Source organism: Pinus tabuliformis, chromosome 2_1 (genome assembly GCF_031772625.1).
Source record: "Pinus tabuliformis cultivar Carrire ecotype Pingquan chromosome 2_1, CPIR1, whole genome shotgun sequence".
NCBI classification, from domain to species: Eukaryota; Viridiplantae; Streptophyta; class Pinopsida; order Pinales; family Pinaceae; genus Pinus; species Pinus tabuliformis.
Genome location: NC_142299.1, coordinates 364,962,183 through 365,106,361, shown reverse-complemented (window position 1 = coordinate 365,106,361; position 144,179 = coordinate 364,962,183). Strand labels below are relative to the sequence as shown.

Below are 144,179 nucleotides of genomic sequence, written 5' to 3'. Positions count from 1 at the left end.
CCAAAATTGCGCAATGTCTTCACCCAGTGCTCATACCCTCAGCTTGTCACACTGACCTTAGGAATTGTGCAGTTTGTCCCCTCAGTGCAGCCTACACTATGCACTGCGCATTCTCAAGGTTCAAGGCTCCTCTTTGCTGCTTGAACTACACAATTGGACAGTCATTGAGCCCTTTTTCCAGCCTTCCATCTAGTGTTGTCTCAGTCAATGGATCATCGTGTTCAATCTTAGACTAGGGGGTTTTCAGACTGATGTTGTCTTGTCATGAATGAATTGCAGAAACAAGTACCTTATTATGCCATGGAGAGATGATGAAGAAGGAGATGAAGGAGTGAAACATGTTTAAAGACTATCTTGTAGCAAAGTACGCAAGTTGATCAATCAAGATCAGTTTGCAATCACCATTCAAGATTCAAGATCATTGAAGATCCCTTATTACCAAGCCATGCAGAGGTGAAAATAAGAATACCTACAACACACAGTGGCGATAATGGCTTGACATTGCCACATCATCAAACAAGTTTATGTCAGCAGTGTCATGTCATGAGTTGTCACATGCCACACCATTGTGGTTAATGATGTAAATTATGTTTCGAAAATGTATTGTAAAGTGGAAGTCCAAAGGACATGTATGGAATATGAAGATTCATGTAAAGTTGAAAATTCATAAGAAGTCAAATAGTCAAGAGGGTAGATGAAGAGTCATAAGGAATTTTTAGCATCACCTCCTCTTTGTTATATATACACCCTCATTGTAAGAGCAAAGGACTTTTCACCTTGGCTCCTCCCGCAAGGCATTAGAGAGATAAGTTAGTTCTTTTGAGGAGCAAGGAGTGGCTCCAACACTCCACTATTGGAGCTAGTGGTGTTCATTGTATACATGTGTCTTGGAAATTTTACTTAATACAAGAAGCCCTATGGGCCAACACGTTCTTCATGCATGGATTATGGATATTTGTAAGACTATTATGTGAATGTTTGTAATTCATGTTTGCTTTCATTTATGCTAAAGTAGTTGAACTATTTCAGTTATTTTGGTACTTATCATATTGAGAATGTGTTGTAATTTCTATTAGCGTTGTCGCATCCTCATGGACTGTTCCGCTGGATATTAGATGGATCCTCCTCATTACATTGGTTGCATCAACCGTCGCATCTTTGTGGACTATTCCACTTGATGTTGTATGGATCCTTCTCGTTTATGTGTGTCTCTACTAGGGTGGTACTACTGCCTCTCTCTTAGAGGCTCACTTTTCTTCCCTCCGCAATGAAAGAGCTTTGACACACATACAATCAAATACTCTCCAGGCACACCCCCCTTGTTTTCAAAGGCACATTTGCATTCCTCTCTCTTGTTAACAGTTAGAGCCAAGGCATATCTTTAAGATAACCGACAACCAATCCATATTCTGGATGGGGCTCCTATCCCAAACAGTGTGAATTATAATTGGGACCACATATCAGAGAGACCCCTTGAATGTCGACGATTCTAGCACTGTCAACATTTCTGGCGCTAGAAGGAGGGCCACCAGATTTTTATGGCTGATAACCCCACCAACCCGTATCTTACTTCCTCTGGTCAATGCAGTAACATTCCCAGCAACCACCCTGAGCACATTCCTGAAGTTGGTAAGTCTTCTCATCTTGGAACTACGCAACCTTATGAAGACTCTTACGATTAGATCCGAGGCATCTATACCATCACCTGAAAGTCTGCGAGAGCTATTGGATTGATACCTAGAGTAGAAACCCTTACACATTTTTCGAAGAAGAACCAAACCATGCCCACTGGGATAGTGGTTTCAACAGTTGAGGAATTGGTTCTTGCCACCCTTGAAGAGTTAGCAGATTCTGAAGAAAACGCAGAGAAAACATAACAACCTCCAACCTTCAACGGTGGTGACAATGATAACATAGTGCTCTCAAACGATACTTTCCACGAGTTGGGCAGAGAAGAAGAAGAAGAAGAAGACCAATTAGTTTCTGAAGAAACTGGGAAAGACAACAATGAAGACATGGCATAACAAGATCTGGACTATGCACCATTCTGGTCCCTTGAACATAGCATGCTAAACATATTGTTTTTACTTGCATGAAGAATGTTCATAAAGGGGGACATTTATAATTTGAATCATTTTTCATGTAACCATCACAAGTTTTGGAAATTGAAGATAAGCTTGTCAAAGCTGTGATATGTTAGGAAAACTCATTGAGATATTCTAAACATTGAAGAAGTCTTGGGGCCTCAAAATGGATCCGGAAGTTTAGGACACGAAAAACTATTAAAAATAATAAATTGTGCTACAATTAAGGAAACTGAAAAACTGAAAGAAACAATGGTGGTGATCCAAGAGGAATTGGCGGGTGGCCACCAATATCCACGTGTATCATCTATACAGATTGCTCTCAAACTTACTACCTGCTATATGGTTGATGCTATTGCAATTGCTTGTCGATGTCTCTAAGACTACATTGCAAGCCTGTCCATGAAGAGTAATATTGATCAAGGCCTTTTTTTTCATAGTATTCTGATATATATGATGATAATAATCATTCTGTAATTTGAATGGTTGAATGACTCGTATATCATTGAATAACATTAAATTGAGAACCTGTTCTTCAACCTTTCAAGGTAACGTCGTGATGTTGCTTTAGTAGAAGTAAAGAGTGTAAACCTCCATTGTTGCGGTAGCGCAGAAGTGAACGAGTCGTGACATCGATAATGAAAGAGAACTGCAACTCTTGATGTCGCTATAGCGCATGTTTCTTTTGGGAATGAATTTCTATGTTGTCGTGAGCGTTGAAAAGTCAGCATCCAGTTGGAAGTATTCATCCTCAGAATAAGTATTTGGGTTTGCAGTCGCTGTGGAGCGTAAGTATTGTTAAATATCGAGCCTTTATAAAGTGTTTTATTAAAAAGAAAAAGGAGTTATTAAAGTTTTGTTCATTCAAAACTGTAAAGGGTGTTGAAAAGGCCAAAGACCATTACATGGGAATGTTTTGAAAAATAAATTTATTCGAATATTTTTTTTAAAGGCAGGCTTGTTGCATGAAGATTTGAGAAGTACGTTTGAGGTTATTAAATGTGTTTTAAAAAGGTTTTTTTGTTACAAAGGTTTTAAAAGGTGAAAAACGATTTTATTTATTTGAAGGGAGTTTCGGGTTTTGTAAAAATTTGTTTCTCTGCAAATATTTTGGTGTATTGTTAAGCATAACAGATGTTTTTTGAGTGGCTATCGGATCGATTGCGATCAGCTTTGAGCGCTGCTCCACGCCCCAGCTCGGCCCCTATTCGGCCTTTCCAGATCCCTGCGCAGACTGCGTGTGAGCCCGATCAGTTGCGGATCTGCCCAAGCGAGGCCCCTCTGGCCATGGGGGATTGACTTGTCCAAGAGCACCTGTCAAGCCAGATCTAGCGTCCATGGAGGTGCTGGGCACCCCCCAGGCCCCTCCTTCTCCTCCTGCGTCGACGATCTCCTCAGCCGAGGCGTTCAGCTGGCTTCTGGATGGGCTACCCAAGAAGAAAAATGTAGAAGCGGCGAAATTCGTCAAGAAACTCGATGATATCCCTGAGATCTCACTTCCTCCGGAAACCCCGATACAGGTTGCTTTGTCCTTGTCCGAGCGAGCTCTCATAGGCCAGTTCACTGGTCTATGGCCATCCCCCAAAACCACAGAGAGTTGGGTCAAAAGAAACTGGTCGCCGCTGATCAAAGAAAGTGTGACCTCATACTTTCTGGGGCGAGGATTCTTCCTCTTTGAATTCACCTCCAAAGACGACAAAGATCTGATTTTCCGAAATGGTCCTTACTTTATGGGCCCCCAGGGTCTGTATCTGAACAAATGGACTCCTGACTTCGATCCAGCAGTAGACGTACCCAAAGCTGTCCCGGTATGGGTTAGGCTTCCTAACCTCCCAGTTCATTGCTGGAACTAGGATTCTTTGATGCACATCGGAAATGCCCTGGGGAAATTCATAGACCGAGCGAACAGCAAGGATCAATATGACTGTGCAAGGATCTGCGTTGAGGTGGATCTGGAGGAGGGGCTCCCAGAGGCCATCAAAATCAAAGTAGGAAGTTGGACGCATGTGCAGAAGCTAGACTATGAACAGTTGCCCTTCAAATGCCGGAAATGCTAGGTTTATGGGCACTTCGCCAGAAACTGCCCAACGGTCAACGAAGCAGCTCAAGGGAAGGAGGCCGGCTGGAACCAAGTTAAACGAACCAAAATGTCTTCCAAGATCCAGAAGCCGGGAGGAACTAGCGGCAAAGGCCCTCAGCAGGATCCAGTCCAGCAGACCCAGCCCAAGCTCACCCCAAAGAACAGGTTTGATCCTCTTAGCTCCCAACCAGAGGACTCCCACGAAGTGGTAGCTCAAAAGCCAGTGTCCCCAGACAAAGGTTCCCAACCCCCCAACTTTAAAGACACGGGAGCTACAGAAAGCTCAAAAGGAACCCCCGATGTAGTCGAGGAGGAGGATCAAGAATCAGAAGATTCGGAGGAGGAAGGAGAAATAGGAGAATCCCAATCCTCTGTAAGGAGATCTACAAGAGGGCGCAAAACGGATCGGGAGAAAAGAGAGCACGAAACGTACAAAGATAAACTACAGGGCAGTCAACCAACTTTGGAGAAGCTGTTAGCAAAAAAGCCGAAGATGGTAAGAAATCAGCATCAAGGCTCCAAGGGAGCCCAGCCGAGCAAAGGTAAATAATGAAGATAATCTCCTGGAACTGTAGGGGTATGGGCAACAAAATCAAAGAAGAGGCTATATGAAATCTAATAAGAATAGAGGCCCCTGATATACTCCTTCTCCAGGAGACTAAGATGGAGGAGTCAGATTTTCTTCAGGTAAGCAAAAAACTTTGGAAAAAGAGTAATGCAACAGCTGTCTCAGCCCGAGGAGCCTCTGGAGGGTTGGGTACTCTTTGGAATGAAAGCAGGTTTTCGCTGGTGTCAGAGGCATCAAATATCCACTGGGCGATGTTAAAGATGCAACATCTAATTACAAAAGAAATCTTTTGTCTTTTCAACGTTTATGTACCGGTCAATGCTGGAGAAAAAAAGATCTGTTGGGACTCCTTAAGGCAGCAAGCAGATCTGGGCAATCTGGAAAATGTCATCATAGCAGGTGACCTGAACATCACGCTGCACTCTTCTGAAAAGCGAGGAGGCTGCATTGTGCGAGACCCGGCAAGGGAATGGGTAGAGGATCTCCTCCAAGACTGGGATCTGCTAGATATCAAGCCTGTCTCAGGTAAGTTTACTTGGTCCAATAAAAGAATAGGTCCTGGCCATATTGCAGCAAGGCTGGATAGATTCTTTGTGCATAGCTCCTTTCTTTTGCTTGGTCTAGACGCTAGCATGCACATTCTTCCCTGTAGCACCTCTGACCATAAGCCAATCAAGCTAATCCTTCGAGCTCACACCGACCTTGGCCCCATTCCCTTCAAGTTTAGTCCTTTGTGGATCAAGGAACCCAGCTTCTTGCAGATTGTCAAAGAAAGCTGGTCCCAACCAGTCAGCGGATCTCCATTTTATATTTGGGAAGAAAAACTCAGGAGATTGAAAGCAGTCCTAAAGTGTTGGGCCAAATCTCTTGCCAATCCAGCAGCTGAAAGGAAAAATATCCAAAGTCAGCTTGACGCCCATCAACTGATCACGGAAGAGGCATATATGTCTAGAGAAATCTTAGACAAAGAGGTTCATCTCCAATAGCAATACCATAAAACATGCATGGCCGAAGAGGAAACATGGAGGATCAAATCGTGATGTCTTTGGCTAAAGGCAGGGGACAGAAATACCTGTTTTTTTTACAAACAAGCTGAAGCCATGAAAGGTTTCAATTCCATAACTGAAATTAAAGAAGCCGCTATCATACACAAAGACTTTGCAAGTATTAAACATGCAGCCCATCAACATTTCAAATGCCTGTATAGTGAAGAGACAAACACACACCAGAATTTTTGTTTGCTGGACGGGGTTCCCACTTCAATATCTGCCGAGATGAATCATCATCTAGAAAACAAAGTCACAATGGAAGAAGTCAAAAGTGCCCTCTATACTATGGACCCAGATAAATCCCCAGGCCCTGATGGTTTTTCTGCCTCTTTTCTCCAATCCTGTTGGCACATAGTGGGGAAAGATTTATATAAAATGGTTCAAAAATCGCAGGCTTGCCATAAATTAGGAGGAAGTACTAACTCCTCTTTCCTTGCTCTCATTCCCAAGGAAAAGGGAGCCAACTCCTTCAATAGGTTTCGCCCCATATCCCTGTGTAACATTGGCTACAAGCTGATCACAAAAATTATTGCTAACAGGTTGAAGCATATTCTTCCTAAAATCATTCCAGAGAACCAAGGAGGCTTCATCCATGGAAGGCATTTGGTGGACAACTTCATACTAGTCCAAGAGGCAATTCTGTCAAGTCAGCAGCGCAAAGAACAAGGTATGGCTATCAAACTGGATCTAGCAAATGCCTTTGACCGAGTTAATCATAGCTTTCTTTTGAATGTTTTGAAAAAATTTGGTTTTGGGGTGAGATTTATCAATTGGATCCGGGCTTGTATCTCGGAACCATGGATCGCTCCTTTAGTCAACGGTAGATCTGCAGGTTTCTTTAAAGCTACAAGAGGACTAAGACAAGGTTGTCCCATGTCTCCTCTGCTGTTTGTTATTCAAGCTTCAGTTCTCAGTTTCCACCTAAACAAAAAAATGCAAGAGCAGGAGATCTCAGGGATATCCATAGCGAGGGGGGTCCAAAACATAAACCACGCCCTATTTGCAGATGATACTCTGCTTCTTGGGGCAGCTTCGATCCATTCAGCCAGAAGATTTAAAGAGACGCTTGATGAGTATTGTATGGAGTCTGGAAGCAGCCTCAACAAGGGTAAGTGTCATACTTACTGCTGGAACACTCCGCCCTCTCTGCTCAATATCATCACCAGATGCCTAGGATTTACAACCTCCTCAGAATGGACATCGTTCAAGTATCTGGGTCTACCTATTTTCCTCAAGCGCGCCTACAGCAGGGATTGGTTTCCACAGGTAGAAAAATTTAAAAGCAAACTCCAGGCATGGGGAATTAATTGGCTAAATATGGCAGGCAAAACAGTTCTCATTAAAGCCGTCCTTAGCAGCCTCCCGTTATACCAGTTCTCAGTGCTTCTAGCGCCCATTGGTATACTCCAGAAAATGGAGCAATATATCAGAAATTTCTTTTGGAAAGGGGGTAAACACAATGAGAGAAGATTCCCGCTGGTTAAATGGGAGACTGTCCTCAAACCTAAGATGGAGGGTGGGCTCAATTTTAAGAAGCTCCCTCTGCAGAACATAGCAATGGGAGCCAAGCTCCTCTGGAGATTAATTGCGCCTAAACCAAGCTGGGCACAGACAACACTCTGGAGAAAATACTTCAAAGGCACGAGGTTGAGATGTTTAGATGGACCTTCGCCTCAAGGAGCCACGCCTTTCGTCAGCCTCTGCTCCAAAGTTGCCCCGTTGATTCAATCCAAAGCCTACTGGATTCCCGAAAATGGGAAAAAAATAAGCATATGGAATGATCGTATCATGGATCGTGAGCCCATAGGAGACTGCCCAAAGGTGAAAGCGTTGAAAGAATGGTTGACGGCAATTGGAAAAATCAAACTGTGGGACATATCCTCATGGAATGGAACGCAATGGGCGGGCTGGAGTCTGCCGGATCTGCCTTCAGACCTCCACCAAGAGTCCATCCACCTCCGCGAACTTCTGAATGGGATAGCACCCACGCACATCAGCAGGAAAGATAGGCGAGGCTGGGGCGATCAGTCGGCCGGCTATTCTGTTGCCCAGGGATATGCACACCTTGCTGCAATCCCAAACGTGCCTCCGGACCCGGCCCCGTGGAAGGTTGTCTGGGGTATCTCTTCGTTGCCAAAAATTGATATTTTTTGTTGGCTTCTATGCCACAGAAAATTTTTAACTGAGGACAAACTCCAGAGGCGTGGCTTCTACAGTCCATCTAGGTGCTCCTTGTGCAAAGAATCTGAGGAATGTGCCACGCATCTGGTCCTCAATTGCAAGTTCTCCATACAGGTCTGGAGAGAACTGATGGACTATTGGAACCCCAGATTCGAGCTCCCTGCCTCCATAATAGATCTGTTCGCCACTTGGAAAATCTGCTATCCCGGACCCTCTCCTAAAAATAAAGTGATCAAAGCGGCCTGGGCATCACTGCTTAAAATTTGCTACTGGCAACTATGGCTAGAGCGCAACAGCAGAATCTTCAGAAGCATTCAGCATAATGCCAAGACGGTGGTGGCCAAGGTAAAGATTCAATTAAAAGAATGTTTGGGAGAACAAAAAGACGACTCAAACCTCAGCCAGCTAGACAGAGATTGGGGGACCTCCTTGAACCTGCAATTCCACCAAAATATCAGAAGCATGGCTCCTCCTGAGGAATGGCAAATAAGGGGAAAAAATAGCGAGGAATTTCAAAACTGGATCCTCAAGCAAAAGGTGCACTCCCTCTTCTTCGACGGGGCAGCAAAAGGTAATCCGGGCAACGCTGGAGCAGGAGGAGTTATTAAAAACATTGATGGTACATCGATCCTCCAGTTTGCCTGGGGTCTAGGAATCAATTCCAACATCCAAGCTGAGGCATATACCCTCTACCAAGGACTCAAGCTGCTCTTGAAGCTGGAAATCAAGGAGGCTAATATTTTTGGGGATTCCGAAGTGATCATAAAACTCATGGTGACTAATTCTACACCAAGGGATTTAAGACTAGCAAGGCTGATCCAAAGAATCAGAAGCATGGCGAAGCTGTTCCAAAATCTGAAATACTTTCACGTGCTGAGAGACAATAACAAAGAGGCAGATCTTGAAGCCAATAAAGCTGCACATCTATCGGCCGGGGCAATGAAAAGAGACGGGGAAGAAACATGGGTCCCAATTCCTTAAATCATTTCAGCAGATATGTTTTTTTGTTTAATTCTAAAGCTGTTTGTTTGTATATTTAAACTTGGGCAAATTGCAGAAATAAGCTCAATTGCTGATCCCAAAAGGAGCTGGAAGTGGAAAGCAAACCTCATAGTATCTCAGAAGGACGAATCCAATTGGATCGTGCCCACTCCTATTGTAATCAGAAGATTGGTATTCAGACCGACCCATTAATACAATCCATAACCGTTCTTGTAAAAAAAAAAAACAGATGTTTTTTGAGTGAAGCGAAGATTGTACTTTACGAGGGCGTATATATATATATATATATATATATATATATATGTTTGATATGGAAGATAGCCTCATACAATCATGAAAGAAACCATAAGTCAGAAAAAAGACAATAGTCATGTGTCGCAAAATGCGATTGAAGCAGATTAAGAAAAGGAATCACAACGAAGAGGCAAAGATTGTTGTCATGTTTAGAGAGGTTTAGGCTGGAGCCGAGGAACTTAGAAGTCTAGCAGAAGACGGAGGAGAGATCGAGGGTGATTGGTGTAGCTTTGATCTGCTACCACCACCTATGTTTATTGGTAAATATTTTGAATTTTGGGTTATAAAAATACTAACTTTTCTTCGAGCTAAAGAGTTAATTGAGTACCAGTCTAATAACCCATATGATGAAGTATGTGATGCTTTAGCATTGAATTTTATAAAACAGAGTTTGGGTCAGAATTTTTTGTGTAAGGTAGCAAAAACTACAACTTCCAAGGAAGCAAGGTCCTCAAAACATAATTTCACGTAAGGTATGTATATCTATATATACACGAATTATTAATTAATATGTATCATGGAGCAATGGCAGAGATTTGGATCTCTAGTTCTACCTCTAAATCTGTGAAAGCAAACAAATAAAACAATGATACCTATCTTTTCCTTTAGAAACATTGCTCGATAACAACACAATATGATAGAGATATGTTTTTGGGATTTTTTTTCATGTTTAGGCGGAATTACAAATATTCCATTGGTGTAAAACTCTGTTTTGGTTTTTTTTTTTTGAACCTACTACCTGCTTGGTTTGTCGTATATTAATTTATTTACATTTTATTTATACATTTATTTGCATTTTTATTTATATTGAATGTGAATGAGATATGTGTATTACTTATATGTCATGTTTTTATAATGATTTAGACATTTGTATATGTGGAATATTCATTTGATTTGTATATTGTATGTTAAGTGTATTTGTTATTTTTATTTAAAATTGAAATATTGATGTTTTTTTGTATAGAGCTAACATTTTATTCAACACTTTATAATGTAAAATGGTGCAAGGAAAAAAAATGAAACGTATAAGGATATTTTTAAAATGTAGAATGATATTAATAAAGGTTAGTTTAGGTTTATGTATGTGTTTTTCCTTTTGTTAATTTCCTTTTTTTATATTTTTAATAATATTATATATAATATAGATATCTTGATTTCTTTATATGTATTTTTAAATAATTATAAAAAAAAATATAATCTTTGAAAATAAAGTTTTTTCCAAAATATTTTTTTATATAATATTTATTTCTTTTAATGTATCTTATAGCTAATCTTACTTTAGATTTGAAGCTATAACATTAGGAGCAATTGCTAATCTTAATTTAGATATGAAGCTATAACATTTTATGAAACATTAAATCTCTAAACATTACCAAGATTCAAGATTATTTCACACTTTGCTTTAAAATGATTTCTGTCACTTAAAAGTTTAAAATGATTTTGGTCACTTAAAAGTTTTGTGATCCGAACTTCTTGAACATGTGTGGAAAACCGCGTCGCCTAATGTTTGGTTAGGTTCAAAAAAACACCTGTAAATGCAGCTAAATATTTAAATAACATTACCATGCAAATTGTTTAGAGGTATCCCAAACAAATAAGTTCCATCCTCGCGAAATGTCACAGCGCCTGTGCCAACATTTTCAAACAATTCTCAATGGGTGGTCGCAAACAGTTTCTAACTTCACTGTCGTAACTTATTCCACTCACGGGAAATGACCTTTTAACGGTGCTCAACTCATTTCCTAAATCCAGGCGATTCGCTCCAAGGACAAATAGGGACAACTACCTCCAAGGATACACAAATAGGGACGACTGCGATGCAAACCAAATCAACATAAACACACGTTGACATCATAATTTGTTTCAAATCCAACAACAGACGTTGTAGCAAAGCAGAGGAATGCATATGCATAAATTTTGCCGCAATTACAATTAAGAGTGTGCCACGATAGATGACGACAGTTAAGAAGAATATGGGAATTTGAATGGTGCAAATTTATTTTCATCTCCAGGATGCTGTGAGCTAAGTTATAACATTTTTATGCAATTTTAGGGTTTGAAGCAAACAAGGGTTTTTTAGTTATATGTTTGATTTTTGTGGTGTAAAATTATCCTTGGAGCGTGTTGTACCTTAAGAAACCAATTTCCTGGCTGTAGGGAAATTGTGCTTAAGACATTAATAATTATTGTTTGTTGTCACGTATTTGTAACTTAGATATATGTTGTGTTCTTGAATGAAGGACCTAGAAAACTTGGTCTTTAACCCTTAATACATGTATGACAAGAACATCTCAAAATGCTGTTTGTTGCTAGATATAAATGATGAATGAAGAAAGCTTGAAGGAGAAGTTAAAGATAATATGTTGCTTAACACAGAACCTACTATCCGTCACTTAGAAGAATTATGAAAATGAGAATTGAATCATAGACAATATGCTGCTTAACATAGAAACTACTATTTGCGACCCTTGGAGAAGTTAAAGATAATATGTTGCCTTACACAGAAACTATTATCTATAACTTATAAAGGAAGGTGAAAACTTCAAGTATAGGAGCACTCTTTTAAGGAATTTTAACTTTATCTACATAAGCAAATAAAGACCAACAACTTCATTACTATACTTGAAAGAAGAAAACACAAGATGACACATGACAAGGAAGGTTACAAAATTATACCCAACAATTCATGGAAACTTCTGATTCTTTCATTAATCAACAGTTATATCAAGAATACAGTGGCCTAATCTCCGGGTTCTCCAAAATTCGAACCCATTCTTTGTAAATTTTCATCTTTTTATACATTATGGAACAGTTGTTGATTTCTGAAACTGCCCAAATTATTTAACTGCTTCTCTAACTATATGAAGTAAAAACTATTACAGAATTTTACAGAGGGTAAAAGACACCTCCAAGAACATCAAATAACCAGAAATAACTGAACTAGAAGATGAGGATAACTGTTGGCTTACTCTGTTAATCGGTCGCTGAGTTCTTCTATATATGCTTAAATAATGATTAATCCACTTTTACCATAATGAACTATGTTTGACTTGTGTAAACCTGGGATTACACATGTATCGGGCACATTTCAATTGGCCAAAACACCAAGAAACTCGACCAATTGTCTTTTATTTGAATTTGGCTTTAACCTTGATTTTTCCTTTATACAACGAAATTAACGCCAACCTTTGGTTTACCGCAGAACTAAAAAAGAATTAAATCTGTTTCATAATTCCATCGGGTCCACCTGCTCAATGCTCCATTGACTTTCTATCGCAAATCGCAATTAGCGCTTTCAAATGGTGTATCAACCCAAACCTTAACAATCGACGACATGATGGATGCACCAAAGTATTAAACATAATGTATATACCATATCGGGTCCGACCATCGCATATCGCAATCGGCGGAACCCATATACATGTAGCCCAGTCTTTCTTTTCTATCGGGACTTTATAACCCCTCTTCATTAATCATTTGATTATATATATATATATATATATATCCAAGCCCCATAATCTTATTACTTTGGACTTAACTCATATAAACCTCCTATTGGCGCTTATTTCTATTATAACCCTTTATAATAGAAATACATATAAAAATGAGTAACCATACCTTTTTCCGCCTTTTCCAAAGCCTTTGCATAGTTTTCAAGATACGCCTTTATCGCAATCGCAATATCGCTCCTCCGCGGTCACACTCCACATGCCTCTATTGCATCCGATAAGCGATAACACAATATCGGATTTCAAATAACATTAACTGCGCCCATATAACCCTATCGGGTCCGTCCCATCGCTCTGTGGACCCGCCGGGACTTTTAAACACAATGTATATATGTTTCAGGTCCGGCCCACAATCGTAAATCGCAATCGGCGGAACCAATGTACATAAAATTTGCGATAAGTAGACCCGTCGGAACTATTAAACATAATGTATATCTGTTTCGGGTCTGCCCATCGCAAATCACAATAGATGGAGGTAGCACTTCATATATAACCACTTCCGCTGTGATTTGCGATTGCGATTTAATCGCATCGCTGAACTATGGCCGACTTTTTAATACTTGTTTTATTTTTATGTCAATGTGCAATTATTGCATCGCTCCTTTATTTCAATATGCAATTATTGCATCGCCCCTTTTGTGCCTTAGTTATTTTCAAGATATATTCAAGTGTTTCTTTCCCAGGGCCGATTCTTTAACGATCCACTTTTAGTGATTCGCAATATGTATTACCACAAACAAAATACTTCCTTACTTTTAGACTTTGCGGAGGGGTGAAGAATATAAAGGAGTTTTATTGAGTTTGAACTCCCTATAGTGATATAACTGATAAATAAACTTCAAACACAATATAAGCTACAACATCTGGCTCCAACTAGGGATAGTGCTTTTGCCCCAGAAGCACTAAGAACCGCATATCAGTGCCTTATCCATTGGGCATGGAGTCATATATTGCTTCACCAAACTTAACTATATGAAAATTTTGTACAGTGAACCCACGCTGATATCTGCAGTAATAGGATGCTTATGCTTTGATAGCAAAATATTGAGAATCGTAGATTAGTAGCCTTAGTTGTGCATCGAGTCCAAAACTGTGAAAACCCTAAAATTCGACAACTGGAACCTGACAATCTTGAAGTATGACACCTCTGCAAACCAGTTTCCAACTGGTAAAGTCACCCTTATTCATCAACTAGTGATTAAACTGAAGAACTGCAACTAGAAACCAAATTCTCAACACCTGAGCTTATTTATGTATAAGTTCCTACATATGTACATGATTGATCTCCATCAAGTGAAGTCAATCTTCCAATGGTACCATGTTAGCATTTGGGTGCTTGATCTAGAACCATTCTGCCAGTGAATCTTGAAAATGCAATTCATCTTGAACAAAAAACAAATTATGCATAAAAGCAGCTCACAACAAAAATTAGGAGTATATCCACAAAATGATATGCGTAGACTGCTAACAAATTCTTCCATGTAATCTACCATAGGATCTTCAAAAGTATAATAAAAATATGTTCTTGATCAGCTCCAAAAAATAAATTCTCTATGTATGAAGGTTCATGCTCGATTAAACCTTCTGTGGGGATAATATATTCAACAGAACAATCAGCAACATCTTTAAGAAAATGATCTATGTCACTTTCATGTCTCCACTTTTCATCTCTAAGCTTTGATTGAAAATAATTTGTAATTCTAACTTCAGGAAGAAAAAGAAATTTTTTCACATCACTATATGACATATGATCAACTTCAAATAGATTGTTTACCTCTGATTCATGAGCATCATTTTGTTCTTCAATGCAATAATATACAATCTCTTTATCAGCTTTCTTTTTACATGAGATAGCCTCCTTTGCTATGATAGATGGCTCAATATATTACTGTACAACATATCCCACTTGTTGATTTCTCCCTGTATGTTCAACACCTAACTGATGAACTTGTAGAGCTTCGTCCTGTTCGCCATTTAAACCATTTTCATTATAGATAGGAGGATCATTAAATTTAACAAAATAGGAACTCTGGGGATTTATTTGCAACTTAATTATTTCTTCTTGTTCTCGACTACTGAGCAGAAACTCTTGATGCATGTTTGAATTTTCCTCCATTTGAGTACTCTCTTGATTTCCTTTATTCACTTGTTTTGCAGGCTGAGATTCTTGTGGAGTCGCCTTTAGTGAGGAAGTTGAAACTTGCTGCTCACTTTTATTTTCTTGACTTCTTGATCTTTTCCTCAATCTCAAGTCATATTTCTTATGTAGTTCAATCTACATAAAATCAGAGAATTGCTCCCAATATTCATCAATTTCATTTTCATCATGAATGGCATCTGTTTCATCATATTCATACTCTTCTCCTTCGATACCAAGTTCATCTCCATCTACGGCATATAACGTAGGTCTCTGAGAATTCTTTTTTTCTAACTCTAACTTATTCAACCTATCTGAAAAAAGTTTTAATTATATTACACATATCCTCCAATGTTTGACTTTGAGAGGATTCCATCTTTGCCTTTCCCTTGTCTTGGATAGGCTGTGTCTTTGGTGCTTTTCCTGCAGCCACCAGATTTGCTTCTATCTCTAATGCATCTGTTTGGATCTGATTAATCTGGCTATAACCTCTCTGAATTCTTGATATAATATCAACAAAATCATTAGTTTCACCAACAAGATTATCTTGAGCCTTTAAAGTTTCTTTAGCATCATAATATTCACAACAACCTTCAAAAAGAAACTTGTGAGGATAACAAGTTCTACAATAAGAATTGAATACTGAATGGAAATATTTCAAAGATGAAATGATTGAACGAGGCAGAGACCTAAACAAAACCCTAGCTTCTAGGTCCAAAGAAAACAAAAACAACCTCATCTTCACATCTTCATGAACGATGCCCTACTACTCCATGCATTCATGAAACTCTTGGAGGTGTTGAGCTGGATCTTCGTATTCCTTTCTACTGAATTTTGGAAGATACTCATTCCGACATAAAATGCAGGCATATCATGAGGATAGCCAGTGATCCCAGTAAAATCAAATGGATCAAATTTATGGACTAAGAATGCAGGGAGAGCCATTAAAACCTAGAAAATAAAACTTCAAAGTGCAGTGGAGTCGCCAATCAATGTTGTAAGTGAAAATCACAGGTGTGAATGTACAACCAACTGCTAAAACTTGTCATTCTCAAGAATCAGCTTCAAACTTAATAAACCTAAGGAAAAGTGCTCTTATTCAATTGCTTTTATTCAAAACAGCCAAACATTCCCTCCTCACTGAACAACCAGAGGAAAATATTGAAAACCTGGGGAAAAATGTTCTTGTCTTCTCTCCCCGGCAACGACACCAATTAATGTTGTACCTTAAGAAACCAATTTCCTGCTTGTAGGGAAATTGTGCTTAAGGCATTAATAATTATTGTTTGTTGTCACTTATTTGTCACTTAGATATATGTTGTGTTCTTGAATGAAGGACCTGGAAAACTTGGTCTTTAACCCTTAATACATGTATGACAAGAACATCTCAGAATGCCATTTGTTGCTAGATATAAATGAGTAATGAAGAAATCTTGAAGGAGAAGTTAAAGACAATATGTTGCTTAACACAAAACCTACTATCTGTCACTTAGAAGAATTATGAAAATAAGAATTGAATCATAGACAATACGCTGCTTAACACAGAAACTACTATTTGCGACCCTTGGAGAAGTTAAAGATAGTATGCTGCCTTACACAGAAACTATTATCTATAACTTAGAAAGGAAGGTGAAAACTTCAAGTATAGGAGAGCTCTTTTAAGGAATTTTAACTTTATCTACATAAGCAAATAAAGATCAACAACTTCATTACTATACTTGAAAGAAGAAAACACAAGATGACACATGACAAGGAAGGTTACAAAATTATACCCAACAATTCATGGAAACTTCTGATTCTTTCATTAATCAACAGTTATATCAGGAATACAATGGCCTAGTCTCCTAGTTCTCCAAAATTTGAACCCCTTCTTTGTAAATTTTCATCTTTTTATACATTGTGGAACAGTTGTTGATTTCTGAAACTGCCCAAATTATTTAACTGCTTCTCTAACTATATGAAGTAAAAACTGTTACAGAATTTTACAGAGGACAAAAGACACCTCCAAGAACATCAAATAACCAGAAATAACTGAACTAGAAGATGAGGATAACTACTAGCTTACTCTGTTAATTGGCCGCTGAGTTCTTCTGTATATGCTTAAATAATGATTAATCCACTTTTACCATAATGAACTGTGTTTGAATTGTGTAAACCTAGGATTACACATGTATTGGGCGCATTTCAATTGCCCAAAACACCAAGAAACTCGACCAATTGCCTTTTCTTTGATTTGGCTTTAACCCTGATTTTTCCTTTATACAACAAAATTAACGCAAACCTTTGGTTTACTGTGGAACTAAAAAAGAATCAAATCTGTTTCATAATTCCATTAGGTCCACCTGCTCAATGCTCCATTGACTTCCTATCGCAAATCGCAATCGGCGCTTTCAAATGGTGTATCAACCCAAACCTTAACAATCGACGACATGACAGACGTGCCGGAGTATTAAACATAATGTATATACCATATCGAGTCCGACCATCGCATATCACAATCGGCGGAACCCATATACATGTAGCCCAGTCTTTCTTTTCTATCGGGACTTTATAACCCCTCTTCATTAATCCTTCGATTAATGTTTATTAACCCTTTGATTATGCTTTATGCCGCATATATATATCCAAGCCCCATAATCTTATTACTTTGGACTTAACTCATATAAACCAGTAACCATACCTTTTTCTGCCCTTTTCCAAAGCCTTTGCACAGATTTCAAGATAAGCCTTTATCGCAATCGCGATATCGCTCCTCCGCGGTTACACTCCACATGCCTTTATCGCAATTGCGATATCGCTCCTCCGCGGTTACACTCCACATGCCTTTATCGCATCCGATAAGCGATAACGCAATATCAGATTTCAAATAACATTAACTGCACCCATATAACCCTATCAGGTCCGTCCCATCGCTCTGCGGACCCGCCGGGACTTTTAAACACAATGTATATATGTTTCGGGTTCGGCCCGCAATCGCAAATCGCAATTGGCGGAACCAATGTACATAAACTCTGCGATAAGCGGACCTGCTGGGACTATTAAACATAATGTATATCTATTTCAGGTCCGCCCATCGCAAATCGCAATCGGCGGAGGTAGCACTTCATATATAACTACTTCCGCTGTGATTTGCGATTGCGATTTAATCGCATCGCTGAACTATGGCTGACTTTTTAATACTTTTTTTCTTTTTATTTCAATGTGCAATTATTGCATCGCCCCTTTTGTGCCTTAGTTATTTTCAAGATATATTCAAGTGTTTCTTTCCCGGGGCTGAGTCTTTAACGATCCACTTTTAGTGATTCGCAATATGTATTACCACAAACAAAATACTTCCTTACTTTTAGACTTTGCGGGGGGGGTGGGGTGTAGAATATAAAGGAGTTGTACTGAGTTTGAACTCCCTATAGTGATATAACTGATAAATAAACTTCAAACACAATATAAGCTACAATAGAGCAAAAAAGAAAAAAAAAAAGAAAAAAGGGTAATCTGTATGCAAAAACGCTGAAGGTTACAGATGTGGATAGGGCGATATTATCACTTAAAACCCAACATAGAAAGCTTGCACAGTACCAACAACAGGTAAATTCAGGTGAAATGCATACATACGGTGAATGGGTTAGGTTTTAAATTTTGTGAAATGGGTTAGGGCATGATTTAAATTTTTATGATACCTAATATGTAACACAAGGTTGAAGTGTTGATCTTTTGCCAATGCCAATGTTGTCATATTCATTCTTCTTTCTTTCATAAACACTTTGCACAAATGATATTGTTCATGGTGCTTTGAGAGAAGCGAGGTGCATTTTATAGCTATGCCTCAATATGATTGAAATGTAACATCTATGCTTACAAATCAAAATACAAAAAATAAATCCATAATCTAAAAGAAAAATGTTACAAATATAAAAAAGAACTCCACAATCTTAAAAAAAAAAAATCAGGAAAAGAATACGAAAGAAAAATTTAGAAAAAGAATACGAAGCTTTTACGCATAGAGAGATTTTCATCTCAGAACTCCACAATCTTAACAATAAAATTCAAGAAAAGAATACAAAAGAAAAATTTAGGAAAATAATACGAAGCTTTTATGCATAGAGAGATTTGCATCTCAAATTCTTTTTATCCACTTCGGTATTTAACAGATCCAATGTTAATATGAATAAGGTATTAGATTTGCTATTGGAATCATCATCACTGGACTTGATCGTGTTTTCAAGACTTTCGTCACAGTCTTTGGAATGATCTATTTTATTCCAAAGCTTCTTCAATTTTTTTTTTCCAGCATCATCCATATTTACTTTCAGATTGTCATTCTTGTCTTTTCACTTACATTTTCTTATCTCTTCACACATTCCAATTATATCTAAAAGGACATGTGCCCCAACAAAGGCAGCCCAGCCATAAGACACAACTGACAAACAAAGTGGGAGGAGCTAGCTCACTAGGATTTGAATCTTGGTCATCTTCATAGTAATTTCTCTAAGTTGCTGCTAGACCTCATATCGAGACACACAACACACACATAGATATGTATGTATGAGGTCTTGGCTTCGGAGATGTAAAGGGAGAGAAAAGGTTTTTACATGTAAGCACTTCCGATAAAGATAAACTATGCTACGTTGTTCTCATGGTGGTTTCAGATCTTCTTCTTGTTTCGCAGGGGAGGCTTTTCCCAGATTTGTAACACTTGGTGCCTAAGGTAGTGCCACAACACTGATGTGTTTTGCATGTGTGGCTCCTAATCTGGATCAGTTATTCCCCTTTAGAAAAAAATGGTCCTCATTGTTCTGTAATACTGTAAGAACGAACTGGATGTGTGCCAAGCTCTCGAACAATAAAGAATACAAAGCCTGTAGAGGCTGCAATAAAGATCAAATATGTGCCATACAAGCCTGTAAATTGATGTCAAAACCTGTGAAAGTCTTAATAAAACAAAAGCCAATTTTTTTTATGTGAAAGTATAGAAGATCCACGAAATTCTGATATGTTAATATGAACAATTTGAAAACAATTTTCTTTTTATATAATCATTGAATTTCTCTACTAGAAACAATGGAATATGAACAAAAATATAAGCACAATTCACACAATAGAACAACGCCAATTTTCTAGGGAACCCAATTGGGAAAACCCTCGCTTACTTCAAAATTTTATTGAAGAAGAATAAGCTACAGTTCTCTTACAAGCAGCATGTCTCAATAAAAAAATACAATATTATGTCTGCCTTAATCTAGGCTTGAACACCTGCTGGAATGTTGATCTGCGTCTCGAAACTGTGCAAACCCGAGCTCCTAAATCTATGCGCATTCCTTATGAAACACGCCCCTATTTCCTAGTGCATTCTCAACTCCTAAAAAATGGGAATTTTTCCTATTTTTCGACGCACTTCTCAAGGTTTCCTTCCTTCTCCATCTCACACAAGAGGAAACTTCTTGGCTTGTTCTCCCAAAAGCTCCACGAAAGCTCACAAACTTGTGCTGAAGAAAATTATTATACAAGTTGTGCCTTCGATCTCCTGATAAGTACTTCAAATAGGCGATTGTTAGTGAATTCTATATTTGGGAAGTTGAACTGGTGCTTTTCTAGTTAACAACAGTTAACACAACTTGTTAACTAGTTCCTCCCAAAATTTAGGAGGCTAAATCCACTTGTTCTTCAGTAACTCACAGTAGAGGACAAATAACTCGGTCCTCCACAAACTCACACTTGTTAAACTACTTCTAGGACTCGTCCGCATCACTGGAACTTGTACATGACTAAGAAGATCATCTTCAGGACAAGATGATGAATTAGATCTAGGCAATGAAATAAATAGATGAAGGGAGCAACTAACTAGCCGTTAGAAAATAACAGCTAGTTTGACTATGAAACTGAAATAAATAATTAAGCTTAACCAAGAATTAAAAAGAATTTTAATTAATAATATATATATATATATATATATATTTTCTAAAAATCTCAATTTGAATATATATATGTTCTTTGAATGAATTCGTTCTTCAAACACCCGAAGATAAGAAAATTGCTAAGCAAAAGAGATGGTCTTTTCTGAATAAATATTTGAACAAATCTTCTGAAGAAAAATTATATGATGAAAAGGTTTTAGTCCAGGAATTTGATCCACAGCCAAATTGGACATTGCCAGAGATAGGGGTAGATAAGTTATATAAGATTCCTGCTTTTCAGTTCAGAGCAACTCAGTTATTCCGCTTTACTTCTGTAAACATTCCGATTTCTACTGATCAGAAAGTCTACCAGATCCCTTTAATCAAAAGGGAAGATATTGAATGGGGTTTAGAACATGGGTTCAAATATATTCATATAGGCATGATTCAGTTCGGGATTAATCCACTTGTCAGACCTGGATTAAATACTTCTTGCCTAACTTGTGTTCTGGATACTAGACTGAATGAGTTTAATGATGCATTGTTGGGAGGTTTTCAGAGTCCTCTTAATAATGGTCCCGTCTGGTCTTCTGTAATTCCCAGATACCAAGTTTCTTTGAGTGACCCATATATAAATGAATTTTTGAATGCCTATATTCAGTTCAATGGTTTCAATGTCGCCCCACAAACTTTGATCGCTCAGCTTCATTCTTCTATTTGTCTTCGATTTGTTTCAAGCACAATGCCTCCACTCAATCCGAAATTGTGTTCTAGAGCTTTGAAAGAAGGAGTAATAGTTGGTCCTGGTAATACTGCCCCCTTGCAGATAGGATTTTCAGAATGCACTCTGCCTGATGAATGGAATAGTACTTACATTCCATTATCCCAAAGATATCCTCAACTGCAAACGTCAAAAGAACCTAGACAATTGTCTATTGTCAAACATTCTGATGGATCTTCTGGTCTCAAATTCACAAGCCCTCGTCTTGTCAGATCCATGACTATCTTGGATAGGTCTCCATTTCTAGGAAGTCAGGATAGTACAAAAGCAGTAATACATCCACCAGTTATGCGTACTCCTGCTCCTTTATCAGTTCCAGTACCACCCATATATTCTGCTCCCAAAAGGAATCAAAAGAAACCTCTGACTCACAAATCTGATGATTGCCAATTCTGTGTATCTGGTCCATCTTCCAGTTTCCAACTCGAAGATCAGAAGCTTGAACCCGTATTACCTGATATAAAAAGCTTTAGTCTTCCTAGAGCTCAACAGGATCCAATTGCAAAGATTAATGAAAGATATCTGGAGCCTACAAACTCTAGAAAAACTTTCAAGAATGGTACTCTGAAGTCAGACTTTCAATGGTTACAGATGAAAAATATGTCAGATACAGATCAGACAGAAATAGAGAAAATGCATAATTATACAAACTACCAGATTGTTTGTATGCTGCAGAATATAGATGATATAGCCAAAGATGTGCTAGAGATTAAGGAACATATAAAGAAAATGCACAATGGTTATAAAGAATGTTTGGAAATGCAAAATGAGCACATACAGAGATTGAATGATGTCAATTCCAACATGGGGATAATCTCTAAGTCTCTCGAACATTTAAGGAATGCATTACCACAGCCTACTTCTCCACCTCATTATAGAGAAGTAGATCTTTTAAGTTCAAAATTGAAGTTTTCTTCCAGATCAGATGAATCAGCAGAAGGTCTTAGGAGTATTTTGTTTAAAGGCATAGACAATGTAAATATTGCTAAGATAGAAAAGGTTCAACAAGGAATAATGTTAGCCAGGGAAAAAACAAATTTGATGAGAGCTAGGCTAACCACTTTTCCTACTGTTGAAAGCTTAAGGTTACCAAAGGGTTATGTCAGTCTTCGAACCCTTGTAGAAAATGGCCAACCATCTACTCCACAAATCTTGGCCATGTCTGGTGTTACCTCCCCTACTCCAGGAGACACTAGTTCTAAAAGAGATAGAGGAGACACATTTTCATTTTCACATAAAGGAAAGAAAGGCGACACTGACACTTTTGCACATGAAGCCTCCGCCGATAGTCCGTTTTCCCGATACAGAGATAATCTGGAAAGTACCACTGCCAAATTTGAAAATCCCTCAGCTAAAGGATTTGGTAATACACTCTTGGTAAATATTGATTGCATGGGAAGTGAAGAAGTAATAACAGTCCTGCATAATGTTCATGCTTGGGCACTCCAACGCAAAGCTGAAACTAAAGTCTCATGGTCTGATATAGTCACACAAATCGTTTGGTCTTTTACTGGCATTTTAAAACAATGGTGGGATAAGTTGTCTGAAGAAGAGATGACCAATATCATTGAACATCCAACAGATCCCCTGAAAGCTATTTTCGATGCCTTAAAACATGAATTTGTGGGGGTAGTACCAGAAGATTCAGTACATCATGGTCAACTCTTTTTGTCTCAAAGATTGTGTAACATAGATTATTTGCATGATTATTATTGTGTTATGCAAAAACTTCTTTATCAAGCAGCAGATCCTCACAATGTTGCTTATTTGAGATATTATATAGCTTCAATGCCAGGAAAAATTCCAGATTTGATTAACCAGTATATTGAGACCAACAAGATAAAAATTGAGAATTCTTCATTTGCTGCAATACACCAAATGATAGTTTCTATTCTGCAAAAAGAATGTGCATCAGAAAAAGCTAAAAAGAATTTTAAAAAGCAGATGCATTTCAGTACGAAGCTATGTAATAATTTTGCAGAAACTTATGATTTTGGATGTAGTAGCAAATCTAGAAAGAAAGTATCAAAAGTTTCATGTTCCTGCAAAACAGACAAGTACATTCCTAAGAAAAAATATTATCCTTCTAAGTTTTCCAAAAAGAAGAGGACAATATTCAGGAAAAGAGCAAAGCCTTCTAAAAGGGTAACCTGTTTTATATGTGGGAAAGAAGGCCATTATGCAAATACATGCAAAGAGAAAAAGAACAAGAAACAGTTGAAGATTATGGATGTTTTCACTACAGTCCATAATCCAGAAAATTGGGATCTCATATCCCACTCAGATGGTGAATATTTTGAAATTTCTAGTGATTCTTCTATTTCAGATATTGATGATTTACCTAATATCAACAAAATAAGGTTGGAATCTGATTCCTCTGACTCTGATGAAACTTTTATTGCTGACATTAAAACAGATAATTTGCAGAATCAGATTGATGAGATTAACACACAGCTAGCCCAGCTTGCACCATCCCAGTTAACGGCCAGAAGAAGATTGAAAGAAAAGCTGGAAAGCTTAGAAAAACAATTGCCTTCCAAAAGGATCATTGATGATGAGAATTTCGTGGCAAGAGAGTTTGATTCAATGTTCAAACCATTGTACCTTACAGAAGCTTCTCAAGATACAGGTATGGATGAAATCAATACTCTCAAGAGAAAAATTAGCAGTTTGGAATCATCTATCAAATCAACAAGATCAGAAATGTTGCAATTATCAGCTAAACTTCAAAATCTTATTTCTGAATATGATGATACTAATTCCAAATTGGCGAGAATTCTAATGAAGGATATTCCAGAAGAAATGCCCATGAAATCTAAGGAAGTAGATTTGGTAAACATCATGGGAATAGGAGATAAAGTGGTAATTCCTTTGAAGATAAAATTGCCAAACATAAAGGAATATACTTTAGATGCGCAAATCGATTCTGGAGCTATGTGTAGTTGCTGCAAGTTTGGTGCAATTCCTTCTTATTATTGGCAGCCTACTAAACTGTCCTTCAGAGCTGTAAATAAAGAATTAATGGAGATTAACTATATATCTCCTGATTTTCCAGTCTATTTGAATCATGTACAGACTTATGTTACATTGTACAGTTTTGATACAGGCTCAGATGTCTTGTTAGGACAAGATTTTTTGAAAAGATTCCTCCCAGTCACCTTTGGCAAAGACACCGTCACATTTACTACTAATGAAGGGCCTGTTATGATTCCTGCAAAGAATGAGTACCAGCTTAAAGTCAAGCCCAGTGAAGAAGATAATTTGCAGGACACTATGCATAATCTTACAAAAATTCAAAAAATTGTCAAGCATGCAGAAATACATGGACAAAAGGCATTGCAAGCGATCTCAGATAAGCTACACCAGGATTGCACAGCAAGCAGGCCAGACGCTTTCTGGACCAGAGAGAAATATTTTGTAGCATTACCTTATAAAGAAGGGTATGTTCCTAAAGCACAGAAAGCAAGTGCTAACCATATGTCGCCTACTGAACAAGCCTTGTGCAAACAAGAAATTCAACAACTGCTTGAACAACATTTGATTGAGCCTTGCAAAAGCCCATGGGCATGTCCAGCTTTCTACGTCAACAAACATAGTGAGCAAAAACGTGGCAAGAAGAGGTTGGTAATTAATTACAAAATATTAAATGAGGCCCTCATGCCTATCAGGTATCCTCTTCCCAATAAAGAATTGTTGCTTGCTAAAATAGCCAATGCCAATGTTTTCAGCAAATTTGATCTTAAAAGTGGGTTTTGAGATGTTTAGAATATATATATATATATATATATATATATTCAAATTGAGATTTTTAGAATTCTAATTCTCTTTTCATATAATTTTATAATATAATTGTTAGAATATTAATTATTACCAATATTGGTAAATTAAATTTTATTTGAAAAATAACAATTAAAATAATAATAATAATAATAATAAAAATAAATTTGAAAAAATATATTATTATAGAGATACTATTAATAAGAATCAGTATTCTAATAAATAATTAAAAACAGAGTTGTTATATATATATATATATATATATAAAATAAAATAATAAATAAATAAATATATTTATAATTAATAAAATAATAAATAAATAAACATATACATATATATAATAAGGAAATAATATGAAGATAAACATGAAAACACGAAAAAACTCTAGGAAGAAAGGGGCAGGGATCCAACACCTATCGATACTCCAGCCATCGTCTCTGTTCAGATTAATGGGCATTTTTTCAATTTCTAAGGCCTCTCTAAATTTACGATGATGGAAGTGGTCAATCCTAGCGATGACCCTAGCCTCTTCTATGCAAATGTGATGATTGGTTTTTTTTGCATGTTCTGCCAAAGTGGAGGAGCAAGACCTGTCATGCTTGATATTTGCAGCATACTCAAAAATCCTTTGATTTATTGATCGACCCGTCTCACCAATATACGGAGTCCCACAAGAACACGAAATAATATAAATGGCCTTCCCATCCTTGGGGTTAATAGGGTCCTTGACCGAACGAAGAGAACTTCGAATAGTGCGAAGGGGTCTAAAAGAAAAAGGAATATTATGCTTTTTCAGGATCCTAGCGATTTTATCCGTGGCCCCCTGAATAAAAGGAAGATGAACTCCGGAAGATCGATCCTTGGGATTGATCCTATTCTTAGGACCTCCTTCCGCAATAAGGAAAGCTCTAAGACCCTGGGACTTACTATAATCATTCTTGCTAAAGACCTTAAAGAGGTGGGTCTTTTCATATTCAATGTGATTTTCATTAGAAACTCTCAGTGCCCGAGTGGCTAAGGTGTTGAGAACACCTAGTTTTTGAGCAGGGAAATGATGGGAATTAGTATGAAGATATTGCTTTGTGTGAGTTTTCTTCTGAAAAACTTGATGAGAGAAAGAACCGTCATCCTTTTTTGAAATGAGAACGTTAAGGAAAGGCAGGCTGCCATCAACCTCAACTTCCATGGTGAACTTTATGGAAATCGATTGATTATTAAGATGATGGTAAAACAACTCCAACTTATCTTTGCCATGAGACTAGACGACACAAGTGTCATCCATAAACCTTTTCCACAGCTTAGGTTGGAAAAGAGCAGATGACAAGGCTTTGGATTCAAAGAACTCCATAAAGAGATTGACAACCACGGGGGAAAGGGAAGAACCCATGGCAATACCACAGGTTTGTTCATAAAATTCACCCTCAAAACTAAAGAAAGTAGAGGTGAGACAAATTTTAACTAAAAAAGCAGTATCAAGATCCGTAATACAATTAATAACATCAACGACCTCATTAATCGGGATATTCGTGAATAACGAGACCACATTGAAACTAACCAGCATATCATTTGGATCAATTCTAATACCCTTTAACTCATTAACAAAGGAGGACGAATCTTTTTTTTTTTTATACAAAGTTCGGGTGCTATATATTAATCTGAAAAAAGGAGAAGGCGGTTCGCCATACATATAGTGCTTCCTGAGCATGCTGGATCCAAGGAATTACAAAAAGTTTCTCTTCCTTGATCCTTTTCCTAGTATTCCTGCCTCTGAGGCTTCTTAAACTACTGTAAATCCGGACAAACTGCAGACACCAAAATTTACAACTACATAACATAATTAATCTATCTCTATATGACTGATCTTCCTAGCAGTGGACGCTTCTGGGTTAGGATCAGGCTCATTCTGTTTGGCGCTCGAAGAGGAAGGAGCATCTTTGAACTTCTTGTCCATCATGGACTTGAGGAATATAATCGATTCTTCAGCATGGCTACATCTATTGGCCAGGCTGTTAAACTGTTCATATAAGGAGCTGACTCTGTGAAGGAAGAGATTTATCTCAGCCCGATATTTCTCATTAAGAATTCGGTATTGGTCTTCCAGTCTTGTCTCCAGACTGCGCACTTGATCCTCCAGAGCCCTCTGTTGAGCTCGCAGTTCCTCAAATTCAGCCTGTAGATCTCTACAGTGAAAACAGTCTTCTGGACGCTCCATTGACGCCGAATGGGTCTTGCCTTTTCTGTTCACTACTTTACCACAGGAGCTCAAGTCTCTTTGCTTGTTGTAAGCAACTTCCACAGCGCGCGCAGGGCTGCTGTGTGTTTGTTGATTCCCACGGACTGCCTGAGGAGAGGCGGAAGCAGTTTTGCTCTTCTGCTCGCGGGCACAGGCTTTCTCAGTGTGATGGAGAGGCATGTAGCCCGATCTATAAATAGAAGCTAACCACAGGTTAGAGGAGCGGGAAGGAGCCCTACATCTCCCGATGCTCCAGCTCATGGTCAAAAAATTATCATGAATTGCACAAGTGGTCTGTCGACGAGGACGATTTTCACCTGCGATTCGCTTGATTCCCATACTCTGAGTAGATCTCCCAATCTTGTTTCTGATCAAAATCTTTCCTACCATACCTGTTCTGCCAACTGAATTGATTGTTTGTCTGCTGTCATAGATTCTGTTATCCACGGTACATTTGCTGTTGACTAGATGAGGAATATTCATGGTAACGGTTGTAGGGAGGAATTATCGTTACAACACATAATACCTTTGGGGCGTTCACAAGCTCTGTTGGCGCACTTGTCAGCCTCTTTATTCAATCCACGGAGGATATGATAATAGATGACTTCTTCCAATGAAAGGAGGACGAATCTTTAACAAAGGATTAAGTCCGACCAATAAGAGGCTTGATTCTATTAACAAGATGTTTAGCGAGGAGATAAGCCGACCCTCCTATAATGTTGAATATGAGGCGAAGAGGGGCCCCCTTCCTTATAGATCTTCGAAAGACCATAAATCCTAGGAGTGAGAGGGTTGCTCTCAAGAAGCTTCTTAATGAGGGAGCTAACATATTTATTATATCAATATAAATCTGTACAAACGAAATTATTAAAAAAATATTTCCAGAGAACCTGACAAAAATATTCATATAAAAATTATTTAAAAAACAACCCACTGAAGTTAACCCGCTTATAACATTCACAAAATGCACCAATAACATTACATTAAATTATCTTACAGACCATGACGCTGTCTAATTAATTCTTTTTTCCTTAATAATGAAAAGACAGGACATCATTCACATCCTCGTCATAGGATGAGGTCGAGCTGGAGCAACGAAGGCTCAACGGACCGGAATTTGAAGAAACACTCGCATTAAGAATCTAGCAAGAGGGAATGCCATCAGAGATGGAGCCGCGATGAATAAACCGCTTAGAGAACAGCGACAAAGCCCCGCATGAAGGACCTCCAGAGGAATCAACATTCAAACAGCTAGAAACATCGATCGCTTGGGTTGACATGTTCAAATCTGAAGGAAGAGAAGAGCCGATAACCCAAGAACGAAGAGCGGATATCCAATGATACACAAACAGGGACGACTGCGATGCAAACCAAATCAGCATAAACAGACGTTGACATCATAATTCATTTCAAATCCAACAACAGACGGTGTAGCAAAGCAGAGGAATGCATATGCATAAATTTTGCCGCAGTTACAATTAAGAGTGTGACACGATAGATGACGACAGTGAAGAAGAATATGGGGATTTGAATGGTGCAATTTTATTTTCATCTCCAGGGTGCTGTGAGCTGAGATTTAACTTTTTTATGCAATTTCAGGGTTTGAAGCAGACAAGGGTTTTTTAATTATATGTTTGATTTTTGTGGTGGAAAACGGTCCTTGGAGGGGTAATCTGTTTGCAAAAAAGCCGAAGGTCACAGATGTGGACAGGGCGATATTATCACTGAAAACCCAGCGGAGAAAGCTTGCACAGTACCAACAGCAGGTTGTTGATGTAATTTTTATTTTCAGAAATATATATGTCTTTTTCTCTCTACAATTTTATTATTGTAATTGTCAGTAGTGGGTTTCTCTTGTGTTTTAGAATTCATTTTTCTCAGCCTTGTTTCCTATTCTATTAAAAAAATTAAGGTGAAATGCATACATACGGTGAATTGGTTAGGTTTTGAATTTTGTGAAATGGGTTAGGGCATGATTTAAATTTTTATGATACGTAATATATTACACAAGGCTGAAGTGTTGATCTTTTGCCAATGCCAACGTTGTCAAATTCATTCTTCTTTCTTTCATAAACACTTTGCACAACTGATATTGTTTATGATTGCTCTGAGAGAAGCGAGGTGCATTTTACAGCCCTTTATGCGGGAGATGTGCAAGGTCTATGTGTGCATCAATATGATTGAGATGTAACATCTTTACCTAGAAATCAAATACAAAAATAAATCCATAATCTAAAAGAAAAATGTTACGAATATAAAAAGGAACTCCACAATTTTAAAAAAAATTCGGGAAACGAATACGATTTTTTTTTCAGAAAAAGAATACGAAGCTTTTATGCATAGAGAGATTTACATCTCAGAACTCCACAATCTTAACAATAAAATACAAGAAAAGAATACAAAAGAAAAATTCAGGAAAAGAATACGAAGCTTTTATGCATAGAGAGATTTCCATCTCAACTTCCCTTTACCCGCTTTGGTATTTAACAGATCCAATGTTAATATGAATAAGGTATTAGATTTGCTATTGGAATCATCATCACTGGACTTGATCATGTTTTCAGGCCTTTCGTCACAGTCTTGGAATGCTCTATATTATTCCAAAGTTTCCTCAATTTTTGTTTCCAGCATCATCCATAGTTACTTTCAGATTGGCATTCTTGTCTTTTCACTTACATTTTCTTATCTCTTCACACATTCCAGCTATATCTAAGAGGACATGTGCCCCAACTAAGGCAGCCCAGCCACAAGACACAACTGACAGACAGAATGGGAGGAGCTAGCTCACTAGGATTTGAACCTTGGTCATCTTCATAGTAGTTTCTCTAAGTTGCTGCTAGACCTCGTCTCGGGACACACAACACACACATAGATCTGTATGTATGTATGAATGAGGTCCTGGCTTCGGAGATGTAAAGGGAGGGAAAAGGTTTTTACACGTAAGCACTTCCCGTAAAGATAAACTATGCTACGTTGTTCTCATGGTGGTTTCAGATCTTCTTCTTGTTTCGCAGGGGAGGCTTTTCCGAGATCTGCAACACTTGGTGCCTAAGGCAACGCCGCAACACTGATGTGTTTTGCATGCGTGGCTCCTAATCTGGATCAGTTATTCCCCTTTAGAAAACAATGGTTCTCATTGTTCTTTAACACTGTAAGAACGAACTGGATGTGTGCCAAGCTCTCGGACAATAAAGAATACAAAGCCTGTAGCGGCTGCAATAAAGATCAAAGATGTGCTATACAAGCCTGTAAATTGATGTCAAAACCTGTGAAAGTCTTAATAAAACAGAAGCCAATTTTTTTATGTGGAAGTGTAGAAAATCCACGAAATTCTGATCTGTTAATATGAACAATCTGAAAACAATTTTCTTTTCATATAATCACAGAATTTCTCTACTAGAAGCAGTGGAATAGGAACAAAAATATAAGCACAATTCACACAATAGAACAGCAACAATTTTCTAGGGAACCCAACTGGGAAAACCCTCGCTTGCTTCAGAATTTTATTGAAGAAGAATAAGCTACAGATCTCTTACAACCAGCTTGTCTCAATCAGAAAATACAATATTCTGTCTGCCTTAAACTAGGCTTGAAACACCTGCTAGAATGCTGATCTTCTTCTTGAAACTGTGCAAACCCGAGCTCCTAAATCTATGCGCATTCCTTAGGAAATAGGCCCCTATTTCCTAGTGCATTCCCAGCTCCTAAATAATAGGAATTTTTCTTATTGTTCAGCGCACTTCTCAAGGCTGCCTTCCTTCTCCAACTCGCACAAGAGAAAACTTCTTGGCTTGTTCTCCCACAAGCTCTCCACCCAAGCTCACAAACTTGTGCTCAAGAAAATTATGATACAAGTTGTGCCTTCGATCTCCTTTTAAGTACTTCGAATAGGCTATTGTTAGTGAATTCTATATTTGGGAAGTCGAACTGGTGCTTTTATAGTTAACAACAGTTAACACAACTTGTTAACTAGTTCCTCCCAAAATTTAGGAAGCTAACTCCACTTGTTTTTCAGTTCCCAGACTAACTCACACTAGAGGACAGATAATTCGGTCCTCCACAAACTCGCACTAGTCAAACTGCTTCTTGGACTTTTCCACATCACTGGAACTCATACATGACTAAGAAGATCACAAAATCAATTCCTTGAATTAAGGCACATTCCTTCACTACTTTTCAACAAGAAGCTGGTCGAGACTGTAGCAAAAATTTAAAACCTTGTGGGATGTTGAACCCATGGCATCCCAGGTTATGGCTATAAATATTTATCTCCATTCAAGCTGCTGTTGGGACAAGAGATAATTTCCATAGAATGAAGAGCTGGGCTGTAGTTTGCTGGACGATGGGAAGAGAGGGTGTGCTGGATACCCTATTGATTTCTTCTCTTAAGATGCAAATCCTGTATGCCAAAAGTGAAGGCTGACAAAATGGAAAAACTTCTATTCTCAAAGATGCTGCTATTCCATATGGATTTAGAGATAGTGTGTATGCTTGTATGCTCTTCGTTCAAGTTTAAAGTTGATTTAAACTGCCTTAAATGATGTCTGAAAAGACAAAACTTTTGAGAGATGATTTAGTGCTCAAGGACTCCTCAGACCACGTTGAATAAACAGAATAGCAAGGAAATATACTGTACAGCTCTTGAAGGAGGATGATTGGAGTTACACCATATAAGACTGGTCCCTTGAACATGGCATGCTAAACATATTGTTTGTACTTGCATGAAGAATGCTGATAAAGGGCCACATTTATAATTTGAATCAGTTTTCATGTAACCATCACAAGTTCTGGAAATTGAATAAGCTTGTCAAAGCTGTGATATGTTAGGAAAGCTCATAGAGATATTCTAAACATTGAAGAAGTTTCGATGACCATTGGTCTTCCCAAACATATGAATATCAATTATATTTATAAGCAAGTTGTTCCCTAATGAACCACGATTTTGTATTGCTATATGCAGGGTTTCTGCCAATATATGCCTTAAAGAAAAAATGGAACGCAAAGTTTATTGCCACTAATCAAGAACACCAGAGCTCAGTGCTGCTTGTGAAATTGTGGTTTTTTGCTATTCACAAGTGTAAAGGAAGAAGTGGATTGGTAAAGAAGGCATTAAAATTGGAGCTCAATCACCCCTTAGATCATGTTTAGAAACTTCAAGAGTTTGAAAGAGTGAGTGAATTGCCACAAGATTTGCTTGTTTGCAAAATTGTTGAGAATTTCCAACCCCTACAACTTGTAATGAATGTACTTGCAACAAATCAAAGTTGACTCCATCTTGTTTTGCCAAATGTCACTGATGATCAAGACCCGCCAATTTGGAATGGAAGAAGCAATGCTTTGGGTCAATGAGATACTAGAAAAATTGAAATCTTCAGAACATATAGGCCCTATAATGGAATTGGGACTTTGTTTTATCTTTATGGGGTTATATATCCACAAGCAACTAATTGATTTATCCACAAGCAACTAATTGATTTGAGAGTGTGTCCTTGGTCAAACTCAAATTCTTGTCTCTATTTTGAGGTCTTTCGTCCCTGTTAGTGGCGTGCTTCTCCTAGCATGTAGCTAAGCTATGATTTCTCTTGTCACAACTTGAGAAGGATGCAAATCCCAACATCGGTGGATTGTATAAGCCCTTCTTCCACAAAAGCTGCAAATGAAGTTAGACCTGGAAAGTTGTTTGCAGACCTGTTTACATGACTACCTTTATGCTTGTTTGAAACCTTTGTTGAGCTTGAAATGGCTTTCCTGGTGGTTATAACTTATACTTTTGATTCCCATGTGCTGATAGATTGGTTTCCCAATGGAGCTGGTTTAGATTCCTCTTCAGCTGGTTCCCTGCTACGTCTGCCTTCTTTGTGAACTAATTGGTATAGTGGTGGTTGTTTGGACTCCTCTTTCCTTGTGGGTTATCTTGCTACCTAGGAGAAATCTCCAAGCTTTATGGTTGCGCAGTATAACAGATACCTGCATGCTTAGGTATTGCTTGAATTTTATTGGGGCTATGTTACTGGAATTGTCTGAGAAAGGTGCTGCTCCCACTTCTGGAATATACCGAAATCACTTGACGGTTTTAGAATAACTGTTTTTTTATGTTTTTCATTTCCTAACTGTTTGTGTTTAAAGGGAACGGTTTGGTGTGTGATGGATCTGTTTCCAGGCATTGGAAACAGAGCCTTTGTTAAGAAAATGCCAATAAAAATAAAGAAAACCAAAGCCAAATGGGAATATGAAGTGCAGATGACAGGGAAGTGGAAGTGAACCTAAACCCTAGAAAACCAAAACCAAAACCAACCTCCACATCATCATCTCCCACTTTCAGTTTCAAACTATGAGAGGTTGAGACTTCATTGAACTGATAGTGACAGGAATTTGGAGAGGATTAGCACAGTTTGAGCAATTGCATGGTCACAATGTAATAGCAGGCATTTTGAGAGAAAATTTCGATTCAACGCTCCTTTAGTGAGTTTGAAGTGTAACATTATGAGAGATCTATGAAACCGGATTCATCCTCCCCCCATGTCCCAAATCCCATGAATCAGACACGATTCTCTAGGACACGTGTCCGATTCTTGTGTCCAATGTGTCCTGGAGCGTGTCCACCGTGTCCTAGAGTACACCCATCTATCATTGTTGAAGATTGCAATTACATGGTTTGTCTCTTCATTCATCATGTTGAAGAGGTTAAGGGTGGTCAAGAGTCAAGACCGCTCTTAGGGCCATGGTTATTTCATACTTTTGGTCTTTTTGGAGAAAGGCAGATCAAGCAGCCTCAAAAAGAGTGAATGACACATTGTTAGATGATGCTTGGTGGGAGAGGGTAGATCTCACTATTAAGATCATGGACCCTATCATTATTTTGCTACGATTCGCAAATACAGACCAACCTATCCTAGGAGATTTTTATGAGGGATGGGATTCCATGATTGAGTCTGTGAGGACCATTATTTTACAGAGTGAGTGCCCCAAGTATGAGACATCATCAGAGGCCTTCTTCACCACCATACAGGATATTCTTGTCAGCAGATGGGACAAGAATTGCACACCTTTGCATTGTTTGGCTCACTCATTGAACCCAAAATACTACAACCATGAGTGGCTAAATGGTGGACCTTCCCGTAGATTCCCTCCTCACATGGATGGTGAAATTTCACAGGGGAGGAAGGATGCATTGAAACAGATTTTTAGGATAGAGCATCCCTTGATGAGGTGGAGGATGCCTTTGCAGAGTTTTCCACTGGCACTGGGCGATTTGCAGGCTATGATGTGATTAGAGACAGGGGGGCTAAGAAGCCCTATTCTTGGTGGGCAACTCATGGGGCAACAAGCCCTCCTCTACAATAGTTAGCCATGAGGCTCCTCTCTCAGGTGACTTCGTCCTTTTGTTGTGAGAGGAATTAGAGCACATATTGGAATTCTCATTTTGATGACTTAATGAGAAAACTATAGTTTCTTGTCTTTCTACAATTGGATCTTTGATGAACTTGTCACAATTGTATTTGTATGCATAATGTTACTTTGTAAAACTTACAAACTTTAAATTTACAATGTAGAATCTAGATCTATGTCTGAATTTGTTTCATGAGTGAGAATTTGTGTAAGAAATATCTATCTAGTGTATATATATATATATAGATATATATTTTAAAATAATATATAACGTGTCCTGTTACGGGGGGTCAACATGCTCATGTTGGACACTCGAATTTTCGTATCCTGCGTGTCTCGTGTCCCCATGTCAGGTGACTTAGGTAGAAATGTTCCTTTGAATTTCTTTTAACAATTTAATACTGTTAAACACACACACGCAAATAATGGACAACAGATTAGATAAGCGTGAGATGCTTTTATTCACAAAGATTTACATACTTATACATTGCCTTGTGACCCTTGGTCTTCATATACCAAGTGGTCTCTTGGACTCTGGTGACTGTTCGCATTCCACACCAACCCTTAGCAGATTAATCAGAAGGGGTATATACGTGTCCAAGAAGAGAGCTATAATACAAAAATACAATAATGCATGACAACAATAGGCTGAATGATCTCTTTGAAATGAAGATATAAGGTGGGAAAACTCGAGGTCTCAACCAATGGTGGTTTAAGGATGACCACCAATACTGGAACGCTTAGTGCAGTTCGTGGAACTCTTCCAAATTTGGCAAGAAGCTGAAGTCTTCTGTTAGAGGAAGTGCTCCCAATTATTTGTGAGAGGGAGACTTTTGGGTCTTAACCTAGAACTCTTTGTGTGATTCCCAGAACTCTTCCAAATCTGGCAAGAAGTTGAAGTCTTCTGCTAGATGAAGTGCTCCTTAATGCTTTGAAGAGGGAGACCTTCAACCTGAAAAAAGGGAGTTCTTCAACCTGCGAAAGAAAGGGAGAACCTCAACCTGAAAAGGGAGGTCTCAACTTGCGGTTGTTTAAGGAAGGCCACCAACCATAGGCATGCTCATGGAACTTTGAATTTATTATTTGAGTATGGCTGTTTTTGGCTGTGGCTTAGGCTCGCTTGATTTATCGTTGAAACTTGTAGATGAACATCAATTCCACCCTTGTCAGTTGCAAGGTGAGAAGATGGAGAAAACTCAATTGCAAGGCTTTTTAATACGCTAGAAGAAATTATGACGTATAACCGAAATATCTTCTTGGTTGTTGAAGCCCATTGCCAAGAAGTGATCCATCCAAGGTGAATCTTTGTTCTTGTAGGAGGTTGGTTTCTGAAGCATTTGTTTGAAGAACGAGTGTGTTGACCACAATGCTTCATGGGTTAAGATCAAAACACTTATCTTTCTCATGGCCCACTCGATTACAATGTTGGCATTTAACGATCTGCGACGATTGTGGATGAGGAGCAGGTGAAAAAGAGTTGTCTTGAAGAAACCCAACACTCTGAAATTGAATGGGGTTGGAATATTCTGGAGTATGAAAGGACACCTCCTTGTCATATCCAAGACCTGTTTTGTTCTTGTTGTTGATAATCTCTTCCCAAGGTTTGATGATGGCCTTGGGAAGTGTAGGGTGAATTTCTACTTTTGCATGCAAATCTGTGCTTGCACTGGTCTCAGTGATCTGGTCAATTTCTCGCTACTGATTAGAGTCAACCTTGGACTCAAAAATTGGATTGTTCTGAACAAAAACAAGTTCAGAATGTTGTCTTTTCTGTAACTCATCTTGTTGTAGCTATGATTCAAGTTGCAAAATATAATCTTCTCTTGTGCATTTTGCAAACATATTTGAATATCAGAGAGAGTGCCCTTGCTAATTTTTATTGTATCATCCATTGTAGAGAGTATCAAAGTGTTAAGTAACTCTAATACTTTCAACTTTGGCCATTTTCTCTAGTTCAAGTAAATGAAGGGTTAATGCAGAAGCAAAGATAACGAAATGCCTTTTCACAATATTAGGGTAATAAAAGCATATGCAACTACAAGTGGAGGAAAAGCAAGGTGAACACAACCCTTGGAAATTTTGTTCGAAGTTCGTATGCTTAAATCTATAGTTGAATTTGATCAAGTAGTAGCAACAATGTGTGGGATGACTGCCTCTCAAACCAGGATTGAAGTATCTGGTTCCTCTTGTTTATTAGCAAATGGAACAGTGTATTAACAACTTCCTTGAACTCTGTTTTTCGTCTCACATCGCATATAATGCAGATGCATGTAACCAAACAACGTTCAATACACAATGAACTATATACGAGCTCTCTTACTGTTTTATCACATTCCAAACTTCAATGGGAAGGTGAAAAACTCAGATGCTCCACGACACACAAAAGAGAACCAATGCCAATGCATATGGAGAGCATGAACAACATATAATTCAAGGTTCAACGCATATCACTTACATTATATACCAACGTTCAATTTGATTGACCATTCCAAACTTTTATATTCCTTTGACCAATGTACATAACCATATGACTCATGCATACAATACAATGCAGAGGGATCGACCTTCAATGCACTTCAAACACAAATTACTTGCAAGAATTAGAGGTGTTACGCATAGAGATGAACTGACCAACTTATACCACGATGATGCCAACCATACATAGCTACACCATAGGCTGCTACACTAGCTCGTTGCTTTAATCAACACAGAGAAGGGAGTTCAAACATACAAACCAATGTATACACCAAAAGCATGTCCTTCAACTCACCATTTCGACCGCTCCATCAAAGTCCATGCACCATTCACACGCTCCATACATTGGATTGCCAGCATTCAATATCGTTCCTCAGTGCTTGGAAGAATTGTTGTTATCAGTTACCTGCATTCTCTGGTCGTTTTCCAAGTTTTAAAGCAGCTGCAAGTGTTGCACTTGATGATATGCCTACAAGCAACCCTTCCTCTCTAGTGATCTTTCTAGAAGATGAATCTAGGTGAATTACCTTGTATCTTGTGGCATCTTGTAGGGCTCTCTAAAGCTTCAACGCAAATGACTTTAATGGATGGCAGCATGCTAGTTTACACAAATAGTTCTAGCATAGGCTTAGGCACAAACATACAATTCCGACACTCCCCAATCAATTACACAAGTAAAACAGTAACACAAGTATTAGGGGTCTAATCTTTGGAAAATCCCCAACCTTAGTCTGCAGACAGTCGTTTGAATTCTTCTGGTGTCATAGCCATGATCATTCTATGATAATGTTGCCGGAAATCTTAGCAGCACAAGCCTACAACGAACTTGGTTGCTTAGAGCCAAGGTAACTGATACTATGAGCAGAAAGGAGACTGGGCGTTACAACTCGTGCACATAAAAGAATTTAGAGCTCTCAACAAGTCGCAGTGACATTATGTTAGAGTTGACAGGCGAGCTTGAAAAAGTTTGTAAATTTACCAAACTCCTGCACTACATTTTGGGAAAAAAGAACAACTTCAATGCTCCCCTTGTTCAACCTTCGCTAAGTCGTGGCCTCATAGCCACAAAATGTTATGTTTGTCAAAATTATCTCTGTGAGGAGTTACAAAAAATAGTGTTTTGCCGTCTTAGAGAAATGGCAACAGAATGCTAGGCTTGAGCAGCGGAGTTCTGAGACATAGGAGAACTGAGCAGGTGGTATAGGCGTTACAGTAGCCTGCATCCAAGCTTAGCTATCACAAGCTGTTGGAATTTTCAAGTTTGACCCATTAGAAATTCTTCTTGTACTATCTGATTTATTTCTTCCTACTTGTTCAATTACTTAACAAGTTATTTACCATGTAAACACTGAAAATAAATACAAGTACAATATCAACACATACAGATCGTCAACTGAAAGTAAACAAGCACACAAGTGACACTGTTGTTTTTGGACTAATGTCCTTGGAAAAACCCAATGCGGGAAAACTGGTGCAGCTATTCAAAGGGTTTTATTATTATGCAATTTCAGAATACAACCTGGGTGCGAGAAATGGCTCACCTCACAGAGAATGCCCTTGGCAGCAGTACCTCTCAGTCGGAGACAGATATTCCGACTAAATCACCGGATGAACGATCCCACAGCAACAATGCAGCTTCTGCTGCTCTGCGTCACTCTGATAGGGACTACGTCACCCTATCTGGCTCTCCGGCTCCCAGTCTGTCCCAAGAATTCCTCCAGCGCTTCCTCTAGGCCCTGCATCAGCCTTTCTGGCCTCTGCGTCAGCTTTTGGAGCCTTTGTGTCAGCCCCTAGACCCTCTGCGTCAGCGTTTGGAGCCTCTGTGTCAGCCCCTAGACCCTCTGTGTCAGCCCCTAGACCCTTTGCATCAGCTTCTGGAGCCTCTGTGTCAGCCCCTAGACCCTCTGCGTCTCACGCGCTGGCCTTTCTGGCTCTGCATAGCTCCTGGCTGCCTCTGCGTGGCCTCTAGATGGCTATGCGTCAACCTCTTCCGGCTTTGCGCTGATCTTCCTGGTACTAACTCTGCCTCTCTACTATGTATTCACTGCCCCTTAGTTGCAACTCAGATCACTCACTCGATTTCCTTAGCAAACCCTGCCCAGAAAATCGAATTCTTGATCAACTTGGTGTATTCTCCAACTGACCCTCAAGCCCCCTCTTATACTTTTCTTGTTGGTCCATCAATGATCGAGATTAAATCTCTAATCAACGGCTAAGATTAGATTTGGCTTGATCCATGACTTTTGGACCCTTTTAACATAGTTTTATATTAATAACCTTTAATATTTTATTTTTCCAAAGTTTAGACTTAGGAATTCCATTAAAAATATTAATTATTTTAATCTCTCTCAAATTGGGTAGAATCTACCCAAACCATTTCTGGGTCTTGGAGATCTCATGTGCTTTAGCCTCTCCACCAATTTTCATGGCTTGAGCACATCTGATGCTACCCCAAAACAACACTCCCTCTTAGCGAGGACTGTGCTCTAGTGATACTCCACATTGAGCATCACCTTGATTATCCAGCATCGGTCCCTGTACTGACGCTAGGCCTTCCCGCCCAACATCCTTTGCACTGCTGCATCTTGTATTGCTGCCCATGGCCCTGCCACTACCACTGCTGCATTCGTATGGCAGCTCCCTTTGCATTCGTGCTGCTACTGGTCCATATATTCAGCATTGCAGCTGCACTGCATCCCCTTCTCCTCATGCTGCATCGTGCTGCACATAGCACTGCTACTGCTAACTGCTGCACTGCAACCCAGTTACTGAGAAGGAAGTAACTGATCCACCCAACTCTGACATCCTTGCCAGGCTAGAGACTCTCCTGATGCTGAAGCTCCCTTTGCTGCTAACAAGTGCTTCCTCTACTGACCTCTGTGCTACTGCAACAACTCCATTCGTCTCGCACTGTTGCACACCTCTTCGTGCCATCCTGCATTGGTGCAATACTCTTGTGCTTCTCGCACTGTTGCATCTTGCTAGCCTCTGTGCTATCTCAGGACTTCTGCATTGTAGCACTCTCTGCTGCTCCCTCTACATTTGTCTCTATTGACATCTGCCAATCCTGCTACTCCTCCTCGGGGCTCCCGTAGCAAGGTATAATGCAAGAGGTTGGGTACCTCAAGGATCCTGCCCCTCATCCGCTGTAGTTAGTCTGACTACAACTTGATGTCACCCCACTTCCTCTCAAGTGGCGCATGAGCACTCATGGAACAGTCGTCATCCTCCTTGACTTCTTTCTCTGCCTTTGCTGGCGCTGCCTTGGTCTTAAAAGCCTCACCCTTGCTCTTCTTTTTAGGACACTGGTTCGCAAAATGACCCAGTTCCCCACAATGGAAGCACTTGACCTTGGAGAGGTCCTTCTTCCGCTTCTCTTGCTTTCTCGCAGATGTTAGAGCCACATCCTCTTCTTCCTTCTTCTTGATCTTGATCCCTTTTAACACTACTCCTTGCCTTGGACAGTCGTTAGATTTCTTCTTGATGAAGAGTCGCCATAGTCTAAGACATCCCTCGAGTTGTTTGTTACAAACCTTGTAGAACATTAATTCTCGATGGACTTCCTTTTCAACCGAAAGTCTATCCTTTACTCCATCCACTATTAGGCTCATAGCCAATATTTCGGTTTCTTTGAACTTTGTTTTCTCTGCTTCATCTGTAGGCTTCTTGTCTTTTCCTAGAACTAGATCCAAAACTTTGTTCTTTTGAGGATGAGATCTATTCTCTTTTTCCAGGGTCTGTAGTTGGAGGCTCCTTCTAATTTGTTGACATAGTTGCTGTAGATAGTAGGCTTATCTCCTTATACGATTCCTTTTAATAACCTTAATTTAATCTCCTTTTCTCACTTTAATCTCCTTTTCTCCAATAGATCTTCAGGTTGCATTTTTCTTCCTTCTTCACCTTAGCTCTAATACCATGTTGGAAAATCGGAAAGGTCTCTAATATTTTCTCTTGTTGATAATTACTTGTGATTTCCTTAAATTATTATTATCTTTCTTATGTTCTTCTTTTTTAATCTTAGTTCATTAAGCAATTATCAAAACCAAAACACGAAGATCAAGGACACCAGATGTAGGCGCACAATCAGGGAAAAACCCCTATATAGGGGAAAACTTAGTCAATAACTCTTCCTTCAGTAATTCAAATTAGATAGACCAAGACCCTAGACAAATAGACCTTTCTACTCCACCAAGTCAGCCCTTAAACTGTTCTTACAACCTTCAAAGATCAACTACAACGATACTGCAACAACCCTGCTTCAATACTGCATCAAGGACAGATTTTCGACCCTACTACATCAAAATTTTGGCCCAGCTTCAAGACTGCAATATCAGCCCTCCAAGAGCTATAGTTCCTTCGCATGTGTGAGACAAGAGAGGGAGAATTTCGACTTAGCAAAATAATGACCTCCTTCTCCTTTGCTAGCCCTTTCCTTCTTCCTTCTTGAATTTCACACTTTTACTGCTTCTAGCTACTGCAATTCGAACTTGTGTGAGTTCTCCCCCAAATGAGTTGAGTTGCTGCTTATATATAGTCCTTGACTCCTTCTAGGTGATCGAATTCTTCCCTTGAGGCCGACTTGTCCTTCCTTGAGGCCAACTTGGTGGGGGAGGCCTAATTGACCTATTTTACCTTAAAATAATTTTCTTTCTTGACAGATAATTCCCAAGAAGGTTTCTTTACATTATGACATGAACAATGACACTTGACATAAACCCTAGAAGCCTTCAATGGAGGCTTTGACCTAAAAATAATTGACCCAAGCATGAAACCCATGCTTTAATAAGTCAATTTATTTAATAATTTTCTTCTTCTTCTGTTTTTTGGTAAATATATTCAAATACAGTTATGATGACCGACACTAGTTACATTCTTCAACAACTTCTGTACACCCTGTCCCTCAATTATCTGGTCTATGAAAGTTTTGTTGTGCTGGTATAAATCAATCATTTTGGAAGACTGTGTCTGGTATCCAGTCCATGATCTCTGCATCAATGTCATCAGATGAGGTATTTCCTTGCTTCTCTTTGAGTAATTTCTCAACTCATTCTATCTCTTCCTCGATTGCAGTTGGGAACTCTCTGTTGTACCTCGCAACTGCTTCCCTAGCCTTTGATTACTGCTCTAGTTTGCTTGTTGGGAGAGCTTCCTCTGCTGGGGCTTTTGTGTGGCCATGGTCTGTCTCTTCTGACTGCACTGGCTTTTGTGTTGCCAGCTTCATTTTTGTTTGCTGCCCATTCATATGTGCTGACCCGCTGTATCCCTTCACAAGACCACCAGCTGAGAACTAGGGGATTGCTTAGAGGCCAAGCAGGATGGCTTCTGGCCGTTGGCCAAGCGGGAGTGAGCTGGACTAGAGTAGGAGACCTAATGATGAGCTCTACCTTGAAACAGTAAGTTTTAACTGATTAAGCTAGCTGACTGGGATATATATATGTGTGTGAGAGAGAGAGAGAGAGTTTTAATTGATTAAGCTAGCCCACCACTGGAATAGGGAGTCAAGTAGCAGTAAGAAGTACACTGAGGATACATTTGTCATTTTTAAATTCCATAATCCTCATGATACTACTTACTGGTATTTGACTCCCTAATTGTGGCCTTTTCTGCTTTTAGTGCTGTGTTGTGATTGTATCCACTTATGGAGGACCTGGGATCAAGATTTGATTGGGATACATTTCCATTTGGAAGCACCGGAGGATCTGCTTGAGATCTGGTTTTGGCTTGCCAGAAATGTCAAGCTGGTGGATCCTTCAAAAGAAAAACAGTTTTGTTAAAAACACATTGAAAAACATAAAATACAGAGTCAAAAAGGCATTGTGTCTCTAAAACCCTAACTCTTCCCTATAAAATAGTAATGTTCCACTGAGTTTCGGGGATGGGGGAGCGCGGGGGTTAGGAGATGCACATGGGGGATGTGTGTGAGCACCCCCAAATTTTGGGGAAATTCACGGGGGGATGTCAGGCCCCCATCTCTAAAATTATAAAAATAGAAATAAAAATGATAAAATCCAACAACAGTTCATCTCATGCAAATTCATCATTATGCAGTCGAATGGAAACAATGTAATCTTGCCAATTCTAAAATCCTGACAACTGTTAAGTCTACTGAATTCTGAATGGGAAATGAAATTCTATTTTCTTCATATGAAGTCTGATTAGTTTGGAACCACGCAAACAAGCTGAAACAATTAATGGTAATGTTAAAAGTTTAAGTAAAATGATAGGAAAGTAAGATAAAGAAAGATAAAGGAGAATGCCAACTTGTTAGAAAAGGTAAGATAAATAAAGATCAAGGAGAATGTCAATTTTTTTAATTAATTACCAGGGTCAAACTTCTTAAAGCTCTATCTCCTATTTTTGTTGTGTTAAAGGGTCGTTGGACCTAAAATCCTAGGGCATTTTGGGGTTATGCATTTTCCCAAGTTTCTCCAAAAGGGGGATGTGGAGGACACCCACAGGTTTTCGAACTGGTGACCATTACACAAGTAGTGCCTTAGCAGTGCACCGATTCACTGACTGTCCTACACCCCAATGGGAAATAAAGTCTGTTTGACTTGGACTGCTAGGTTTGGTTATAGCTTTGATGAATTATCACTGTGATGGCCTCATTCTACTAGCTAATGATTGATCTTGTCTCATTCCTTGACCTACGATAGTCTCCTTGTTGGACAGTGGAAGCCATGACTTGCTTGGTTGGCAGCTTGCTCATTGTTTGATACTCTAGAATCTGGTCTGCTACCTATTCTTCTTGCATCAGAATTATAGATATTGAACCAAAAGGAAAAGCATAACCTTTTCCAGGCTAACCAATGAGAGATGAAAGCTTATTATAATCAAAGCTAAGTCTATTTTATTTTTATTTATTCTGTAATTGTAAACTGGTTGAATATTGACAACATTCATGTCTTAATGCACCAAACAGATCCAACATAATTGTGTTAGGTTAAAATTTGTTGACATATGAACTTGTTTTAGAAATAATCACCATACACAGCAATGTAGGTACTAAGTACAGATTGTTCTACCTATGGTGTGATTGCCTCTCATTGATTATTTCCTGTCTGTTTTTTCTTGCCTTACTGTGCTGTACATACCTACTTCCTATTTTTTTTGCTTGTATCAGTCACATACTTGAAATTTATGGAAAAATAAGAAATGTGGAGAAACTTTGGGATTTGCCTCAATTTAAATCTGCAACTTTTGGACCTTTGTTCATAACATATTGGCATCTGCTTCTCTCTAAGTTCTATAAGAATGTTTGGTTCAGACTTATGAAAGTGTAAGCTGCAGAATTAAAGAGGGATCATGGTTGTAATTTATCTTCTGGCTTGAAATGTTTTCAGCTTGAGAAAGTAATTGAAACTGAAATGCAAGTTGCTCGAGATTTGCTTCGAGAGAAAAAGAAAGAGAGGGCATTGCTTGCGTTGAAGAAGAAAAAGATGCAGGAAGAGCTCGTAAAGCAAGTTGATGCATGGCTTATTAATGTTGAGCAACAGGTTTGCATATGCAGATAAACTTATCAGGGTGAAATTTGCTATTAGGTGTTTGCACCGTTGAACTACTTGGTAGATTACTTACCCAATTAGTTGCTTTATATCGGAATGTAGAAAATCCATTTAGTGGAACATAGAAATATGTATGCTGTCTTATGAATTTCGTCTTGCTTGGAAGAAGCAGTTGTTCCTTCCAAGCATTGAACTACTTTATGGTGGTCATCTGCATGCTTGTTCAAGAAAGGAACACTACTTTTCTTGCCTTCCTGCTATATGAAAAGTGAAGGACTGCATGCACTGAGTTGAAATATTGTGTTTTATAAATCTAGTTGAAAAGCTAAACACCTCTGTTCAATATGAACATGGTTGCAGCTGGCAGACATAGAAATAACAAGCAAGCAAAAGGCTGTCTTTGAGAGTTTAAAGACAGGAAACAATGCTATTAAGGCTCTCCAAAGTGAGATCAACTTGGATGATGTTCAAAAACTTATGGATGATACAGCTGAGGCCAAAGTATACCAAGATGTGAGTCTTTCTTTTCTCTTTCTCTGTACAAGTTGTGTATCCAGCCCACAGTCTTTTTCATTACCTTTTGTGCTTGATTTTAAGATGCCGTTGAAGTCTTACATTCTTGTATTTGTAAATTTGCTAGAGCAATGCATGTTGCTTTTATGGTCATTTATTTTGAACAGCAACAGAAATGAAATCCTATGGATTTACAGAGATAATAACATTATCTTTATCTTATCTCACCATAGCCTTAGCCATAATCGTTGGGAAAATGGAGCTGCTCCGTTCAAGGACTTTGGTTTGGTTTCTATTTCTTCACTGAATTCAGATACTCTATTCTGCTTTCTGTGCTTACCTGATTCTGTTGGATTACCAAATCTGAATGCCATAGCACAAACTAGAATAAAACCTACCATAGTGGCAATTCCTGGGCTGCTCAATCAACATTTGCAAAATTAGATCACCTAACTGTAACATGAGAAACTGCAAAGATTTCACTATATTCTTACTATAGTTGAGGTTGTTTGGGAGCTGAAGTTTGTAGTATATAGGCTGCATGCTGCTCAGGGTTGGGGAGGCTGGTGCTTTCACTTATTTGCTTCATTGTGTCTTTTCTGTCTTCATCTTGTTTGGTGTCCCTGTTTCACTGATGACTCACTATTACTGTGGACCGGAGTACTCGTTGGTGCATTGGAGCGGACACCTAGGATCTTGTTGAAGTCTTCTTCTTTGACGATAGCCTTCTGCCCTGCTTCGAGGCTCAAGAGATGGGAATCAGCTTCCCTACCCTGTGTCTATAGTCTCTCAAGTTCCTTGGTGAGTTCATTGAATCTAATGGTCAGAGAAAATCCTTTTGCAAAGTCTGCCTCCTGTACTTTCCCAAGGTTGGTGTTGGAATCCTGAAGCTGTTGTATTCCAAGGGGGGGTTTCTTACTGAGGTCCTAAGGGTCAGCTGGCAGTGAAGGTCAATGGCCTTTACCCCCATCAAATTGGTCAAAGCATGGGCTTTTGAAGTGCTGTACAGTGGATTGGATGTTGGAGTCTGAGAAGAGAAGAAGGAAACCAATGCAGGAAAATAAAATGCCAAGGAGCATCGGGGTAGGGTGGGCCTTATTCTGAAGGAGTAGAGTATTTCAAAAATATGCAGAGCAGGGTTAAATGAATGATGGTGATGGAAGGTGAGATATTCATATTGCCTGAAATAACTTTGACTCTTATTTTTTGAGATTGATGCCTCTGTTGGCAGGGGCATCGATTACAGAATCAAATGGAAGGTTCCTGTAATCAAATGCACACTACCAACACACCAAATATCAATAATTACAAAGAAATAGAGAAATGTTAACCATAATGAAAACAAAGGGTTGGAGGCATCTGCACAACCAGGGATGGATTTCACCCACCAATCCTAAAATATGGAGGGAACATCTCCATGAAATTGTACTCAAAAGAGAGTAATATGCTTTGATTGATAGTAAAATCTTGTTGATTCTCATTGACTCTGGTGTGTTTTTAAAAAAATTGTAACTGGGGAAATTGTATTATAATAAAATATGTAGGTAAGCTAACAACATTGTTACATATTTGATATGTCCAAAATCTCAAACATAGATCACAGTATACTGCATGCCTTATACAAAATTTGCATGTCTCTTGGAATTTTTTTCTATTATTTCCTACTACTATAGTTTCTATACAACTCCTAAATTGCTTATAACAGTAAAAGGACATTTACTTGTGAAATTCACAGTGAGGAACAACCGTGTCCAAACCATTGCTTATAGGAACTGAGCCTTGCTGTCCCATCTCCTGTATCTTCTTCTCTGAGACCCCCATGAACAAAACTGATTGACATTCTTTGATTTGATATGCCAGACTGAGCTCCCTTGGATTTATAACCTATTGCTCAAGATGTTTCATTTTGCTTCTAGAGTGGTTATCTGCTACTTTTGCTGTATGGAAGTTCTCATTATTGAACCAATTTGAAGAACCATTTGATGCTTATTGTCGTGAACCTTAGCTGTGAGCAAAAACAGGAAGTTTTATTGCACTGAATCTGGTCCTCATGGGTTTGAATCACCCTTCACAGCTCTTGAAGATCCCTAAGATCCCTGAAATCAAATTCCTGTCTACAAGATCACGTACACAATCCCCTGACTTGAGCTCTGCAACTTCTAATTCTTCTGTTCTTCAGAAAACCAGACCACTCCCAAACTCTGCTTGCATTGCCAAAAGAAACAAGACCTGGCAGACAATACCCAAACGTGCCAAAGAGAGAAATCCCAACTAACAGCACCAGGCAATGTGACTACTTGTCCACCTTGCAACTTACACAAGATATCTAACAGAAGGTGTGAATTATACAAGTTCAAAATATAGAAAGAACAAACCCCTCTCAAGAGATTTCAACTTGCAGTAAAGGCATGAACAAGTTGACTCCAGTTTCACCAGAGCAGTAAACTTCAGAAACAAACTGGGGAAGGCTAAAGATAAGGGAACATAGAGATAGAAACCTTTCAAATGCAATCCCCAAAGGATCACCAGTGTTTAACTTCTAATTACAGATCTGGTTTATTATTCCAGCAAATTTATAACCCAGAAATTTAAATCTTCACTTACCAATTAAAAACACACTGGAATTTTAATTCAGAAATTTGCAGCAGAAGCAAACACTGGAAATAATTCTCACACAGAAATTAACCCTTCAACTGAACTTCATTTTTATTACTCAGAACAGTGAGGGCTCCCTAATTGCAAAAATGACCCTACTGAAAAGTACAAGTTACAGCAATTACAGAGATTTTCTGGGCACTTGTACCAGTTGTACAAGCCTCCAAATCTCCTCTCGAACATCACAGAGAACTGCTGTTTCCTTCAGCTTGCAACCTGCCCTCAATCTTGTGGCTGATCTGGACTCCTGCGCACCTGGGCACTTGTACCAGCTGCACAAACCCTCCCCATGTGGGACTTGTGAGATCTCTAGCTGAATACAGGCTCACACATTTGGCTGCTTCTTGCTGATATGCTAAATTTGTTGTACGATCCTGCTGGGAATGATCTCTTGTTGCTGAAATTTCTCTTGATATCTTCCTCCCTTGGCCTTGACCTCTAGATGAAAATCCTTCACCTTTTGATAAGGTCTCTTGCTTGAGAAAATGCTCTTCTCAACTCTGTGTCTTCTTCTCTCCTTAGGCTGTCTTTTATATTTCTTCATTGAGATGAAGCCCTAACCCTAATCTTCAATGTCATTCATGGTTGCAATTAGATCTCTCCTCACTTGAGATTAAATCTAAGTCACTAACCTATTTAAATTACATTTCTTTATATTTTTTTAGCTCAATAGCCAACATTAATTAATTAACATAATTAATGTGCTTTTCCTAAGTTAGGAAAATCATAAAACAAATTATTCAATAAATTAATCAAGTTTCTTAAGTGAGACTTTGGATGACTCCTACATGCTTGATAGCTAGTCTATGTAGAACCACTCTTCGTTGCTTAACTTCAACACTCAAACCCACAAGATGCAACAGATCCAAAGTAGTAACAGAACCACTTAACAGACCATGAACAAAATACTGGAGCTAGAAGTTAATCTTTTCAAAGTGCCATCCTCGCCTAAATTCCAATATCCCACCTTGGAAGTGGAATTCTCCGTTAATTTATTGAGCCTGCCTTGAAGGAGAGGCTTGATTGTGTGGGGAGTTTAAAGGATCGTCCTCTTTAAATCAAGTTTGATTGGATATGACCATGCTATATACGAGAGCCCTTCCTTCCCATTAAAAATGATAACCCTTTTTTAAATCCTTGAAGCTTTATTTGCTTGAAGGTTCACCTCCTTGTTGCTCTCCCTTAGGACTGGGTAAAATGAAAGCACCTTGAATTTTCCTGCTTATTTGTTTATTCAATCAAGGATAGATGAGAAGTAGTAGTTAGATGGGAGGGTCTTTGATATAGATGCCAGGTAGCCTAATTATTATACTTGAGTCTCTTGTCACCTTCAAAGATCTAATCCATCGTTCAACTGCAATACAGAAACCTTGAAACAATGCACAGGGTTCTGCGTGGTCATTTGAAGAGATCAAAATCCCCATTTGTTTACTTCTATTTTTCCTCTAGAATCAAGCGTGATCTGCCTGTAGTTGCCGCCTCTTCATTGACTCTAGTGTTTTAGCTTTGTGAAGATATTTGGAGAAGTTGTTGCAAATGATATCCACCAATTTGAAGATGGTGCCATGTTTTATAATCTCGTGTGATATATACCCTGTGAAAATTTTTGAACCTAACACATTAGAAACCCCTACTGCAATATCTGGTTTATTATCTCCTACTTGTTCTTTACATTAACAAGTTATTTAATAATATAAACATCGAAATAAACACAATTGCAGCCTTCACAAATGTACAAATCAACAACTGAAATAAACTGAGACAACACAAGGGACACCGTTATTTTGGAAAATCGTCCCCGGAAAAACCCAATGCGGGAAAACTGGTGCAATAGATATGAGGGTTTTATTATTATGTAGATTTCTGAATACAACTAGGGTGGCAGAAATGTTTTACCCTTCATAGATTATTCTCGATAGTAGTACCTTTCTCCAGAGACAGATATTCCGGCTAATCAACAACCGGATGATTGGCCCCACAATAACTTCGACTGTTCCTCAGCTGGACAACGAAAGATGCTCCAAGCTATCTTCTGGAACTGCCTCACCCTCCTATGGCTCTGCGTCAGCTGATTAGCTCCCAGTCTGCCCCACATAATCACCTCAGAGTAGCCTCTTCAGCCCAACATCAACCCTGCCTGCGTCAGCTTTACGGCCTTCTACGCCTCTACGCTGGCTTCCTTAGCCTCTGCGTCAGTCCTCCTTGGCTTTGCGCTGACTCTCCGACACTTTCATTGCCTCTCTGCGATGTATTCTTGGCCTCCTACCGAACTGCCCCTCGTTGCAACAGATCACCTGCTCAATTTCTTCAACAAACCTCGCCCTAGAAATTCGAACTGATTGATCAACTTGGTGTGTCTCCAACTAACCTTCAAGCCTCCTCTTATACTTTTCTTGTTGACAATTCAACGGCTAAGATTAGATCTCGCTTGATCTTCATTATTTAGAATTTTCTCACCCATATTATATTAATACACATTAATATTTTAATTTTCCTAAGTTTAGACTTAGCAACCCCATTAAAAATAATTGTTTTTTAATATCTCTTCATTTGGGTGGAATTTTCCCAAATGATTTTTGGGTCTTGGAGATCTCATGTGCCTTAGCTGCTCCACCAATTTTCATGGCTAGAGCACACCCGATGCTACCAAAAATCAACATACCCAACTTAGCCAAAGGTGTTGTGTGTTTTGGTTGTCAATACAATCTACTCATCATGAAGATCATATCTTTCACATCTTCTCCCAGAGGCTTGGTTGGGTAAATTCTTATGCTAATTCTTTTGAAAGATTAGAAGTTCACCATTTGCTCACTTGCCCATGAAGTGTTTTGTCACTTGTGGGTTATGAACTAATCCACGTAGGCATGTAAAATTTGAATGTGAGGGCTTAGAAATTTATAAAATATGTGAAGGTTTGTCAAGTCCAATAAACCAATTGCTTCTCCTCTTTTGCAGTCTATTATTTTTTAAAGATCATATCTTTCACATCTTCTCCCAAAGGTTTGGTTAGGTAAATTCTTGTGCTAATTCTTTTGAAAGATTAGAAGTTCACCATTTTCTCTCTGGCCGATGCAGGGTTTTCTGGGTTATGAACTAATCCACGTAGGCATATAAAATTTGAATGTGAGGAGTTAGAATTTATAAAATATGTGAAGGTTTGTCAAGTCCAATAAACTAATTGCTTCTCCTCTTTTGCACTTATTTTTTTTAAAGATCAGGGTCAAAATATTAATGGTCCTTTTTGGCAGTTGATACTAGTGCAAATCCTTGAGAATCTCAATTAAAGAAGTTAGCTCTGATACCATGTGAAATTTTCAATCATTAGGTGACTAATGTTGTTATGATTTCAATCAAACAAATATATTGCTGAAATAAAATTTTAGACCATAGCATCAATCACACAATAGTGAGAAACTGAATAGTAGAAGCATAAAAATTAATTGTACACATACATAGGTAATTACTCCTTACAAATCAGCTTTTCATTCCTTCAAAACACTTACAAAGAAACCTCCGCAAGCTGCCCAAAAAATAGCACTACATGAATACTGAAATTACCCTTAACTTGAACTTCTACAGGTTCTATAGGTTGCTTGAGAGGTACACATGTTGATAAAAATCAGTAACAACGGTTCTCTGTTGTACAAACTGCACGATGATAGTATGACCTTGCAGTACAGATTCCATATGACTGAGGATCTGTATGGTACTGTTATTACAACTGTATGGACTTTTGTATGGCTGTTTGAGATTGTTTCGTACCACTGTATGGAATTGTGTGCTACTCGGAAATGCCTCTTTCCTAGCTGCCTGCACACAGTCTCTCTTTTTCACTCAAGCTACTCAATTGCTCGCGTGTGAGATGAATGGCTCTACCTTGTTCTGTTTTTTCTACTTTTATATTTTTAAGATTACTCTTAGCCTAAGTCATGCATGAGATACACTTTTAACCGCTAAATGTAAAATTTTCACTTTTTTATTGAAGTGATTACAAAATAGAATTACTTTTACTTTCTGGAAATGGTTTTTCAAAAATATCTCAAACTACCTGCATGTTAATGCTGAACTTGTGTGGAAGTCGTGTTTCAGCTATAATTTTCAACATGCTAAGGCTATAGAGTTGAGGCACAAGGTGATTCATGCACAGTATGCCTAAGCAAAACGAGTTTTTGTAGTATAATGGATTAGTGAGCAGCATGAAAAGGGAAAGATGAAGTAAAACCCCAAGACCAAGTGTCTAATCACACCGGGGGCAAATGGAGTCAAGGGAGCATAGACCAAAGAGGGCAAGTGCATAATAATGCAAGGCAATATGGGCTGCTATGCATGCCAAAAATCAGCCTTAGCTTGCTGATTTATATTGCAGAAAAGTATTTTGGAGAACTAGTTGTGCGATTCAAAACATTGGAGTGAGGTGATGTGATAACATGCTAACACCAATTTGGTTTATTAGGTATGAGCTAGATACAACAACATAATGATAAGAGGGATTAAATTCTCACATTTACATTATCCAAATAATTCATGGTTCATTACAAGGCCTCGACATCAAGAATATAGAGGTTTCCTACAATAGAAATCAACATATGGAGTTAAAGTGCATAATGAGAGCCTCACATAAAAGATGCTATACCTCCAATTTTCCATTCAATGTCCAAGCATGTCATGGATAAATGAAGTAAGGGGAGAGCTTCTCATTAGACAAAGTTTGAACCACCTTTACAATGGAGAGAGAGTTCCTCTTTATGGAGTGAGCCTCTTTTCTCATACAGTAAAATATTATCAAACTTAAACTCCATGATACATCAAACAATAGTAAAATATTGTAGTAGTTAGATTTCTCTTCAATGCATGATTTACAAAATCAAAGCATGTGGACTCTAGCCTCTTCAAGATAACTCACCCTTATCCAAAAATAGTAGTGAAAAAACTAGATGATGCTCATGAGGGAGGCATACCACCAAAAATGCATATCAAACCATGCCAAGTGTCCACATGGAATGTGCCCTTCAAGATTGCATGCTTGCAAGATATAATAAAATAATTTTCCATGTAGGAGCACGTGTTCGAATCTCTACCTAGGTGAGGTCAGTGATTGTGCCCTCCAAGATGCATGAGACAAATAAACATATAATAATCCTTCTAGGAGAATTCTTTGTAACAACATTCTCCAAAATAGCAAGAAGAAACTTCCAAACGTGCGGCCTCCAAGAAAAATATCCAAAAATAGAAAGCAGACCAAGCAAGAGCATGCAAAAGCCTTGCACAACCCTCCAAGTGTGCTACATGCCTCTTAATAGATGTCCTTCATAACCACCTCAAATAAAATAATATATGTTCCAAGTAAAGGAGTTGAGGGCACTCTCCAAGAAGGTCAAAGTGTTGAAGAATCTAGGGCATGTAGGTTATAGTGAGATTCTTTTGACGATGATAAAAATTGGTGAAGTACTTTTACTTTTCTTGTTAGTACAATCTTCTCTTATTATTATTAGTATGTGTTTTCTTACTTCATCAAACAATTACCAAAATAAAAGGAAACAAGAACACAAGATGTTGGTTCTTAGCCAAGCCAAAACCTCTCTCTCCTAGAGAGGAAAACCCTTTTACAAATTTTTCTTATTGAAGCTCCATTGACAAATGCCAAACCCTAGACCCTTGACCAGTAGATCCTCCGCACAAGACACAATCTCTTCCTTCTGTCCTTCAATCAATTCCTTCTTTTGCTTTGCACCTTGATCTCTTCATTCGCACTTCTTTTGGCAACTGATGGCTCATCGTCTGACAATTGCAGAAACCCTAGGTCTCCTTAGAGACCTCTTCTTGGTGTCTTCCTTTCCTTCTCTACTTCGCTTGGCAATCTTCCCTTTCCTTGATACTTAGGTTGGAGAGTGAGACCTTCCTCGAGAGATACTTTCGAGTTGAGAGGTTGATCCTCTTACCCTACTTCAGGTCCGATTTCTTCTCGCACATGTTGCTAATTATGGCACAAGGTTCCCTTCTAGCTTGCTCCCTTCCTACGCTTGAGGTGGGACCCACTTCGCTTGATATGGAGATCTATTTGAGACCTCTTTTTGGCCCAATCGAAACTTCTTGGAGGGCTGCAATTTCTGACTTGTTGCAGCAACAAAATGTCCTTCTTTTCCTTCGCACGTGTGATAGAGAGGAGCCCTAAAATAGTTCTAAACTTCGGATTTCTTTCTTCTCTTCTTTGCTGCCCTAGAAGCACCTTCCTTGCTCTTTTTCGTATCTTTTTCTTGCCTCTTTTCTTCATTGATTTCAAAGATCACTTGATAGTCTAACTGTGAGGTCGAATGGCCCTATATATAGGAGTCTGTCCCTCCTTTTGGGCCGATTTGAGCTAGTGAGGCCGACTTGACTTTAAGTGCACCAAAAATCATTCTTTTAGCCGACTTGAAGAGGAGACTTGTCTTTGTTTTTGGAGGATCACTTTTGACACATATCTTTGACATAATTACATAGGTTACATAGTGTAACATGTTGTCAAGGGGTCTTCAATAATGACATTGACTCTTTGACTTTTCTAGAAGCACTCAAACATGTGTTTGACCTATTAAATGGGCAAGAAACCCATTCTTGATAATTACAAAAATAATAATTCTTTTTTTTTTACAAGTACAAAGATCAAAATTACATTTATGAAGACCAAACCTAGTTACACTTTCTTCAACACTCCCTCTTAACTAGGGAGGTATTCATAAATCATTACAAGGTGTTTGGCCATTTTCAATTTGAAGAATTCACATAAGAAAAATCAGATTCGCAATCCATCTGTTATAGCATCATAGTAACCAACATTGTTTCCATAGTAAGGCCTTGAATGACAACTCTATCTCTCATTAGATCAGAGCACAATGTTGGCGAGACCAATGATTATATACACCTTCATCATTGTCTCTCAAGGTACATACCCACCCGAGTGTTCATTGAGTATGACCTTCTAGGACTATTCTTAGCTTGGGTTCCCAACCCTCAAAGAATATCAATCCTCTTGCCTACTCTTATCTTGGATGCCCTACACATCCTTGAAGAGCATTGGATGCCAGATGATTACCCAATCCTCCATTCTTTCTTCCCAAGTGAAGATAAGAATGTTGTGTCTATTTCTCCCTCTCAACTAGGGAGGATATTCCCATTCCTGCAAAGGAATGTTCCCAAGCTTCCTCTGACCAGGAACTTGCCCAAGCTCCCTCTTAATTAGGGACTCGTCAGAGCTCCCTCTCAACTAGAGACTCTTCTTTCCATTGGCAACTTCTTCTTTGTGGGTCCTTCAACTGCTTAATCACTTTCTTTCCTAGATGTCATGAAATTTAGTTGAGCTTCTTCTTTGTAGGGCATCAATCATCAATGACTTTCCTTCTTAGTTCGTCATGTCATTCCTTTCTTTATGGAAAGTGGCCTTCGTGATACATGTCTGGAACCTCTGTCATATGGCTACTTCTTCCTCATCATGTTTCTTTCAGGAATTTCGATCCACCACATGAATGCTAGTTGTATTTCCACTTACAACCCTTGTTGATCTGGATTGGATTATTATATTTTTGTCATCCATATTGATGCATTTGGAGTGGAAAAAATGGAGAAATCAGCTCACAGGACCGTTTCTACCAACAGGACCCAGTTCGGCGAAACAGGGTCTAAAACCTTTCGGGGGCGTTTTGAGGCATCAAATGACGTTTTTTGGGGGTAAAACTTTTCATGCTATTCTACACACAGAGAGCTTTCCAATGGTGCAAGAATCGCGTCAATCGGAGTCCGCATGCAAAATTTATGCCACTCAGAAGTTGACCTTCCTGTTTTCACACCTATAGTTTTGGGAGGATGCCACGTCAACCCCCATTATTCATGGAAAAGGAGCTAGCCATGTGTTTGTGATATAAAAGTCTCTAGAAGAGTATTTTGTAACTCTAGTTAAGAGTTGATGTAGTCAAAATTAACCCCTAGTAGGTTATCGGGGTGTGTTATAACGAGGCCTCTAGGGGGAAGAGGCATGACATTATTTCAAGAGCATTTCGTTCCATAGTTGAGCAAAGATAACAAGGAGAGATAAGAAGTAGAGGCCACAGAGGGGATCTGTGCACTGTAGCAACCCACGAGCCACAGGCATTACTTCTTTGTATTTGTAGCCATATTTCCAGATAGGGAAAGAGAGCGAAGTGTAGAATCTTAGATTTTAAATATAATATTACCAGATCTGTTGTGATGAGATGTCCAGTGGAGTATCCACAATAGTTTACGGATCAATTGTTCCAGTAGCCCTGCATGAACCTATCCAGATATTATTCAAGAAATCAAAGCATAACATTAAATCAAATAGTACCTTATCATTAGCATCATGACATCTCTTTGGCTTGAATCATTAGCATCTTGCATTTTCATATCTCCAAGGCCTTTCTAGGTGTCAAGGGTCCTTTGATCTTTTTCTTCCCTGGTCAGAACTTTAGTGCCTTCTTTCAGGAGATGTCTCAACAAATCTGTTGGTTGTTGAGTCCTAGTGCCCATGGTGTCCTTTTATCCCTGATCTCTTTTCTCATATGCTTCTTTATAGGTTTCTTAGTCAACCACCTCATACTCTATATGAGGTCATTTCTTATGTTGACTTTTATCAGTGTTTGGACCATGCCTTCGTGCATATCTTCAATGAAAGAGATCTTCCTTATTCTTGACCATGCTACTAGAGCAATTCCCCATGCTCATTGATACAAATGATGACATGACTACAACTGAAAACATAGATGCATACATACCACATCTTAGTTCTTTTCCTTGATCATCCCAACTTCCTTTGACAACTTCCTAGATTGAGATTACCTCAATCTCCTTTGCTTTGTTGTATCTTTCTTGCCTATGTATCATCCTTTCTTGAATCCCCATAGGTGGAATTCCCATCAAGACATCTACCTTTTCTGAAGATCATGAACCTTCTATTGAAGATTTCATCGGAGGATCCTTGTAGTCCTCATCTTGCAAATGTTCCTTCCTGTTGATGATAGTGGCCTTCTAAGATGATTCTGCTTGTTCGTGATCATTCCTTTATGCATTGATGAGCTCATTCAATGGCTACATCCTTCCTATATGAATATCTTTATTTGAGCTATCTCTACATAATGCTCCTATATTCCTGAAGATGGCATTCATAAGGTCATGCATTCTGTCCTTCTGCTACATGTTCCTATGATACCCAAAACTTTAAAGAAGACTTATGTAAAGAAGTTGATCTCAATCATAGTAGAGATCCGGAGGTTCCTCCTTTTGCTTCTTATCTTCTTCTTTCACTTCTTGGGTAATGTGGGCTACTTCTCGTTTTCTCTTATTGTTGTCCTTCTTGAACTTAGGACAATCCCTTTATAGTGTCCATATTCTTTGTAGCCAAAGCATTGGACTTTGGACATACCTCTTTTACCCTTTCTCTGTGGACCAAACTTGCCAAATTTCCCTTTTCTCTTGGCCATAGCAGCAAATGCGTGCTCCTTTGATCCCACATCATCCTTGGCTTTGAGTCTAGTCTCTTCAATTTTTCATAGAGACCAAAGTTCATTCAGCGGGGTAGCTTCCTTCTTGGCATATATACTTGATGTGAAGTTGCCCCATTCCTCAGGTAATGCATTGAGTACTACAGTTGTCATCTCTCTGTTTGACAAAACTTCTCCCAGTTCTTGCAACTGGTCTCTCATCTCAGAACCCTTCATGAAGTAGTGAGCTATTCCTTCTTCCGTGGAGACCTTGATTTTATATAGTTCATTACGCAACGATATCACTTCTCCAGCTGTACTAACTGAGAATAACAACACCAACTTATCATAGATTTATTTAGATTTTTCAAGTTTGGAAACATAAGGAATGAGAGGGTCCTTGATGGATTCTATCAGAATCCTTTGAGCCCTTGTTTCATCCTTATTATACTTTGCTAGGGCTTGAGTTTGTTCCTTAGCAGGAACAACGACACTCCCTTTGATGTAGTCCAGAAGTTCATTTTCTTTGAGAAGTAGATCAGTCCTCTTTTTCCATGCAAGGAAATTAGTGGCCCCAACCAATTTGTTGCTTTCCTTGCAAAAAGACATTTTGATATTTTCAGAAGAGGACATAAAAATACATACTTGAGAGTGTTAGTGATGAGATCTTACTGCTTCCTTGATGAATGAAGTCTCATCTTCTTGGTTCTTGGTGTTCTTCAAGATGTTTCCTTCAAGGTGCCTTGTGAGAGATTTGCTTGTTGATGAAAACTCTTCAATGTGTAGATCTGGAGATCTTCAATGATTGGTTTGGATTTGAGTTCCTTCCTTTGAAGATGATGAGTTTTTGATGTAAACCCTTCTTCTTGTAGAACCCTTTAGATGAAAGGCTTTTCTTCTTTCTTTGTTCCTAGGCTGGTAGTTCTTCTTGATGGATCTAGGAGAGAAGATAGTAATTCTTCTTGTCTTTGATGGATATGGAACTCGTGCTTGTAGATCTGATGCTTCAACCTTTGTGTGCCCTTGCTTCTTTATCGTAATGCTTTCAATCTTCTATGTGCTCTTGAGATGCCCTTCCTTGATGTGTGTCACCTTAGCTCCGATACCATGTTGAAGAATCTAGAGCATCTAGGTTATAGTGAGATTCTTTTGACGATGATAACAATTTGTGAAGTAATTTTACCTATGTTACCGAATCCGCCAGGCCAAAGGGCTAGATCTACGAATCCCTGGATTGAAGACGGATTTGGATTCGGATCCGAGGAGATCCGCCTCCAACATCGGTCGACGGGTTAAGTTGTTAGACGTCAGCGCAAACATTAGAACGGAAAAATTTGTGGACGAGTTAACAAATAACCCGATAATATGTGTTAATAAATGGATTATTCTACTGGCATCAGCGAAACTGGATAATTCAATGTCAACTAAAATGAAAAAAAATCAGAAGAGGGAATAATAAAACACTATCGGGTTAAGAAATGGATCATGGTGAAGAAATGAATTATTAACGGGTGTCCATGAAACTAGAAAATTGAGCATCAACAAGAATGAAAAGAATCAAAGGTGTGAATAATAAACTAGTTTGCTGCTAGTTACTTCTTCCTTATCATAAGCTTTACTGCATATATGGTAAGCCACCAAACATTTATTTAGATATTTTAATTAAATTTCAAATTTTTTTTGAAGCGTAAAAAAGTAAGTTTTATAAATTAAGTTTCATAACCATTTAATATATATATGATAACTATGAATTAAAGTTTAAATATTTATAAATGATGCATTAATTTTAATATTATTGAATTAATATATATATATATTTTTAAAATATTATAGAAAAGTTACATATTTCAAATTTAAATATATTTATATTTATATTAATTATATTTATAAATGATACATTAATTTTGATATTATTCATGTAATAATTATTTTGATAAGTACTAAAAATTATATATTGAAAAAATAATGTTTATCATTTTTATTTTTTATATAAATTTAAATTTAATAATTACAAAATATTTTATATTTGTTTATACTTGCCATTTCCTTGTCTTATCCGGATCCTGGCTTTTCAAAAAGTTGGCGTATCCAAATCCGGATCTGGATCTGTATCCATATCCGGATGCGAATCATGGTAACTTAGACTTTTACTTTTATTGTTAGTGCAATCTTCTCTTGTTATTATTAGTATGTGTTTTCTTACTTCATAAAACAATTACCAAAACAAAAGGAAACAAGAACACAAGATGTTGGGTCTCAGCCAGGGAAAAACCTCTCTCTCCTAGAGAGGAAAACTCTTCTGCAAATTTCTCTTATTGAAGCTTCAATTGACAAATGCCAAACCCTAGACCCTTGACCAGTAGATCCTCCAAGCACAAGACACAGTCTCTCTTCCTTTTGTCCTTCAATCAATGCCTTCTTCTACTTTGCACCTTGATCTCTTCCTTCGCACTTCTTCTGGCAACTGAGGGCTCTTTTTCCGGCAACTACAGAAACCCTAGGTCTCCTTAGAGACCTCTTCTTTGGAGTCTTCCTTTCCTTCTCTACTTCACTTGGCAATCTTCCCTTTCCTTGATACTTAGGCTAGAGAATGAGACCTTCCTTGAGAGATACTTCCGAGTTGAGAGGCTGATCCTCTTACCCTACTTTAGGTCTGATTTCTTCTCGCATGTGTGGCTGATTATGGCACAAGATTTCCCTTCTAGCTTGCTCCCTTCCTTCGCTTGAGGTGGGACCCACTTTGCTTGATATGGAGACCTATTTGAGACCTCTTTTTGGCCCAATCAAAACTTCTTGGAGGGCTGCAATTTCTGACTTGTTGCAGCAACAGAATGTCCTCCTTTTCCTTTGCACGTGTGACAGAGAAGAGCCCTAAAACAGTCCCAAAACTTCGGATTTATTTCTTCTCTTCTTCGCTGCCCTAGAAGCACCTTTCTTGCTCTTTTTCGCACCTCTTTCTTACCTCTTTTCTTCGTTGATTTCAGAGATCACTCGATACTCTAATTGTGAGGTTGAATGGCCCTTTATATAGAAGTCTATCCCTCCTTTTGGGCCGACTTGACTTTAAGTGCACCAAAATTCATACTTTGAGCCGACTTGAAGAGTAGACTTGTCTTCGCTTTGGAGGATCACTTTTGACACATATCTCTGAAGACCCAATTGTCCTCCAAATTCGACATGAAAGATCTTGGTGCTGCAAACTATATTTTAAGTTCAAAGATCAAAATTACATTTACGAAGACTGAACCTAGTCACACTTTCTTCGACAAAAAGGATGGCAAATGTAGCTGAAATGCCCATGCAATAAAGATGAGAGAGCACTTAGGAAAGGTGCACCCTAAAAATATGTCATGTAACTAGCTCAAAACCCTACAAATAATATAATATTCTTCATTGAAGTGCATCCTAGGAGAATTTCCCAAGAGTGGTTAGGTCTTATTAGTAATTTAGTAAAATATTTCTCCATATGTAATGTCATAAATATGTCCAACCAACCAAAGAGAATGTGCCCTAGACAAGTGTGCTAGCTTCTCCAAGAAACAAATAATGTAATGCATGCGTTGAAAATTGTTCCCATAAAGCTGGTGCACTCCACAAGAAAGCCTCAACCAACTCCAAGTAGCGAATGTGAAAGGAAAGCCGTGGGATGCACAAGCTATTAACCTTTCTCTAGATAGACAAATTTCAACCTTAATCTAGATAAATTGGATTAATTTAACTAATCAACCTCAACATGTGTGCACAAAGGTTAAGTCTAAAATAAAACCATAACCCCCTCAAAATAATCACCAACTAATTAAATCACAATGAATATGTGTGCCACTGCCAATGAGGGGTAGACTCAAAGTGTTTTCCCATGTAAATAAAATATGTTCACTCTAGAAAAATTGCACCATGATAGCAAGAAGAAAAGTCAAAGGTTAATTGCACTATCACCAAGGGATTATTGCATCAAATAATATGTAGTACCCCCCCTCTAACTCAAACCTAGGAAATAACACATTAATCAGGGTATTAACATCATCAAACACATTCCCTCTAGGTGATGTCAAGTAAATATTATAGTTAGATCACCTAGGGGAATCCTGCAAAGGCAACATGAATCATTCCACCATAACAATATTATAAGTGAAAAGGACATAACAAAGTGCCAACCCATCAATCATCATGTGTGTCCTCCATCATACATCCAACACATGAGGACCATGTAGAATACTCATCCTAGTGACACCAACATCATGCATCAACACACTAGTCACCAGGAAACATCAACAAAATCATGAAACACCTATCTCCTACCACCATCAATCTAACCCCTTGTGGGGCTAGAACCATCATCCATATCTAAGTTTAGCATATGTACCATACCCTATGGAGATGCTTGCTCCACAACCATCAAATACGCAACCAAAAGGTAATCAACAAGCCAAGCACATGTGAGAAGACCACCAAATCATCAAGCACCATCATCCAACCAAGGAGAAGTGAGACCTCCACAACCAAAGACCTCCATCAAATGATTTGATGCCATGAAGAGAAGGGGCTTCATGAAAATGTATCCTCCTAAGTCGATGCAATGCTCCAAAAATACCAACAAATCTTCATCAATGTGATGAAAATCACAATGTGGAACCTTATAGAATATGAGGTGTAACAGCTCCAATATTACATTAACTAAACTTGATTAGCCAAACAAATTTAAAACCATCAACAAATTTTCTCCTTGGGAAGTACATCCCTGAGAAATCTCTAGGCAATTCCCCTCATTCAAAGGATGGTACTCATTATAAAGTGGGCGACATAGACTTTTGTATGCTGACTAAATAGGGATAGTGAATGAGCTCCATGTAACAAATTTTGGGACATTGTGGTTTTCTTGAGAAATGCAATTCTTTCCATTCTCTAGCCTGTAAGCTAGAATGGGAGGTTTGCTAGTGTCGCACCAATATTTGCAAACAACTTGTTCACATGTACATGCTCTATACCCCTTTGGAATTGAACTTGTGATCTTTGTTATTGATTGGTCTTGCACTAGAGCTCCAAAGTCAGACTCTGTGCAAGCCCAAGGGTAACTTAAGAGGGGCTTGTCACCATCACCTGAACTAGGGCTCTTTTCACTTAGGATTGGTTCTCTAGGCTTGTGAGAGAGAAATAACCACAAAGATCAGTGTGTGGGCTTTGCACCCAAGTTCGGGGTTTTGGATCCAAAGTGAGTGGGCTTAGAACCCATGGAAGAGCATTTTATATTCTAATTTAATGTAAAGGTTGTGTTGGAGGATTCTTTAAGGATAGAAGAGCTTCCATAAGGACGTAAGGACAAGTATAAATAAAGTAGCCAATGGAGAGGGTTGTGACAAGGAGCATGAAGGAGTATTCTTCTTCTGTGAGAGGCTAGAAGTGACCTAGCCGCAGGCAACAAAAGGAGCCACAGGAGGTTGGAAGTTATGGTTGAGCATAAGGTCTGTTTGAAGTTTTCCTGGTGTGAAGGAAGGGCTGGACAAAGGGCGTAGTTAAGGAAGGGATGGTTGAGCCCTACTTCTGTTGCAACAGAGGAGAGGAACAAGCCGAGGTTTGTGTTAGGGCTTGTATCCCTACTTGCAGCCAAGAAGGGTGACATGGTTAGGCCATTTGCAGGTTGGTCAAGGTAGCCCGCAACAAAATATACGTAGACGACAGGCCTATTGTGGTTGGTAGAGGGCTGCTACAATGAGGAAAACAATGTTGGCTGCAGGATAGGATATGAGGGTCGAGGGTCTAGGAACAGGGTTGTAGGGCTAACTGAAGGTTGGAACAACAAATTGAAGGGTAAAGGAGCAGTTCGAGGGCTAGTAAAATAGGTCGTAGGTCTAAGGGAGCAGGCCAAGGCTATAGGAAGGAGTGGTAAAGGGATGACAGAGGATTGATAGTGCTATTGCAAGAGGACCGAAGGCTAAACTAGCAGGCTAAGATATGTAGATTGCTCTTAGGATGGTTTAAGGTGGGCTAGTAATGCCCTAGTTGTTACATTTATGTAATTTAGAGTGTCGTAAGTGTTGTTTGGGCATGTAAGGCTTAGAGGACAAAGCCTCAACCCTAGATGTTTGGTCAAAAGGAATTGACTTTATATTTGGCATTGTACTGGAATATAAAGGGCCATTACCCCTGGTATGGGAGGCTTGTGAGTTTTCTTATTAATGGAATTGTAAGAAACAAGTTTTGGGCATAAATACCATGTACCATACATTGATCTGATTACTGGTATAATTTCCACTATGCAAAAGTTTGAAGTTAGGCATTTTCAGTGTGTTTATGTTTTCTATATAAGAGCATGGACCAGATCTGGGGTGCGTGGATTTCTAACCATGTCCCTTGTTGATTTCTGGTAACATCGGATGTGCTCTAAGTCTCAAATTTTGCAGGGAGGCTTGGGCACATGTATTCCAAAGAACCCAAAAAGCATTTTGGGAAATTCCACCTAGAGATAGTTTTATTAAGATAATTAATTATTTTTTAATGTGTCCCTAAGTCTAAACTTAGGAAATTAAAATAATTAATGGGTATTATTCTAACTGTGGGTGTAACTTCTAGAAGAAGACGAGGATCAAGCAAAAATGATCTTAGCCATTGATTAGCTTCTAATCTGGGTCGTTGAATGTCAATGAGAAGATTATTTGAGGAGGCTTAAGGGTCATTTGGAAAACATAGAGGGGAGATTAGAAGTTCGATTTTCTGAAGAAGAGCAGCTGTCGGAGAGATTTTCGATAGTGATCTTTTGCAGTGAGGGGCAGGGATAGTATCCGAAGGGAAATGTTTCTCGGTCGGAGAATACTCAGCAGAGAAGGCAGAAGGAGATCCAACAGTGCCAGCGCAGAGCCGGAGGGGCTGATGCAGAGCCACGTAGAGGCAGCACAAAAGCCAAGAGGAAGTTTGCAAATTTGCTGAAGGAATCGATTATAGAAGCGAGGAGTTGGGGTGTGAGACCAGGAGGCAGAAATCGAAGTTCCTAGGCAGCAAATCAATCAGTTGGAGGAGTGACGCTGTCCCCAGAGGGTTTGATGCTGGGCTGATGCAGAGACTGCGCAAAGGCATCTAGGGGCAGTTGTATTTAGAAATTACTACTGCATAATAATAAAATCCTCAGAGTTGCTGCACAGTTTTCCCACATTGAGTTTTTCCAGGGACATTTGTCCAAAAACAATTGTCACTTGTGTTGTATCTTTTTTCCTGTTTAGTTTCTTGTTTCGACATATTATGTTAAATAGTGAATGCTACAGTTGTATTTACTTCGATATTTACCTTCGAACACAGTAAATAACTTGTATGGAGTAAAAAGTAGAAGTAACATTAGTTTGCTGCAGTAAGGATTCCAGGTTTAGAAATTTTTACATGGTATCAGAGGACTGCAGGTGAAACAAGAAGAGCAGTGCCAGAGAACCCAATGCTGAGCAAAGAAGGAGGTCAAATAGTTGCAGGAGGTAGTAGTTCGAATCCCCAGAGGGATTGTGCTGTCCAGGCTAGCAAGGCTGAATTTTTGAGGAAAGTCTCTTTCTGAGTGAGTTGACAAAGAGGAAAGACTTCCAGAGCGAAACCTTGCCAAGCCAAAGGGAGAAACGTAGAACCCCTCAGTGCGAGGAAAGAGATGGTGGGACACAGTTTTCAGCAGGCATATTGCTGGGCTGAAAGACATTAGAAAAGAGAGGAGAAGCACAATGAGGGAATTTTCCCCATTAGACTTCCCGCCAAGAAGTCTGTTTTCTTATTGCCGGAGCAACAACAATAAGAGACAAAGAGGAGCAGTTCGACATTTTCGTAGCAGAGATGACCGCCAGTGGGTTGAGAGATCAGGATTGGTTGGATGGGGCATCCAACTATGTGATCTGGAAGGCAAGGATGTCGTGCCTTCTAGATGAGCATTTTCTCAAGGCCTATGTCGACAACATGGTGGCTGAGCCCGCATGTCCAGATCTGCTGAAGAAGTATAAGGGAGAAATGGTGAAGGCCAAGAGGATGATCCTTGATTAAGTAAAGGATCACGTGGTATGTCAAATCACTAGTAGAGGGACTGCTAAAGAGATGTGGGATGCCTTGGAAACACAATATCAAGGATATTTCGAGCAGTAGAAGATGTAGTTAGAGAAGAAATTGAGATCTGCACAGGTGCAGTAGGGGGTGCGCATTGATCCATTCCTCACGAAGCTTCAGGAGACCCAGGACGAGTTGCCTCTGTGGGGTCTACACCTCGAGGTTTCGAGATGGTGAGACTGGCCCTAAATTCAGTCTCAGAAGAGTGGAAAGTCTTTGTCCAAAGCATCCTAGGCAGGGTAGCTTTGCCAAACTAGGATAGTATGTGGGCAACTCTCAAGCAGGAAGAGGCAAGGAGAGATCTAGTCAAGTGTAAGCTTGACTAAAGCAACAACAACGGGTCAAAGCCCAAGGAGGAGGAAGAGAATGTATCCCTTGCATCTAAGGGGCAGCAAGAGCAGCGGAGGCAGAAGAAGGACGTTTCGAAGATCAAATGCTTCAGGTGTGGTGAAATGGGTCACTACACAACACAATGTCCTCTCAGGAAGAAGGATAAAGATGAGAAGCACAATCCGAAGGCTGCACCCACGAAGATCGAGGAGGAGTTTTCCATGACAACTGAGATATCTCCAGGAGGGAGGTGGGCTGATTTAGAGCTGTAGTTCGAAAGAGCTACAGATGGGCAGGATCCTTGAGGAGCCCACCTCTCGGATCAATTCCTTGATACGGGAGCCCAAATCAGAAATAGCAAGATGGACCAGTGTTAGTTGGTGCAGAGGGGTGTTGGAGCGACAAATGCAATAGGCTAGAACGCCAAGTCTGAGCAGCATAGTGCAGAGTTGCAATAGTGCAGGGAGGCACAGTGCAGTAGCAGCAACAATGCAATGGCTTCAGAGGGATAGCGTGGGACTAGCAGTAGTTAAATCTTCAACATCGAGATGCATCTATGCTGAACACCTGACCAGATTTTGGGATGTTTTTCAGTTGCAATGCAGATGAGTGTTAGTAGTGGTAGTGCTAGCAACAACATAGATGCAACACTTGAGAGGGGGCTATAGTACAGATGTAGTGTTGACATTGGCAGTGTCAGTTGCTAAACAATTGCAATAGTAGCACAATAGTTGGTGGATAGCATGTCAGACATCAGCAGTGCAGAGGACGATGTTATGAAGTCAGGGTGATGCTTTAGTGGGAGACAATGCTAGAGAACATTCCTTGCTAAGAGGGAGTGTTGATTTCTGGTAGCATTGGTTGTGCTCTAAGTCTCAAATTTTGCTGGGAGGCTTGGGCACATGTATTCCAAAGAACCCAAAAAGCGTTTTGGAAAATTCCACCCAAAGACAGTTTTATTAAAATAATTAATTATTTTTTAATAGGTCCCCAAGTCTAAACTTAGGAAATTAAAATAATTAATGGGTATTAATCTAACTGCTGGTGTAACTTCTAGAAGAAGACGAGGATCATGCATAAATGATCTTAGCCATTGATTAGCTTCCAATTTGGGCCGTTGAATGTCAACGAGAAGATTATTTGCTTGAGGGTCATTTGGAAAACACACAGAGGGGAGATCAAAAGTTCGATTTTCTGAAGCAAAGCAACTACCGAAGAGATTTTCGATAGTGATCTTTTGTAGTGATGGGCATGGATAGTATCTGAAGGGAAATCTTTCCCAGTCAGAGAATACTCAGCAAAGAAGGTAGAGGGATATCCAGCAGTGGTAGCGCAGAGCCAGAGGGGCTGATGCAGAGCCACGCAGAGGCAGTGCAGAAGCTGAGAGGAAGTTCAAAAATTTGCTGAAGGAATCGATTGCAAAAGCGAGGAGCCGGGGTGTGAGACCGAGAGGCAGAAATCGAAATTCCTGGGCAACAAATCGATCAGCTGGAGGAGTGACGTTGTCCCCAGAGGGTTTGATGTTGGGCTGACGCAGAGGCAAGCAGGGGCTGGATTAGCCAGGATTTCCAGTGATAGTGTGAGGTAATCTCACAAATCTCTCTGTCAGTGATATTCTTTGTAACTAGATTGTCAGGAAGGCATCTAGAAGTTGTATTCAGAAATTACTACTGCATAATAATAAAACCCTCAGAGCTGCTGCACCGATTTTCCCGCATTGGGTTTTTCCGGGGACATTTGTCCAAAAAAACTGTCACTTGTGTTGTATATTCCTGTTTAGTTTCTTCTTTAGGCATACTATGTTAAATAATGAATGCTGCAATTGTAATTACTTCTATATTGACCATAGAACACAGTAAATAACTTGTGTGGATTAACAAGTAGGAGAAGTAACATCAATTTGTTGTAGTAGGGATTCCAGGTTTAGTCATTTTCACATCCCTAACATAAGATTACTAAGACTCGAGGTAATGTGAAGGGTTGTCTTAGTAAACATATTTTTGGATGTTTGAATTTATTTTAGCTGGTGATTGATGGGGAAAGGCTAGTTCCAACTTCCAAGTACCCAAGCAGGCATATGGTGTCATAGGGCTCTAAGAGGTCTGGAGAAGATGAATATATGGGAGCAAATCTATTGCCCTAGCATGCAAATTTTAACGTATGAATGCTAAATTACATGGTTGAAAAATAATAGATTGTAGGCGCTAACAAGGTGCTCCACTAATGCACATGCATACAACAAGGTGTGATTTTATTATAAGCTGAAGTACATCATGCAATCCTTGCATGAAGTGACATTACATCTATGTTTCCAATATAAAGAGAGAAACAACAGACATAAAACATATAGAATCTTGTTACATATCCTTCCTCAACAACGGCCTGTGATCCAGATTTAAACAGGAATGCAACAAATTACAAAGATAACCATAAACACAGAGATGCAGCGGAAATAATACTTCATTTCATTAATCTAAAACACTGAAATATGCTTACAAACAGAATTGGAAATAAACTAGCTAAGGCGATGGTAGCTTATCTCTGAGAAGAGATGTGGCGGCTACATGTCTCTGAACTGTGTTACAATGAGGCTCGAAAGCATTTTATTGTTGAGAAACAATGGAAAACCCTTAACATCCCAAAACCTAACCCTAGAAGATGAAACACCAAACTATGGGCCCCGTTTGGGTAAATTGGTACATCAACTTCCCGGGGTCGTAACTTTGGCATACGATCTCCGTTTGACACACATAGTATCTCGTTAGAAAGATCTATCCGAGAACTACAACTTTGGGAAGAACACCATCGGTCCATAGACCTATGTTGCTCCCATTTTTCCCAAAAAACGTCGTTTAGGGCCTCAAAATAGCTCCGGAAGTTCAGGACCCCAAAAATTGCTAAAAATAGTACACTGGGCTACAATTAAGGAAACTGAAAAGCTGAAAGAAACAATGGTGGGGGTCCAAGTGGATTTGGCAGGTGACCACCAATATCCACCTGGATCATTCTCCGCCCCTTAGGAAGCAATGGTCCGCATTGCGTTGAGTTCCTCCATGAGATGAGGAAACTTCTGTTGAACTTGGTCCCTGGTGAGCCACTTGCCTTGGTGAAGGAGTTGGCCTGCTTTGAAAACTCGATACAATTGGATATTCGCTGGCGGGTGTGCTTGATCTGTGTGTCCATGATTCGATCAACTGTAGCTTGTTCCATGCAATTTGGATTTAACTTTGTGGGTGTGAGCTGTTCTGCAATGTTGGATGTGTCTAGTAATGGTGGAAAGTATGGCCGAAGGCGGTCCACATTGAACACTGGGTGCAGGCCAAGGAATGGGGGAATGCTAAGCTCAAATGCATTGTCTCCCATAGCCTTGGTAATGGTGTAAGGACCATATCGGAGTGGTCTGAGTTTCCGATAGGCTTCGGTAAGGCGTTCCTTTTGCAAATGCAACCAGACTTTGTCGCCCACCTGAAACTTGTGTGGCACCCGATGTTGATCATGTCGCTGCTTGTACTTGGCATTTGATTTCTTCAGAATGTCATGGACCTGTTGGCGAATATGTTGGATGTGCTCAATGAAGCTGTTTGCCTTATCTGTTTCGGACTGGACATGAGCCGAATCTGTGTGAGTAGCTGCAAATGGCATGGCCACATCAATGGGACATAGTGGCTGGAATCCCAAGCCCACCTGAAAAGGGCTGTGGCCAGTTGAGCTGTGGAGAGCCCGGTTGTAGCTGTGTTGAACATAGGGGAGGCTCTCATCCCATGTGCGTGGATGCTTTGAGTTGTACATGCGCAGAATGTGTATGATCATCCTGTTGACAACCTCTGTCTGGCCATCAGTTTGAGGATGGAAGGCTGTGGACTTAGTGATTTTGGTGTCGAGCATTGACCAGAGACTGGACCAAAATGTACTGAGGAACCTGCTGTCCTGATCTGAGATGATAGACTGTGGGATCCCAAAGTGTATCCACACTCGTTCAAAGAAGAGTTTAGCAGTGGCTTCTGTTGTGATATTCTTCTTGCAGGTAGCCATAATGGCCATCTTCGAGAACTTGTCGACGACCACAAAAACATTGTCGTTTCCATGCTTAGAGGAAGGAAGGCCTCACATGTAATCCATGGAGATGGATTCCCAAGGTCGATTAGGGATAGGCAGAGGGGTATAGAGGCCTTGCTTCTTGATGGTCGGTTTGGCAATGGCGCAAGCAGTGCATGATCTGATGTACTTCCCGACATCCTGTGGAAGATTCGGCCAATATAAATACTTTTGTAGTACTGCCACCATTTTCTCGACCCTGAAATGTCCAGGAGCCCGGCTGTGGTGTGCTTCCCAAATCATCTTGGCATGCTTGCTTGAAGGAACACAAAGGTGACCCAGGTGGCATAACAGCGCATTCTGGAGGTGAAAATCTGGAACATGCTAACCCTCCAAGAGTGTCTGGTATGTGTGGCAGAATTTTGGGTCGCTTTTATAGAGAAGTGGCCAATCAGAAGTCTCGTGCCCACAAGAGTTGAGCACAGTGGTTAATGCCATGATTGGTGGTCGACTGAGGCAATCTGCAACATTATTGGTGCTACCCTTCTTATACTTGATATTCAAAAGGAACTGTTGCAGGTATGTGGACCACTTCTGATGGTGATCATTCTGCAATTTCCCTTGGGTCTGTATGAACTGCAAAGGTCAGTGATCTGTGTGGATGACTATTTCCTCTCCCAAAATGTAATGCTTCCATTGTCGGCAGGCCTGCACAATGGAATACATCTCTTTGTCATAAGTGGGATACTTTCGGACTGTGTCTGAAAGTGTCTCATTGTGATATGCCACTCGATGTCCGTGTTGAGTGAGGACTGCCCCAAAAGCATAGTTAGAGGCATCTGTCCCGACCTCAAATGGTTGTTGCAAGTCTGGTAATGCGAGCACTGGTGCCGTGCAGAGGCGATCTTTCAACTCTGTGAATGCCTTCTGTTGAGATTCAGACCAAAAGAATTTCGCTTTCTCTCCTCCCTTGGTGACTTGACTCAAGGGCCAAGTGATATGAGAAAATCCCAACACAAACCTGCGGTAGAAGTTGGCAAGACCTAGAAAGCTGCGGAGCTCTGTCAGAGTGGTTGGAGATGGCCAATCTCAAATGACTTGGATCTTGGATGGATCCACATGTACCCCCTGTTCATCAATAATGTATCCTAGATACTGAACCTGGGTCATGCCAAAAGTGCATTTCTCCAAATTGGCACATAACTTGTGTTGCCACAGTGTTTGGAGAACCTGTCGGATGTGGTGGAGGTGCTCTTCCAACTCTGGCTGAAGATCAGGATGTCATCCAAGTATACCACTACAAATGAGTTGGTGAATGGCCGCAAGATGTCATCCATTAGCCTCATGAAGGTTGCAGGAGCATTCATCAATCCGAAAGGCATAACCCACCATTCGAAAAGGCCCTCCTTGGCTTTGAAGACAGTCTTCCATACATCGGAGGGTTCGATTGGTACTTGGTGGTATCTTGACTTTAAATCGATCTTGCTGAAATATTTTGCCCTCTTCAGTTGGTCCAAGAGGTCATCAATCCGTGGGATCGGGTACCTATTACGGACAGTGATCTTGTTTAGCGCCCGATAGTCAATACAGAGTCTCCAAGTCCCATCCTTCTTTTGTACCAACACGATCGGGCTCCCACAAGGCGTTGAACTTGGACGGATGTGACCTTTCTGTAGCAGCTCCTGAATCTGTCTCTTGATTTCATCATTCTCTATAACAGAGCGCTGATAGATTGGTCCATTGGGCAGTGACGCACCTGGGGTCAGATCGATGGAGTGCTTGACCTGACAGTGTAGAGGAACCCTTGCGGTGGTGGTGAAGATATCCTTGTACTCCTCCACGACCTTGTCCATCTGTAGTTGTCGTGCGGAGGGGCCTTTTCTGGAGGTCGTGGCCACCATCTTCTTCTTTTCTTGAGGGCGTATCATCATGAAAACAAATTTCCCGGTTTTGGAAATGATCTTACTGCATTGTTTTGCAGTAATCAAATAGATGGCGGTAGGTGGTGCTACCTCCGGTATCCTGTACAACTTATTTCCCAAAGTAACAATAACAACACGGGGCCTTGATTCATACACAGCATGTCGTTTCCACAAGTAAGGTTGTCCTAATAATACATCACAAACTTCAAGGGGAGCAATGTCACACAATACCTCATCCGTGAAGGGCTTGATGTTGTATGGAAGGCGACACTGCTGGCTCACGTGAAGATCTCGTTCTTGGTGAAGCCACCCGATGGTGTACGATTGTGGATGTGATGTGGTTGGTAAGCCCAACCACTTCACGACCTCTGCCAAAATGAGGTTCTTTTGGCTCCCACTGTCGACAATGAACTGTAGCAGGGAGCCCTTTACCCACATCTAGGAGTGGAAGAGACGCTCCTCCTCCTCTGGATCTTCGTGTTCCTCCTTCTAGATCTTCGTGGTGGCAACGGTGGTGTTGGGCTCCGCATCGATAATCTGCTTCCCTTTGTCATTCCCCTTGTCGGGTTCTAACTCAGAGTCGGAACATGCATCTGATTCTGAAACCTTTAGCTCAGCCACCAGTGACTGTTTGGCCCGACACTCACTTGTGTTGTGAGTGGAGCTCTTATGGAACTCACACCACTTTCTTGTGTCCTTTTTCGGCTTCATAGCGTTGTTCTTTGCTTGTAGCTTTGGCGGGTTGTCTTGGGCCGCCCCGCCTTGGTTTTGCCCTTTGTTCTGCAGTTTGGGGGCACCTTTGCCTTGCTTCAGATTCACAAATCCAAAGTCTCGCTTCTTTTGTTTAAACTTTTGCTCGACCTTGACGACATATCGGTATGCTGTGCTGAGCGAGGGGATGTTCAGGAATTCTATTTCTTCTTGGATGTACTTGTGTAGGCAGCCACAATATTTGAGTATCAAATGCTGCTTCGAATCTTTGATACCCAACTTTGTGCGAAGGGTATGGAAAATATTGGTAAACTCCGGCACGTCTTGGTCCCTTCCCTGTCGCAGCGTGGTACACTTTATGTATTGATCCTCATAGCTTTCGACAAGGTAGTACTGCCCCTTGATGGCATCTCGGAATGAATCCCAAGTGGGTGCGGCTGAAAACAGTGAGCTTGTACTTTCATCCTTTTGTTCGCAGTAGGTTTCCCACCAGTGCTTGACGTGGGGGGTTGCTTTGAGAAGAGCGAAAATAATCTTTTATCGATTGGAAAAATCATGAACAGAAAAATAACCCTCCAGCAGATTTAACCATTTATCGACGGCCTCTGCATTTATTTGACCCTCGAATATGGGGTTTTCAAAATTAACTTGTACCTTAAACGGTGTGGCATTTCTAGAGTAGCTGTTGGAAGTTGATGCGTTGCCCTTGGGTAGCCGCTGAAGGATCTGGGAAAAGTTGTCCATCATCGCGTTCCTTTGTCGCTTGAGGGCTTCTTCGAGCAAGATTTTGATAGGATCTCCTGCCTCCTCGTCTTTCTTTTCATCTGCCATGGGAGGTCGTCGGGATTTGCGAGGCTGGTCCTATAAAGGTTCGACCAGTTCAAGCCCTAACTCCTTATATCTTGACCTCGTTGGGGACATGCAAAGAAAAACAGAGAAAAACAGACCACTCTGATACCACTAATTTGGATTTAAACATGAACGCAACAAATTACAGAGATAACCATAAACACAGAGATGCAGCGGAAATAATACTTCATTTCATTAATGTAAAATACTAAAATATGCTTACAAACAGAATTGGAAATAAACCAGCTAGGGCGATGGTAGCTTATCTCTGAGAAGAGATGTGGCGGCTACATGCCTCTGAATTGTGTTACAATGAGGCTTGAAGGCCTATTTATTGTTGAGAAACAATGGAAAACCTTTAACATCCCAAAATCTAACCCTAGAAGATGAAACGCCAAACTGTGGATCTCGTTTGGGTAAATTGGTACATCAACTTCCTGGGGTCGTAACTTTGGCATACGATCTCCGTTTGATGTGCACAGTATCTCGTTAGAAAGATCTATCCGAGAACTACAACTTTGGGAAGAGCAACATTGGTCCATGGACGCATGTTTCTCCCAGTTTTCCCAAAAAACGTCGTTTAGATCTTCAAAACAGCTTCGGAAGTTCAGGGCCCGAAAAACTGCTAAAAATAGTAAATTGGGCTACAATTAAGGAAACTGAAAAGTTGAAAGAAACAATGGTGGGGGTCCAAGTGGATTTGGCAGGTGGCCACCAATATCCACCTGAATCAGCCTGCCCCATAGATTGTTATTTGCAGCAGATTCAATAGATTAATCCAACATATACAAATTAGAGATAAAAAACTATGGATAGCCACACACCGATAGAAATCTGCTTGATTCACACTAGCTTCAAAAATAACTTCAACATAAGCCAAGCCATGGGGAGTATAATGTCTCTTGAAGCCATCCACCACCAATACGAGAGGAAGGGCTCATCTTATTTAGAGTTAGAGCACAAACCACCCTCATAAAATAATAATAAACATTAGTTAGATCCTAGATAGGAATAAACAAGAAGTTCCATTGGTTGTAGAAAAGTCAAAGCCCTAGAGAGACAAAATAACCAAATAAAATGGATACAATTGTGGGGATGTCACTTGTCCTCAACTTCAAGCAACATGCTTATGCAAGCCCTTGTAAGGTGCCACTTGTCCTCTTCTCCTTTGTAACTATAGATATTTTTATGGCTAACTTTTAACAACTCCTTCCAATAAAATATTACATGCTAACTCAAAATAAGGGGTGTGCTCTCCATGAAGGTACTTCAACCTTATTGTAAAATATCACCTAGAAGATGTGCACCCTTGGAATGAGTGTGGTGGTTGTTTTGGACCACGTTGGGATGACTGTAAGGAGTGTTTTGGACCACATTGACCAAGAAAAGAAATATAAAATACTATGAGAAAGTGAACCTTGAGATTCTGAGAAGTGTGCCAATAGTCATTGCGTCTCATTGATATAGGGTCAAGCAAACAATAAAATAAACTCAAAATGAAGTGCCCTTGAGAAGTGTGCAAAAGGTAGTTGTTGCATTGGCAATAAATGTGCCAAAATCCAACAAAGAGTGGAGTGCTCCCCTAAATGAGTGGTCAACAATATTGACAAACCAATCCACATGCTAAAAATAGCCCCAATAGCTAGGTTATGCTCTGAACCAAGGGTTTAATCCACCTAGGGATGCCAAGAACATGTCCATAATAGAAGTGGTTAGCGTGCACTACCGAAGAAGACTACCAAAGAAGACGACCAACTTGTCCGTCAAGAAAGTCCATAGAAATATATGCAAAGTCTATATCATTTTCAGGGGCACACGATATAAATGAAACAACTTCAAAGAATGTGCCAAAGCATATAGCCTTGTGTAAGGACCAACAAACTCCTCAAACCATGAATTTATTAAAAAATGCTCCAAGATGCCAACTAAGGGAGTGCACCATCAAGATAAGTGGTTGAACATCAATGTGTACCAATCACATGCTAAAAGTAGGCAAGGTAGGTTGAGCGCTCTCTTTGTTAACAAAATTCCCCCATATATATGCCTCCTAGTAAGATGTGCTTGAAGGTGGTACCTTCTCCAATAACCCAAAGCCACATGCTATAGCTCAAAACCATATGATAGTACAATTGAATCCACTCTAAAACCATGAGGAGAAGGATGAGGCAACCTAGTAGAATGTGAAAACCATCATAACTACTCCAATCAAGTCAATAAACCATACACCCTTGGAAGATGTACATGAAAGTGGTTATAGCGTCAATAATAATGCCAAGGTGCCAACCAGGGGAGTGCTCCCTTAGATCAAGGGGTCAACTCTCTAGGAGTACAACCATGCCTTAATTAGACCAAACAATTAGGGTTCTCCTTCCAAGAAGCCAACAAACTCTCCGAAGATGGAAAATATGGACAAGAGTACATTGAATAAATAGTGAGTAACCTCAATGCGTGTCAACCAATGACCTATATATGAGCATGAAATCTCCTCAAAGCATATGCAATCTTGTGAAACCACCCATCAAATCAAGGGCAAAAGAACAAGTGTGTATGAGGCTTAGGGTTTCTTCATAAGCATGCCTCCCATCATGATGGATAGAGAGCAATCTCATAATTTAGAGTCAACTCTCTCAAAGTCACTTCCATGCGATGGATATCCCATCTACTTAGGTGATTTTCAATCTAATAGAAATGTGTGAACAATATAGCCATGTTGAAGCTAATACGCCAAAAAATATGTTTGCAAGGGGAGCACTTTATCAAACTAACCATGTAACATCATACAAAAGCCATCAATGAAAAATAAATATATCATCTAGTGCTATGAACATAATAATACTAAAAATATAATAAATAATAATAATATAATTAAATTTAATGAAAGGTCAAAGGGCACATTAGCCCTTCACCTCGTAACTTGTCAACGCTTATAAGTAGATCGTCATAAGGCTCATTGTATGAACATCATTTGGATATGTTAGTCAATCATTTATCTTTTGTGTATTTGTAGAAATTTTCTTACAATTTCAATCATAAATGTTTGTAACATTGGCATCAGAGCAAGTCAACCCTAATTTCCATTTTACTAGAGTTTGCTACTGATCGGATGGAAGTTGTAGATTCTTCAAGCTACCATTGATTGTATGCTCACCAATTAATTTGTACAACCACAGTTGCTAGTTACTTCAAGCTGTTGAAAGTTCTTTTGCTGCCCATACACTTAGTCGTTGTACATGTCGTACACCTTGTCAGTAAGAAAAAAGCTATATTTATATTAATCAGATGTATCATGTACATCATAGCAACATTCATTTACTCGTATCATTATAAAAACCAAAAAATCCAGGTTGCGTGATCAGCCAACCCCTATAAAGTGACCTTATACAGAGATGTACATACAGTGAGTGTATATCCAAATATGCTCTGCATATGGAATATAGCAGATATATGAGAGAATAATAAAACAGTTAATTCCATCAAAATAGCTTTGTGATGAAACCATATCAACCCATATTCATAGTGAATCATATAAAGAACCATATCGCCCTCTGATTCCATTTTTTACCTGTTACATACAAAAAAGGAAAATCGTTTATACAAAAAAGGATCATAGACTATATGCAAATACTATCCTGGAAACGTGAACTCCACGACGCCCATAATATTGCCCTCCATAAATATATCCATCTGCACTTCTCCCACTTTTCCTTGTAGTCCTTTCTTTGAGAGCTCATCCGCAAGCTGGTTATGCTCTCTGCCGATGTGGTTGATTGGAGGCCTCCTGAGCTGAAACCAAAGACTTTCAATTCTCCTTAACCAACCAAGAAGAGCTGATTGTTTGATCTGTGCCTTGCCATTTACATGATCCATGATAATCTTTGAATCCCCATATATATGGATGTCCGGGATATTGAGAAAACTTGTGAGCCATAAGATGCCCCATAGAGCCATTGCCTCAGCCTTGTTATTCGATCCCATACCAGCATTCCAGTGGGCTCTGTATTGCAATTCATTTGACATTGCTATCCAGAATCCACAATGGCAGACATTATTTTTTGCCGCATCGTCGAAAAAAGCAATCCCATAGAGCCATTGCCTCAACCTTGTTATTTGATCCCATTCCAGCATTCCAGTGGGCTCTGTATTGCAATTCATTTGACATCGCTATCTAGAATCCACAACCGCAGACATTATTTTGTGCCGCACTGTTGAAAAAAGCAATCGGGAACACCATGTGAGGGCAGTGGCTCCTTTGTTGATTTTTTTTGGGAACATTCTCGTGTACAAGAAATAGTGAGTATAATGATATGATCTTTTCATATACCAGTCCGAATTCCTCGGCCGAGTTCTCAAATATGTGTTTATTCCTCCATTTCCATATAGTCTAAAAGAAAAGGGGCAAAATTATCCTCCAAGCATGCTTTTGTTTACTCCACCATCCCATACACTCTGCAATGTCAAGAAAATGATTATAAGGAAAATCGTAATGCATTGCTAATTTTTCCGATACCTGGATCACATGATGACACTTGAGGAACAAATGATCATTGTTTTCCCCCTCCTGTTTGCAAATCACACATATGCTTGGCCTGTGCCATTGTCGCTTTTGCAAGTTCTCCCATGTGAGGTTTTTGTTGTGGTATACTAACCATGAGAACAAAATGATTTTGTTAGGAATGTGAGTTTTCCAGAAAGAATATAATATCGGATCCTCCATACACCTGCTACCTCTACTACACAGAGTAATATATATGTTAGCCACCATAATATTTCCAGTCTTCATTCTTCCCGACCACACCAGTCTATCACATTGTTCCTCCCGGCATATACCTAGTGCTTTTAAGTCGGTGCTAATTTGCATCCATTCCAAAGCCAGATTTCCGACCATCCCCAGTTCTTGTGGTGTTTTCCATATGGGGGATCTTTCCCGACATGAATTAATAAGTTGGTTCTAGAAATATATGCCTTTTCCATATAAAAAAGAAAGTAAGAATTCAGATATACAGCAACCCCTGCCTGCACCTAGAATTTGATCCACCCTAATGATGATAGAGTGACTAGAACCCATATTCCACACCAGGTGTTGAATAAAATATTTTGCAACCTTTTGCAAACTGCGCCATATGGCCGATCCACATGAAATACCAATACTGTGCTTGCGGAACCAATATAGAAAATCCTGGTCTTTCATATATTTTTGTCTGATCACCTTGCTCCATATGCCGCACCCAAAGATAGCTTGCCATAAGGATTTCCTCAGCAGCAAAACTCCAAATGTTTTAAGGTCCATAATATCACAACCCCCCATTCTTTTTGAGTAAGCAATATGAGACAATTTGATTAGGTGGAATTTATTTTGTCCATTGCATCCAACCCAAATAAAATTAGCAATAATACGATTAATGCTATTAATGATTGCCATAGGAATGTGAAATAAGTGTGCCAAATATACCCCTAGTTGGGTAAGAACAACCTGCGTGAGGATCACGCGTCCACCCAGATACAAGTAGCGGAATTCCCATCTAGAAACTCGTTTGAAAAACCGGTCAACCAACCATTGCCAATCAGTGTTTCTATAGCAATTTGGTTTTATGTGATAACCAAGATACTGCATACCATTTTGCATCGATTCCGCCTCAATACCAAGCAGATTTTTAATATAGTCAATGACTTACATATCTCCCTAATCGTGATATACTATAGATTTGTGAAAATTCATATTCAAGCCAGTTGCTAGAGCAAATTTTTTAAATATATGGAAAAGATTCAGCCATGAGAGACGATTTAGCATACCCATGATGAGCACATCATCAACAAAAAAACCATGTGAAATTTTGATATTGTTCCCCATTACCAGTGCAAGAAATTGATCATGTTCTATTGCTTTTTTGAATCGCAAATTCAAGACGTCGATAGCCAGGATGAACAGGAGAGGAGAGAGTGAGCAACCTTGTCTCAGTCCCTGTCCAACCTTGAAAAAGCGAGTAGGGTATCCATTGATAATCATTGCATAATTTATATTTAATACACAGGCCATGACCCAATTCACGCATCTGGGTTGCAACCCAATTTTGTGCAGGACCAGTCGAAGATAGCCCCAATCTAAACAGTCATACGCCTTCTGAAGATCCACCTTCATAATGGCAACATTTATGTGCTTTGTATGTATCGAATGCATACATTCTTGAGCAATGGCAATGACATCATGAATTTTGCCGATCCTGTAAAAAACCATATTGCTCAGGTGATATAAATTTAGACAGTATGTTCTGCATCTGACTGGCTATGGCTTTGGAAATGATCTTATAAATAAGATTACATAGTGAAATGGGCTTGTAGTCATTGAAAGACGTAGATGGGCACCGCTTAGGGATGAGAGCTATATATGTAGAATTTATGTGCGGATGGATTTTCCCCGTGATCCTTGACTCCTCCACCATATTCAGAAGGTCACTTTTAAATATATCAAAAAAGTGAGTAAAAAATTCAGCTGACCACCCATCTGGGCTCAGGCTTTTATCCCTCTTGAATGCTTTTAACATCTCCAGTAGCTCCTCTTCCGTGGCTTCCTTGTAAAGGTTTTCATTATCATCGGTGTCAAACATAGTAGGATACAATTATACAACCCATAAAATAGCTCCCGTGTCAACCTTCGCCTTTCGTTCATATGCATTTTGGAAGCGTGCTACAACGACCCTACTTATCTCCTCTTGTGGCTGAAAGCATGTACCATCGACATCATATATTTCCCAAATGGAATTAATATTGCGCCTATGATTTGCATAGCGATGGAAGAACTTCGTGTTTTTGTCTCCTTCTTTTATCCATATTGCCCTGCTCTTCAGGCGCCATGTGGATTCATTTGCTGTTAAAATTCCCTTCTTCTTGTGCTCTAACTCATGTATACAGGTCTTGATATCATCAGGAAGAACATGAGAAATCATCCAGGGCAGTAACGAGTCCAGTTCTTGTTGAATATCCCTCAGATCCTTTTGCTGTTCCCTAGCCTTATTTTTTTTCCATGCTTTAACTTCCCTTCGAAGGATGCCCAACTTTTCCAGAATATGTTCCATGGGGGAAGCCCACATTATATGAGCCCGAGTCCATATCTTATGAACAAAAGCATTAAAATCCTGGTCTTCTAGGTCGAAAAGTCTGACCGGGACAGATAGATCCAGGTAAGTCTGATTTCTCAGAGGAAAAAGGGATGACGGGATGCTGACGGGAGAGGTGCCATATCTCAAGGATCCATGAACCGAAACGCAGAGGATGGAACCATGATGTGTATCTGAATATTTTCGTGGAACTTTTCCCTGATAAAATACAACACCTTGATGTGGCTTCTTCAGCGCCCCCATACAATTCCAACCATTGGATCTACCACCCATGCGCCGTGGACAATTTGCCAAGATGTGCCCAGTGTGATGGCAAAGGGAACAACGAAATGGAACCCCCCAATAATCCAACCTTTGTCTTAGATTAGTCTCCCTTAGTGGAGCGCTATATGATCCGGAAAGCCGCCTCTATATTCTTTCTCAATAAGAATCCATGCAACTCGTTTATCAGGGGCCCCGAGGCACCGAGGATCCACATACACAAATTTCCCAATAGCGTTGCCAATATCCTCCAAAGCCTGCTTCATCCATAGCTCGATGGGCAGACCGGGCAACTTCACCCAAATTAACTTATTCTATGGGGTGTTGTTAAGGGAATTGAAGCCAATAAACCAAGAGTGGAGTTCCAGAAAACTGCGTCCATCAATCCACAGGATAGCTTTAATCTTCTGTAGGTCTTCTTGGCTAAGGAAGTGGAAGCTATACCAGCCCCGAAGCAACCTCACAATCATTGGCATGTAACCCAGGATAGACTTCCACTTCTGTTCTACCCATATTCTCATGTTTGAATCACACCTTTCTGAGAAATGCCAACGACCAACAAGGGCGCGTTTTTGCAGACTGGTAATTTGGTCATTTAACTTCACAATGTCAAAAACCAGGGCGGGTGGCGGGGACGTTGTTCTAATAGATCGAATGCGATGCCTAGATCACCGTTCATTCCTTGCATGCGTGCAACCCTGCGAATCTAGGGACGCATGGTCACCATCTGGCACAGATACATCCCCTAGAATATTGTGCCAGTGATCTAGTGATTGAGTGCCACATCGATGCTCGCCCCCATAAACATTTTGCTTGTGTGACTCAGCCTCCATGGTGGCCGTAATGAAGGCCTCCTGGGCCGATGTGTCCGATTTCTATGACATCCATACCACCTAACCCAAAAAGCCACGACAGGTTGCCAAATGTGTGGAATTAATTCACATGTCATGAGATGAAGACAGCTAGTAGACGAGCGCAATAAAGAGTAATAATACTGATTACCCTCCCAAGTGCAATGCTGACATACAACACAAGCTTCAAGGCATTCACACGATCATGGAATAATGCCACTTAAGGAGACGTCGACAAAACATCTCCCAAAACAGGATAAAAAGGGATATGTCAGATTGGGGAGGTTGCCGAGGAGCCCTACATAACATGAAAGGCTGATCCGAATCACTGCAGGTAAGTTGTGGCATGCGTCAAAATCTATGAGAGGATATATGACCACCTACCACCCTGGCAATTTCGAAAATTCCGAGAAGACACCGGAAAACGATGCCGGAAAACTCAGGCATACCAAAGCCGACTATCAGAGGCAGCAATGGAAGTAGTAACCAGAGAGCCCAAATCATCTACTCAGGAAATAAAAGAGCTAGTCTCCGACACAGCAACAAAGACAGTAGCAGCCCTTACATGTCAACCATGTATCACCCAAACGGAAACCAAATAGTTTGCATGGCCTGGAGATATAAAAAAATTTAAAACACTTTAGACAGAGCAGATGCAAACAAGAAGTAAACAGACAGGATTGCCCCTCAAGTGATTCAGGCAAGCAATAGCATAAGAAAGACTCAAAACCAGAATGCTTGTGAGCGCCTAGGTGCGGGTGAAAAATGAGCATTGTAAATACGATATAGGATAAAGATGGAGATGGCAAATAACAACAGGATATACAGAGCCTAATAAACATATCCAAGTAACAATGTTGTTTATCCAAGCAATATTTATGGCGTCTTAAATCCTAGAACATCACTAATTCAGATACATCCTCACATAAATGACACACATAGCCATGTGAAATCAAACCTGGTCACATTAAACTGCTGAGGAACTGGTACAGTCATGACAGTCCAGCATCTCCATCTCCAGCAGCGCCCCACACGACTTTCAAACTATGGAAACCTGATCTGGGCTCCGAGAACCAGACATCACTGCTGCGACTTCAGAACCATCAAAGTCACTATCCAGTTCTGTGAATTCTGTATGTCTTAATGGTGTTAGCAATTCAGTGAATTTTGTACGACTTTTCGTTGCCAATCCCATATGACTATTATTGATGTAATTTTTGTGCAATCCACCTGTTGAAAATGCATTGCCATACTTGTGTTGTACCCCACCATGGACCTCACCATTATGGTTGCTAAAGAACAAAAGGTCAAAGAAATAAGATGTTTTATGGTTTCAATTCAAATACATGAATTGGAACTACAAATAGGACTCTATACTCTTACATTTGAAGAAATGGATATGATGCTAGGCGCAGAACATGACTCTATGCTCTTACATTCAAAGAAACGAATATGTTGCTAGGTGTGAAATGGTTGATGCAGATGGGAAATTATACCACTAACCTTTAAGAACAATTCATGGAGTTTAATTGGCAAGGTCAACATTATAAATTATATGGTGTTGAAGGTTCTATTCTTAAGATGAATCAGTTACAATTAAAAGAAGGGACACAAAACACAATCAAACATGCAACAACAAAAACAAGGAAAATAATTTTCCAGAGAGCATAATTCTTTCATGTTAAACGATCAGGTCAAAGGACTTCAGACTATGATGCAAACGAGACAAAGGAACCTCACTCAAAGCACAGATGAATTCAAATCCCTAAAAATAGATATGCTTCATAGCACCACAGAAATGTGCTCAGCTAGAAAGAATCCTATTTGCTATGCTTTGAGGACAAATCATTCCTTAAGAGGGTGGCGACAACTTAAATAATAGGCACCTCGGTCAAATAGCCTTCCTCAGGGCCAAGAAGGAGAATTCTATCCGAAAGGTTCCTAAAGATCATATCATGGGTGTGAACCTTCCTTACATCCAAGGGACCACGGACAGGATTGCGAGGATTCTGAGGAAGTATGATGTTCCCGCTACTTTTAGACCTCTCAATACTATTCGTGGCTCCCTCAGGTCTGTGAAAGACCCGATTGACCCTAAGGACATGAAGGGCGTCTATGTCATTCCCTGTTCCTGTGGGACCCCTTATATTGGTGAGACGGGTCGCTCTATCAATCAGCGGATTAGCGAGCATTCGGCTGACTTAAGACATGGTAGGACCAAGTCCTCGGCCCTGGCTGAGCATGCAGGGAAGACTATGCATCATGTATGTATAGAGGAGGCTCAAGTCATTGCCAAAATTGCGCAGTTTCACCATCGCAAATTTAGAGAGGCCCTGGAGATTGAAAAAAGACTGAACAATCTAAATAGGGATGATGGATGGAAGATTAGCAGTTGCTGGGTCCCAGCCTTGTCTTCCTAGCCTCCTCATTCCCCTTTTGTTAGGTCTTGGGGTTTCTGTCTTCCCCCTCCCTTATTTAATTTTTCTTTTGGCGGGTTTGTCCTAATATTATGGAGTGTCGGGGTCTTTATTTGTTATGGATTAAATTTGGGCTAATTACTGTATTAACCTAATCCTGTTTGTGATACTATTGTGCATATTATAATTAGATTTGATTTTTTCAGAATTCATTATTTATTCTTTATAATTTGAGTTTCCCTTTCGCTTAAAACCTTAAAAATAATATTATATTTCCTAATGATATAGTTATCTTTAATATTTTTAGTGGAATAAACAAATATGGAATAATATTGATTAGTAATAAATATATATTATTTGGCCATTAGGTTTATAGAAATAGTATGATTTACCAATAATATTAGTTACCCTATTATTAATATACATATCAACCCTAAATTATGGTATTTACCTTATAAGTATTATTATATTTACCTATTGACTTAGTTAACTTTAATATTTTTAATTTTATTGGAATAAATAAATATTGAATTATTTTTGATTATTTGACCATTAGGTTTAAAGGTTGAATTATGATATACTTATAATATTAGTTACACTTTAACAACCCTAAATTATGTTATTTACCTAATGTAACTAAATTCTAGGAATAATAATGATTTAAAAATTTGTGTGGAATTATAAATTTAGATTATTTTATACATCTTATTATTTTAATTTCATATGGACCATTATACCTAAATAATAAGAATGATCCATCTTACCAATGGACCTTTAAATAATTATTACCCAATGTAACTATATTCTAAGATTAATAGAGAATTATTACCATTTAAACAATATTGAAATAATAAATATAGATTAATTTAATTAATGTGAATGACCATTATTATTAAATATTAGATATGGATATGAATTTTCGTAAATAATAATAATATATCTATTTATTTCTAAATTAACAAATGAATTCCTTTTTTACCTATTTTAGCTATTTCTAGGAATATTAATTAACTAATTTAGTGATTTGACCAAGATTATTAGGTCAAAATTAGCCGTTGGCATTATAACCGTTGGAATCTCTGCACACTCTATTTAATCAAGCTAAGCCAGATTGGTCTTCAACTTGTCCTGACGATGAACCACATTGGTTGGTTCGAAACGCGTCGACACAAGATTGGTTATGTGATTTTGCCGAAGATTTTCTAAACAAACTTAAATAATAATAATAATAATAATATAATTAAATTCATTGAAAGGTCGAAGGGCACATACTTTCTCTGAGATATTTGCACTGGTTTTTGGAAACTGTGCCCATTTACCCTTTTCATGTGATATCACTGAAATAATGTTAAGATGTGACTGAACTGTTTACACTCTCAAAAGGGTTTTTCTGGCTTTTGATAAGAATGAACATTTTTGGTTGCTTCTGAGATGATTATCTTTGGTTACTTTCTGTGTGGCATACTTTAAATTTTTGTTATAGATTATCTTCATTGATGTTCAGAGTGGCTAGGTGTTTATTTGTTAAAATTGGCAACTAGGGCCAAACTCCATATGGGTCACTTTATTTATGACAGCTGATATTTTTCTTAGATTCCTCTCTCCGAGAGGTGTAGGATTGATCTAAAGATCATCCGATTTCGACATGTAAAAATAAAGATATGAATTTATTTGTATTATTGACAAATTGTCAAGGTCGGCCAGCAATCAAAACAGACACTCTTACCCCCAGTTCATCCTCAACGTTGCATAGGAAAGGAGGAGACCTTGATTCCGACATGTAAAAATGAAGATATGAATTTATTTGTATTATTGAAAAATTGTCAAGGTCGGCCAGCAATCAAAACAGACACTCTTACCCCTAGTTCATCCTCAACATTGCATATACAAGGAGGAGACCTGAAGTCATTATTTCATCATCTCATGATCTCTCTCTCCACTTGTTTGGGTATGTCCTCTCCAAAGGAGGACTAGGTGGAAAGAAGGATATCAAGCCCTAGCCGCAGCAAAGAAAGGAGTCTTGGACAGCGTGGAAGAAGGCAAAAAGGTCAGCGCACTTCTGTGAATGGGCTGCAGGAGCTGCAGAGATAGCATGACACATTTGAAGGGTTATTTTTGCTTGTGTTAAGGGTTGTTCTTTGGCTGGGTTTGCTGGACAGAATTGGAGCTAAACCGCAGTAAGAAGAAGACCTAAAAGACAGCCCTTGGTGCAGCCTAAGGGACAATGTGGTTTCTTTGTTTGCTGTAGATGACAGCGTGGAAGAGAAAGGACTATCTTAAGGTGTAACCAGGACTGTCTTAAGTGCGGATTAGGGCCATCATGAAGTATTGTCTAGGCCGAGAAAAATGGAAGAACAAACACAGTTGTTGAGGGCACTTGTGTGGGTCTGTTGTGGAGACAAAAGCTACAGCAAGTTGCTGAGCTAGGCTGCAGGCCATAGCCAGCAACTTGAGGTTGTTCTAGGTGCTACGTTGAGGGTTATACAGCCAGCAAGGAGAAGCGTGGTGATGCCTGTGATGCAGCGAAGGAAGGAGGGTCTTGTGGAAGGAAAGCCGCAGTCCTTTAGGTGACTGTTGGAGCAGTTTTTAGGGCTGACTTATTTCTGATAAGTATGCCCTAACTAGTATTCAGAATTGCAGCCCTTGGTGCCAGAATTGCAATTTCATTGTGTCATCTACATGGTTAAGATCTTTGATGTCCGATCTCCTATTTTGGCAAGTCAGTATTGACTTCAAATCATTGTACTCTATCTCTCTCTCTCTGCTGAACTATTGAAAAATATATATATATATATAAGAAGAATTGTTCAAGGGGTTCCCCTCATTGGGGGTTGTCCCTGGCTGGTGCCACATCTTGTGTCCTCTTGTCTTGGCTTGCCCTCTACTGTTTATGTTTATGTTCTCTCTGCATTTTACTATCATGTTGATGTGATTGCTAATCTGGCTACGTATATTGGGTTAATAGAGAATTTGAAGTAAAATCGCTCTAAAGCATAGAACATACCATTGTTTTCTAAATTTAACATTATTTCCTTTGTGTTAACTATGGTATTTTCTCTTGAAGTTCATGGCTTTGGTTATGGAATATCTTCCATTATGACCACAGGCTCTACCATTAAGGGAATTTCCAATTTGCATTCTCTTAACTAAAATAAGTGAGCAGATGATCTGATGCAGTTAATTATTCAGTAAATACTATATAGAACTAGATGCTCTAGGTTGAAAATGCCTGGCATCAAAAACTTTGGACTTGGAATCATTGTTTACCTGGATTTCCTTGACTCATTGTTTGGTCCTTTTATAAACTATCCTCATTCACCATTAATTCTACTGCATTTGATTCCTGTTGGTAACTTGGATTTTAATTTTTATTCATTCTATCTTTCATGCTTTGAGCAGAGATGGCATGAGGTACACTAAAGTTTGTTCATGACGTAGTGGTATTGGTTATCCATCTGCAGGAGATTCATGCCATATTGGGAGAACACCTTTCTGCAGAAGATGAAGAGGAAGTATTGGCTGAATTTGAGAACTTGGAGTCAGAGGTATGTGTTGAGGTGCCTTGAATTTTCATATACAAGATTTTTCTTTTCTTTATGAAAGTAGACTGATTACCTCTTTCTGCTTCCAGCATAACCTAATGATGGACACCTGTGAAACCGTAGTGTCACAGAGTGAAAACCATCAAATCTTTTTCTGATAGTTAAATAGATGTGTGGGCATAATCTATAGCTTGCTATTTATACTAACTAGATTCCTATTTTAAATTTCCTCCGATTTATTTATCTCAGTAATTATGTAAAACCTAGAAAATAAATTTCTTGACAAATACTCAGAACTGGTGTAAAATAAATACGCTGATAATTAACCCAGTAAATAATTTGCAGCAGAAATAAAACCGAGAAACAAGTGACGGTAACAGCAGAGATTCATTCAACAGAAATTGTCCATCACTTTTAATAAATCAAGGGAATTATGTGTCAGACGCCAGAAGAAATACACAGAGAAATTACAGCTGATAGGAAACCTATAGCTCGGCCTCCCTGAGAAATTTGGCCTCAGAAAAAACACCCCTGTTCTGGAGAAAATTGCTGCAGTGAAAACTCAGCTTCCTGGACCTGTTCTCTGCCTGTACGGCCTCCTGCTCACACTGCATGTGTGACGCGGCCTGCTAAATCTGCGCATTTGAGTACACAGCCTGCTGAAGCCCCACGTGTGAGCCCTGTGTGAACCACAGCTTCCTTCGCTTCTTCTTCTTGCTGTCTCGGCCTCCTCTCTTCCTCCAATTTGTCCCTCCGAATTCCTTCTGAATTCTCCTCAGCAATCTCTCTGAATCTCCTCAGTCAAATTGAGCCTCCTTACTTGGCAAATCACTTGTCCAAGAGCTCAACAATGCTTGTTTTTTAACCTCTTCCTTCAGCTCAATTTATAACTTCGTTAGGCCTAGATCGACGGCTGAGATTATATCGTCAATGTTAATAATAATAAAAAGTTACCAAAATAAAGTAACTTACCTTTTATTAAACTTAGGCCTGCTTTTCCTAAAAGTAAGAAAGAAGTCGTAAATAGCTTGTGTATCTCATGCAAGCCACTAAAAGAGACAAGTGAAGGTCTTCCAGGTAGAACACCAGGCTAGAAGGCCTTCCGCAGCTACAGAATTCAATATCCTGTAGGAGATCATAGTGAAAACCTGCAGGCAAATTACACCGTATATCATTTTCTATGCCAAACAATATGAAAGACCAGTGGGCAAGGCAAATTTCCAAGTCTTTAGGGATGAGATCTATTTGTAAGATCACCAAACAGAAGGAAAAAACTTATAATTGAGTGGACTCGTCTTAAATGAAATTATGATATACCCAAAAGTTAAAACATATAGGTGGACCCAAAACTCAGTTTTGGGTAGATTGGGCAACAACAAGACTGCTTGGGTTTTCTTTTGCAAGCTTTCTTTAACTGAACTGTTGAGTTGTTAAAAGTTATCAAATGAGAAGAAGATGAACAAGAAAACATTGTAAAGTTTGTGGAGATTATATACTAAACCCATGAGTAGGTACTTGCTATTGATATGTTGAAAGTATTGTAAGCTTCATTTTCTGTCACTATGGATCATGTATTGTTCATTTATTATATTTAGGTTTGTTAAGGCTGATCTGGTCAAAGTAGGCTCCATCTTGGGCAAAACACCTTACCCTATGAGCTGTGTATCTACACACCAACTCTGTAATATTCATTCAAGTGGATTCTTTTCCATCATTAATATAAGTGTTATGCCTAAGGACGCTATCAAATGTTGCACTCTCTTGTGCTTGGGTTATTTTTCTTTAGTACACTTATGCTTGGGTTTATTTTTTTTATCTCTTGGGTTTTGTTTGCCCTAGTGCTATTTATTCTCCTTATTACAGAATTGGAGTTTTGCTGATTGGGTTCCCTGTCTCTCTTATGAATTTCAATTGTCAATATGGTATCAGAATAGATGCAAACCTTCCTTGTCAAGTTTCCTTGACCCCAGCAACCTGCCCAACTACCTGGCATATTTCCTTGCTGTAAAATATTTATTATGCAGATCTACTAAATAAAAGCATGGGTGGGAGTGTAACACGTAAATAAAATAAATAGCATAAGCAAATTAAATCACACACCAATCTCATACATGCACGCAGATTTTCTATCATTCAAATCAATTCTTCATTTAAATAACTTCAGAACTTACAAGGTCTCCCTTCTTGGGATAATGGCCCACTGAGGTAAAATACTACAACAACAAACCTGGTTTTTGATCCAGTTGATCAAACCCTTTGGTTGATGTAGATCCTTCCCTTGCTGCCCATTGCATTCTTCCCTAAATCCTAGACACTTGAATGGAAGTCCTTCACCTAATCATTGGGATCTCACCTTATTGTGTCTTGTGTTCAAGATGCGTCTTCTCCCTTAACCTACCCTCCTTTTTATAAGTTTGAGTTATTAATTAAATCCACATCCCTAGTCTCAAAGTGATTGGTGGTTGAGATTAGATCTCAATATCATTTCAGATCAACAGTTGAGATTCATCTAATTCACCAATGCAAATAACTTTTGCATTTCATTGGATTAACTCACTTTATCTTATAAAAGTCAATTACTTTAATTATTAAAGCAATTGCTAAGGTTAAGGGTTAATTAGGCAACTTCCACACGCCTAGACACTTAGGTATGTGCGGAAGTACCTACTCGAGCTACTAACATTAACACTCCCTCTTAGCAAGGAAGGTATTTCTTGAAGAGCCATGTGGAATTGGCCCTCTCTCCATCCTTGGCACAATGTCCCATGCATCATCCTTCACCATGACTTTCTTCCAAAGCTTGTGGCCTATTGCCTTTTCGATGACGTGACTCATCAGTGTCATATAATCTGGAAAAAAAAAATTGAGGCTTGCTCTTGAGCCTCCTCAATGTTTGCTCAAACCACCTAGGTCTTTACTGTCTTTTGACAGAATTGGAAGGAGCTATTGACTCCTCCCCACCTGAAGGTTGACTCCTTGATTTGGAAGACTCTACACACTGCTCTACCTTTGGAGCCTCTTGCTTCTCCTCCACTATCATTGCTGGTGGAAAAGAGTGCGACTTACTAGATGCCAATTTCTCCTTGAACTTAACATCCTTGCTCACAATTGTCTTCATATATTGGTATGAAGATCTTGTAAGTTTTTGAGGTTTTTCTATACCCAAGAAATATGCCCTTCTGTCCTAAAGGTTCCAACTTTGTCCTTCGCAGGAACATGGATGCAAACTGGACAACCAAAGATCTTCAAGTGTCCCATCTTTGGCATCACCCTTGTGAATGTCTCCTCTAGAGTCTTATCCCCCAATATCCTAAAAGGACTCTTGTTCTGCACATACAATGCAATGTTACACACCTCTACCCAAAGGAACATAGGCAACTCTTGGTCATGTATCATTGCCTTGGCAGAATTGATGATCGACTAGTTCTTTCTCTTCGCAACCCAATTTTGCTAAGGGTTGTACAAGATTGTAATCTCCTTGTTGATCCCTACCTCCTTGTAGGAATCCTTGAAGTCATTGGAGGTGTACTCTCCCCCATTGTCTGACCTTAAGACTTTGATCTTCTTTCCTATTTGGTCCTCCACCTGGGCCTTGAACTCCTAGAACCGACTGAAGACCTCATCCTTGGTTTTCATGAAGAAGATCCAAGTTTTTCCTGGAATAGTCATCAATGAACATGACATAGTACTGTGCTCCCTATATTGATGCCATTGGCATCACCCCACATACATCTAAGTGAATAAGATCCAAGATCCTCTTGGACCTACTCTTGCTGCTTGGAAAAACAACCTTGGCATTCTTGCCAAGTGCAGACCCTCTGCGCATGCTTTGCTGCTTAATACTAAAATCTCAGAGACCTGTGATAATCTTCCTCAAAATTGGCAATACTTTCTAGTGCAAGTGTTCCACCCTCTTGTACCATAGCTCGCATAAGTTCTCACTGTCATGTACCATTGCCTGAACAAGTTTTCCTGTCACCTTGTATAAGTTTCTCTCTCTAACCTTGATAGCCACTACTATGTCTGGGATAGGCTCCTCTAGATGAATGAGCATCTGCCCATTCCTGAACATGAATACATATCCTCTATCCTCAATTGTTGAGACTTAGAGCAAGTTTTTCTTCAGTCTCGGTACAAATAGCATGTCCTTGGCTTCCAACATCCCTTCTAATTCTAGTTGCAACTTAATGGTTCCAACCCCCTTTAGTGCATTCTTGGCATCATTACCAAGATCCATAATTAAATCTGAGTCAGTCTTTGTTAGACTCCTAAATATCTCCTGTGCCTCTGTCATATGATGTGATGCACCACTATCCAAGTGCCAAGCACTCCCTATGATGGTGCTAGCAAATTGACAAGAGACAAATGAGGAGGCCTTGAACTTCGCTGCAAACTCATCAATTTGTACCTCTGTTGATGTTGTTGTTTGTTGTGACTTTCCCTTCCCCTTCTTCTCCAAACATTGTGATGCATAGTGCCCATTCTTGTGGCAAATGAAGCACTTGAGCTTTGCTCAAATCCTTTTTCTCCCCTGGATGAGAGGTTCCCTCCTCACTGTTACCTTAGAACTCTTCCCTTTTCCCTTCTTGGGCATACTAACTAGGGCCAAGTTCTCTTCTCCATCTCCCTACTTGCCGGCTTTAGACTCCTCTTGGGTCTCTTATTGGATGCAGTCATCCCAAAGCCTTTCCCAATTATAAAGGTGCTCTCGAGCACAGATCCCCTTAACAAATGGTTCCCATGACTTGGAAAACCATTCAATGCCACATTTACAAGTTTTACATCATACACTTTCTCCCCAGTGGCTGCGTGCTAATCCCATGTTTGGGTGATCCTCATGAAGTAACTAGTAATGTTATCAGACCTTGACATCTAGATGGATCTGAGCTTGTTTCTCAAGATCATCTTCCTACTCATATTATCACTCAAGAACAAGTCCACCAGAGCTTTGAACATCTCCTCAGTTGACTCTTTTTGCCACGTGCAAGATCAAATGATCCTTTATGACATCCACGACAATACTCTGGGCCCTGATGTTCTTCATATGAGCCGCCTTATTCGCTGGATCTGTCAGTGTATGAACAACCTTTTACAAAAATTTCATAGGTCATATTCCTTCAACAACAAGGTGACCCTTGCGTTACAAGGCAGGAAGTTAGATGCTCCATCTAACCGAGGTCCTCGAATCTCAAACTAGTTGCTACATACCTAGATCTGATCATTTTTGTGCCTTGTGCTAAGTCCCTCTAGCACCCATAAGAAATGTTGCTAGTTTATAGATCTACAAGGTTCTTTAGTGGATCTTTGTCTCGGTCCTTTGAAAGACCCATGAAATTGCTTTTCTAGATCAATATGGTTTCCCCCTCTCCCTTTGAAGGATGACCTCCACCAATCACTATTGGTTGCATTGGTACTATCCTTCATACCTCTTGTCAACATTGCATATGGTTGTTGTCCTTTGAGTCCCTATTGTTGTACGGCTTTGGATGGTGATTGCTCTTGCTATCAATGACTTGTTGTATTATGTACAACTGTGTGACTTGCACTGTACAACTCCTTTTGCTGTACAACCTGACACCTATCTGTGGCTGCCAACAGTTCCCTGCTTCGGCAGTTCCTTTCTTTTTCATTGGTGGCCCCTCTTGGCTGCTTGACCATCAGCTCTCTGGTGCTGGCTCAGCAACTGTGTTCTGTCCCTGATGCCAACCCTTCTCTACTGTTGATAGACCTGTTGCAGTTGTCTCTTCTTGGAAGCTCCTTTTCCCTGTTGCTTGGAAGGTTCTTTAGTGGATCTTTGTCTCGGTCCTTTGAAAGACCCATGAAATTGCTTTTCTAGATCAATATGGTTTCCCCCTCTCCCTTTGAAGGATGACCTCCACCAATCACTATTGGTTGCATTGGTACTATCCTTCATACCTCTTGTCAACATTGCATATGGTTGTTGTCCTTTGAGTCCCTATTGTTGTACGGCTTTGGATGGTGATTGCTCTTGCTATCAATGACTTGTTGTATTATGTACAACTGTGTGACTTGCACTGTACAACTCCTTTTGCTGTACAACCTGACACCTATCTGTGGCTGCCAACAGTTCCCTGCTTCGGCAGTTCCTTTCTTTTTCATTGGTGGCCCCTCTTGGCTGCTTGACCATCAGCTCTCTGGTGCTGGCTCAGCAACTGTGTTCTGTCCCTGATGCCAACCCTTCTCTACTGTTGATAGACCTGTTGCAGTTGTCTCTTCTTGGAAGCTCCTTTTCCCTGTTGCAGATTGGTTGTTGGCCACTGTATTTTCACCCCTCTTGTGACGACTATGTGGAGGCTGCTGGCTGTGGCTCCCACTTTGTGTTGTCGACTTCCTCGCAGCTCTGCTGTACAACGATTGTCATACGACTTTTCCTTTCCGCAATATATGGAATTTTTGTGCTCTCATACAGTCGCAATGGCCCACTGCATGTATAGACCATATGGTTCCTTAGTATGTTTGACCTCCACACGCTTAGCCTTGTAGTGTACAATTCTTAGACACTGCTTCCACTCAGAGAAAGCGCTCTGATACCATGTTAAGTTTACTTAACCCCAGTAACCTGGCCAATTAATACCTAGCAGATTTCCTTGCAGTAAAATATTTGACACAGATCTACTAAATAAAAGTACGACTGGGATTTTAACACATATACAAAATAAACAGTGTAAGCAAATTAAATCACACATCAATCTCACACATGCACACAATGATTTTCTGCCTTTCAAATCAGTTCTTCATTCATAACTTCAGAACTTACAAGGGCTCCCTTCCCGGGAAAAACACATAGAACAGTAAACATGGAATTTTGTCCAAGTGATCAAACCCTTGATCTGTCCTTTGATTTGTTGGTTGATCTGAATCCTTCCCTTGCTGCTCTTTTCACTCTTGAACCTTGCACACTTGAATGGAAATCCTTTTCAAACCAATCACTGAGATTTCACCCTCACTGTGTGTTGTGCTCAAGATGTGTCTTCTCCTTTAGCCTAACCGAGATGTATCTTATAAGTTTGAGTTATTGATAGAATTCACAACCCTAATCTAAAAGTGATTGATGGTTGAGATTAGATCTCAACAGCACTTGATATTCATCTAATTTACTAATGCAGATAACCTTTGTATTTCATTAGATTAACTCACTCTATCTTATAAAAGTCAGTTACTTTAATTATTAAAGTAATTGCTAAGGTAAGGTTCAGTTAGGTGACTTCGCCTAGACACTTGGGTCTATGCGGAAGTACCTGCTCGAGCTACTAACGTCAACATCCGTTACTCAATTCGGTAGTAGATCCAAGGATTTTTGGCTACTGGCATTGCTTATGGTTTCTTTGTGACTGAAAGTAGGTTTTTTTGTTTATCATCACTTTTTCTGGGGTTTCCTATGGTTTAAATCCTCCTTCAAGGCTACTCTCTCTTTCCTAGCGTTTAAAATGACTTTAAATCTTCTTCAAGATCATTGCCTCTTTTTTAAGGATTTTCCAGGGCTTTTCCTAGAAGTGCATTGCTGTTTTTTTGGAAGAAGTTGGTACCTCTCTTTCTCTTGGGTCCATAAAGGCGAACCTTTTGAAGACTTAATGAAGGCTTATTTGTTGCTGTTGTTGAGCTTGTTGATTTATAGTGGATGTTCCCTATTAAATGGGTTTAATTATGATATTTGGGTGGATTAAATAACTATCCTTTGGAGTAATGGTTTGTTTATGTACCTAGAGAAGCCCCTCCTAATGTTCGAAGTAGTAGTCCATTAGTTTCGCATGACAAAATACTTCCACTTGCAATGTGATTGATGTTTAAGATGCAATCTTTGATGAATTTCCTATTCATGGTCCACTGAGATCTTTTTCACTTCTCACAAGTGATTCTCAAATCTCAACATGTTTCAATGTATCTTTCTTTTCTACATTATGATAACTCCTATAGTGGCTAGGTAGACAGAATGTTGATGATGAGGACCTTATTATGACTCGTTTGGATCCCATCTCGTAGAACTCTGTGGGCTTGCCCCACTACATTCAACAATTTCATTCTTGGGAACAACTTGTGCCAATTGTTGTACCCTTAGCATGCTAGTTTGCTAACATCTTACATAAAACCTTTGCTAGAGGATACCTCTTCCCATGTGGAATTGTATTGGTGAGGGAGCTATGGCGTTCAAGGGGATTATATGTAACTACTCATTTTGTTCAATATTGAGGAAAGTTGTGAATCTTATGATGTAATATCTTCTTTCCATTGCCTCTTGTTCAGATTAAGGGGGGATATTGAATATAGGAGTGTAATACAACCAAGCTCCTTTGTATTCATCATTCTTCTCGGTCTATCCCTATTCATCTTAATTGGGGGTGTTGAGAATGGTGTAAACTTCACTTAGTTATGACCAACCCTATACTATATCATTCATTATATAGGTTTGGTTAATGCCAACCTAGGCAATGTAGGCTCATAACCCCTCTTGGAGAGAACACTGCTCCCCTGGAGTTGTGTATATACAAACATTGCAATATTCATTAAAGTGGATTATTTTTCGTCATTAATAAAGTTTTATGCCCAACTATTTGGATGCCCTAGCTTTATTGATTTTATTTTGATTTAGTAGTGTTGAGGAAGATAATACAAGACTCCACTATATATACCCCTCCAATTTTATTTTCAGTTTTGTAAATACCTACTTGTTCAAAAGAAAGTTTTGTGCCCAAGGGCACCATCAAAGCGTTGTGCTCACTTGTGCTTGGTTTGTTTCTCTTCTAGTACACTGTTATTTCTCTTTGTAGTGCACTTATGCTTGGGTTATGTTATTTCTCTTTCTAGTGCCTTTATGCTTGGGTTTATGTTATTTATCTTTCTAGTGCCTTTATGCTTGGGTTTATTTTCTCTCGCTAGAATACTGTGGAGTGGGGGAGTGATCAAACCTAACTGAATCTTCAAAGCAATAAAAAACACACGTGTTGTTACTGCATTGAGCCTGCTGGGTGTCTGAGATCCGGGTATTGGGGCTTGAGGAGGCTGGTGCACTGGGGTGCTGAACTGAACAGGATGCAAGGGTGGGAGGGTGGCTTCAAGAATGGTGAAGGAAGGACCAGTGATCACTGGCTCTGATACCCAATTGAAATGAGTGGAAGATGCAAATATGATGCTAGAAATGGAACAAGAGAGGAATTCGGGATTTGGTGAAGAAAAACACAGTTTTAATTTGTGTTTGCTTCGTATTTATAATGGAGTGGGGGAATGATCAAAACTGACTGAATCTCCAGAGAAATAATAAAAAAAGATGCACACCGTTCAATAAAAAAGTCTTTTAGTTCCCTTTAGATCAGAGATCTCAGTCTTTGTGTTCAAGGTTTCCCTGGGCTGGAGATTTGTTGGCTGAGAAGCTGTGCTGGTGATGTTGCGTCCTTCTCCAATGCGTTGGTTGTAGGTGCACCCTCCATTGATGTGTTGTCCACGTCAAAACTGAAGAAACCACATGAATGAGAATGCTGTAGTGATGGATATCGTGATCCTGTAGGGTTCAGCTTGTGAGTTGTTGAAGACTTCAAGCCTAATTTTCAGGAACACTGCAACACCTAATTGCCAGGTCCTGACTCTCAAGGGATCACTAAGCCAAATTTGTTTAAGGGTGCAGCCACTGTTTTGTGGGAAGATTGCAACACATGCTTGTTGAATATTGAAAGGAGCACAGGTTGATGTTGCCAGAGGAAGAAAGAGATCAGCATGGAGGGTCTTGAGAATGCCAGTTAAGCCACTACCTTGAGGCTGCTGAACATGAGGTAAGCTGAACTGGCATAGGAGGTGAATATCACTAGCGTAGTCAAGGAGACAACAGTTCGTCAGTGTTTGATTTTTTGAAGAAAATAACGGCTCTTCAGATTTTCATCTAATTAGCCCCTTTCTCAGAAGCCTTTTTGGAGAGCCAGAAGTTAGCTAGTCAGAGGTTAAGACAGAGCTAGTAGGCAGCCAGAATTCTTAGGCCAAGTCATAAATGTAATAGCAGTGGTCATTGTTCAAAGCTTCCAACAGGAGTATATATCAAATCTTTGAGATGCGTGATGTGATGTTCAAAATATCGGTCTTCTGTGAATGAAATTTGATTTGAATATTATGGAATCTCTGTGCACTTCATCTTAGTTCATCAATATATCATAATCACTTAGGCCACTGGCTGAGCACTTGGAATAGAGAGTCCGTGGATCAAGAGACTATGAGCCAACTCGGTTGCTAGAGTCGAAAGCAAGAGGAGTGGATCATGTAAATTACCCATGCAAGTCTGTGACTTAAAGTCCCAGACTCGATTTGGCCTCCAAATCACTGCCCAAAGGCTATGAGACGTGGACACATGGATGCCAGTCCACAAAAAAATCAGTTTTGCATCATATTTGGCATCAGAGACGTCGTGAAAAACTGCAGGACTAAAAATAGCAGATCATTTGGTATCAGAGATGCGGCGGAAAACTGCAAGACTGAAGAGAGCAGATCATTTGGTATCAGAGACCATCTGTTGCTATTCTCATCCAGATCAATTTTGGTGTCTAAAGCAATCTAATTAATTTACGTTATCAGCTCCTTGTTCCAGGTTTTGAAGTTCTTATCAATTATACATTGTACTTATTTTCAAAATTTACTAATTGATAAGGTTTATTATTTTATTTGATCATAATGCTTTTTCTTAAGCAGAGCTGCATAACTCAGACTTGGGAATGGACCAGCCAGGGTTCAGACAACAGAATCATTGGCTTAGGAAAACCTCAGGAAAATTGACAAGGAGGTGAACAGTAAAGTAATATATAATTTTAGATGGAAACGAAGTCTTCAAGTGGAACTGTTCAAAAAGAGCTGCCAAAAGTTGCTTATAAATCAGAAATTTGCCCCTGGCAGCGGTGTTTTAAATAATCTGAGTTGGACTCACTCATTAATTAGTGAGTCCTGAAACACTGATCTTAGGTGGCTAAACTAACTTAGCTGGGTGTATTCTGCTTCCACATTGGGTTAATATGTACCCCACGAGCGTATTTGGAGACCGCAGTTGGTATGAAGAACTAAAAACACATTTAGGTTTCCAAATACAATCGTACACCTTCAGATTTTATTTGGATAAGACTTTATCCAGACTTGAAACATACCATACACAAGAACACACTTTGCTTGGGAAGTCATCGTATATACTGTAGACCTTGATGTTCTCCACGAGTAAAAATGCATCTAACAAAAAAACCGTTGTCTTTTTGGGGAAATTTATCTATTTCAGTAAAACATTAAAATGTTTACTGAAGAAATATAATTCCTATGGAACAAGCTATGGTCGGTTATCTATAACAATGGGGATTTGTCTTGCTATTTTCAGAAAAGTATATCGTGTTCGCCCTCATATTTTCTATAAGATAAATACCTCCGGTTTCCTTCGATCTGGTCTATTTCAAAAATCCCAATCCAATTGATTGTTTATGCCATCCCTTTCCGGAACTTCCTATGTACTCAGGTCTGCTACTACTGGAAATTAGTTAATTCAAAGTAGTCATTTCCTGGCCACACAAGCTTAATTGTTTTTCCCGTACTGTTCTCAGATATCTCTCCAGGATCTACCATCTGTTCCAAATATATCTGTAGAGCCAGAGATGAAAACTCCTATCCAGAATATAGCAGCAAAGCAGGCAATTAAGGAGCTGGCCGAGGCACCTCAACAGGAAACTACCAGAAGCAATGAGGAGGATGAAATATTGGATCTTCCCAGTGTCCCTACCTCGGCTCCAACCATTATTGCTTCTAGACGGGAGACCACGAAAGGTAACAATTTTATATTTGTCATACTAGTTATTACATATTTCATGCAAAAACACATACTAACACTTTGATGCTAATGTTTACACTTGTCTAGCAGTAGCCTACCTAGCAAGCGACTTTAAAATATACTGCGCTTGTTTCTTTTAATCTCACTGATCAATCATCTTATTTCCTTGTATTGACATTACAGAAACCGAGGAGCTTTTACCAGCTTAAGCAGCGATGCTCAACTGCCGTCTGATAATAGACGTGGCCTACATTTGATGAGTGTTGACACTCCGCATTGAGCGACAGTTAATAATCTTTTGGGGAATTATAAAATGATCAACTGTGTCAACTTGTTTTCTGGGGTGTATATTCTGAAGATTTACATATTATTTTGGGGATTGATATATATGATCATCATCATTAGTTGCGCTCAGTTTTCAGATATCCGGAGTGTATTTCTGAATATTTTCATTATAGAATCCTTTACGTACACAATAAACATTTTGATGTTTCCTACTAAACATGGTTGAGTGTATGGATGACTCATCACTTCCTCACCTCAAAGTAATGTGCTTTATGATTAGTATTACACAATGATTATTTATTACCTCTATTTAACGAGGAAAAAAAGATTGTGTTCCAGGAATAAGCTAACTGGAACTGATATATGTATTATCGGAGTTAATGCTCTCACTTTTTTAACTCGGAAAGTGCGCTTTGTGAGCAAGCACTGATATTTGTGGTTTTCCATTGCTCTTTGTTTCGCTTTCATGGTTTCCGCGGAATAACATACAGAAGTATGTAAGGCAGGTCATCTAGTGTTGTGATTTTTCATTTTCTTTGATTTATTTTCACGGTCTTCGTGCGTTAATATGTCATCTGTATGTAAGACAGGTCATATGGTATCAATAAACATCGAGACATTTTCTTTGTTTGCTTATGCAGAGATTATAGGGGAAAAACTTCTGTTGGCAAAACATATTATGAAGCGGCTTCAATCTCTTGGACCAATCTGAAGTTCGTTCTGTCCCTTTGGCCTGATATATAGAGGCCCTTTCTCGTAAAATAGGATAATAGATCTTATTATACACAAAATTGTGATGAATGTTGTATGTTAATTGAATGTACTGATAAAATAGCATAAACTATTTTGGACACAATCTATCAAGGAAATATCTCAACCCTACACCAATCTAAGATGGATCTAATTGGAGAGAATCTTAAATTAATTAGATCTAATCACCTTCTAGAAACTGGGAACAACTTCCCAACCTCTTTATGTAGAGATGTACTCTATCTAATAATGACCAATAGCCCTAACACTAATGTATGATCACACATAAGACAAGTTGCTGCTACATACACCAGCACTCCCCACTTAACAACTAATTGTTTTGATCTTCATTTGTTGAGACTTTCAGCATTTCTCATTTGCAGCAAATGCTTCACTATGACATAGAGAACTTCCTCAATACCAAAGTCCATATCTTGTGAGTTTTGGTACTATCATCTTGTACCTCGATCATGCAGGGATTATCAAACTATCAATGTCCATATAAAGGAACAACCATCAATCAAAATGCATGGGTACCTAACTGTTACAATCGTCGGTCTAGTAGGATGTCCCTCTATGTACATCATTCATTCAACTTCTTGAACTTCCCCCTAAATATAAAACTTCACCTCCTACAGTGTACAACCAATATGGTCCACTCGCGTTAAATGACTCTATAACAAAGTATACAATGAACAACATGGTTCATTCATAGAGCACCTCGCCAACACATGACCCACTCTATGAGTGTAAAGAACTCACTAACAAAGATTATTGCACTAAACTAGACAAATTATCCAAGTCATGGGTCGCATAACAAAGGGGTATGCATGCCTCTCTAGGTCTTACAACAATATGCCCTGTACATGTTACATACATAGATACATGTACATTACATACTCTATCCAATATAGATATTAGGTACAAACTCAAACTCTTATAGGACCAATACACAAATCAAAACATGACATATTGACTTGTTTACAAATGCAGAGTATGGATCACATCACAATATGGTCATGAGCCTATGTTATTCAACACACCACTCAATATTTTACCGTCATTTGTCCACAACCATCCAACCTTTCTTGTTGCCACATGACTTCCCTAAGCGTTGTCACATGCCTTGTAATAATTTCTCAGTTGCATCCAAAACAATGGTCCTTCACATTGCAAACTCGTACAATCAACATGCAATCAATGCTTGGTTTCTCAAGCGAGAACAATGCAACTTGCTTCCGCTTAGAACTAAGAAAGTGTTCACGCTGCTCCTTTCACTTAAATAATTGTTGTTTTGTACCAATTAGAAACCAATCCTACATTGATACCTCAAATCCAGTAGGAACTTGTTGTGCTCTAGGGCCTAACGTAAATATGACCATGTAATTTGAGTAATTGACCATCCTATGGACATACTTCCATCTATCGATATACATAGGTGCTATCGGCTAAACTTGACAATTATTAGTGAAATAGTCTAAATACAATGTGTATCCAACTTAATCTTACATTTTCTATGCTCACGCCAAAGTGGACTTAGAGTGCAACATTTAACACATAGTTCATGAAGCAAAACACATAGCTAGAACTCCCTTCCAGCGATAATACTTTTAAACAAGCTAATGAATGATGTTTATATCACAAAAATTGCAGCACTAACATGGTCTTCCTTCTCTAGAATCATGCATGTACTTGGCATTTTTACTTATATCTTTAACATCATTATTCAGTGTTTGTCTTAGACCTCGTACTTTCCTTAAGAGTCGCGAATTCTAACAAAATAACTCCTGTCATATTGAGGTCATGAAGCTCAATATGAGTGCTCGCTTCAGTGAATCCAAGACTTGTAAATTGCAAAGATTAAGAATACTTTTACCACCAAGCATGCATGAATAACCAATGATCTTTCAAATGTCTCTTTCTTGTGCATTTCATTCAACAACATAATACTCACCTTTGTGATGTCCTTGCATGTGTACTTGCATGTCCTCACAATGCATCTTGATATAGCTACATTTGCAACTATCTTGTGAACACATGTTTCCATTTACATGATTCATTGTTTTCTAGTAGGCTTTTGCAACTCACTGCCCATAGAAGAATCCTTTGGCTTCCCCTCCTCTGCACCCTCACCTTCAAAAGGTGTTTTCTTGGCCTTGTTAATACCAATCATATCCTTCATAACAACCTTATTAGAATCATTATACAAATAAGGTTGCAAGTTGGTTGTCGAGTGCATGGGATGATGCCAATTCCTTGGAATTCACACAGAGTTCTATACAAATAGACTCTTCTTTTGGCAACACCTTAGACTTGGAGATAAAGATGTGTGTTTGTTGTTCACTCAACCATGCCTTGTGGACACCATAATTGCTTGATATTGTTCTTTAAATGCCACAACAAATTTAACCTCAAATTAGGATGAGAGACATCAACATATTCACTCGAGCAAACATGCTCAACGAAAGTAACAAAAAACAATATATATTTATATTATTAATGAATTTATGATTACAATGCAAGAGACCCCTAACTTAAATGCAACCTTGGGTGCCTCTTGATGAATGGGCATGAACTTTGGTCATGCCTTTGCCTAATTAATTCCTAATTATAGATTGGTTAATTATACATAACAAGGCCTTCCTCTTCAAAAGATGCTTTGTCCTCAAAGCATACGTAACGATGGGCCTTGTTGACGAAACACTTTTGTCTCCCAAGAAGCTTCTGTTTTTGGTAAGTCCTTCCACTTGATCATGTATTCTTTGATTACTCGGGACCGCAACATCTTTTCCCGTGTAAAATATACATAAAATATTTATTTCCTTTAATGTATCTTATAGCTAATCTTACTTTAAACTTGATGCTATAACATTAAGAGCAATTGCTAATCTTACTTTAGATTTGAAGCTATAACATTTTATGAAACATTAAATCTCCAAACATTAACAAGATTCAAGATTATTTCACACTTTGCTTTAAAATGATTTCTGTTACTTAAAAGTTTAAAATGATATTGGTCACTTAAAAGTTTTGGGATGCGAACTTCTTGAACACGTGTTGAAAACCACGTCGCCTAATGTTTGGTTAGGTTAAAGTAAAACACCTGTAAATGCAGCTAATATTTATATAACCTTACCATGCAAATTGTTTAGAGGTATCTCAAACATATCGGTTCCATTCCCGCGAAATGTCGCGGTGCTTGTGCCAACATGTTCAAAAAATTCTCAGTGGGTGGGCAGAAATAGTTTCTAACTTCACTGTCGTAACTTCTTCGACTCGGGGGAAATGACCTTTTAACGGTGCTCAACTCGTTTCCTAAATCTAGGTGATTGACTCCAAGGAAGGACAAATAGGGACAACTGCCTCCAAGTATACACAAATAGGGATGACTGCGATGCAAAGCAGAGGAATGCATATGCATAAATTTTGCTGCAGTTACAATTAAGTGTGTGCCACGATAGATGACGACGGTTAAGAAGAATATGGGAATTTGAATGGTGCAAATTTATTTTTATCTCCACGGTGCTGTGAGTTGAGATTTAACATTTTTATGCAATTTTAGGGCTTGAAGCAGACACAGGTTTTTTAATTATATGTTCGATTTTTGTGGTGGAAAACGGTCCTTGGATCGGAAAAAATGGGTAATCTGTTTGCAAAAAACCGAAGGTGACAAATGTGGACAAGGCGATATTATCACTTAAAACCCTGCGGAGAAAGCTTGCACAGTACCAACATCAGGTTGTTGATCTAATTTCTATTTTCATAAATATATATATCTTTTTCTCTCTGCAATTTTATTATTGTAATTGTCAGTAATGGATTTCTCTTGTGTTTTAGAATTCATTTTTCTCAGCCTTGTTTCCTATTCTATTTAAAAAATTCAGGTGAAGTGCATACTCACGGTGAATGGGTTGGGTTTTGAATTTTGTGAAATGGGTTAGGGCATGATTTAAATTTTTATGATACCTAATATGTAACAGAAGGCCGAAGTGTTGATCTTTTGCCAATGCCAACGTTGTCAAATTCATTCTTCTTTTTTTCATAAACACTTTGCACAACCGATATTGTTTATGCTGCTTTGAGAGAAGCGAGGTGCATTCTACAACCCATGTGCAAGGTCTATGTGTGCTGCAATATGATTGAGATGTAACATCTATGCTTTCCAATCAAAATACAAAAATAAATCCATAATCTAAAAGAAAAATGTTACAAATATGAAAAATAACTCCACAATCTTAAAAAAAAATCAGGAAAAGAATACGAAAGAAAAATTTAGAAAAAGAATATGAAGCTTTTATGCAGAGAGAGAATTGCATCTCAGAACTCCACAATCTTAACAATAAAATTCAAAAAAAGAATACGAAAGAAAAATTCAGGAAAATAATATGAAGCTTTTATGCATAGAGAGATTTGCATCTCAACTTCTTGTTATCCGCTTTGGTATTTAACATACCCAATGTTAATATGAACAAGGTATTAGATTTGCTGTTGGAATCATCATCACTGGACTTGATCTTGTTTTCAGGCCTTTCGTCACAGTCTTTGGAATGCTCTATTTTATTCCAAAGCTTCTTCAATTTTTTTTCCAGCATCATCCATATTTACTTTCAGATTGGCATTCTTGTCTTTTCACTTACATTTTCTTATCTCCTCGCACATTCCAGCTATATCCAAGAGGATGTGCCCCCAACAAAGGCATCTCAGCCACAAGACACAACTGACAGATAGAGTGGGAGGAGCTAGCTCACTAGGATTTGAATCTTGGTCATATTGATAGTAATTTTTCTAAGTCGCTGCTAGACCTCATCTCGAGACACACAACACACACATAGATATGTATGTATGTATGAATGAGGTCTTGGCTTCGGAGATGTAAAGGGAGGGAAAATGTTTTTACACGTAAGCACTTCCCGTAAAGATAAACTATGCTACGTTGTTCTCATGGTGGTTTCAGATCTTCTTGTTTCGCAGGGGAGGCTTTTCCCAGATCTGCAACACTTGGTGCCTAAGGCAACGCCACAACACTGATGTGTTTTGCATGCGTGGCTCCTAGTCTGGATCAATTATTCCCCTTTAGAAAACAATGGTCCTCATTGTTCTTTAATACTGTAAGAACGAACTGGATCTGTGCCAAGCTCTCAGACAATAAAGAATACAAAGCATGTAGCGGTTGTAATAAAGATCAAAGATGTGCTATACAAGCCTATAAATTGATGTCAAAACTTGTGAAAGTCTTAATAACGCAGAAGCCAATTTTTTTATGGGGAAGTGTAGAAAATCCAAGAAATTCTGATCTGTTAATATGAACAATCTGAAAACAATTTTCTTTTCATATAATCACTGAATTTCTCTACTAGAAACAACAGAACAAGAACAAAAATATAAGCATAATTCACACAATAGAACAACAACAATTTTCTAGGGAACCCAATTGGAAAAACCCTCGCTTGCTTCAGAATTTTATTGAAGAAGAATAAGCTATAGATCTCTTACAAGCAGCATGTCTCAATCAGAATATATAATATTATGTCTACCTTAAACTAGGCTTGAACACCTGCTAGAATGTTGGTTTGTGTCTTGAGACTGTGCAAACCCGAGCTCCTAAATCTATGTGCATTCCTTAGGAAATATGTCCCTATTTCCTAGTGCATTCCCAACTCCTAAAAATTAGGAAATTTTTCCTATTTTTTAGCGCACTTCTCAAGGCTGCCTTCCTTCTCCAACTCACACGAGAAAACTTCTTGGCTCGTTCTCCCAAAAGTTCCACCTAAGCTCAAAAACTTGTTCTCAAGAAAATTATGATACAAGTTGTGCCATCGATCTCCTTATAAGTACTTCAAATAGGCTATTGTTTGTTAAGCCCCTTTAATACTAGTGATTCCCCCATTACTATTGTCATTGTATCCCTTATTGTTATTATTATGCCCCTATTGTCCCCATATTGTTATTAGTATGCCCCATAAAAACCCAATATTGTTATTTTTGTGCCCTTATGTTATTACTGTTATGTCGGCTTGATTATATTGTCACCCCTTAGACTCCTATTTATAGAAGGGAGGTTTAGTCATTTTTATCATCCAACAATTGTTCATTTGTATAATGTAAAGGAGGTTCCTGCCTCGAAGAAGCTGAATTATACAGTGTTGATCTATATTTTCTATTTTTTGTGAGTTGGTTTTCTAACATTTGGTATCAGAGCTTTGGATTCTAGGGTTTCTCTTCTACAAACAGGTCATCGTGGCATTTTCGCTATAACTTTTTTTCTGCGACGTTTCAAAAGCTACAAAAAAACCCCATTTGAGCCGAAATTGTTTTGAACTTCGTGTCCGCATTTCAGAGCTTGTCTCGCTATATTTGCGGAGATATAATCTGAGGAAGTTAGGGCTTTTGCAGACTCCTGAATTACATTCCAAACAGTTTCAGGTACTAAGGTCGAAACAGTGACACATGGCATGTCGTACAAGTTCGCTCTACCGAACTAGTCTATAATCAGGTCACCGTGGAAGATTTGGCATAACTCTTCCTTCGAGAATCCAATCTTGATCAAACTTGCGGGGTTAGAAAGAGGACTCAAAGGGCTACTGCAAGATGAGATTTTCGATATTCGAGATCGATAATTAGAGAGATACAACAGATTCAATATCGAACTCTTACAAAGTGAAAAATAGGTGTGTAGTTTTTTTAAATTTTGCATAAAATTGGTTTGAAAAATTAGTTTGAAAGAATTCAAAGGGAATAGTGAAGAATTATTAGCATTAATTAATGTCCCGAAAAAATAAAATGGAAATACCTAGTAAGCAACCTGAAAGCTCTAACATGACTCATGAAAAAGAAGAAGAAATGCAACATGATATATCAAAATTACAAGACCAAATACAATAAATTTCACTCTCACTAAAGGTAAATGAAGCCAAGATGAATGGTGTGGAAGCTAATATGAATGGCATGAAAGTTAAGATGGATGGCGTGGAAGCTAAGATGGATGGCATGGACGCTAAGTTGAATGACATGGACGATAAGATGGAAGAATTGAAGATAAATTTGAATAAATTGTTACAAGAAATGGTCACTAATGGTGAAAGGGTAGTAAAGGAAACTCATGATGGGAGAAAAAGAAATGCTAATCATGATTTCATAGACTCTACTGTTGGATTGAAGACCCACCATGTTCCAAAAATCGATATGAGGAAGTTTGATGGCAAGGATCTCGGAACATGGATACTACAGATGGAACAACTTTTCGATCTCCATAATGTGCAAAACACACAAAAAGTACGTATTGCAACTTTATATTTGGAACCAAATCCGTTTGTATGGTATCGATGGCTTTGCTCTCGTAAACAAATTGTCACTTGGGCAATTTTTACTGAAAAAAATGATAGCACATTATGAGGATACAAAAAACACCACATTTTTTAGCCAATTGATAAATCTCAAACAAAAGGGTTCAATGATGGAGCACATTGAGGACTTCCAAAAATTGAACATAAGGGTAAAAGATATTCCAGAGGAGCATAGGATTGATGTGTTCATAGGGACTTTAAAGGATAATATCCAACATGAGGTTTGCCTTTGGGAACCTGATTCATTGGAGAAGACATTTAGGTTAGCAAGAAAAATGGAAAGCAAAATTATGGCAACCAGGAAGCCTACCACTCACAACTATAAAGATGGAAGTGTTGTTTCCCCTAGCCTTCCACAACCTACAAGGTTGACACCACAACAATTGGAAGAAAAAAGAGCAAAAGGGCTTTGTTACAGTTGTGATAGCAAATACACTAAAGGTCATAAGTGTGCTGAGAAGAAATTATTCTACATAGATTGTGAAGAGGAGAAAGAAAAGGAACAAGAAATGTCAAAAGAAGAGGATATACTCCAGGAACAAACCCTAGATAAAGAAGAAATGAATCCGATTATATCTTGTAATGCATTGGCTGGAATTACCACTCCTCAAACTATTTAGATAGAAGGACATATCAAAAAGAAAAAGGTAATAGTGTTGATTGATTCGGGAAGTACCCATAATTTTATTTATTGTAAGATAGCAAATGAATTGAATTGCTTCCTATATCCCACACCAGAGTGTTAAGTGATGGTAACTTGCAAGTGGAGGAACCATAAATTTCTCTGGAAAGTACCATAATATCAAGCTATCCATGGGAGAATATGTATTGAATAGCCCAATGCTTTCCATTCCAATGGGTGGCGTTGATGTTGTACTAGGAGTCCAATGGCTACAATCATTGGGTACAATAGCTTTTAATTTTCAAGAACTTTTCATGAAATTTTGTGCGGAAGGAAAAGAAGTTGAATTAATGGGTATTGCAGGGAAATCAGGAAAGATAATCAGCTCTAATGGTATGACAAAGCTTCTAAAGAAGGAACAACGATGTGTAATTGCACAATTATGTTCGCTAGAGGTTCCCACACCGAAATCATCTATTTCTCCAGATCTCCAAAAAGTCTTGGACAATCATTCCAAGGTATTTGAGACTCCCAAAGGTCTCCCACCTATTCGTGATCATGATCATGCTATTCATTTAATTCAAGGAAGTGTTCCTCCAAACATCAGGCTGTACAGATATTCCTATGCCCAAAAGAGTGAAATTGAATATATGGTTGCAAAAACGCTAGAGGCTGGTATAATTCAACCTAGTCAAAGTTCTTTCTTTGCTCTAGTAGTATTGTTGCACAAAAAGGATTGACAATGGCGCATGTGTCCAGATTATAGGGAGCTCAACAAGCTCACTATTACAGATAAATTTCCCATTCCTGTCATTGATGAATTGCATGGATCAATTTACTTCACCAAGTTGGATCTTCATTCAGGATATCATCAAATCAGAATGAACACTGAAGGCATTCCGAAAATAACATTTAGAACTCATGAGGGTCATTATGAATTTTTGGTCATGCCTTTTGGCCTTACCAATGCACCTTCTACATTTCAAGGTTTGATGAATTCCATTTTCAAATCCTTCCTCAGAAAATTTGTGTTAGTATTTTTTGATGATATACTAATCTACAACAAGTCTTGAAAGGATCATGTTGAACATGTTGACTGGGTGCTCAAACTATTGGAGGAGAAACAATTATATGCAAAAAGCTCCAAATGTTTCTTTAGAGTACAAGAGGTGGAATATTTGGGTCATATTGTATCTCATGAAGGTGTTAAGGTAGACCCTAGCAAAAATTAAAGCCATTAAGGAATGGAAAATCCCCACATCCATAAAGCATCTATGAGGATTTCTCGGGTTGACAGGGTATTATCGCAAATTTGTTAAAAATTATGGGAGAATAGCAGCACCTCTAACAACATTATTGAAGAAAGATGTATTTTCATGGATTCCAGAAGCAACAAAGGCCTTCAAACATCTTAAAGAGGCAATGTGCCAAGCATCGGTCTTAGCTACGCCGAAATTCACAAAACCTTTATTGTGGAATGTGATGCTTCAAGAAATGGAATTGGTGTTGTTTTAATGCAAGATGAAAGACCCGTTGCTTTCGAAAGTCATCCAATCAAGGGAAAATATTTATACAAAGCTATTTATGAGAAGGAAATGTTGGCAATACTACATGCACTTAAGAAATGACGACTCTACCTAATGGGAAGACACTTCAAGGTAAAAACGGACCATGATAGTCTTAAATACTTTTTAGAACAAAGATTATCCTCTGAAGAGCAACAAAAATGGGTCACAAAGATGTTGGGTTATGACTTTGAAATCATCTACAAAAAAGGGAAGCAAAATGTTGTGGCAGATGCACTTTTAAGAAAGGATGAGGATGTGGAAGCATTGTTGTACGTCATTTCTATTATCCACCTAAATTGGATAAATAAAGCAAGGGAGGAATGGAAGAATGACGAAGAAGTGTGGGCACTCATTTGAAAGCTACAACAATATTCCAGTACATTTGATACATTTAGTTGGAAAAATGATTCGTTATGGTACAAAGATCGTTTATACCTATGTAAGAATTCCCAATTCAAACAAAAGATTCTTATGGAATTGCACACTTCTCCCTTAGGATGGCACTCAAGATTTTTAAAAACTTACTACAGAGTTAAGAAGGAATTTTTTTGGGATGACCTTAAATTAGATATTCAAAAGTTTGTGGCGGAATGTTTGGTTTGTCAAAAAAATAAAGTTGAAACAATTAAGACCCCATGTCTATTACAACCTTCATCCATTCCAAGCCAACGTTGGGAGGAGGTTTCAATGGATTTTATCACAGGTTTACCCAAGTCCGAAGGAAAGAGTGTCATCATGGTGGTAGTTGACAGACTTACCAAGTATGCACACTTTTGTGCATTATCACATCCATTTAAATCCAGTGCAATTTCTACTGCATTTATGGAAACAATTCAAAAGCTAAATGGAAACCCAAATATTATTGTAAGTGATAGAGATCCCATTTTCACTGAAAATTTTTGGACATAATTATTTTTTTGTCTCGATACTTAGTTAGCTCATAGCTCATCTTATCATTCTCAATCTGATGGTAAAATTGAGATAGTAAACAAATTTTTGAAAGAATATCTTTGTTGCTTTGTATCTGATAAACAGACACAATGGGTCAAATGGTTGCCTCTAGCTGAATGGTGGTATAACACTTCCTTCCATACTGCAGCAAAAATGACCACATTTATGGCACTTTATGGATATCATCCACCATCCATCGCATCATATTTAAGAGAAAATTCTAAGGTTCAAGCAGTGGAACATCATATCGAGCATCAACAATAAGTTCTCCAACTCTTAAAGAATAACCTCATGTTGGCGTAGAATAGAATGAAACAACAAGCAGATCAACATCGGAGTGAAAGAAGTTTTGATGTAGGTGACTGGGTATTCCTATTGCTACAACCATATAGACAAATGTCCCTTAAGCAAGCTAAGAAGGATAATAAATTATCAACAAAGTATTATGGTCTGTACAAGGTGTTGCAAAAGATTGGTACTATGGCATACAAATTGGAGCTTCCTGCAGCTTCCCGAGTGCCCCCAGTTTTCCATGTTTCGTGTTTAAAGAAGGTTATAGGTGACAAGCTCCCAGTTCAAACAATATTGCCAGAACTTGACGATGAAGGAAAAATCATATTGGAACCGGAAGTAGTCACAGAAACAAGAACTCAACAACGATGAAATCGATCAATTTTGGAGTATCTCATCAAGTGGAAGAACTTATCCGCTGAAGATTTCACAAGGGAGGATGAGAATTTTATACATAAGCATCCAAAAATACTCAATCGTTGAGGACAACACTTTTTGGAAGGAGAGGGGCATGTTAGGCCCCTATAATATTAGTGATTCCCCCATTACTATTGTCATTGTATCCCTTATTGTTATTATTGTGCCCCTGTTGTCCCCATATTGTTATTAGTATGCCCCATAGAAACCCACTATTGTTATTTTTGTGCCCTTATGTTATTACTATTATTTCGGTTTGATTATATTATCACCCCTTAGACTCCTATATATAGAAGGGAGGTTTAGTCATTTTTATCATCCAATAATTGTTCATTTGTGTAATGTAAAGGAGGTTGCCCCCTCAAAGAGTTTGAATTATACGACGTTGATCTATTTCTTCTATCTTTTTGTGAGCTGGTTTCCTAACATTGTTAGTGAATTCTATTTTTGGGGAGTCAAACTGGTACTTTTCTAGTTAACAACAATTAACACACCTTGTTAACTAGTTCCTCCTAAAATTTAAGAGGCTAACTCCACTTGTTCTTCAATTCCCAGACTAACTCACACTAGAGGATAGATAAGTCGGTCCTCCACAAACTTGCACTAGTCAAACTTCTTCTTGGACTTGTCCACATCACTGGAACTCGTACATGACTAAGAAGATCAAAAAATCGATTCCTTGAATTAAGACACAAATCAAGGAATCCATTCCTTCACTACTTTTCAAAAAGACGTTGGTTGACACTGTAGCAAAATTTTAAAACCTTGTGGGATGTTGAACCCATGGCATCCCATGTTATGGCTATAAATATTTATCTCCATTCAAGCTGTGGTTGGGACAAGAGATAATTTCCATAGAATGAAGAGTTGGGTTGTAGTTTGTTGGACAATGGGAAGAGAGGGTGTGCTGGATACCCTATTGATTTCTTCTCTTAAGATGCAAATCCTGTATGCCAAAAGTGAAGGCTGACAAAATGGAAAAACTTCTATTCTCAAAGATGTTGCTATTCCATATGGATTTAGAGATAGTGTGTATGCTTGTATGCTCTTCCTTCAAGTTCAAAGTTGATTTAAACTACGTCAAATGATGTCTGAAAATACAAAACTTTTGAGAGATGATTTAGTGCTCATGGACTCCTCAGACAACATTGCATAAACAAAATAGCAAGGAAATATACAGTACATCTCTTAAAGGAGGAGGAATGGAGTTACACCATATAAGATTGGTCCCTTGAACATAGCATGCTAAACATATTGTTTGTACTTGCATGAAGAATGTTGATAAAGGGGCACATTTATAATTTGAATCAATTTTCATGTAACCATCACAAGTTCTGGAAATTGAATAAGCTTGTCAAAGCTATGCTATGTTAGGAAAGCTCATAGATATATTTTAAACATTGAAGAAGTCTCGGGGCCTCAAAACGACTCTGGAAGTTTAGGACCCGAAAAACTGCTAAAAATAGTAAACTTTGTTGTAACAATTAAGGAAACTGAAAGAAACAATGGCGGGGTCCAAGAGGAATTGGCAATTGGCAGGTGGCCACCAATATCCACCTGGATCATCTATTCAGATTGCTCTCAAATGTACTACCTGCTATATGGTTGATGCGATTGCAACTGCTTATCGGTGTCTATGTCACTGCGTTGCAAGTCTGTCCGTGAAGAGTAATATTGATCAAGGCCTTTTTTTTTCAAAGTATTCTGATATATATGATGATAATAATCATTCTCTAATTTGAATGGTTGAATGACTCATATATCATTGAATAACATTAAATTGAGAACCTGTTCTTCAATCTTTCAAGGTAACGTCGTGATGTTGCTTTAGTAGAAGTAAAGCAAGTGTGTAAACCTCCATTGTTGCAGGAGCGCGGAAGTGAACGAGTCATGACATCAATAATGAAAGAGAGCTGCAACTCTTGATGTCGCTACAGCCGCAGGTTTCTTTTGGGGATGAATTTCTATGCTGCCGTGAGTGTTGAAAAGTCAGCATACAGTTGGATGTATTCATCCTCAAAATAAAAATTTCTGAAAGGTTTCTCATCGTGTGTATTCGGGTTTGCAGTCGCTGTGGAGCGTAAGTGTTGTTAAATATCGAGCCTTTGTAAAGTGTTTTATTAAAAAGAAAAATGTGTTATTAAAGTTTTGTTCATTAAAAATTATAAAGGGTGTTGAAAAGGCCGAAGACCATTACATGGGAATGTTTTGGAAAATAAATTTATTCGAACATTTTTTTTAAAGGTAGGCTTGTTGCATGAAGACATAACATTTTATAAACCATTAAATCTCCGAACATATCTTACTTTAGATTTGAAGCTATAACATTTTATAAACCATTAAATCTTATTCAAGATTATTTCACACTTTGCTTTAAAATTATTTCTGTCATTTTTAGTTTTGGGATGCGAACTTTTTGAACACGTGTTGAAAACCACGTCGCCTAATGTTTGGTTAGGTTTAAAAAAACACTTGTAAATGCAGCAAATGACTGTCATATATGCTTGCCTTAACTATATCTGTATTATTTATAACAACATCTTTTGGTAAAAAACTATATAGAAGATAATCCCGTCGACTGATCCAAAATGGATTTTGAATAGACCCCTAAGTCTAAGTATTCCTCACTGAGGAAAAGGAAAGTCCAAGGAAGTTCCTGGACATAGCCCCATTGCAGAGATCTTTTCATTAGGAATCCACTGCAACTCGAATGGGCAAAAATGCACTTAGGATGTAGGAGTGTTCCGAATTGGGATCTTAAAACACTCTCCAAGTTTTCATGAACTCTGTAAAACTCATGCCAAAGTTTCAAAGCCTTATAAATGTCAAGCTTATCAAAAATAACCTCTAAAAAGTTGTGAACAGCACAGAGCAACGAGGACCCTCGGTCAAATGCACAGACCGTAGGCCCCTGGTAACGCGCGTTGTCACAAATTGGCAAGACTGAAGGTCTTTTTGACAAACGGGGGCAGTTTCTGAATTGCATATCATCGAGCAAACCCCTCAAAGAAGGAAAAGCCCCTAAGCGTCCGGTCTCGAAAAGTCATAAAACTGCACAAATATCGCGCCGATTCCGTCAGAGGCAGGTCCCACACCAAAACCGACAGGATATCGGAAGGGCTTCGAGAGGTAAGCAGTTTCAATCGAGTCCCGCCCGATGCCATACACTAGGTGACACGTGTCCGGCGGAAGAGAGAGAAAACTGCTCACATCGGACGGGTAAACGTCATGCTACTTACCCGCTCAATATGGACAGAGACCGTAGGATCTGGAGGCTCCAAATCGATGGCAGACAAGCAATCCGATGGATGACCGGATTCGACGGGGTAAACAGGCTGAATGTATAAGATTTGAAGTCTGGCATGAACGATGAGTTGACAGAGGAATCGGTTTCGCAGGCAATCTTGGAGTTAAACGGAAATAAGGACCGTTCAAATTTTTCCAAGAGAACTGACACTCAGTTCGTTATGAAACAGGTGGCCACCTCCCTGTGAGGCGTTACACAGTGATGATGACGAGGAACAGAGGAAATCAAACAGACAGAGGCAGGAGAACCGGAAAGCCGGGGAAGCGGAAACGAACAGTCAGAAAGCAGACTGGCTTTAAAGCCACAAACTGACAGAACACAGAAGAGGAGAGGGAGCGGAATGCAGAAAGACTTTGCAGAGCCGAGAGAGCAGGCGAGGGGTCACTTGGAGGTCAAGTGAAAAGCCAAAGAGCTACAGAAAAGCAAAAGAAGCCAAGAGCCAGAAAGCCGAGAGCTTCAAGAGCGAGGGATAAAATGGTGTCTAAACCCATTGTTTTTGTGTAAAACAGTGGAGTTGAACCAAGAGCTTGTAAAAAGAACTCGGACCATAATCCTAGAGAGCTTAGTTGAATTGACTAGAGCTCAAGGAGATGTAGCCTAAGAGTTTTGGGTGAACTCCTCGTTAAATTGCGGTCTTATGTGTGTTTGTTTTTACTGCTGCATTATTCACTATTATATGCATTAATATATCAGTTTAAGCACATTCACATATCAACACAAACAACAAACTCTAAAACAAATAATCAGCTGAAAACAAATACAAGCATACACCCATATTTTCAAGCATTCCTTAATTCTGCATTGGTTAATCATTAAAGACTTGGGAAAATTCAAGCTCTGGAAGTGGGAAAGGTTCTTGTAAGCTAGACAAGAAACCTAAGAGCCCCACTTTCAGATCAGGTGGTATCAAAGCTTGAGATTGATTAACCTCACCTTCAAACAAGGTTATATTAGAATGCTTGATTGATAGAGCAAAGATTGCTTTTCTGAAAGGTGTTTGGGCAGTCAAGGATTGATTGTACGCTTGTTGCAGACTGACTATTTTCTGAGTTTGTAGAAGTGAAGGGAAAGTTGTTGATAGCTCAGTCCACGGAGAAGGAAGGAAGGATGAAGGCATTCTTCTATCCCAAAGGACCTCAAAGCAATCCTTGAAGCACAAGAGATTTGTTGCCAATGATTGATTTATAAAGCTCTTTATTAATCTTGTTTAAAGTTCTTTGGTTCATTAGTATAATGACAACTTCTACAAGTGAAACCTCAAATTCCTCCTTCATCACAAGACTCTATGATGGAGACTTGAAGCAAGACTTGGTCATCATGATGGACAAGGTGAAAGAAATGTATGAGGATGGAAGGAAGAACAACAAACTTAGAGAGCAGTTGAAATCCATGAAGGAAGAGAAGCAGTTGCTTTCTGACAGATTGCAGGAAATGGAGAGGCAACTTCATATTGCAAATATGAACCTGAAAAGGATGCATGAGTTGGAGTCACAACTCTTTGTTGCCAAAGAAGCCTTGGTCAAGTATCAGCTTGAAGAAGAGGTAAACCATAACAGTTTGTCTTCAAATTCCTCTAAGAATGCTTATATTGGTTCTTTTGAAAAACATACTAGAGGCATAGGTTCCAAGCTAATGTCCAAGATGGGCTATGAAGGAAAAGGCTTGGGCAAACATGTGCAGGGTATTGTTCAGCCAATAATGATTGAGGAAAGGCCTAAGTATTTGGGTCTTGGCTATGGACAATCTTATGGAGAGAGTTCTAAAGCTTCCATGGAGGCCATTGAAATAGCTCCAAGAAGGAGTTACATTGCAGAGTGTGAAGATTGTGTTCAGGGGAATGTAATAGCTCGAAACATCATTTGTAGGATGCAGGTGTTCAGAAGCACACACTTGAATCAGAGAGTTGTGGAAACTCTAACAGCCTTGAAGAGAGTGATGGTGTTCCAAAGGGAGCCACTTCTTTATTTGCTTCACCTCCTCATGAAGGCAATAAAAGTGAAAGAGGAAGATATAAATCTGGTTCTAATCATCTTCCTTTTGATTTTGCAAAGCATGATAAATTTCCACATAGATATGGGAAAAGGTTTGCATGTTCCTTTTGTGGTTTGGATAACCATCATGTTTCTAGATGTTGGAAGAGAATGGCCACATACAGGAAACTTTTGAAGGAAAAGAATCAAAAATCCAAGGGTCTAGTGGACAAGACAAATCATGTTGTCAAGAGGATGCACATGTGTTGCACTTACTGCCATAAGCACGGGCATCTTGCTGAAAGATGTTGGACTTTGAACCCAGCAATGCTTCCACAAAAGCTGAGGAAAGTGGAAAGAGAAGATGGAAGAAATGGAAAGGAAGTGTCCATGAGTGAAGTGTCTCGGGATGATTCACATGTTGATACTGATGTGCAGACAAGGGAAGGACCTTGGAACTGGATTGGTAAGAAATGGCTAGAGTTCTTTTCCAATTAAGATTGCATGTCTATTGATGCATTTATTTGCATTTCTTTGTTGATGAGATGCAAGTTGCAGGACTTTACCAAGATGGTGAATGAAAAAAGGTTGAGTAGAAGACTCACTTTGTTGCTGCAACATTATATTCATTTCAGCTTCGAAAGTACAGTGTGCTTAAGTGAAAGTTGAAGGATGAAATGTATGCATGAGCATGAGATGCATGGACACAGGGATGTTGATGTTTTCCTTGTATTTGAACATGTATGTGTAATTAACTTGAAGGGTTGATTGCTTTGTGGTAAAACATGCATGTAATGCAATATTAACTTGGAAAAAGTTGAATTGGTCTCCGAGATGGGGATAGTGATAAAGTGTTTCATCTTTTGAAAGGAGTCCTAATGGTCTTTTTTTACATTCTTGACTTGAAGGGTCATTTGTTTAAAGGCATGTTTTGTGGGCTTGTTATCTAGTCCATCATTTGTATGCAGATGTAAGACATGGAGGTGTTCACAAACTGTGAAATCTGTTTCTTTTGTTCAAGTAGGAGTTTAGGCCATCTAGTGGTTGTTTGTATTTCTGTTGTTGTTAACAGTTGTTGTTGACAGCTTGTCAAACAGATACAAATAAAAGTTTTGTGGAGCAGATGAACTTCACATTTGTTTGAGCCACCTTGGATCAATGATCAAGGCAAAGAAGTTCAAACCACCTTCTATGACCATTTCAGCAGAAGTTCTGCAGGAAGGCAAGGAGGAAGACAGTTCTTCCAGGAAGACCAACCCATCTAGGAAGAGAAGTGATCAGAGACTTTGGTTCAGTGGCACTGTGCAAGGCAAGTGTGTGGAGGCTGAAAGAAGAGGGTGTTGTTACTCTCAGGGATTGTTCAGATCAGTATATCAGTGTTTTGGAGACCAAAAGTTCTTTTAGTGGGAAGGCGTGATCCAAAATGGATTTTGAATAGACCCCTAAGTCTAAGTATTCCTCACTGAGGAAAAGGAAAGTCCAAGGAAGTTCCTGGACATAGCCTCATTGCAGAGATCCTTTCATTAGGAATCCACTGCAACTTGAATGGGCAAAAATGCACTTAGGATGCAGGAGTGATCCGAATTGGGATCCTAAAACACTCTAAGTTTTCATGAACTTTGTAAAACTCATGCCAAAGTTTTAAAGTCTTAAAAATGTCGAGCTTATCAGAAATAACCTCTAAACAGTTGTGAACAGCGCGGAGCAACGAAGACCCTCGGTCAAGTGCACAGACCGTAGGCCCCTGGTAACGCGCGTTCTCACGAATTGGCAAGACAAGAGGTCTTTTTGAGAAATGGGGGTAGTTTCTGATATGCGATTAGCGACGCATATTGTCGGGCAAACCCCTCAAAGAAGGAAAAGCCTCTAAGTGCCCAGTGCCGAAAAGTCATAAAACCGCACAGATATCGGAAGGGCTTTGAGCGGTAAGCAGTTTCAACCAAGTCCCGCCTGATGCCATACACTGGGTGACACGCGTCTGGCGGAAGAGAGAGAAACGCTCACATTGGACGGGTAAACGTCAAGCTACTTACCCGCCCGATATGGACAGAGACCGTAGTATCTGGAGGCTCCAGATCGACGGCGGACAAGCGATCTGATGAATGACCGGATTTGACGGGGTAAATAGGCCGAATGTATAAGATTTGAAGTTCGACATGAACGATGAGTTGACAGAGGAATCGGTTTCACAGGAAATCTTGGAGTTAAACAGAAATAAGGACCGTTCAAACATTTCCAAGAGAATTGACACTCAATTCGTTATGAAACAGGTGGCCACCTTCCTGTGAGGCGTTACACAGTGATGATGACGCAGAATAGAGGAAATGAAACAGACAGAGGCAGGAGAACTGGAAAGCCGGGGAAGCGGAAACAAACAGTCAGAAAGCAGATTGGCTTTAAAGCCACAAACTGACAGAAGACAGAAGAGGAGAGGGAGTGGAATGCAGAAAGAGTTGCAGAGCCGAGAGAGAAGTCGAGGGGTCACTTGGAGGTCAAGTGAAAAGCCAGAGAGCTGTAGAAAAGAAAAAGAAGCCAAGGCCAGAGCCGAGAGCGAGAACGAGAGCCGAGAGCCAAAAAGCTGAGAGCTTCAAGAGCGAGGGATAAAATGGTGTCTAAATCCATTATTTCTATGTAAAACAATGGAGTTGAGCCAAGATCTTGTAAAAAAACTCAGACCATAATCCCAGAGAGCCTAGTTGAATTGAGTAGAGCTCAAAGGGATGTAGCCCAAGAGTTTTGGGTGAACTCCTCGTTAAATTGTTGTCTTATGTGTGTTTGTTTTTACTGCTGCATTATTCACTGTTATATGCATTAATATACCAGTTTAAGCACATTCACATATTAGCACAAACAACAGACTCTAAAACAAATAATCAGCTAAAAACAATTACAAGCATACACCCATATTTTCAAGCATTCCTTAATTCCGCATTGGTTAATCTTTAAAGACTTGGGAAAATTCAAGCTTTGGAAGTGGGAAAGGTTCTTGTAAGCTAGACAAGAAACCTAAGAGCCCCATTTTCAGATCACGCATTTTGAACCAACCAGTGTGGTTCATCTTCAGGACAAGATGAATAATCAGATCTAGGCAATGAAATAAATAGATGAAGAGAGCAACTAAGTAGTCGTTAGAAAATAAAAACTAGTTTGACTAAGAAACTGAAATAAATAATTAAACTTGACCAAGAATTAAAAATAATTTTAATTATATATATATCTAATATTTAAAATAAAATCAATTTAAGTTTTTTTTTTTTTAAGATGTGGTTCATGGTCACTGAGTGGCCGCTACATCCACGGGAAAATATCGGGGCAGATCCACCCGAAGGGATCTGCCCGTCGGCCAATCTTAACAGGCCTAACCCCGAGGGCGTCGAGGAGATTTGACCCCGTGACCTCCCAAACTGGGAAAGTGCTTTAGCAACGGGAACTCGACCATTTGAGCTATCCCTTGGGGCTAAATCAATTTAAGTTATAAAATTATATGAAAAAATAATTAGAATTCTAAAAATCTCAATTTGAATATTAATTATTACTAATATTGTTAAATTAAATTCTATTTGTAAAATAATAATAATAACAACAGATTTGAAAAAATATATTATTATGGAGATACTATTAATTAGAATCAGTATTCTAATAAATAATTAAAAACAGAGTTGTTAAAAAAAATAAACATAAATAAATAAATAAATAAAATAATATATATATATATATATATATATATATATATATATATATATATATATATATATTGAACTATTAATAAGGAAATAATAAGAGGATAAACATGAAAACACGAAAAAACTCTAAGAAGAAAGGGCAGGGATCCAACACTTGCTGATACTCCAGCCATCGTCTCTGTTCAGATTAACGAGTTTTTTTTCAATTTCTAAGGCCTCTCTAAATTTACGATGATGGAAGTGGTCCATCCTAGTGATGACCCTAGCCTCTTCTATGCAAATGTGATGATTGGTTTTTTCTGTATGTTCTGCCAAAGCAGAGGAGAAAGACTTGCCATGCTTGATATTTTCAGCATGCTAAAAAATCCTTTGATTTATTGATCGACTAGTCTCACCAATATATGGAATCCCATAGGAACACAAAATAATATAAATGCCCTTCCCATCCTTGGGGTTAATAGGGTCCTTTACCGAACAAAGAGAACTTCAAATAGCACGAAGGGGTCTAAAAGAAGGAGGAATATTATGCTTTTTCAGGATCCTAGCGATTTTATCCGTGGTCCCTTGAATAAAAGGAAGATGAAATCCGGAAGATTGATCCTTGGGATCGATCCTATTCTTAGGACCTCTTTCCGCACTAAGGAAAGCTCTAAGACCCTGGGACTTACTATAACCATTCTTGCTAAAGACCTTAAGGAGGTGGGTCTTTTCATCTTCAACATGATTTTCATCAGAAACTCTCACTGCCCGAGTGGCTAAGGTGTTGAGAACACCTAGTTTTTGAGCAGGGAAATGATGGGAATTACCATGAAAATATTGCCTTGTGTAAGTTTTCTTCTGAAAACACTGATTGCAGTTGTGACACTACTTTTGGGTGGAGCATCAACAATTATATCTAAACTATTTAAGCAGGTCCTAAACAATTTCTTTCTAACATCCAAAGGACAAGCGAATTCGACAAAATCCCAAATTTACTACTAGAATATCACAACAGTCAAACAAAGACAAACAAGTGAGAGATTTCTTCCAAATAGTATAAAATTAGAAAAAATTCAAATATATGGGAATCTCTATTTTCTTAAGACTCACCACAAGTTTGGGTCAGAATCCTATCTAAACTAAAAGGTAAACTTGAGGCATGCGGGGAGAGATGGCTCAACCTGGCTGGTCACATTGTCCATTTAAAGATAGTCCTCTCAACCTTTCGCCTCTACCAATTCCCAGCCCTTACAGTGCCCCAATATGTTTTGAACAATATAGCCAAAGCAATCTGTAGGTTTCTATGGGAAGGAGGAAAATAAAGTGCAAAAAAGTCCATTTGCTCAAATGGGCCACTGTCCAAGCTCCCAAAATCCATGGGGGTCTAGTAATTTGAGATCCCATTCTTATGAATCAAGAAATAGGAGAAAATTTGGTTTGTGATTTATAACACAAATAAATATTTGGTGGACATCGGTCCTAAGAGAAAAATATCTTCAACATGACAAAGAAAGGAGTCGTGGCCACATTAAACCCACTCAAAATGGATCGAAAATCTGGAAGGTAATCTTGATGGTAGCATTGATCATAAGTAAAAATATATGTTGGATACCTAGGAACAAAGCAAAAATCAATGTCTAGATGAACCCAATCATGGACCATCCACCTTTGGAACGATTGCGAGAATTATCTCCTCTAAGGAAATTTTTGATACTCAGGGGAAATCCTCATTGGCAAACATTTCTCTATAGGACGAAGGAGGGCATTGGATTTGATGGAATTTTAGTGGAATTTCAAATCATCTAATGCATCTGGTGTTATTTCCGAAAGATAATTTGGTGGGATGTTCTCCCTAGAATCAACAAGAGGAAGATTGTTTTGGATGGAAAACATCTACATACATTGTCAAATAAGGCTATGAAGAATTGTGGTCTCTACTTTAAGGCTATGAAGAACCTCATAAAAAGAGGCATACAAGGGCCCTCAAGATGTCCATTATTTAAACAAGAAGAACAGACAATCACTCACCTCTTCTCATTCTGCCCATATACAAAGTAGGTCTAGGTGGAGGCTCTTTCCTTAGTTTATATTAGAATTCATTGGCCCAATGACCCTCATGAATTCTTCTCTTCCTCGTATAAATATTATAGTGGATTGCTCTTCGATAAACCCAAACTCAAATGGTTTTGGAACTCACTCCCCAAATTTTTGTGTTGTAAAATCTAGTTTTCAAGGAACTATTGCATCTTCAAAAGTATCAACCAAACACTTTGATCAACAACTATGGAATCCATATCCATGTGTGCCAAATTTGGGAGCATAAATTTGGGCAAACTAGATCAAAATCTAGATTCATTGGAACAAACTATCTGGAAACACTAGTGGATCCAGGAAAATAAACACACCAACTATTGACAAAGTTAAATGATTTGAGTTTTGCTAGTAACTTAGACTCTCAAATAAAGAATTAGATGAGTGGAATAAAGAAAATTAAATATGGATAATCCATTTCGACCTAGCTTCAAAGAAAAACCTAGGGGTGGTAGGAGGGGGAGGGGTTCTATATAAGCCCGATAGAAAATTGGTAACAAGATATGCATGGGGACTGGGGCACATGACTAACAACCAAGCATAGACGCCTGGTATGTTACAAGGATTGATTATGGCCAAATAGATGCACAAAAAAAATATCATTATTTTGGGGGATTCACTCATTATAATTCAATATTTACATAAAGGAACTTAGTTGAAAGATAAACACCTAAAGATCTTGTTGCAACAAATAACAAGCCTAATGGAAGACATTCCACAACAATATTTCTTCCATTTCCTAAGAATACCAAACAAAGAAGCTAATTGAAGCGCCAATAGAGCATGCCAACTCCACATTAGTCAATTAAATATCAATGGATAACTAGGGTGGAGGAACTTTCCATAACCCTTGAATTGCCAATAGAGCATGCCAACTCCACATTGGTCAATTAGAGATCAATGGAAAACTATAGGGGAGGAACTTTCCATAACCCCTTCATCCCGTCAAGATAAAGGAAATGGAGGAAATTTCGATAACCCCTTAATCCCATAAAGATAAAGAAAAATTTCATGGCCTTGGTACAACATAACCTCCATTCTCAAAGCGCCACTCAAAATCAGATCATAGTCTACATAGGAAACCAAATGAAAATTTGCGACAATGGGGTCGTTTGATGTTGTGGAACCCTATGTGTATTTGAAGCATGCAAAGAAAGTGAGGCAGAACCCCATTCATGGATGACGTACAATACAACAAAGGAAGCATCGCCTCAACACCATACAACCACCTCAAATTGTAATTGATAATCGTGGAATGGAAATTATGAACAATTATGGTGCCACTAATCGAGCCGCATGTGGGATAAAAGACCTACTATATAACTCCATGGAGAAGAAGTGGTGCAGATCCAGAGGACTTTCTCATTTTGATATTCATTGGGTGAGGAAAAGTTGATGGCTCTCGATAATTCCATGGCCATGCAATTGCCCCGCTCGTGCAATGCAAATTTTCACAGTGATACTTCCATTTGTGCCTAATTTTGTTCTTGCTAAGGATTACTACTTATAGAAATATTGGGTTGTTGATTACGTACTTTTTCGATTGTCCAAAGTATGGAAGGAATATTTGCAACTACGCCAAGTTTAGTGTATGACAAGGCAACTAGATTAGAAAACTAGTTCAGTTGTGGTCGGTAATGCTTGGAGGAAATATTGTTGGCTAGCCTTTGTTACAAACACAAGTTGAAAATTATTTCAAACCCAATTGGACATGACCAAAAAAAACTGGCTTAGTCAGGAAATAAGCTTGAATGCTCCTCATTTCTCTATATTGAAAAGCACTTAGTCTCATTAGTAGGTAAGCATTTTTCTTTGGCATGATTTTTGCGTTTATAATTGGAATCCTATAACCAAGCGAGGGGACAAGAAAATTTTTGAAATGGCAGTGAGGAGATGTACCCCTCTAAGGGAGAATGTTCAATAAATTTATCATATCATTGCACAAGCACACATTTCACCCAATTCAACACTTTTGAGTCAATTTTGGTGTCATCCAAGAAACTGAGAGTACAATCAAGATCCTGAAAGAACCAACATCATAGGTCAATGGTTGCTAAGTCCATCAAAGTAGAGATGACAATATATAATCCAACCAATTGGAATGATTATAGTACTTTGCACTAAGCAAGAAAACCAGGCTCTGGATAAAATGTGGCCCCAAAAGAGAACAAAGGGCGGTCACTGCCTAATTTTATCCACCTGGACCAAGATGTGTTCAGGAAAGAATAGAAAGCCCAGAGCCAGTAGCAGAAAGATATGTCAACGTTGCATACAGATGGAGAAAATGGAAGCCTTACATTTCAACATGCTTGTAGTGAACATGAAGCAACAATAATTGAAGACCATTATCAATTTGATGGAGGAAGTACAAAATATAAATGGTAGAATAGCCCACCAAACAGATGAAATTGATGCAGTGCATCTGTAAATAGAGGGGTTGTAAAACCAAATCAATACCATGAACTCCAACCATATGGAAACTAGTGTTACCAACAGGGATGAAGGAATCTCACTCCCTAACCTCAATAGTGTTACCAACATGCATGAAGGAAGCTCACTCCCTTACCCCAATAGGCTACCGGAAGAGGGAAGCCACACCATGCTTTGATGTATTCCCATTGCAAATTTTGTTTTTTCTTGGCAGTTTTTGTAGGAGGTACTCATGTAGACATCTAGTAACATTAGAAACTATATGAAGTCCCTCAAATATATCATAATTTCTCACAGCAAGGTACAAGTTGCTAGATGATCAAACGCAACAAATTTCCTGGGTAATACTTGTGACCATGCACAAATTTAATATAAAATTATACTTCCTGTTAAAAAAATAAAAATAAAATTAATTTTTTTATGAAATTACAAATTGAAAGAGTGAATTTGAAATATAAGCAAATTTTTTATCAAACAAGTGTTGATATCTTTGAATTTCTTTAAAAAAACTAGAGACACACTTGCTTATTCAGTTTTTGAACAAGAACTTGAAAATATAATTTTGAAAAATAGAATTAGGTAATTAGAAATGGATTTATTATGAAATCCATTATTTGTTGAACCATTGTCCACTATTAGGCCAATTTCATATTTTTGAAGATACACTACAAAGTAGTTTGAAAATCGAAGCAACTTCAATTTTACTTATGCGAATTCGAAAGTATATCATTGATAATACTAATAAAAAGGTAGTGGTTATGACGAATTTTTGTAGGAATTTAACACTGAAAGTTGCGAAGTCAGAGAGAAATCGAGAAGGAAGCATAGAACATTAGAGAGAGTTGTTGCAGAGCTTTGATGCATCATTGGTTGTTGGTTCCTCTGGTTTTGCCTAAGCCTATGATCTCAACCACCTGTTTAGGCCCTTTCTCCCTCTTCCTCAAGTACCTGAGTGTTTGACCACAGTTTCTCTTGTTTAACTTGTGTCTGTTCTCTCGTCCCCCAGTTTTTGGCCCCTGCCCCCTTCCCTCTCCCCTCTCTTACCCTCTACTTCGGCCTGCCTTGGTGGCTATGGTTATTTTGGCCAGGGCCCCAATAGCGGTGTCAGCCCAGAACGATTCCTCGGTTACTGAAATAACAACTTTTAATTCCATGGTGGCCTCAACCCCTAAGTTTCAAAAACAAGGTCCATCATGATTCATGAAAAAGGCAGATGAAATCCCTAAGGTGGAGATTAATGCCCTGCAAGCCCGCTCTCGGGCTTTGCACCTTGCAGACAAGGGTCTTATTGGCCAGTTCATGGGCCTCTGGCCATCTCCACGGATGGTAAAATCCTGGATTGAGAAGAAATGGAAGCCTCTCATCAAGGGTAAGGTTATATCTTCTTTCTGTGGTAAGGGCTTCTACAACTTCTACTTTGAGAATAGACTGGACAAAGATTTAGTGTTCAGAAGTGGCCCATACTTCATGGGAGCTTAGGGGTTGTATTTGGATCGATGAAGTCCAAGCTTCAACTCAGAATGTGATGTTCCCTCTTCAGTCCATATCTAGGTGAATTTGTCATACCTTCCTCTTCACTATTGGAATGATGCAACCTTTAGGTTGATTGGGAACTCCCTTGGAAAGTATATAGATTGTTCTGAGCCTAAGGATGGTCTATTCTCCTATGCAAGGATTTGTGTGGAAGTAGACCTAGAAAAAGGTCTCCCAATAGCAATAAATCTAAGTATGGATAGTTGGACTCATGTGCAAGAAGTAGACTACGATCAACTTCCATTCAAATGTAAACAATTTCATGAATACATGCACTTTGCAAAAAGCTACCCAAAACATCAAGACATTTCGGAAAATCAACCAGGAGAAACAAATGAGCATTGGCAGCAAGTAAAAATAAAAAAGGTGAACTCAAAGTAGAATAATGGGCCAGCAACAAATCCCAAGTCCACCCCCATGAATGTTGTTCCAAGCCATAGTGCACCTACCCCTCTTTGGGCTTTCCCTTGGATGGGGGTGAAGGCCAAGAAGAAGAAAATAGGTATGGAGTTATGGCTTCACTTCATGAGGATGGATGCTCCCCCCCCCCTCCCCGGGAAAAAAACCTGGTCTGAACACCCCTGAGGCCGCCATTCTCTCCTCGGCCTCAAAAAAAGCAAAAAGAAATAACCTCTAGTCCGGAAACTTCTAGCAACACATAAGACACTTCAGATGAAGAGGAGGAAGAAGAAGGATTCTTATCCTCCAAGGAAGCACTGGGAATAGCAATACCAACAAGCTCAATAGACAAGAAATCAAAAGGCACAAGAGCCAAGGAAATGGATAGAAAGGTTAGAAGATCGGGTAGGAAATAAAAAAATAAGGCGGGAAAAAATTTGGGGTCGCAACAATCTAGTTGCAGTAAGCTTGAGAGGAGCTTCTAGAGGCCTTTGAACGATGTGGAATCCAGAAAAATTACAACTGGTAAGCTCGATGAAAACCACCCATTGGATTGCAACTACATTTAAAAATTTAGAGATGCATCAAAACTTCACTGTGATCAATGTATATATGCATGTTCATTTTCGAGAGAAATGAGATTGCTGGAAATCATTGACTGAGTTAAAAAGTACTGAGTATGGTTGAAACTTCATTTTGGGAGGGGATTTTAATACCACAATGGGTAAAAATGAGAAAAGGGGAGGCTCAACAATCAGGGATTCCTTCCAGGAGAATATGGAGGACCTTATTCTTAACCTAAACCTATTCAATGTTAAGCCTCTGAAATTTCTCTACACTTTGAATAATAAACGTACAAACATATGACATATTGCATCTAGGCTTGACCATTTTCTGGCCTCTGATAGCCTCTGTACCTTAAACCTTTTCCTAAAATACTTTATTCTTCTATGGTGTGGCTCGGACCATCGCCCAATTAGCCTCCTTATCGCCTCGTCCCTTAACCTTGGTCCTATCCCCTTTTAGTTCTCCCCTTTATGGTTGGACTCTCCAAGGTTCCTCAAATTGGTCTCCCTCTCTTGGTCGGAGTGGGTAGAGGGTAGCCCAATTACTATCTGGGAAATAAAAATCAAAAGGTTAAAAGGAGACATTAAAAATGGCTTAAAGAAAATAAACCTGAAAGGAAATATGACATAAGGGAAATGGAGGAAAAATTAGCCTCATTGTAGGGGAAAATGGAGACTACTAAGGTAAACATATCAGACTTCCAAAAAGAAGTTGAAACCTTCAAGGCCCTTCATGCTAACCTCAGAAGAGAAGAAGAGTATTGGAGACTAAAATCGAGAAACAATTGGCTCTTGGCCAGGGATAGAAACACAAAGTTCAAGGAGATTAAAAAAAAAAAAAAAACATATCTCAAATCAATTATGAGGGGAAGACTCTAAAGAATTTTGAGAAAATAAAGAAAGTTGCGGTGGATCACTTCAAGAGTCTTTACCATGGGGACCCTCTGAGAGATGTTGAGAGTGAGGATTTCCTCCTAGAGTGTATCCCTTCAATGGTTTCATTGGAAATGAACAAGGCTTTGGTCTCTGCTCCATCACCAGATGATATTAAGTCTATTGTTTTCTCCTTCTCCCCATATAAGGCCCCTGGTCTAGACGGGTTCTCAGCCTGCTTCTATCAAAAGTTCTAGGAGGTGATAAGGAAAGACCTTTGTCGAATGGTTGGATACTCCTTCAAGAGTTTTATTTATTTTGTGAGCTGGTTGCATAACATAGGAATTAACACCTCCTTCTTAGCTTTAATCCCTAAGGATTTAAATCCCTCCTCCTTCTCTGTATTCCGTCCTATCTCCCTCTGCAATGTATTTTATAAGATCTTCTCGAAGTTTCTTTCCTCTAGGCTCAAAACTCTCTTGCCCCTTTTGATCTCGACCAACTAGGGGGGTTTTGTTCTGGGGAGGAAATTTTTTGATAATATAATAATGCTCCAGGAGGCCATTGACTTGAGCTAGAGAAGAGGTGATCAAGGAACAATAATAAAATTGTACATGGAAAATGCATTTGACAGAGTCAGGCATAGTTTCTTGTTGAAAGTTCTAAAAAAAAATGGGGTTCGATAAAACCTTTATAAGGTGGACTGCCCTTTGTATTTCTTCTCCTTGGATCACTCCTTTGGTTAATGGCAGAGTGGCTGGCTTCTTTAAATCCTCCAGGGGGTTGTGCCAAGGCTTCCCTCTCTCCCCTTTTCTCTATATAATGATGGTAGACATGCTGAGTAGAAGATTGGAGAAATATCGGGACTCTCACCTCCTCCCTGGGATTAGATATAAAGAAGGAATCAGAAGTATTAACCATGGACAATTTGTGGATGATACAATTTTTCTTGGAGGGGCCTCTACTGTGATTGCCAGACAATTCAAAGGGAATATCGACCAGTTCCTCAGTGCCTCAAGAGGAGCCATAAATGACAGCAAAATCCATATATACAGCTAGAATATCTCCCCTCAAAAAGAAAAAAAAATATAGAAGAAATCCTGGGATTCATATCAATTAGGGAATGGAAAGACTTTAACTACTTAGGAGTCCCTATCTTCCTAAGAAGAGTTTCTCCCTATGCTTGGCAAAAAGTCCTTGATAAAATCAAATCCAAAATCGTGAATTGGGGAGGAATCTGGCTTAATAACATGGGGAGGACTATTCTTGTGAAATCAGTGCTATCAGCTATCCCACTGTATCAATTCTCTGCTCTCCAAGCTCCTAAGTATGTTTTGCATCAACTCAGGATTTATATTAGAAAAATTCTCTGGGAGGGAGGAAAGACAGAAAACAAAAATTCCATTTGGTAAATTGGAAAACTATCAGAGCGCCAAAACAACATGGAGGGCTAGGAATAAGAGACCCTGCTATTGTCAATATGGTAATGGGAGCCAAACTCTATTGGATCCTGACCACGAAGCCTAATCAATGGTGGGTGCAAGTAATGAGAGCAAAGTATATAAACCAGCATAACAATAGAGAGGTGTGAATGGAGGCGACTCAAGGTTCTCCAGTCTGGAAACTCATGAGAACATCCTCAGACATCATATTGAATAATTTATGTAAAATTCCAGGTAAAGGAGACTCGACTAATATTTTTTCGGACTCGATCCTAGGGCTAAAACCTTTGTGTTTAGATCCCTCTCTCAACCCTCTTAGGAATCACATGATGCAGAATGGGGTGGTCCATTTGGATCAAATATCATATTGGGATCATCAAGGACTATGGAAGGGGTGGAGATTGGAAAATATCTCGGAAAATATGCTCCCATCAAGAGAACTCCTAATTAAAAAGCTAAGTGGATGCACCCCCATTGCGCAAACAATGGTGGACAGGTGGGGATGGAAAAACTCCATTTTCACGGTCAAAGAAGGATACTCTCATATGCTTTTCAATTCCCAAATCCCTCCAAAGTCCTCAATATGGAATAAAATTTGGAAAACAAATGTTATCCCCAAGGTAAACTTCTTATGTTGGTTGTTAGCTCATAAAAAAAATCCTCACGACAGAGAATCTACAGAAAAGAGGTTTCATTGGGCCCTCCAGATGCCCCCTATGCAAAAATTTTGAGGAAAGCATCCCTCATGTCGATGGCCCTTGGTCCGCTTTTCCTCAGAACAAGATGGTCCGTTGATCTCCTTCAGTTCTTTAGCTCCTGGCCCAAATTTTATGTGGGCTCCCTTCAGGCCAAAAGCATCTTCAATGAGCTATGGATCTCTCTTCCCAAGTACGTTTGCTGGAAAATATGGTTATCAAGGAATAAAGCGATCTTCAACATGACTTGCATGACAGCCAGAATCATAGCTCTTAAAGCCCTTTCATCTTGTATGGAATTTCACAAACCGATTATGGAACCCTCTTTGGATCATGAAGAATTTGCATGGATCTCTCCTTGGGTCTGCCCCCCAACCTCCTTGTCCTCTTCAAAATATCCCCCCCGATGCCCTCCCTGGATCCTTAGACTGTCTCTTGAAGGGCTTGTGGATTGGATGCAAAATTCGAATAAGTGGATTCTCCAATTTGATGGAGCTTCGAAAAGAAATCCTGGGGTGGCAGGAGGGGGAGGGATTCTCATTAATCCTGAAGGAATCATAGAAGATAGATATGCATGGGGATTGGGAAAGAAGACAAATAATCAAGTTGAGGCTTATGGATTGTTCCTCAGTCTCACTTTGGCTCAGTAAAAAGGAATCATGGATATGAATATCCTATGGGACTCCCTTCTGATCATAGAGCATATCAGCCACAACTATGTATCTCGGAACAATAAGTTGAATCAAATCCTCAAGAGAGTCCAAGGAATGCTACCTCACTTTGGACAATTAAAGTTTTTTCACATCCTAAGAGGACAAAATAAGGAAGCTGACAGGCAAGCCAACTTTTCCTGCAAGATGAAAGAAGAAAGCAACGAAGTGAATGGTGTAGCGAGACATTTTCCTATCCCCTAATTTCTTATATGAAAATCCAAAATTTGATAGTTATTTTTTATTATTGCATTAAAAATCGAAATAATAAGATGAAAAATAGGGAGATCAAGTGGTTTATAATTTACTCCATCTCCCTCTTGTATCCCTCATGGAATCCCCCTCTTCCTTCGCTCCTCCCTCTTCACTCCCCCCCCCCCCCCCCCCCCCCCCCCCCCCCCCCCCTCTTCCACCTCCCCTGCCACATCACCCTCCTCTCCGAGCCGCCTAAGCCACCTTGGCTGCTCATCCCACTTAATCCTCCCTCATATCATCCCCACCTTGTGATGGATCTCCTCAGCATGATGTGCTATTTAATTTTTTGCGTGCCTGTTGTCCTCAAATGGTTGTAACACTTGGATTTGTCTTGTGCTTAAGTGTGGGAGCTCTAGTGCTCGCTTCTCGAATCAGACTCCATAGCAGGCGCATTCAAGGAGAAAGCATGTGAATTCCCTTTGAACAAGATTGACATTTAATCCATCTGGGCTGGTGCAGACATTTCGCGCGGGGGATGGTGAATTTGGACAAACCGGAAGTCGTTTCAGCAATAAGGAGCATTATGGAGGATTATTGGGATAGAAGAGATCAACACAGAATCCCACACTTCCACATTTTGCTAAGGTTCAGAAATTTCTATATAAGGAGGAATAACGGTTTGATCTTCTGCCAAAAGAGTGGGTCTGTCTCAATCCTAGTGGTAATTAACTCAAGGGCCCTATGGCAAGGTCTGGGAATTTAGGGTATCCAAGAGTTTTTCATGGTAGTAAGATCAGAGGGAAGTTACCCTCAGGAGTGTGAGATATTATCTACAGAGGGGGCCATCGATACATTTTATAAGAGTGAGACAATTGAGAGGCTCTGTGATTATCCTTTCTGTGTGGTCTTCATTGGGCTCTGTGTTTATCCTTTCCGTTCTGGTAATCCTTTCTATCAGTGTCCATCAGTTGTTTTCATGGAGGAAAGGAGTCATACCCATGAGGTGGCCTTGGTTTTGGGTTCCTAGGTCCATCGTTGCCCTTGTTTGCGCAGAATGATGGGGCACTTGGTTAAGGAACAGGGGAGGAGCCCTCCACAGACAAATTTCCCATCTACAGATTGTGGTCTTTGTGTCAAGGAACATGTTGAACTTAGGGAGGGGTTGGAAGTTATGCAAATATGTCTTCATCAACAATAGAAGGAGGCTTATGAAATGCAGGAGAGGCAGATGGAAAATAACCCAAAGATTCATCAATTAGAGGATGAATTTGATGCTCTAAGAATGAAAATTGAGGACCTCCAAATCAAACTAGAAGAAAATAACTCTCGGTCTGATGAAGACACTATTGGAATTGATCTCAATTATCCAGCTGCAATGGAGGATTAACTAGTCCCCTATGTTTTTATTTTTTGATGACGAATTGTAAATGTATTTTTCTTTTCAATTAGTAATGTAGGGTATATAGTGGTAATCAAGTATATATGTGGGTTTTTGTAATTTTGGAAAATAATTGAGTCTAGATGAACAATATGCAAATACTGCTTCCCATGAATGGCATTGTAAACAATTTGAAGTTCTCCCAGTTTTTGGCTTCGTACGAGCGTGGGTTAATATAATCCTTCTACTCTTTCCTGTTAAAAAAAAATATTAATAAAAATATTTTGACAATATTAATAAAAATATTTTTCTAATCCTAGATGTTTGGGAAGTGGCTACCACGCCAACTATTTTTTCTACAAGGATCAACACTTTTGTGGAATATTTGCAAAATAATTTCGAAAATGAAGTGAAATTTTACAAACAAGATTTAACCACTTTCATTACTGAAGTTTTTCAACATGGACGAGGCTCAAAGGAGAGAACAAAATCTATTGCTCTAGGATAGAATGAAGTAGTTGAAGGCTTGTTGGTTAGAGGGAATTCATGTACTTTGAGAAATAATCCTGAAATGTGAAAATATCAAGACAAAAAGAACTTGTTCTTTAAATTAACTAATATGAATAAAGAGTTGGAGGGCCCTAACTTATTTTTGAATGTGATGTTATTAACATGAGAAAAAATGAAAGAATGTTTGGATGTACTAAAGGTCACACTAGGTGATGACTTCAACAACCTTTTTTATTTCCCCAAGGAAGAAGTTGAAAAATGATTAATTCATTTTGCAAATAAAATTGAAGACTAATCGACAATAATACGTCAAACAGGCCATGAATTAAAGAATGGAGATGAATTATTTGAAATTCAAGGAAAACATGAAGTGATGTTTGTAGTATTTTGGCAGTACATCAAGCACATGCTAAAATATTCCCTAGAGAATATAACGAATAAAATATAATTTATCAAAATTTGTGGTGGTTAGGTCTTCAACTCGCATCCATTATTTAAGAGAGGAAACCTTCAATGAAAAAAGAGAGAGGCATTTTTCCAGCATCATAAGTAAATTGCCTATTTTGGTATTTCCTTCTCATCATTATTTCCTCTTAGTTAGTAACCATCCAACCTTCTCATTTCAGAGTCTTTTTTAATGTTAAGATTCGTTCCTAGTTGTAGTTTCGGTTCTCTTATAGGTCCATTTTTCCTGTTTATATGGTCTGCGGGAGCCCCAACCATGTCCTTAAATAGATGAATGCATTTAAATTCCCCAGATATTATGAACTTTTATTTAAACATTTGTATAATTTTTAAGGTTCCAAATAGAACTAACGGGACTTCAAAGCTAGTGTCATATTATGAATTTGGGTTTTAAGATTAAGATTGCACATGTGTAACTCCTTTCACCCCTATGAGCTCAAATGAAATTATCATTTGAATTTCTCTACAAATGTGATCCATGTTTATCCATATGTCCAAATGTGTGATGCTTTACTCTATCTTATGTTGGAAAATGATATTCGATGAATATGCAAATTTTATTTATGATTATGCGAATGTTGTATTATGTCATTGTTAATACTCATTTCACATAAATAATGGTCCTGTCTTAGGCATTTTCTATCTCCATTTTTGTCTTTGTTTCTTGTATTTTAAAGAGGAATACCACCTCTATAAAAACAAAGGGAAAGCCTTTTCCCTCAAATTTTTTCTTTGTGATTTTAACTAGTTCCAATGATCAACAAGCATTCACAAAAATGTGAAATGGCCTTCTAATATTAATGGACTAGGCATGAGAAAATGGACTCATCTTTTTAATGACTTAAAGAGTAGATAATTAGTCTTAGTGTTAAGACAAGTGAAAATGAAGGAATCAAATTTTCAATGACTTGAAGAGTAGAGAATCAATTTCAATTTCAAGAAAATTTCTAGTCCCTATTCCCATGTATACCATAGTCAACACAATCAACATGTGCAAGTATTTTGATAAGTACAACACTCCACATCTAGCATGGCTGAAATTCATATGCTACTACCAATTTCCCCTAGTACTGCAAAGGCATGCTAATAGAATGTGTAATGCTAGAATGTAGCATTGTAAGTTGCATTTTAGATATATCATTGTAGTTAGAAATGATAATATTGTCACGGATCATGAAACAATACCTTGGTGCAATCCTTGTGAAGAACCTCATGACTAGGACACTTGCCTCTATGCAAAGGACATTATCAGATAGGTAAGAGAAGAAAACATAGAAGGACCAAGTGGAATTCATATGAACAATTATGTAGGTGAATGGATGGATATTGTAAATAATATCATGGGTAAAGCATTTAATGTATCCAAGGAGCAAATGAAACAAAATAAGGGAAGGAGTTTTTATGCATCGATTATTGCTAGCTTCTTTGCTCCAAAGCCATCCTAGGAAGAGATAAGGAGAAGTATACAAGAAAAATGGATGCTCACATATTAGAGAAGAAATAACTAAACCTAATGGAGAAATAGCATTCCACATCATGAATATTAGAGTTCTCCCAAAGATAATCAACCAACATGACCAACTAGAACCACTAGAGAGTGCTCAATCACAAGTATTGTAAGAAGTACACGTAGGGATATGAATGTTGATCTAGAATAATACCTTATTTTTTTTTAATAGTAATGAGTACATTCCACTAGGCACATTCAATAACTTTGTAGAAATGACTTCCACTATTCCACCCAGTGGAACCAATATTTCATAAATTCCACAAGGGCCAACATGTCCCCAAAGATTTGAATCCACACTACTTGGGACACAAATCATGAACCATACCACTTGAACTAAGTTCCTTTGACGATCTAGAATAGTACTTGAAAAATGCTTATGTGTCAGTTCCATTGGTTGAAATTTTGAAAATATGTGTATAAGGAAAAGTTTAAGAAATACTTAGGGTATAATGAAGTTAATGAAGCTCTTATTGAGCATACCCATACAATACTATAAATAATGATTCTAGGGAGGAAGAATGGTCGTCACAACCCCTTTTGATATCATTTCTAGTTTATGACTTACTATTACACAATCAAATATTAGATTCATGGGCATCAACCAATGTCATGTCATTGAAAGTGATGAAGCAATTGCTCCTTATAACGACCAGACCATATACGAACATATATGGCATGGGTTTTAGAGAGATTCAAAAATGTTTGGTCTCATTAAATATTTGTATGTAAAGGTGGTCATGTCTCTAGACATATCTATTTTGAAGAATGTTGTGGCCATTAATGTACCGAAGTGTTGGGGAATGTTGGTGTACAAAGAGTGGGCTGCTATTTTGGGTGGTTATTTACAAATTATTTATTTTATGCAACCATTCAAACTTTTGAACATACTTACATGGCTTTGAATTAAGAACAATTTACAAGGTTTCATGTAGAAGACCCAAATGATCCCATTAATATAGTGTATGATGATATGTGTAACTATGTGATCCTTTCACATTCCCTAGCCCCAAAAAAAAAAAAATTTAAAAAAAAAAATTAATAAATAAATAAATGTAACATGGGAAAGAGATGAGATTTGGAAAATGTATTTTTATGGAGCACAATCCCAAATAGGTTTTGCTACAAGTATCATTTTCATTTCCCCATAGGGTTATGTTATGAGTTTCACCTATAGATTGGAGTTTAAGGTCACCAATACTGTAGATAATTATGTAGCCTTACTTTTAGGACTTGGATTGGCTATAGTAATGGGGATAAAGATGTCAAAAGCTAATTTGGGACTCCGATCTCATAATGTTGCAAGTGAAGGATCAATATGTAACAAAGAATGACAGATTGAGGAGATATAGGCATGTAGTATGGGGTATAATTAAATTATTTGATTTTTTTTTCAATTGAGAATGTCCCAAGGGAGAAACATGATTAGGTGAATGTTCTAGCTATAGCTACCACCACTTCTCAATCATGTGAGATTCTTACTTCGAGGGGAAGCTAAGATGGGCATCATATATTGATCTTTTATCTCAAATAACCTTGATAATTATCAAGTATTATAGGATCATTTGTTGGAAATATTATTGTCATTGATGTCAGAGGAGAAAGACTACATATGTCAAGGATAAAGATTGGAAAATGAAGATTGTTGGAAATATTGTTTTGGGATTTTTAATGCCTAGTTTGGATATTGTGTCTTTGAAGGAAAATTTACTCCAATTACCTGTCTCAAATTGGAGCTATAATATACGATTAAAATTTTTATTCAGAGAATTTTCCAATGGTATATCACACTCCCTCTAACTCAATAGGAATCAGGATATATCAAATATTTTGTCAAGATAGCCCAACAAGAAAGTACAAGTAGGCCAATCCAACCAATTTTACAATTTGGACCCATAAGTGAATATAGAAAAACTATAAATAAAGGATATATAAGTTACTTTGAGGTGTATAAAAATCAAGAAGAAATATGAGGTTCACAAGAGGAGCTGAGGAATATTTTGGGGTGATTTTTGGAATTTAAAGGTGGAAGCAAAAATGTGATTTATGGGGCGAACGATTCATCTTGGAATTTTCGCTATAACTTTTCTTTTGGGATGTATCGAACTGTGAAACTTGGAGAATATATATAGATGATATTCATGTACCTATGATTAAAATTTCAAACCTTGGTTCACTTTAATTTTGGATATATGATCTAAGGAATTTGTGTTTCCTAAATGCTTCTAAAATTTACTTCAAATAGGTTAGCTTGGGATTTTCACTATATGTTTTATTCTGGGATATTTCTCGTCATGAAAATTGGAGTATCATCATGTATTTGTGGTTCAAATTTCATACCTTGGTTCACTATAATTTCAGAGATATACTCTGAGGAAGCTAGACTTCATGAATGCTCCTGAAATATGCTTTAAATAGGTCAATTTGGAATTTTTTGCTATGACCTTTCTTTTGGGATGTTTCTGTAGGAATTTACAGGGTAAGTTCCTTAGAAAGAATACCAAAAGGACACCGCTCACAACCAGATCACAGATCAATACACCAGTATTTTTGATGTGGTTAAAACCCTCAAAGTGCAAGGAGGGAAACAGTCCACGGCCTGTCCCAACGTGGGTACTACAGGCAATTTATTAATCAAAGAATGAAAATTTACATAAGCTTCTCTCATGCACAGATTACCCGAACAATGACCCTCCATGCGCTTTAAATAGAACTCATGGACCAATCGGGTGTCAAGCCACGGATCAAGTGTCGGTAATACCGAGGTGAGAGTGAACCGTCGGATCACTACATATCGTGACCGTCGGATTGTAAGTTACAAAATGTACAACGGTAAAGAAACACACTTTACCTAACTCTAACCTAACTCTATACTAGACCAAGTTGAACTTAACTATATCCTATGTGTCGGAATATCCTAACATCCCCCCTTAAGAACAACTTGGGATAGGATTGAAGGATTTACAAATATGACATAATAGGAGAAGGAAGGAGGCACTAGAGCCTATCCCCCCTTAGTGACAACTTCCTGAACTCCAAGCATATATCGAAGTTTAGTGAACTCCGCCTCTGTGAGAGCCTTTGTGAAGATGTCTGCAACCTGATCATCTGTTGGACAATATTGCACTTCAAGAACATGGTCATGAATGAGCTTTCTGATGAAGTGCATGTGTAGTTCAATGTGTTTGCTGCGCTGATGCTGGACTGGATCTTTGCATAGCTGAATGGCACTTTGATTATCACACCAAAGTGTGGTTGGATGCTGCTGCTCAAAGCCAAACTCTGATAGGATCTGACGAAGCCACAAGGCTTCCTTACTAGCTTCCACGGCACCACGATACTCTGCTTCTGCTGACGAAAGAGAAATGGCAGCCTGTTTCTTACAAGCCCATGTAATAGGTCCTGAACCAAGAGTGAAGACATAACCGGCAGTAGACTTCCGATCATCAGGGTCACCAGCCCAATCAAAATCAGTGAAACCAACTAACAGAGGAGCTGCTTTGGCACTGTAATGAATCCCAAACTGTACTGTACCTCGAACATAACGAAGTATTCTTTTAGCTGCTTTCCAATGACTTTCACGGGGGTTTTGCATAAAACGAGCAACAAGGCCAACAACAAAGGAAAGATCAGGACGAGTATGGGTTAAATACAAGAGTTTTCCGACAAGTTGACGGTATAAGGTAGCATCAACTTCAGGAGAAGTACAAGAGACTGAAAGTTTGACTCCAGACTGAAAGGGAGAAGGGGCTGGCTTACAATCTTCCATGTGAAAATGACGAAGAATATCACAAGCATACTTGGACTGGGAAAGGAAAATACCCTCCTGGGATTGCAAGACTTGAAGACCGAGAAAATAGTGTAAGTGTCCTAAGTCTGTCATTTCAAATTTCTTTTTAAGGCTGGACTTCACATGGTTTATAAGGTTGGGATCACTACCAGTAAGAATAAGATCATCAACATAAAGAACAAGGATGATAAGAGAGTTGCCCACTTTCTTGGTGTAGACAGTATTGTCAGAATGACACCTAGAAAAGCCAGATTCTAAAAGAAAGCTATCCATTTTGGCATACCAAGCCCGAGGAGCTTGCTTGAGGCCATAAAGGGATTTCTTAAGTCGACAAACAAGGCTGGAGTCTGTTTGTATGAAGCCAATGGGTTGTTCCATATAGATTTCTTCCTGCAAGTCCCCATGCAAGAAGGCAGATTTAACATCCATCTGATGGACTTCCCATTTTAAAGAGGCAGCAAGGGAAAGAACAAGGCGGATAGAGTTCATTTTGGCAACAGGGGAGAAGGTTTCAGTGTAGTCAATGCCTTCAACCTGTGAAAAGCCCTTAGCAACGAGACGAGCTTTATGTTTATCAACTTTCCCATCTGGTCCATACTTGGTTCTGTAAACCCATTTACATCTAACAAGTTTGCGTCCCTTGGGTAGAGGAACAAGATCCCATGTATCATTTGTCATCAATGAATGATATTCTTCATTCATAGCTGCTTCCCAATGTGGATGGCCTGAAGCTTCTGCAAAGGTGTCAGGATCATGATTTACTGGAGCTTGAGCCAGTAAAGAAGAGGCTCTTTCAAACTGAGAACGTGTACGTCGCTGATCTGTAGGATCACCGGCAAGATCACCTGTTGCATCCCGAGTAGCACGGACCCATCTTGGAAGTTGAGGATCCTGAGAAGGTGGGGGAGGATTATCATCCTTGCTTTCATCATCTGAAGAAGAAATGTTTTCAAAAGTAGAAGAGATAGGAAGAGGTGGCACATCCGCCGGACTAGGCTCGCAGGCCGATTTATTTTCATCAAATTTTACATCTCTTCTAATGATAACATTTTTGGACTTAAATGGAATAAGTCTATAACCTTTTACATCTTCAGAATATCCAACAAAAGTACATTTCTCACTCTTAGGTTCTAAAGCTTTATGCTTTTCATCTGGAATATGGGCCCATGCTTCACTTCCAAACACACGAAAGTGACTTACATCTGGTTTAATGGAACTCCAAGCTTCTTCTGGAGTGATATTCTCTAGAACCTTAGTAGGAGTGCGATTGATTATATAATTTGCACAATTAATTGCTTCGGCCCAAAAACTAAGACTGAGTCCTTTAGATTGCAGCATACAATTAGCCATTTCCTTTAAGGTGCGATTTTTCCTTTCAGCTACACCATTTTGTTGTGGAGTGTATGGAACAGTATGTTGCATTTGAATTCCATTTTCGGTGCAAAAGTTGATGAATGTGTTTTTAACATATTCTCCACCATTATCAGTTCTTAGCTTAAGAATTTGATGTCCAGATTGTTTTTCAACAAAGGCTTTGAAGGCCAAAAAAGTGTTAAATACTTCGCTCTTGAGTTTTAAGAAGTATACCCAAGTGCGTCTGGAGAAATCATCAATGAAAGTTAAGAAGTACTTGCAGCCAGAGAATGAAGCAACAGGAAGAGGACCACATAAATCACTGTGCACAAGCTGTAAAGGGGCTGAGGCGTGCCAAGAGGCACGTTTGTCAAAACTGTCCCGATGATGTTTTCCGAGTACACATCCGGAACAAACACCATCTCTGCAAGATACCATAGGAAGACCTGTCACCATATTTTCTTTACATAGATGCTGAAGGGAGCGATAGTTTAAGTGACCAAATCGCTCATGCCAAAGTTTGCTCACTTCATCATTATGAGCAACAAATACTGAGGGAAGATTTGATGACCCAAAGTTGTGAAACTTATACAACCTTTTGGAATCATCAGCAAGACCAGTAGCTAGAATCTGTTTAGGATCTTTTAGATCCTTGATTACAACATCATGAGGTGAAAATTCAACAATTTTACCTTCACCTGAATGAGTTATCTGATAGACAGATAGAAGGTTGCAGGATAAGGTTGGAACACATAATACATCATTAAACTGACCATTGTCTAGATGAACAGTTCCAGTCCCTACAACATTAAGAGATCTATCATCACCAATATATATATTTTTGGTGTTACAATCATTTAAAGAAGAAAACATGGCTTGGTTTTTGGCCATGTGATAAGAGGCTCCAGAATCAATGAGCCACTCATGAGAATGAGAAGAAGAAGAAGATACATTTAATGCATAACCAGACTGAGATGATTGACAACGACATGCAGAAAGTGCCATTCCGGAAGTTGAAGTTGAAGTAGGCTCCACATGGATGTTATGTTTCTTCATTGCGGCTTCCAAGGCTTCCATCTTCTTAAAGCATTTAGATTCTAAGTGGCCATCTCGATTACAAAAGTTACAATGTCTATCAGTCTTCTTCCATTTGTTTTTATTGGTCTTATCATTTTGCTGAAATGATCTTTCATTTTGAGGCTGAGATGGTTTAGGACCATTCTTTTGAGGATATGACTTCTTAGGATTCTTTGAATTTGGTTGCTGCTGGGCGGCTAACGCTTTCGTGGAAGAGTTTCCAAGATTAAGAAGACCAAGGTGTAAGAGTTTTTCTTGTTCTCTTATTAAGGAATCACAAAAGGAGTCAAAGGAAGGGGACTTGTAGTCTTTTCCTTGACAAATGAAAGCTTCCCTTGTAGAATGGAAAGTGGAAACAAATACAGAGTAGGCTGGTCCCAACTTAGTAAGGATGGAATAAATAAGGTTACCATCTTCTTTCTTAACTTTAACACCTTCCAAGAGATATCTAAGGGTCTTGAATTTGGACAAGAAATCTTCAATGCAAGAAAAATTATTAGGATCCAAAGTAAGCAACTCATTTTCAAGTTGATGGGATCTAATTTCATTTTTAATCCCAAAAACTTTAGCGAGTTTTTCTAATGCTTCATGAGGAGTCTCAAGTTCTGCAATGTGGAATCTAAGATCAGGAGAAATAGACATCCCTATCAAACCACGTGCTTGATCTTGTCTATTTTCCCATTTTGCAGCCTTGTCTTCATCTTTTGGTTTCTTCTCTTAGTCTGTGGCTATTCTGAAAAGACCTTTACTTCTAAGTAAATCTTCCATGTAGGCTACCCATTGGAAGTAGTTAGTGCTGTCAAGAATGACTTGGCATGGATTTTCCATTTTTAAAAAAACTGAAGCTGAAGATGCTGAAAGTAAGTGTTCCAAAGGATATATCTCGAAAAAATAGGCGGTTTTAAAAAAAACGGCTCTGAAAAAGGCTTCCAGATGAAGAAGTTATGGCTTTTTGAAAAAAAATTGTTGACGTTGCCGGCAAAGTGCGCGAATGTGCGGGAATGAAAAAAAAAAAAAAAATCCGCCCCCACAAAATGGAGACTTGAACCCAAGACCTCTACTCTCTTAAAATAGCTTTGAACCAATTGATCTATACAAAAAAATTGAGAGAGAGAGAGAGAGAGGGGGGGGGGGGGGGGGGGGGGCCTTGGTTTGCGTGCTTGCCTTGAGAAAGCTCTTTTTCCCTACAAAACACAAAACACAAAACCCAACACGAATATGCAAAGAAAAACAAACCTTGCGGCTCGAAGTTAGCTTTAGCCAAAAAACTAGAAATTTTAAAAAAAATCTCAAAGTTAGCTTTAGCCGAAAAACTAAATATTTTTCTCAATGTTTCTGATTTTCCGAGATCACACTAAGGTGCAGGGAAAAGAGCATACGCATGAGAAAAATCCTTCCTTTCTGTTTCTGATTTGCCCAGATCGCACAGAGTCGCGGGGCAAAGAGCATACGCAGAAATGAAAGGTATAGATCCAGTTTATAAAAAGGCTAAATAAACTGAGACCGAAATAAGCAGAGAGAAAATAACAGTAAACTGCAAAAAACACTGTATACCTCCCGATCTGAAAAATGACGCAGCTAGGGCTACCAGAAACCTTTTCGCGTGAAACGAAAGGGGTTCCTCACTGGAACAGATGCTCCGAATGCAACAGAGCAGTCCTCTCGGCCCGAAAGCAGTCAGAAACAGCAGATCTAGGAAACGACAGCCGCATGCAGTTCTACCGGCTTCAGATTTGGATCACCAACGGACGCGGCCCTCAAATAGCTCCGATACCATGTAGGAATTTACAGGGTAAGTTCCTCAGAAAGAATACCAAAAGGACACCGCTCACAACCAGATCACAGATCAATACACCAGTATTTTTGACGTGGTTAAAACCCTCAAAGTGCAAGGAGGGAAACAGTCCACGGCCTGTCCCAACGTGGGTACTACAGGCAATTTATTAATCAAAGAATGAAAATTTACATAAGCTTCTCTCATGCACGGATTACCCGAACAATGACCCTCCATGCGCTTTAAATAGAACTCATGGACCAATCGGGTGTCAAGCCACGGATCAAGTGTCGGTAATATCGAGGTGAGAGTGAACCGTCGGATCACTACATATCGTGACCGTCGGATTGTAAGTTACAAAATGTACAACGGTAAAGAAACACACTTTACCTAACTCTAACCTAACTCTATACTAGACCAAGTTGAACTTAACTATATCCTATGTGTCGGAATATCCTAACATCCCCCCTGAAGAACAACTTGGGATAGGATTGAAGGATTTACAAATATGACACAATAGGAGAAGGAAGGAGGCACTAGAGCCTATTGTTTCATACTATGAAACTTGGAGGATACATATATAAGTTATCCATGTAACTATGATTAAAATTTTAAACCTTTGTTCTCTGCAATTTGAAATATATGCTCTAAGGAAGTTAGGCTTCCTTTATGCTCCTGAAATATGCTTCAAACGTCAGCTTAATATTTTCGTTATAACTTTCTTTATGTGATGTTTTAGATTGT

At 39.0% G+C, this 144,179-nt stretch overlaps 2 protein-coding genes across 2 annotated transcripts; both read left to right on the top strand.

The window, feature by feature from the left end:
* The first annotated feature begins 4,827 nt into the window (after positions 1 to 4,827).
* On the top strand, positions 4,828 to 5,718 carry LOC149200382 (uncharacterized). The gene has a single exon (XM_089400932.1). The coding sequence runs from the start codon at positions 4,828 to 4,830 to the stop codon at positions 5,716 to 5,718; it is 891 nt and encodes a 296-aa protein (XP_089257058.1).
* A 22,336-nt stretch (positions 5,719 to 28,054) lies between these two features.
* Positions 28,055 to 100,210, top strand: LOC149200381 (vacuolar protein sorting-associated protein 20 homolog 2-like). Its single transcript, XM_089400931.1, has 7 exons — positions 28,055 to 28,070; positions 29,186 to 29,352; positions 44,794 to 44,946; positions 45,316 to 45,468; positions 87,604 to 87,687; positions 99,258 to 99,477; positions 99,665 to 100,210. Exons 1-7 carry the CDS (start codon positions 28,055 to 28,057, stop codon positions 99,688 to 99,690), a joined length of 819 nt encoding a protein of 272 aa, XP_089257057.1. The 3' UTR covers positions 99,691 to 100,210.
* Positions 100,211 to 144,179: the final 43,969 nt, after the last annotated feature.

Coding starts and splice junctions, on each gene's coding strand:
- LOC149200382 (XM_089400932.1), top strand. CDS start 4,828: ATGGAGGAGTCAGATTTTCTTCAGGTAAGCAAAAAACTTTGGAAAAAG.
- LOC149200381 (XM_089400931.1), top strand. Junction 29,353..44,793: donor TTGCACAGTACCAACAGCAG/GTTGTTGATGTA, acceptor AAATGTTTTCAG/CTTGAGAAAGTAATTGAAAC. Junction 99,478..99,664: donor TAGACGGGAGACCACGAAAG/GTAACAATTTTA, acceptor TTGACATTACAG/AAACCGAGGAGCTTTTACCA.